This window comes from Saccostrea echinata, unplaced genomic scaffold, assembly GCF_033153115.1.
Source record: "Saccostrea echinata isolate AGI-Se365-2 ecotype Australia unplaced genomic scaffold, CSIRO_AGI_Sech_v1 ptg000030l, whole genome shotgun sequence".
NCBI lineage: Eukaryota > Metazoa > Mollusca > Bivalvia > Ostreida > Ostreidae > Saccostrea > Saccostrea echinata.
Window position 1 is genome coordinate 4,969,944 of NW_026889779.1, and position 104,518 is coordinate 5,074,461.

Genomic DNA, 104,518 nt, shown 5'->3' on the forward strand with positions numbered 1-104,518 from the left:
AATATATACTCTGATGTTGACATTAAAAAGATGCTGAGGTTCCTATTAAGCAATGTATGCGTAGTCTTTGGAAACCTATCTTCCAACAAACTGTTGGACTTCCGAAGGAAACAGAATTTATTAAAAAAAAACTTTTAAACGGGAACAAGAATTTCTTACTGTGACCTTCAATTCCACATTATCAATCAACAATAGTTACAAGTAATTTCGTTCAATTGTCTACTCGATGCATGTATATCCAAGTGATCTCGAAATAAAAGACACAACAGAGTCTGCCACACCTGTTTCATATTTGTTTTAGACGATAATGGCCACCTAACAAATAAACTGTATGACAAACGAGAGGACTTAGTTTTTCCACGATATGTAAATATAACGAACGGTAATTGTGCTGAAAAGTTCAACAGAACAATACAAATTGTGAACAGAACAAACACCGACTTCTGAAAAGATCAGAGGTAGGATCAGGTGCCATGGAGGAGTAAGCATCCCCTGTTAAACGGCCACAGCAGCCCATCAACATTCGACTAAAGACCGATTGTATTTGTAAACAAGGTCATTGAATCGACCATAGAATTTGTGAAATGTTGACTTTAATGAGCTTATAGGTGTCTTTGTATCATCAATTTATTTGTCAGTAACCTGCCTTGTTTTTAAAAATTTGATCAAAGAACATGTTCTTGCGTATCGAATTAATTGGGAGAACAAAAAACCCATATAATTATGCAGGTGATAACGGAATATTGCTATGTAAATAAGGAAAGTAAATGATAGAAAGTTGTCACATTTTTCATTGATTTTTATGGTTAGTTTGCCATCAATGTCTTTCTCTAGAAAATATCCAAATATGATGCAGATGTGCAAGACTCCGTGATATCTCTTTTATTTCGAGTTCATTTGGATACATCAAATCAATGTATAATTGAAAATCAGTATTCTTAATTGATAAAACGTCCGATATATCTAGATGTCGAATTGAAAACCACACCACGAGACTTATTTTAAATGAATAAATCATATACAATTATGGACTCTTTCGGTGGTGAATATGGTTTGTTATTCACCAGAAAAATATCAATATTGACCGAGGCGAAGCCGAGGTCAATATTGATATTTTTCTGGTGAATAACAAACCATATTCACCACCGAAAGAGTCCATAATTGTTTTATCATATAGTCAGGATTTGAATAAATAAGACGTTGAAGGCTGCATGACTATACCGTTTTCATTAACGAACCTCTGTCGTTGAAAAATCAAAAAAATTGTCCAGAATACAACTTATAACTTCCGTATTTTCCTTTCGCTGTGTGTAAAACATCAAAATGTTTGGAAAATAATCCTGCGATAGACTTGCCTAACATTTTTTTTCTGTTCAGATACATGGCTGGCTCCGGCCGTTGCAACCATTGTTTTCAACATTATTTAAGGTATTGATTGTGACGTCACAATGCCGCTACACGCGCACTGACCCTCCGGTGAATACGACCTCAAATCCAGTGAATATGTAGTATTATGAACCGTTTGCGTTTGTATAGATTATATAGGGACTATTTATAGACTATATGATAATAGTGAATGTCAATTCATTATTATGCGCCCGGATCGATAGATCAGGGGCGCATATTGTTTTTGTCCTGTCTGTCTGTTTGTCTGTCTGTTGTCAACTTTAACCTTCGCCATAACTTTTGAACCATAGGAGATAGAGACTTCATATTTGGTATGCATACTCCACTAATTAAGTTCTTTCAAATGACACCAAGGTCAATGACCTTGTGACCTTGACTGTGACCTATACGCTAAAAATAGCTTTTTCGAACTTTGTTGCCGCCGGGTGCATAGTGTTTCACAAACACATCTTGTTTTCTATTTGTTTATATGCTGTTGAATTTTGACCCGGTTTAATTATCAAAATTCAACGATGCGGCTCAATTTTCAACGGGCTAGGGTCTGAATTCAACACCGTTGCTTTCTTCTCGTTACAAAGAAACCCGAATAGGCTAGCTCATTTCTGAGAAGGTAAAAATAAATCTTTAATTCTTATTATTTAACCAGCACGTTTTAAGTAGCTATCTACTTATAACGAGTTAGTTATCCGGATTTCGCTTTTATTTCTACTGCACTCCAGCAAAAGACAAAAAAATCAGTTGACCTCCCAGCTAACCAGACTCCTTGTACTATTGTCAGTCTTTCAAAATTCTTCATAAATATTCTCAAAAATGCACACACGACGAAAACAATTTCAAAGGATTTGAAAAATTGCTGCTAATTCGAAATGATTAGATCTTAAAACTGTTCTATACAATCATTTTTGTTTAATCATTTTAATTTCTTTGGCAATACGTATTTTTGTTTTCTTGGACATGTGTCAAAGTCATAAGCTTGTAATCTGTTTTTCTCTTTAAGTAGAGACTCCCAATATAAATCTGAACTTGCCACGAATAAACAGAATCACATTGAAAACTTATTGATAAGTATCAAAATTTAATGCAAACACATGCATTTTCATACTACATTATAACAATTTACTTTGAAATATCGTAATCATAATAAATTCATATGTTTAAAAATTTTCTATAACATATAATTATAAATTATATACATATACTGTAAATATGACTGTTAATAAACACGGTTCATTCACCAGTTTTACAAATTCTGTTATAAAGGCACAATTGTCATTCATTTTGGTTTCTTGTCCGTAGAATTCATGTTTTTCAGTATGTCCATCAACACTTGATCTCTGTCCTGTGCTCGGAGTTTATTAAGTAACAACTGATGTAGATTCCCGAGGTGTTCCACATCTTTCTTGAAGTTTTCGGTCATTATGGCGAGGTCGTTCAAGTACTGATTGGATTTGTAAATTTTCTGTATCATAACAACTAATAAAACGTTAATGATGAACAAACAGATATGACATCTTCGTGAACCTCGTTTTAATCTCTTCTCTCGAACTATCGTCTGCCCTAAAACCGAATACACAAAGTATGGACTTTTTTCCTCCATTTTGCCTCCCGTCTACACTTTATGTTTACATGTATATCCTGAAAAGGTTAAGGAAAAAATGAATAAAACGCATGAACCAGAGCTAAAATTTATTGTTGTTGCTCTCTTTTGATCGATTTTTGGTCGTCATATTTTTTCGTGCCAGAGGGGGAGAGGTCGATTATAACAGTAGAACTTGTACAGCTAAGTGAACTTGACTGATTGCAAATAATGAGAATATTTGTCAAATATTGTCAAGCACGGTCGAACATTTTTTTTATTCATTATTTTCAATTTTTTGCTCATATTTATAAAATATTATATATATATATATATATATAATTCAGGCTTGGGGCGAATTACATTGTATTACATTACCATTACTTCAACAATTTGGGCATTAAATTACCATTACCATTACTCTAATTTCTTAAAGTAATGCATTACATTACCATTACTTTAGTAAAGTAATGCATTACCATTACTTTTGGGGATTTTCAAAAATAGAAATACAAAACTTGTGCTTTTCATAAACATGCACACCCCTTAAAAACTAAACTTGATGTTAATTCAAATTTAACATTCTTAATTAAAAGATATGATATTTAAAACACATATTTCAAGTACTTGTATTAACTACACTGTAAATATCTTACATATCTTTTTATTATTCCTAAGAAGTTCAATCTTTTCAGTTGCCAATAAGATAAAAGCCTGTACAATATGCACTTTTTGTGTGATTATTGATGTCATAAAACAATTTAACTTTTGGGGCACTTTCGCCTTTCCCCAAAACTAAATCAATAAGACATTGATTGTTTAGATCTAGTATCTTATGAAAAATTAAAATTAAATGCATTGACAATCTTGAAAAAAGGTACATTTTGCTCTGCTAAAAGTAGAATGCTTGTCTTCTATTCCTATTGCATTTGTCATGGTCAGCTCAAACTAGTCCAGCTCTTTTGTTTTATAAACACAGTCGGGAGAAAGGAACTGCTTTTTGAGCACTTCTCAAATTGTTAAACCCTAGAGGCATTGTGTTTGAAGACACTATATTCAAAAAATTGTCAGTTTACAGTGTACATTGATTTGTGTACCTCATACTGGAATTATTTTTTGAAGTAATTTCTAAAAAAAAAAAAAACCCTATTAAATATTCTCTGAAATTGAATATTAGCTAAAATAAGTATGAAAATTTAATTTATGAAAATTTAATATGTGTGGTAATTGTACTTTCTACAGAATATAAACAGGTCTAGGAAAATCACTATATTTAGCTATATAGCTAAATCTACCTATATAGCTTTATTTATCTATATAATATAGCTTTATTTAGCTATTTCAGAGTAAATTTCTGTTTTATGAAAAGCAGACAAAAAGTCGCATAATGAGGCAGTATTAGTTTTCAACTTTGAAATGGACTGAAAACAATTCACCAAAAACCCACTTTTAAAAATGTTTCTCCTTTTGTGCAATTGCAATCAAAGATCTAAAAGTTTTGGGGCTATGTATAACAGTTAATCTGTGAATAAGCAGCTACTTTAACAAAGAAAAGCAGTTTTGGTCAACAAGATAATTGATTGGTAATAATTCAGCACAATGCAAGGCAATCACACTTAGTCATGCCTCATCGCATTTCCAGTAATGGACAGCTATCCAAACAATAGAGATGCATTTTTTGGTTAAAAAGTGTTTAAAAGAGGCAATGTTTTTACTATCTATGCCCTAGGTTGGTTTTATCAAACCTTTTTAAAAAAATATCAGCCATAATTTTCATGCGACTTTTTGTTTGCTTTTCATAAAACAGAAACTTATTCTAAAATAGCTAAATAAAGCTATATTATATAGGTAAATAAAGCTATATAGGTAAATTAAGCTATATAGCTAAATATAGTGATTTTCCTGGACCTGATAAAGAGTAGTAGTAGATAGTGCAAATAAATACAGAGATTTTATTTAAACAGGTTAACTTTTTCATTCATTTCTATCATTTAAAATATTATTTAATCTAAACAATATTTTCCATGTCCATTTTAAAATTTTTAAAATAGGTATATACAAAATAATGCTTTGTAATGCTATGTAATGCCAGCATTACTCTGGATTTGAGAAAGTCATGCATTACGTTACCATTACATGTAATGCAAATATTTTGGCATTACACATTACTACCGGGTAGCATTACTCTGAGTTTGAGTAATGCATTGCAATGCATTACCATTACATTTAGCATTACCCCAAGCCTGGTAATATTATATATATATATATATATATATATATATATATATATATATATATATATATATATATATATATATATATATATATATATATATATATATATATATATATATATAACGAAAAATATGTCTACTCAATGATATTTTCTCATTCTTCTGCGTTATATCTTCTACTGAAAAGATTTTTGCTACATAAGAATTCACAAACTTGATTTCGCCATTTGTTGACAATTTTCATACGTATTGGTCTTTTTGGAGAGATTATAGCCCTCGGTTTAGAAAATTCGGACAGACAAACCAGAGAGCTACAGATCAATAGTCTATGCCAAAGCATTGTAAAAACCTTCCCTTTAGACCGTCGCTTTTTTGTCGCTCGCTTCGGGTATTATAATATTTCTTGTATGCGTTCCTGCCAAAAGTATGGTATCCTTTAATTTACCATATATTTTACTCATAATCTTGTTTCTTTATTAACATTCAACGGTTCCAAAAAAACAGATGGCCTTGGAATGTCCATTTTAAAAAGTCGTCCATGTTTTTTTTTTGTTTTTTTTTGTTTTTTTTTTGTTTTTTTTTTTTTGTTTTTTTTTGTTTTTTGTTTGGCGATTTTTCTGTTTTACTCATCATGGAAATCGTCCTGATAATATTCTTCTCTGGTCTCCTCCAAATAATCAAAATTCGTAATAGGTAAGGCTTTATCAAGATCCATATTTCTTTTGTTCATAAGGTTCAGTAGCGATGCCCTGATATCCGGATGCAGCTTGCTATGAATTAGATTCCTCATAATCATGACATTCAAAACGTACATGTAAACCTCTGTTTTTAGACAACTTAAGGAGGCTCATTACACCCACAGTTTATTTTATATTTTATATGTTTCATTACAGCATCACTTATGATGAAGATTTCAAATATCCAAATGGAGGTTACTACGAGGGGTTATCAAAAAGTTCGTGGACTAGCGTCATAAAATTAAAACCGCTTTAGGTACATCAATGAATTTTTACACATTAGTTAGCATCATCTTTTCTATCTATAGAATAAACCATAAATCATAATTTTTATTTTTTAATAAATTGTTAATGTTTTTGTAAGCAAAGGTATGTCCAGGCGGTGCAACCTCTTATATGACGTTTTTTTCTACCTGAGTGTAACTGAGAAAAACTCTTTAGATATGAGTATTTGTCATCCAAAAATCTCGTTAATTCAGGCATGTGGTACGACACATTTGTTCAGTAAAATTAGCAGTTTTTACCCCATTCTGTATTTTCTATGAAATTTTATCGTAAATTTTATATGGAGTATCCAAACAATTATGGGCTTGAAAATAACGTCAAAAGGAGAAGGGGTTTCTTTTTCAAAGACTCTATAGAGTTTCGCTCCTGGAAAAACTGGTATTGACCTAAGGAATGTTAAACTGGCTACAGAAAAATAAAATGCATCCAGAGTACTTGTTTTTTAATGCCCAAAAAGATTCAGAGAGATGAAATATGCACAGTTAGTGTTGATTTGTAGTCAGGGTGTCAAAAGTCAGTCACGTCGAAAAGTGACGTTGATCATGTGTGGTAGAAATTGAACTCCAACAAGCTAAGTATTCTGGCATAATCAAGTGAGGATCTTTCCCCATATAAAGATCCATTTACAATATTATTTGCATTGAAAACAGCTGCTCATGACATTTTAAATTCATATAAATAAGACGGGTTTAAGTCCTTACTTAACTCCAGGTAATCTCATCAAGATAAGTGTATGATGTAGAGAGAGCGGACATTAAGAAACAATGACGTTAAGCGGACGTCATGACACTAAACGGCGACAGCGCCGGGTGTCCTTTTAATTTCAGAATAATTTGGCAAATTATCAACGTATCAAGCTAAAATTTTCAACATTTCTTAAACTTTTGTTGTTTTATGTTCCGCATAAATTTTGTAAGCAAAGACTACATATTATTAATTTTATCGCGTCAGTCCACGAACTTTTTGATAACCCCTCGTATACGATAAATAATTTCAGTGATTTTTTTTAACCTTTTTTCTGATTTTGGTTAAATGTTTTATTTCAAGTATTGTAGAAATATCAATGTCAAGTGAAGGATATTACTTGTATCATCAGATGTGTAAACAAAATGACAACACTTCATCATATTCAATATTATTTATCTTAGAAAAAATATTTTCTCCAATAAAAAGTTAATGTGATTTTCTTTGAAATATGTGCATAAATAATTTGGAAAATCAGTTATAAATATATAAGGAATGTATGTTAATGAGCAACAAGTGACAAATTGAATGAAAAATGTTTAAAGGGAATGGGAATATTCCAATTTTAAAAAATAATTGGAATAAAAAAGTTATCTTTCCAAACTCCCTCAGACTCAAAACACTAAGGAACGCTTGAACGTCTAAAATTCAGAATAAGACTTAAATTTCTAGAGTACATAATTATATATATTAAATTTCAAAAAGGTTGCAGATTTCAACTCGGATTTCCTCTATGGCATTGAACATTACTTGTGTAGCGAAGATTTGACTGTCATTCTCTCTGGTCTCTCCTTAAAAATAACCCTTCTTCGATTATGATTCATAATGAATCTGTTACTTTGCTTTCATTGTTTACAACAACACTTCTGATATCACATGTTTAGTCTATTTTTAAAGCGTTTTAATTTATTTTTCTGTATAGTACGTCATCAAAAAGTGATGTAAAGACCCTCCTTAATCTCACTGGTGTCTTCCCTCGCATCCTTCTCGGAGAAGTCTGTGTTTTCTTCCGTTTGAAATGACACTTTTTGGTGAACAGCGCCAGATTTTCATCACACACTTCACATAAAACTATTAAATCTGTCGTCGTCATCATCATTGTCATCTGTATCTTGGAAACGTGTTCACACCCAGTCAATCTGTTGTCCAATGACTATGTGATATAAATCTTCTACTTGAAAACATTTGTCCGGAAAGTCACGATGGTTAATTTAAGGGCCGGTACACACGGTAAGGCTTGCCTTATAAGTCTAAAACCTTACGTTTTGCAGGACGTACGACTCTCTTGTCCACAGTTAAGGAAAGACTTACAAGATTATATACATTTCCATAAATCTCGCGTGTTTCCAGCCATAAATAGTGCATTCGGTCATTAAAATAGAAGAATAGATTACTAGGCTTTGTAATAATTATACCAATAAGTACATTCACATTTCTCAAAAAAGAGAAAGAGGTTGAACAGAAGCATGTGTAGATATTTTAGCTTATTCGAAAATTCTTTGTGTTCACTTCAATATACCCGGGTGTATGGTTTGAAAAAAATAGAATGACATTTGGGCGAATGATTTTCATTGGTTGAGAAGAAAATTTCAGCTAAGTCTTGTATTAAGAAATAGAGCAGTGTTCTATTTGTAAGTCAGACTTGTAAGGCTCGAAAAACCGTGCATTAAGGGTATACACACAGTAAGGCAAGAACTTAAGTTCTATGACTTATAAGGCAAGCCTTATCGTGTGTACCGGCCCTAAACCGAAAAACTGCAATTTTTCCGGAAGCTAAAAAAGGCAAGTAGTAAATGACGCAAAAGGAAAATTGGCCATATTAGCAGAAATGACACGTTGAGAAAGGCGGCAATCTTGGTTGGAAAAGACGCTACCTTTCCTGGAAGAGCTAGACACCGTCTTTGGTGGAAACGGAAAAGATGCCATCTTGACCGAAAACGGCAAGACCAGTTTTGTCACTAGTTCTGCGCTGGTAAAAGGGGGTAAATTTCTCCATACTACTCATTAAATTACTCATGTACTTTAATATACCCTCAATCATTTATTTTTTTCCCTATATGTCAAACAAATATTTCCCTACCCAATTAATACATTTTTTAAAATAATTGCCTTATAAGAGAAAGTACATCGTTTATAGGGCTATTTGAGAGTTTTAAACTTTTTATTTTCCTTTTTATTTATTTATTTTTTTTAACAATCCATTTCTTCCCTTTTATACGTCAAGTAAATCTTCTATGGTCTTCTAGCCAGTATTTGATGCAGGGTAAAAAAAATACGTTTTTTTTTTCGATCCAGAGAGAGTGAATCCATAAATCCCCTTGGTGAGATTAAAAAAAAGGGTATGAACAGAAAATCTGACGCCTGTTGAGCATTCCAGACCATTTTGTTAAATCGATGTTCATCCACTTTCTTATTATATTACTTTATTTTACATTTAAATACTTCCTGTAAAAATGTTTTTGAGATTAAATTAAATGAAACAATAGCAGGTTCAAAACTTTACACTACTCAAATATTTAAAAATATATTATATGTATAAAATTTAAAGGAAGAAGTAAAAAAAAAAAAAAGAGAGATCATTTTAAACCAGCTGACTTCGACCATGATTGAACTGTTGATAATAGCATTAAGCAGATTTTGCTACATCATATTTTGGCTAGGAGACCATTAAAGGTGCACTTTTGCAATAAAAGAGAATTATCATCTTTTCTGTTGTACACGTTGCAGCACATATATAATTTTAAAAACATTTCGATAACTTTAAAAAAAAAAAACAACAACTCCCAAATAGCCCAATAAATGATGTACTTTACTCTAATAAGGCAATTATATTCAAAAGGCAAATTAGTTGTGTTTGAAGTAATGCAAAAAGTAATGATTGAGGGTACATAAAGGTATTATAACTGTAATTTTGAAGAACTTTGGTTTTTTTAATTCTACATCTGGGAATCGTACTTATACCCTTAGTTCACTTTCTAAGGAGGAAATTCTTCAAATTTCAGTCTTTAACATTCCAGTCAACGAAGGTAGGTTCGATCTACCAAAGACATAAGCTCAAAGACATTAAAGTAACCAATCGCTGATTAAGAATCTGAAAAGCCATCAGAAGCCAAGCATTTGAGTGTGAAGTCTGCTTAAAAATATATAATACGTCTCCATATTTGAAACATGTCCGACATAAGCATACGGAAAGAAACCAACGGTAATCGAAAGGATCGATCGTCTTGCGATTAACAACTCTGTATTCGATTGACAACCCTAATATTTATGTATGTAGTCTTCGAAAAAGTATTTGATAGCCTGAGCAGAAAAATACTGTGGCATCCAAGAAGCATTATGGCATTTTGGACATATTTTCAAAATATAATCATTAATGCAAAGTCACATAATACTCGAAGTCAACTAACTGAACTCTTTAACATCTCCATAGGAGTACGACAAGGATGACTACTTTTTCCTTTGCTATTTCTCTTAGTAGTTGATTAAATCTAGAATTAAGCCACGATAAATAGACTTAACGGAATCCACAGGACATAATTTTCAACTCGATGACCTGGATTTTGCAGATGGCATCGCCCTAATATCACGCAACCATGAACCGATGCAGGAGAAAATCACTGAGATGGACAGAGGGGCACCAGAAACCAGGTTCAGGATTGACACAGGGAAGACCAGAGAGATCAAAGCAAAACACCATACCACAACCAAGCCTGACACATTTGAAAACAAAACAGCAAAAATAGAGGAAGATAGAGGAAGTTATATCATCTATACATCTGGAGTACAGGGGAATTTGACAATGACATAAAGAAGGAAAAGCCAGAACAGAGTTCATTATGGTGAGCAATATTTATATCGGAAGTGAACAATATCAGTCCAAGAACTAAGATGAAACTCTTCAACTTTCTACATCAAAACTCTGTTGCTCTATAGATCGGAATTAAACCTTGAGAACAACCAAAAGGCTTATAGAAAGATACAAATGTTTATTAACAGCTGCTTAAGGCGAATATCGGATGACTTGAAAAAGTACAAAATGAAAATTAATGGTAAAGAATAAATCAATCCCGAATAGAAATTGATTTAAGAAAAAGGAAATTTCAATGAAGTGGTCACACTTCAGAAAGCCAAAAACTACCATCACTTGACATTTTAATGGAACCCACAAGAATCAAGACCAAAGAAAACCTTGCAAAGAAGTATTGTGGCAGAGATCGAGGGAGAGGGAGGATACAAGTGGTACCGACTGGATGTATTAGTCCAAGTAGGACGAGGTGGAGAAGTATTGCCAATGGTATATGCCTCCTCAATTGTGCTAAAGGCGGAAGCAACAAATCATGTTAAATTTAAATATAAGAAAAGTGGAGTTTCCTACAAAATTTGTGACAAATTATCTGTAGATTATTAAGCATTCCAGACATTTTCGCACATATGATAACGCAAAAATTAAGGTAGTACACAACACCCATGAAATCTGTTTTAACGCAAATCTTATAAAGTGCACCAGAAAAAAGAATAATTTCACTATCATGTCAATAATCAAGGATCTTTGTAAGAAAAATAATGAGCTGTGTCATCTTTTCACCATATTTTGAAGAAAAATTAGAGACATCCTATACTAGTATATTGGTCATTCAGGAGTCTACATTTTGGATCGTGTTTATGCCATTTAAATGCTTATGACTATCTGTTCTTAAATGCAAAGTAACCTTTGATCCATTTATAGTAGAAATCTGATATTTAGACATCTTTATGAGGAGTCTCTATTCTTTTTGTATAATTAAGGTCAAGGTCATATAAAGAGGTAAAAGGTCAAACATAGTGAAGTCACCTTTTGAATCTTCACATTTTTTTGCATTTGATTTATATAAAATCGCCAAAATGTCTGAAACCACCGGTTCAAATTTCCTCATTTTGAAATATTTTAATCTGGGTTCTATTTCAATTATTCTGTAAATTTTTTGTAAAAATTGAATGATACATTTTCTTTAAAGAGGACTTAACGTGTGATTTATTTACATGTGAATTTTTAATTTCCGGGCTATGTAAGTTCTATTTTTACATCACATTTTACTCAAATATACCAGTATCAAAATATTTTACTAAATTTTAGTACAAAAAGATTGCCTTTATAAACAGCATCACACAAGTTTGCACTAGATCAAATGGTTATTTTTTAATTTCGCCTAATCTCAGGTCGGCTGTCTTATTTCACAATCTTCTTACAGGGGTTTGATAGGCCATATTTCAAATTATGTGGGAAAAGTGTATGGTTGAATTTCTTTCATATTACATTTAAAGAGAGATTTTGTATCCTAGAACAAAATAAGTTTGAACAAATTGAATCGGAGGAAAAATTTGGCATATCTATTGTGTACTACCTTAAGGCATCCAGAATTTCACAAGGACGATTCGAACTGTAATTGAATAAAATCCGTACATTATGTAATCATTACGACTCGACCCTTGCATTTAATTAGAGATTAAAGGAATCTAATTGAATTGACTCTAAGGAAATGACGCATTTATGTATTTATGGAGAAGTTTATTCATACAGATCTTTGGAGGCACAATCAGATATCCGCTCATGCGTTCATTTGCTTATCTGGACATATCTTGATTTGCAAAACAAATCTACTGCTTTCTAGATTAAAGTTACTTTGATCATATACTGAGATTTTCGTTTGTGTACAAGAAGTACTAATACTTCTCTCATTTTTAGTCTTCATTTTTCTTTACATTGTACTATCTGAATCACTTTCAATGCATTAATTGCCTAGGCGGTTTGTATATAGAGGATATTCAATGTTTTGTAGATGAATATGGAATATATTTCACGAGTGAGAAGGATTTTTTGATATTTTCACGAGTGCGAAGCACGAGTGGAAATATAGAAAAAAAATCCTGTCTCACGAGTGAAATAAATTCCATATTCATCAACAAAATATTGAATTTTCTGTTTATTACATTTTTTTTTTTAGATTTTCCATTTGCTTCTGTATTTTTGTAACACTGTCACAAGCTGTGAAGTCATATTTGAGCGGTTGAGACGCATAGCTAAGCGATTGCAAGATTGAAAAACGTTGTAAACATGGATTTTTAACGGCATACTTGGAAAAACTTTGGCAGTATAACTATTAGTCTCTGTCAGGGTGCCTCATTAACTTTATCTTATGACAGGCAAGGGAATTTTTTTAAAAACACTCTTCGTGAAGGGAAGGAAAATCGAGAGTTTTGCCGCACTTCTGATATTCTCACACTGTGAGAATACCATTTTGATATCTTTTCACACTGTGTCAGAATATCACTTTTACTCAGTAAATAAATTATAGTATTTCACTGTTGAAAATGTAATAAATGTATTTATAGTTATACATAATGAAAAAAATGTCCAAAGGGTAACATATTTTAATGGCTGAAAGCAATTACCTATTCGACATTGTAATATAATTCTTTACTTATATCTGTCGGCAAAATGCATTATGATTGGGATTCGTTGCATAAAAATCAATAAGGAGTTATTTTGTATCCATTATACAAGTTTGTGTAAATGACAAGGAGCAATTCTTATACGATATAGAATAAGCTTTATATGCCGTGGTCATCCAACTTGCACAGACCGGGGGTAATATATATATACATGTATACGTTTGGGGGTTTTTTTTACAGTGCAGATAAATATTTTATCATTTACAAACCATAGTATCAATAGAAATGCTTGTCGTCAAACTGTCAATTTGCTGAACTTTTTAAGAGTATTTCATTAAATCATTGTTTTTATTGAAAGCAATCATAAATGTTTTTGTTTTGTTTTGTTTTGTTTTTATTTATTTATTTATTTATTTGAATTGGCCCCAAAACGGTTATGTGCTATTCGAAACAAATATCTTATATTTTGCGTTACGTTAAATACTTTGTATTGTACAGCTCAAATAATCTGATAGCCCAATTGATATAATAAAAAAAATTCCCTAATTTGGGTAGTATACGTATCTCGATTGTGTATGATAACTCGATCGGGCTGTACAGTTGTATCCTCAATCTGATTTGAAAATTATATTCGTAAATTATCTCTTAAATTTAAAAAAGATACTTTTAAAATTTCGAATTACAAATCATCGTTTAGCAATAGAAACTGGAAGATCGTATGGTATACCACTTTCTGAAAGAATTTGAACGCTTTGTAATACTTGTCAATTTGCTGATGAATTTCAATATATTGTAGAATGTAAAACTTGAGCTTTTGAACGAAAAAAATACCTGGGTAATTATTATTCTCATAGACCGAATGTTGTCAAATTTACGGAACTAACGTCAACTCGAAACAAAAAAATCTTGAAAAAATTATGTATTTTTATCTTAAAAGTTTATCATGTTGTCTGTCCGCCTTGATATATTTCCCACTTTATTATTTTTATACCATATTTTGTATTGTATATATATATATATATATATATATATATATATATATATATATATATATATATATATATATATATATATATATATATATATATATATATATAGTTTTTGTTCCTCTGACCAGTTTGTTTGAAATGTACATGTTTATATGTTATAAATGTACCCCATGTACCAATATTTAGTTTGGGTGAATAAGCTGAACTTGAACTTGATTTATTTTTATAGTACGAAGTCTATAATAGAATGATTAGCTCAGTCGTTTAATACTCAATATTTACAGAGATAATGCTTCTACACTCAGGTGTGAATCTCTGTGGGAACCATTTTTAAAAAATATATGTTTAAACGCCAGAGAATTCATCAAAAATTAATTTGCTACATGTATATTTTAATAATGCATAAAATCATGTCTAATGTTGAAAAATGTCTGACACACTTAGTCGACTACATATGTATAAGAGGAGAAACGATGCATTCAACCGAAACATATCGAGAATGCAGATCTTGCAGGAACTGTTCACTTTGCTTTAGATAAAAACGAAGAACTGCTTCATTTAAAGAATTACTGCAACACCAATTAATGTTAAAAATGATTGGGTAAAAATTGTAATTAATCTACCGGTGAATTTCTTCAATTTTAAATTCCAAGGACATAAGTTTGAATGAAAGGTATCTGCATGCTGATATATTGTTGGTTTGGATGAAACAATGAATGATTGACCGTATGGAGTTTCGTGGTCCTGAGCCGACTTGATCCTTAAAAATATTTTTGTCCTGCTCAAAAACGTGTCTTTGAAAATTAGTTTTCATTGTTCTCTGGATCAACTGATAAAGGTTTAAATATGGAGTTTGTTTCATTTTCTACAAAGGGTAACAGCAGTCTAAAAAATACAGTCCAAACACAGGTATCGGTAACGATATCTAAAAGAAAAAAAAACATGGTACATGTACTTATAGGCCTTGATAAGCAGTAACAGATAAGACGTTATTAAAATGACACGAGCATCCTTGAAATATAAAAGCCATCCCTCTGTTTGGAAATGAATAGCTTAATGATATAGAAAAAGATACAAACTTAAAGCAACTTTACTATACACTTTAAATTATGATGGCATTAATGTCATTTGTTTGCTTTTCAATATAAACGATCTGTGTCGGTAAAATTCATGTTGTTCAATGTGTCCCCCAATACATGATGTTTGTCCTGTGCTCGGAGTTTATTCAGTATTAGCTGATGAAGATTTCGGAGGTGATCTACATCCGTCTTGAAGTTTTCAGTCATGATGGTGAGTTCGTTCAGGTACTGGTTAGATTTGTAGATGTTTAGTAACACAACAACTGACAAAACATTAATGATGAATAAACAGAGGTAAATAGATTTTCGCTTTCGTCTCTTGGTTTGCTTCTCGCGCACTATCGTCTGCTCTTGAACTGGGTACACTATGATCGGTCTTTCCTTCTCCATTCAGTCAATTCCTTGTATGTCATATGTTTCAACTGTAAAACGTTACAACAAAAATAAGAGAAATGCAAATGATTGTGCTGTAAACTGCAGAAACTAAATAACTTTCGCTGCCTTTAAGGACAATTAAAATAATTCATTTTATTTTGACGAGATATTATCAAAAAGTGTCCCTAATCCCTCATTGGCCCTGTCCCCATCCCGATCTAAAAGGATGTCCCCTTCCTTATGGAAAACATGTAAAACAAGCATTTTGAGAGTATTGCATTAGCAATACTAGTCCCCTACCGGCAAGTGTAATCTGGTTCCCGCTAAAAATTGAAAATGCCATAATTCCGTCAAAAATCAATGAAGCGGGACGAAATGCAAATTTGATCTATAACTAATCAAGGTAAAGTCACATACCAAAAAATCAGCTCAATATCTGAAAGCATTTAGAAGAAAATTGCAGAAAACCCTTAAAAATTGAAAAGGCCGTAATTCAGTCAAAAAACAATGAAAAGGAACTAAATGCAAACTTGATCTGTAACTCATCAAGATACACTCACATACCAAAAATCAGCTCAATATCTGCAAGCGTTTAGGAAAAAAGTGCGGAAAACCAAGTGGGACAGACTGACAGACAGACAGAGGGACAGACGGACGGACAGACTCAGAGGAAGCCTATAGTCCCCTCCGGTTTCACCGGTAGGGGACTAAAAAACATATGGGGTAGGGGTATTTGACATAGAAAACCACAATTATTTCAATATACAACCAGATTAATGTTTACATGATTATGAAACCAATGAGCTCTCTATCTAAATCATGGTATTCATAACCCCTAGAATTCTTATAAACAATACAAATCAAAAACGAATCTCTGGAAACACCACAGGGGGATCAGGTGCCAAGGGGGAGTATATATCCCCCCTCGACCCATCGCATATGCCTTGAACCCTCTATATTGATTTGGTTAACAGAGTAATCGGTAATTAGTATGAAACATATCATTCAAAATTTGACCCTACGATAGGATGGGATGACAATTATTAAATGTGTTTTGGAGTGACTCCGTGTACATTTTCAACCAAACTTGCAACAGATCCTTGACTTGATCGGATTTTTTTTTATCATCGCAAAAATATTTATGGGGATTGCATTTATATTTATGAACACACGGAAAATTTTATATCCCTTTGCGGGAAGTTGAGTCCGGTCCTTCGGACGATTTTCGTATAAATCGATATTCCGTATCGCAGTAGGTGCTAGCACGAAAAAGATTAATCACTGCTCAATAGCTAAAAGAGCCGTATACAAGTCTAAATTTGCAGTCCTTCAATAGCAATTGGTAGCGTCCTAACATGAGTGAAATAGTCTCCAAGGGACGTAAACACAACGAACAAACAATTTTATACGAAGTACGTATCGTCTTCATCTGCTAGGGGTATATGAATCCAGCTCAAAATTAATGCATGTTTCATTGGTTTTCTGATAAAATGTTTTGTCAGAAAGTTATCGAAATTAATGCCCTACAATATTTCCAGTAATTAAAAGACACGATTAATTCAAATCAAATATTCTAAAAGTTTTCACTTAAAAAAAAAGATCACTTAACCTGCGGAACATATGACAGTTGTGCTATTCAAAAATCGGTAGTATTGCCTTGCTAGTAATTTCGATAGAAAAATTTCTATTTTTTTTTAATCTCTGAAGGAAAATAGGCCCGTGATAAATAAAAAAAAATATCGAAGAAAGGACAGATAGGGAAGGCATCTTGATCACATAAAGAGACAGGTCCGAGTATTTTTTTTTTTTTTTTTTTTTTTTTTTTTTTTCCATATTATTAAATTCTTTTTATATTGCATTATCGAAATCCTCCCTAAAAGAAAGCATTAAATTGTCATATCATAATGAAAATACACTCAAGAAACGAAATTTTGGATCTGTGTCCATCACTGATCTTTGAACTATGTGGATGTATTCAAGATCTCAAAATTTTCAAAGGAATGGATACGTGAGAAGTCAGATTCATGCTTCTTAAACCAAGGAAAGTTTATGCGACTACTATATAATAACGAAGATGAAGTTATATAAAACAAGCATCCTGAGAGTATTGCATTAGCAATAATAGTCCCCTACCGGCAAGTGTAATCTGGTTCCCGCCAAAAATTGAAAATGCCATAATTCCGTCAAATATCAATGAAGCAGGACGAAATGCGAACTTGATCTATAACTCATCAAGGTTAAGTCACATATCAAAAATCAGCTCAATATTTGCAGGCGTTTAGAACAAAATTGCGGAAAACCCTTAAAAATTGAAAAGAGCGGAACGAAATGCAAACTATCTATTGATCTGTAACTCATCAACATACACTCACATACCAAAAATCAGCTCAATATCTGCAAGCGTTTAGAAAAAAAAGCGCGAAAAAACAAGTGGCACAGACTGACAGACAGAGGGACAGACAGACAGACAGATGGACAGACAGACAGCTAGACGGACGGACAAACTCAGAGGAAGCCTATAGTCCCCTCCGGTTTCACCGATAGGGGACTAAAAAAATACAGTATACTATAGTTAACTATAATTTTCTCTAGTTAAATATAGTATCAAAGTAAAAACTTTGGAACTTTAATTTACTATAGTAAAAAATTTGAAACTTTGATTTACTAAAGTAAAAACTTTGGAAGTTTGATTTACTATAGTGAAAACCTTGGAAATCTGATTTACTATAGTAAAAACTTAGGAACTTTGATTTAGTATGGTAAAAACTTTGGAACTTTGATTAACTATAGTAAAACTTTGAAACTTTGATTTACTATAGTAAAACCTATGGAATAATGCTTTTGATTCCCATTCTGGACAGTTTATGTTATTTCATGGTCAAAATTCATAAACGCTTAAGAAAACTTTATATAAGCCCGACCCCTCCCCTAAAATAATTAATGTACAAGAAACGAATTTTAGTTGAAGTTGTCTCTCGCTCCGAAAGATTAGCAACATTTATAAGTCCCCTACCGGTGAAACCGGAGGAGACTATAGGCTTCCTCTGAGTCTGTCCGTCCCTCCGTCCGTCTGTCTGTGGTCCGTCTGTCTAGCTGTCCCTCTCTCTGTCTGTCAGTCTGTCCCACTTGGTTTTCCGCATTTTTTTTCTAAACGCTTGCAGATATTGAGCTGATTTTTGGTATGTGAGTGTATCTTGATGAGTTACAGATCAAGTGTGCATTTCGTTCCGCTCTAATGATTTTTGACGGAATTACGACCTTTTCAATTTTTCAGGGTTTTCCGCAATTTCTTTCTAAACGCTTGCAGATATTGTGCTGATTTTTGATATGTGACTTAACCTTGATGAGTTATACATCAAGTTTGCATTTCGTTCCGCTTCATTGATTTTTGACGGAATTATGGCATTTTTAATATTTAGCGGGAACCAGATTACACTTGTCGGTAGGGGACTAGTATTGCTAATGCAATACTCTCAGAATGCTTGTTTAAATGTATTTAATTTAATGTAGATATAGTGTAAGTTTTACTTTTTAAGGAGAAGGGAAAATAATACAATATAAAATAAAATTTCTGTCATTTAGAACCAAAATACCTGTTCCATCAGCTTCAGTAAACATGTATTTTTTTATTTATAAATGTCAATATTGCATATGAATTAACTAATTTGTAAATTTAAATTAACATGTACAACAACCCCCGAGCCCCCACCCAACCCCACGTCCACCCCTTAAAAACGGCAAAATAAGCAAAAAATTACCAAAATGCTTTACTAAAGTGAAAACTTTGGAACTTTGATCCACTATAGAAACAAACGTTTGATACTCTGATTTACTAAAGTAAAAACGTTTGATACTCTGATTTACTATAGTAAAAACTTTGATACTCTGATTTACTATAGTGAAAACTTTGGAACTCTGATTTACTATAGTTAACTATAGTTTACTATAGTATTTTTGTTAAGGTATATCCCTAGTTATATTTGATTTAAAAAAATAGATTTCTGGGGATTTAACTGTGGGTTTTTCAAATCCAGACCGATTGCAAAATAAATTTTTAAGTATATGCTGTTCCTTAGAAGAAAAGTTGTCATCTATTCCCAATCAAACTTTGCGCCCCATTTTTTTATGCCTTAAGAGGGCTGGGTGGTCGTGGCCATTTTTAGACTATATTGATCTCCTTTAGAAGAAGAGTTCCATATAAAGATATACAAAAATGATCAAATTTTAAAACTAAAATATATGAATTTTTTCTTAGCCAAATGATAGTTGACAGCTTAAGATATCATATCTAAAAAAAAAAGTTATATCTGATGGTTAATTTGTTGACCCCCCCCCCCAGACTCCTTAAGGACCGTGCTTTACACAACCCTGAATTTGCACTACCGGAGTATTCATCACCTGTTGTTCAAGAAAAGAAAAATGTCCAGTCCTTGTTGTATACACCTATATGAATATTAACCATTAATTATATTAAAATATAGTATATAATTTTATGTTTTTTAAAATAAGATATGAAATGACAAAAAGATCAATTCTATGTGGTAATTCTTAAGGTATTTACAAAAAGGTTTATTTCGCAAAATTCGGGATGATAAATACTTTGCCAAAAGTTCATTTTAACAATATATTTGTTTTATGATATCTTGATCACATTCCCCAACTTCAACCTCACAATTTATGCTTTAATAGAGCCTCGGAATTTTTACTTTATCTATGCATTGTCTAGTTCATTTAACAATTCATAGAAAAGAGAATTGCTTGACATAAAGATGTATTTTTTTCCTATATCATGAAGCTGATTCGTATAATTAGAAAATTAAAAACCTCAGATCTTACAACCAATGTGTATAAATAAAGTCAATTAAAATGCAATTTAGCGAGGAATGAAAGTCGGAAAGACAAATTCTTCCCTATCTTTTTTTCTCTCTAATTTAAGAAGTTAAAATTTAAAATCCTGTTCCTCTGACATGAACGGAGCATACATAATGCCGAATATCTGCATCTTTCAGACAAACTCCTCAACACTGAATTCCACAAAAGAATTTCCACAAAAAATGACTTAACAACACACAGCAACCTGCCTCTTCATTCTTAAAGGGGAAAAATACTCTAACTGATTTCTTGTTCCCTGAAAATGAGCAGCCTTTTATTTGAAAACAATTGAACGCTTTACAAAAGGATTCTTTCGGCGAAGTTTGGATGATACTTTTCCAAACTTTTTTAAGGAGCAGTCGGCGAAGAGAAGAGTTCACATATAGGATACAAAAGACAACATTCTAAAAAAACTCTCCGATAAAAATAAGCATTTATTTGATCTAATTATGGTACATACAGTTTAAAGACGAGCTTCACGATAAGGACATCTCTGGAATTGTCCTCATCATTTGTTTAAAACAAATTCTCATCAAAGTAAAATCTGACAGCCTTGTTGTCAGTTTTGTGGTTATCCAGAAGATACAGTCATAAATTCTCAGATTTTTACATAATTTGAAACATAACAAGTTGATATATGCATTTTTGACCACCTTCCGTAATTTTATTTAATGTACATTTTGTTATATATATCTAACCACTCACAAAAAATTCTATTAGTTTAGTTATTTAATTTGGCATATGATTATGTGTTTTCCATAAATAGTAAGAAGGGAATTACGATTCTGCCTAATTAGACCTTAAAATCAATGTCATTTGTTTTAATCAATAATCAAAGTGAAATTTGAAATTTAATTTTAAAAAAAAAAAGAAGAAATTACTAAAGTAACCTAATAAAGTTATATATAAAAAAAAAAAAACATGCATAAATTCTCATAGTTTCAAACAAATTATATCGACTGGATAAAATAAAACAAAATCAATATGAGTATTACCTTGTTAACAGCTGTGTATGTCGCTAACACCTGAAGAAGTTTAAAAATATGTGCAAGTAACGACGACCCTAGGGCGCTTTGCTTATTGGAGTAAGTTAACATGCATCAGGAAATTTTATATTCATAATTAAATGTATGCATAATGTTGCAGCCATAATATGGATGGCTATTTTTTATGTATCCAACATTAAAATAAATACAGAATGTAAACAGATTTATTTCCCAAAAAATATTTTTTTTTAAATTTTATTTTCAAAATTGATGCTATTCGATGATGATAAATAACATCCCTTTTTAAGTGAAACATTCTTTTGGACTTTTCTTTGATGTACCAGCACCTAAAATGAATGATTATTTTTCCTTGGTTTGTACATTGATAAACTGTCTGAGTTACCAAAGTACTATACGTAATTCTGAATATGGAATCATACAAGGGGGGGGGGGGGGAGCATCCTTTTTAAATACTCTTTTCCTTTTTTTCCCCTTTTCTTTTCTTGCTTTCTTTCTTTTTTTTCTTTTCTTCTTTTTTTTCTTACACAAAAACTCAAATTATAGTAGATTTTTTAGATTTTGTACAGGACCTATAAGTCGTTTTCTAGATGAAATCCTATGGCCATTACTAGAAGTAGATGCTACTATAGTCAGTTTCCATTTTGCATCATTTGCTTACTTATTACACACTCATTTACAATATCAAGAACGACATGGCAGTAACTTTTGGGATAACAATGTTTGATTTTATCTTGTTTCTTTCAGCATCCATTGAAAAATACACAGCATTTACACTGTAAACTTGGAGATGTTTGATCAAGGGTAATTTTCGCGTATTTTGCTATCAGAAACGCTTTGTAAAAATGATTACTATGCACAATGTTCTATACACATGTCTTGACGATTTCTCTACATGAAAGTCAAGAACGATCACTGAAAATTGCTATAAATACATGTAGACTTCGTATATAAGACATTGTATTGGTAGAGGAAGACACGGTAGAGTTCGGAGTGAAAGAAGGAGGAATACACCGTTTATGATCTCTTAAATCATATTTCTATTCTTGAGGAAATAAAACACTTTACTCACGTAATGTGAATTTTTTACGCTTAAAATCATTCAGATCTTTGTCCTTTTTTTAAATAAAAGGAAAAAAAATGTAAATTTTTAATCAACATACTTTTAACAAGCTAAATGACATATACTTAAGTAAAAAAAAGATTTTTTTAAAACTTGACAGTATGACTCGACTGTCATTTTTTCTGCAGTGATGTATCATAATATTCGTCCTAGCAAAACGTGCCCAGACATTCCATTCACTGCTGATCTGTTTACCTGTGATAATATTTGATGATACACATATTAAATTTTTAAGGTAAGTTGTAAAATATTAATTTTCATTTATTTATCTACGTTGTTACTTAGAAGAAATGTTTAAAAAGTCTAAAAATATACCAAATGAACCACAGGCACTTGGGACATGGACTGACACGTCAGTCGAAAACAAGATATTAAAAAAAAACAGCTCCCAGAGACGAAAGAGTTACATTATCTATAACATGTAGTGCATATTAGAATGCAAAAATAGGGAAAAGGTTGTCAAGCTCCGATTTAAAAAGGAATAAAATTGAAAGGGGGGTCTATGCCCCAAGTGCCTGTGTAATGAACTGCCATCCTTATGTAATATTTGATTAAATTAATTAGTTCTTAGTTGAAGACATCACGCAATGGAGTAATGCAATTTACCTATGTAAGAAGTAGGTACGATAAACATTGGTTTATGCCAAGTTCAAGTTCATTTATTCACTCAAAACCATCTAATATATATATGGTACATGAGGACAATGAAAAATATTTACAACATATAAATTCCAGTCAGAGGTACAAGTATATGATATACTTATTCAGAAAATGAAAGTGAAAGAAGACAAAAGAAAAAAAGATGAATACATATAATACATATACTAATAGTATAAATGAGGAAAAAATCATCGAGGACAGACTAGCTCATATATTTTTAATATAAAAGTACAGAGTTTTTTCAGAGTTTTAGCATCTTTTTTTGTCATCAATTGAGAAAATTTAAGTATATTTAGTCTAGCAAAGTATTCATTTATACTTCTTTCCTAATGTTTGACAATGAAGTGCATTCAAGTATTAAATGGAATTCATCAGCAACATTAGTTTTACAAAGCGTACATTATCTTTCATTTAATGGTATACCTGCCCATCTTCCCAGTTCAACTGGTAGACGGTGATTAGAAGTACAAAATTTTACAAGTATTTTTCTAAATTTTAATGGCAAAATGCTTAAATACATTTCACATTCAAAGCTTGTTTTAAAAAATTTATACACACCTTTGGATGAACTATTAATGTCAGCATTCCATTTTTGTATAAATTAATCCTGTAATCGTTGCTTTACAGCAGTAGTAACTCAATCTTGATTAAGACTGTAATAAAACTGTTCATTCCAAATATTAGATAGTTTGCATGAATCAAAAATGCGATGCACACAGTCTATCCATGGATTCTTACCAATTTCAGATTGTGAGTTAGCGATTAAATATTTATATAATATACATGAAGTTTTGTTTCATGGGTATTAATTAATTTACACCAGTATGAAACTATTCTAGAATAAACAAGGACAGATAACGGAAAGCGTCCTGTTTCACCATAAACCATAAAATGTGGGGTACTACTTTTCAAGTAAAGTATATGTTTCAAAAATTTTAAATGAACACGTTCAATAATGTCTAGGTTTTCAAAACCCCAGATTTCACAACCATAGAGTAACACTGGTACAACCATTTTATCGAACAATTCAAACTGACATGCTAAAGGGAGGTTGAATTGTCTAATTTTTCTGATTACACCATACATTGCTTTTTGGGCTTGTTCACATAGATGTTTCTTGGCTTTTGAAAAGGAGCCAGATCTTGAAAAAATGAAAAAAAAGCTAATTCGTTCCAAAAATTTCTATCAATCATTTTTTTATTTGCATTGCTAAAAAATAACTCGTATTCTAACTAAAAGGACCATACACGACATACCTATTCATGCTCATTTTCAATTATACAATGTGTTTTAGAGCACGTATCCCTGAAAATTCAAAGATATATTGATTTCATTCAGTCTTGCATCAAAATACATAAATTAAGGTTGTAATTCATTAAATCAAAAGATCACTAGATTCACTTGTAAAGAGACTTCTTAAAACTTTTCAAAAAAAACCTAAATAAATTGAGGTTTAATCAGTTTACTACCTTCAGAAAAAAATAAAATACAATGTAAAGAAATGTTCGTCCTACATGTAAAAAGAACGTAGAATGAAGCTAGGGTGTCCTCCAGTTGAGATTTTTTTCCTTGTCATTTTTTTCTGGCTGTCCCCTTTGAAAAAGCCGTGTTACTGTGTATGTTCCCACTAAAGCATATCTTCGATTCGATCTCGCTAGGCAAATAAATAACCGGATAATCATAGACAATTTTTCAAATCAAAATATTTTTAAAATATTGTGCTCGAACTTGCGCTGCAATTTATAGATTAAGCTTTACGCTAATATGTATAATGAGTAATCAATGATAATTCACATTTATTATAGTGCAGAATGGCTGTATGAAATTGCCTTTATCAACACATTTCAATCCACGTGCAGCAATTTTGTTTTTTTTATTGCTCTTTCCATTATAGTAATGCATCAGTAAAGCACAGATGAAAAGATTTGATACAGTCAACTTCCACATGATAAAAAGATCACCTTATAAAGTATGCTAATGAAATTCTGGTCGAAGTTATTTTGTTGGTAGCTTTATCATTGCAGAGTAATCCCAAAGGAAGAGTAATATAATGAACAAATAAGTTAAATTAAAATAACATGAGTATGCCTTTAAATTCAATGGTTTTGTTTAATGTCTTTGTACTCAATCTAATTTTGCAGTACATAAAAAGATCCAAATAGAAACAAATATCTAAATATTCAATACCATTTTTTTTTTAAAAAAGATGCGGAGAAAATTAGTCAAGATGAATGTATAGGTACAGTACACTTTAATCTTCTAGCAGATGAATAATTTCTGGAAGCTCTTTGTATCAGATGTTGGTATCTAGCGAAGATATGCAATTGAATATGAAATAAATAACATCTAGATCAAGCGGTTCAAACAATTAGCTTGACTTCTTTTCGCTTTTTCTATCCAAGGAAAAAATTGGTATAGGGAGAAAGGATGAAGTTAACTAATAATTAGTGATCTACTTTGGTTCAGAACATTCCGTATGGAATAGAGAAGAAAAATTACAACGAAAGGCGTCCGATTAACTATGTCACTATTTCTATTTTTAGAGTCGGACAAAACACGATATGTTTCCAGGATACTTAACTCGTAAGGACACAGCATATCCTAAAAAGGATTAATGATTAAACTCGGCAAGATGACCGCCAGGGAGATTGAATCAGCAGAACGAGAAAAAGTCCCCATTATTGTGGTGCACGTGTTCATATTGGGGATGATCTTTCTAGGACTCGTCGTCATTTGGCAAATCTACATCATGAATCAATTTCTCTTAGAAATCGACGAGGAGCTGGGAAATGGGAAATTACAGCTACAGACGAAGGGTGTGAACATAGACAGAATCTTAAGAAAAATTATGAATTTAGATTGATTTCTTTAAGATATTTTGATGTTTCTCTTTGCAATCCCCGATCTGATTTAAATTTTTAGAACAAAGCCTATAATAGCTGCAGATCTGTAGCTCACTCGTCTTGTACAAAGTGGGATGGACGACCATGAATATCTATTTAGATCAAAGTGCTGACGAGTAAGGAACTGTAGCTCAGAGATCGTCCATTTCATTTTTTTTGCAAGCTAAGTCCATAATAGAAAGAATACTTAAGCGTTTACAGCATGTAGCTCTCTCTCAGTTACAACAGTTTTAAAACATTTACTTACTTCTAACTTGATTTTATGTACTTGCTTTAAGGAAATATAAGGAGAAAGTTGTCCTTAATCTATTTGAATTCTGAAGTCATAAGCTGGAATCAAAGGTACAAGTATATACACGCAGATAGTGTAAATCTTATTCACTACGACTGTTATTAATGAATGTATTGAGTGTCTTGATCTAGAGCTCAGATGCTGCTTACTTGATTCTTGTAAAAATGTTTTGCTCAGAATACTTCGATTTAAAGATCAGTTTCCAGTACCTTTTTAATAAGCAAGATTTTCTAAAGTGTAAAAACACATCAAATACGTCTATCGTGAACGATATCTAAAGCCAAAAAAGAATCCGTTCCTTATAGGCCTCTCACTTTTAGTTGTTCCAGACATTGTTCCCAGGTCAAATACTTTCTTTTTTAGAATTTAAAATAAGACAAGGCCTTTAATTTTCCTATTTCTTCATTAACTTACACGGATATCCACGAAATGTAAAAAGTCGTGCATGTGTTTGAAAATGCATACATCTAGCTAATAAACTTAAAGCATCTTTTCTTATAGCAATACTACTTCCTTTTTATAATGGCACCGCTTCCATTTGTAACAGAATTTACGTTCTCCAGTGTATCCCACAATACACGAAAAGTAACTCATTGGTATTTATTAGTAGTTAGTTTCTTTGGAATGTCTGAAAAACTTTCCCTCCTCTCAACAGAAACATAAATTTGCCATCCACCAGGAGTTCAAGTATAACTTTGACTGCCCTGAAAGAGAATATATAATTCAGTGTTTTGTTTATGATCACAGAGTAAAGCTTATTCAGTTGTGAGTAAGATGTATCATTAGTAATATTTGAAAATGCATCATATTTACATGGGATCATCAAGCAATAGAATTTGAAAAAAATGCATGATTACATGTATAAGTGAGCTTACTTCCAAAATTGAATATGCACGATAATATTTGAATTTATGCCTCCTTCGATATTGGATTTAGGCATCAGGGTGAAACTATTGCACAGTAGTATATAGAATCTGGTCTTATTATTGACCTCAACCATACATACCAATGAACATTGTACCCATTAAAAATGTTTAAATTTTGTCTTTGGTACGGAGGTCCAGGTCTTATTGTGGAAATTTCAAGTTAAATTCTCTGCAAAAAAATATAAGGGACTGCTGTTGTTATAATATGAATTCCAAATACACGTATTGCTCATTTTGTACATTTCTTAGTTTGTCAGACGTGATTAAGGAAGATTATATTCCTATATGTAATGAAAAGATGTAGATGACGAAAAGTGTTAAATCTCAAAATTCGTATAAACAATACAAACCAAGAACTGGCCAAAAAATACGGACAACTGAAAACAACAGAGGTGGGATAAAGAGCCTAAGGCTAGTAAGCATCCCCTTTCGACAGGTCAACCCAACTATGAGTCTTCTGTATTGATCAGGTAAACGGAGTAATCCGACGTCAAAATCAATATGAAAGCAATGACCTTACAACTGGTATGAATATATCAGTGAAAATTCGGCCCAACGATAGGTTAAGAAACAAAACAACAACCCAAGATTTCTCAAAGCAATGATGATGGTCATTAGGAGGACATGTTTTAAATTTCTTTTTGCAATGACTTTCCTCACTTTTTGCACTGGTTATCTGCAAATTTTTCGACCACCGTTTAAATGAAACCCATGCGAAGAGTTCTTGAAGATTTCCCAATACTAATCATACTGTGCTAGCAAGTAACTTTTTCTGACCAATTATAAGAAAACAACATTTTCAAACTTATATCTTCTATTGTGAATGATGAGATGCTATCAGGGTAGACACTATTTACAGTATGGCACAACTTCTTATGATTGAAGAAAATTGATCCATGTTTTTTTTCTAAGACAATGATATAAACGAAAATTATGGACGCAAATGCTTCAATCATTTTCTATTCAGGGATTATTCGATCTCACATAAACATTTTTTTAAGGTGGTTAAATGCAAGATTTAAAATATTAGATAGGTGGAGAGGGGAGTTCACAAACTGAAGTAAAATAAGTGGGAGTGCTACTTTTTTGAACTATCCAATCCTTTTACTTATAATTACTTTATCAAAATAAAAACAATATTATATTTCTGATATACATGTACATGGCACTCACATGTATTGCCAAAATTTGTGTCATGTTATCTTTTGCTTATTATCCTTCAACGAAGTGTCAATTTTCAGAAGTTCTAAAAAGTATATTATCAAAATAATTATCATCGATTTTTTTTGGAAATAAATTTCGCAATACATGATACCATGAATACAATTGTTCTTTACAGTATTAAAACATATGAAGGGGCAAGGATATTAAACTCATTACATGTAGTTTTGTCCCTTTGAAAGTTTTGAATAGTCCATTTGTAAAAGTCAAGTCAAGAAAAGTCCATATTTGGATTCTTCGACACCAGAATATAGGCTCGGATCTGTGATTACGGATATTGCAAATCATAGGCTTTTTAAACCGCCACGTTCTATGGAAGAAAATACAGCTAAATCTACCCGTTTTTTCCTTAAACTTCAATATGCCAAAAAAGGAATTGACGCGATTAATATAAGTAATATTCTTAATCACAAAAGGGTCCAGTCCATTTTTCCAACTGAAGACTCTACCATGTATTTTCTACAAATATACATCGACTATTACTTCCAAACTTTTTGATTACAAGAAAAGTTTACAGAGCCTGGATATTGAGCATCTGAAACATAATCCTCCATCGTGTTCATGTTCTTCTTCACCCTACAACTATAGTCCTGCTGGACACGTTATTACTGGTGACGAAAATATAGTTAATTACAAGGACCTTAAATCACTTATTTTGAAAGAGCCAAAATTTAGGGTACCCCGATATTTCAACTGGAATCATATGTCATAAATGTTATGAATTCTGTGGAAGATTACGCCAGGCGATGGACCAGACATGAAAATTAAGACCTTGACACATTGTCAGAATGGATAAAATATATCAGATCAGCGATTGAGGGGCAATGTGAAAACCATCTTTCCTTCTGTGTTCAATAATTCAGAAGTGAAAAAAGAATAAGATAGACTACACGATCAGTATGTACTGGTCCCAGCTGACAAAAGAGGTATCAACATTGTCTTTGTTTGTAAGGCTCATTATTTTGATTGTATTTTAGAAGAACTGGGATTTAATTCTACAAGTGGCAATCCAACTTATACCCATAGCGCCCTTTTTAAGGAGGAAATCCTTCAAAATCATATGTCAGTTTTGAATAATTTTAATATTCACAACAACCAAAATGAATTTGAATTACCATATTTATATTGGATTCCGAAACTTCTTAAAAAAACAAAGATATATAGCGGGTTCCAGTAAATGTTATACCAAGCCTCTTTCTTTACTCCTCACTAAAATATTAACAGTAGTGAAGGAGAAACGTAAGGGGTACGGTGCAACAATATATTCGAGAAGTGGTGTAAATCTAATATAGATACCTGAAAATTCCAAGGAAGTTTTGGAAAATTTGAAATCACAAAATTTTTTCCAAAATCAATAACTAAAAACTTACGACATCTCTGTATTCAACCATTCCCCAAGATAAATTAAAGTCCAGGCTTTTTGACATCATTGACAGCTACTTTTTCAATAAAAATTGAAATTTTAAATATACCTACCTTGTCATTGGTCATTTGCAAAATTGTTATACCCGCACTTTCTAAAAAAAGTTCGGGTATATTGTTGTTACTCATGTCTGTCCGTCCGTCCGTCCGTCTGTCACACTCTTCTATCTCAAACTCCTCTTACTTTTTACACATTAGCCTAATCATCTTTTAGGGGATGGTTGATGGTGTCCTGTAGATGTGCAGTAAGGTTTCGGAATTTTCATTTTCACCCTGGGGGTTAAATGGGAGTCGAAAAATGACGTTTTTTATGCAAAAAGCCCCTGGTTCCCTGAACTCCTCTTACTTTTTACACAGTAGCCTAATCATTTTTTGCGAAATGGATGTTGGTGTCCTGTGGATGTGCAGTAAGGTTTCGGAATTTTTATTTTCCCCCTGGGGGTTAAATGGGGGTCAAATTTTTAAAAAATATTTAACATGTTTAAACACCCTGGTTCCCAGAATTTACCTTATATTTTATGCACTAGCCTTAAATCATGATCATTTGGAAGATGATTGATTTTGTCCTGTGGATGTGTAAAATGGTTTTAAAATTTGCATTTCCATGTGGATAGCAAAAAAGGGCAGGAAAAAAATGGCCCCTCCCTAACCCATGGGGTCATGATTTGTACAAACTTGAATCTACACTTCTTGGGAATGTTTCCATATTAATCATGCTTTTGTTGTTCTTAAAAAGAAGAATTTTGAAGATTTTTTTCCTTTTATTCCTATATAAAACTTTGATCCCTTATTGTGGCCTGGCCCTATCCTCGGGGGTCATGATTTGAAAACTAAAAATATGTCCATAGGACATAAATGCCCCGCCGAATGTATATTACTAATGCAACATGAAAATTTGTATGAGTGTATGAAGTTTGATGAGAATATCTTGAACAGTTTCTTTAAAATTGAAACTAAAATCTAAAAAAAAAATGGATATACACTGTAGATGATAAATTCTCACCAAATTATGTATAAGTGCATGCTTACATAAAAATATCTTAGATTGTTTCTTTAAAACTAAGCAAAATACAAACTAGATGCTGTCATGAGACAGTAATACCCGCACTAAGGTGTTTGCCTCTAAATGCACACTTCTTCATATTGGGCTTATCAAGGAAAAGGTCAAAATAATTTTATAATTTACACAGTACATGTACATGTATTCGTCAATTCGAGCATAAAATGCTCAGGTGACCATGTGACCTATGAGCCTCTTATTGGTATTTCCTTTACTTAATTCATTACAAGTCTGAAATAACAGAATTTAATTAATGATGTAAATTAGGTTTTGATAAAAGGGGGATATAAATTTTTGGCCCATAATTGGAACTTTTTAAAATTATTTTCTCAACAACAAATAATATCATTTTAGTAATAGCGTTTTTGATGGATTTATCAAAATGTGCAAACTTTTTATTTAGCATTTGATTAGGCAAAAACCTCCTTGAAAAGCCATACGGTACCTAACCAATTTTGTCACCCCCCCCCCCAACACACACACACACACACACCCCCTCACACAAACACACACACACACATACACAAATTGCCTGTTTTTGGAAATAGGCCTAGATGGCAAAGTTACGTTAAAACATCGTTTGTTATGATAATTTAAAATTTGTTCTTGTACTGTACATGTACGTGAATACCTTTTAGAAAATTTCTACATCACATTGGGCTTGCGTCACCCTACTAGTACTAGTTTTACCATTATCATTGCACATGGTGCACCGTGGTGTAAACGTCATTACATGTATATCAGTAGAAATTAATTCATTTTGTGTTTTAATTGGATTATATTTCATGAAGTTGACAGGACCTACGACAGTCGGAAAGTACAAGTTTAAGTATTAATTGGGGTAAAATAACCGAAATGCAAATGCTAAGGTAAAAGTTTAAAAAGGATCAAAGATCATCGGATGCCACAATAGACGAATTTCACATTCTGAAGAGTTATCTCCCGTTGTTGAAATTACATTCAGTTACCCTGGCACAGATCCAGGAATTTTTTCCGGGGAAAAAAACAAAATAAACAGACAAACAAAATAAACACAATGATGGTGGGGTCCATGTTTTTAAAGGGGGGAGGGCGTCCAAAGTCATTTTTTATTTGCTTCTGTAAATCAGTATATAGTCCTATTTAAATAACTCTTCAAATTCCAGGGGGGGGGGGGGGTCCAATCTCCCTAGCCGCTCCCTGTCCCTGAAATGACAAATGATCATGTGACTCCAAAATAGTAGAAAACTTTTCCATTTGACTATACATAATTTTGTTTCTTGTGTTATTATGTTATGTACATCTAATGGTTTAAGGTTATAAACCCTTGGAGTCATCCCCACTCTCTTAATGAACTGGAAATGTTCACAATATGACTGCATCAAATTAAATAAAAGTGCATCAATGATAAGATTGCTTGACATTTCATTCATGAATTCGGGTCAACCCATGTAGAATTAGGAATGAAAATCATTCATAAAGATGGACCATTAAACTATTTGTATATATTCACATTTTTTTAAATGTCAAAACAAAGTATTAGTTTCATGAACAAACAGGGGAAGGGGCGAGGGGAAGGAGTTATCTCTTTACGTCTTAATTGTTGAAAACTCCTATAATGAATGTTACATCAAATCTGACTTGTACGTCTTCATTAATTTTAAGTGGTGGTGTCTCCATATGAGTGAAAAATTCCAGAGAGGGACATTTAACAACAAACAAACATTAATGACTTAAAAAACACAATATACATGTACATGTTTATTAGTCAATGGATATACTTCTGGTCATATCTCTAGTTCTCCCTTGAATCAGAAATGAATGATATTTATTTTAAGAATGATTAAGAGTTGAAAAGGTTGTGCATTTTAAAATTGACTAAGCTCCGTGTTTGAATTAGCTATACCAGTTTAGCTTATTTTGCTACTCAAAGCACCTTGATTAACTATTTTTAATCATACTGTTTTCTGAAATGTGAAGTTTTTTTCAACATGGATACAAGTCATACCTTTGCAGCTTCTGTCAAAACAATGCATGAAAAAAAAACTGCTTTTCAAATACTGTAACTCTTTCCAAGTACTTGTGATCATAAGTTTTTAGCTCACTTGAGTTTTTCTGGTTTTCTGATCACATTTTGTCTGTCATCCATCTGTCCGCCTGTAAACTTTTCACATTTTTGTCTTCTTCACTAGAACCGCTGGGCCAATTTCAACCAACCCTGCCACAAAGCATCTTCGGGTAAAGGGGATTCAAGTTTTTTCAACTGAAGGGTCACACCCTCTTTCAAGGGGGGGGGATAATCAAGAATTAGTGAAAATTTGGTGGTATCATTTAAAAAAGTCAAGAACCACTAACTGGGCCCAAAAAGTTGAAACTTTCTTTACATAGACTTAGTGTAGATTCAAATTTGTTCAAATTGACCCACTGGGGTAGGGTGGGGCCACATATGGGGATCCAATGATTTACATAGAAAAACGCAGGGGATTTTTTCCATCATAAATCTTCTTCTCAAGAATAGCAAGGGCATTATTGTCATCCGTTTTCGTGAAAGGGACCTAGGGGACATTAAATCTCATTTGTCTGTCAGTCTGTCCATTTGTCAGTCTGTCCGTCTGTCACAATAAATTTAACCTTGGTCATAACTATTGAATAATAAGAGATAGGGCTTTCATATTTCACATGTACATTACCTACAAGAACTTTCTAAACATACTATGATTTTTGAACCCATGACCTTGACCTTGAAGTTTGACCTACTTTTAAAAAAATTTAACATCATTTTAAATTGATCATTTTGAAAGAGAAAAGATAGGACATTCATATAACACATGTATATTACCTGTGACAAGACCTTTCTAAATATATCATGACTTTTGACTCTGTGACATTGACTATGAAGTTTAACCTACTTTTTAAAAATGTTATATTTCCTTATAACTTTTGATTGAGAAGAGATAGGACTTTCATATTTGACATGTACATTACATTTAACAATATGTTTCCGAGCATGCTATGATTTTTTACCCCTTGACCTTGATGTTTTACCTAATTTTCAAAAATAACTTCGGTGATTACTTCTGAATAACAGATGATAGGGCATGCATATTTGAAACAATATGTCATAAATAATGGCATCCCATCCACTACGACATGGAAAACAGGGGACCACAATTCTTTGAATTTGCTCTTTAGTCATTTTGATATGGGAACATTCTCATATAGTGTAGATTTAAGTTTTTTATGCCCTGCCATGAATATGGCCGAGGCATATAGTGTTTGTCATGTCCGACTTCAATCAAACGTCATATGCTGATACATACTGATGTAAGTTTTTCAACTGCATCAACCTTTTGACCTTGACCTTTCCTTTGACCGTGACCTTACTTTTCTTAAATTAGTGTCTAGATCAGTTTTGAATAAACAATTCAAGATATATTTATCAAACTTCATATGCTAATATATACTGCTGAGAGCTATCAATTGCATCAACTTTTTTTACCTTGACTTTTCCTTTGACCTTGACCTCACTATTTTAAATTAATTTTTATCTACATTTTAAATAAACCATTTATGATATTTTTATCAAACTTCATATGCTAATAGTAAAAACATACTGATGTAAGCTTTTCAACTGCATCAACATTTTGACCTCAACCTTTCCTTTGACCTTGACCTCTCTTTTCTCAAATAAGTGTTAAGCTCAGTTTTAAACAAATCATTCAAAATACTTTTATCAAGCCTAATATGCTGATATGTATTAGTGAGGGCTATTCAACTGCATCAGAAACTTTTCACCTTGCACTTTCCTGTGACCTTGACCTCCTTTCTTTTTAATTTGTATTTTGCTTAGTTTTAAAGAAACAATCTAAGATATTTTTATGTAAGCATGCACTTATACATAATTTGGTGAGAATTTATCATCTTTATCCATATTTTTAGATTTTAGTTTCAATTTTAAAGAAACTGTTCAAGATATTCTCATCAAACTTCATACACTCATACAAATTTTCATGCTGCATTAGTAATATACATTTGGCGGGGCATTTATGTCCTATGGACATATTTTTAGTTTTCAAATCATGACCTCCAAGGATAGGGTCAGGCCACAATAAGGGATCAAAATTTTATATAGGAATAAAAAGAAAAAAAATCTTCAAAATTCTTCTTTTCAAGAACAACAAAAGCATGATTAATATGGAAACATTCCCAAGAAGTGTAGATTCAAGTTTGTACAAATCTTGACCCCATGGGTTAGGGAGGGGCCATTTTATTCCTGCCCCTATTTGCCATCCACATGGAAATGCAAATTTTAAAACCATTTTACACATCCACAGGACAAAATCAATCATCTTCCAAATGATCATGATTTAAGGCTAGTGCATAAAATATAAGGGAAGTTCTGGGAACCAGGATTTTTAAACATATTAAATATTTATTTTTTTAAATTTGACCCTCTTTGAACCCCAGGGGGGAAATAATAATTCTGAAACCTTACTGCACATCTACAGGACACCACCATCCATCTCCTAAAAGATGATTAGGCTACTGTGTAAAATGTAAGAGGAGTTCTAGGAACCAGGGGCTTTTTGCATAAAAAACGTCATTTTTCGACCCCCATTTGACCCCAGGGTGAAAATGAAAATTCCGAAACCTTACTGCACATCTACAGGACACCACTAACCATCTCCCAAAAAGATGATTAGGCTACTGTGTAAAATGTATGAGGAGTTCAGGGAACCAGGGGCTTTTTGCATAAAAAACGTCATTTTTCGACCCCCATTTGACCCCGAGGGTGAAAATGAAAATTCCGAAACCTTACTGCACATCTACAGGACACCACTAACCATCTCCCAAAAGATGAATAGGCTACTTTGTAAAATGTATGAGAAGTTCAGGGAACCAGGGGCTTTTTGCATAAAAAAACGTCATTTTTCGACCCCCATTTGACCCCCAGGGTGAAAATGAAAATTCCGAAACCTTACTGCACATCTACAGGACACCACCAACCATCTCGCAAAAGATGAATAGGCTACTGTGTAAAATGTAAGAGGAGTTCAGGGAACCAGGGGCTTTTTGCATTAAAAACGTCATTTTTCGACCCCCATTTGACCCCCAGGGTGAAAATGAAAATTCCGAAACCTTACTGCACATCTACAGGATACCACTAACCAACTCCCAAAAGATGATTAAGCTACTGTGTAAAATGTATTAACAGGAGTTCAGGGAACCAGGGGCTTTTTGCATAAAAAACGTCATTTTTCGACCCCCATTTGACTCCCAGGGTGAAAATGAAAATTCCGAAACCTTACTGCACATCTACATGACACCACCAACCACCTCCCAAAAGATGATTAGGCTACTGTGTAAAATGTAAGAGGAGTTTGAGAAAGAAGAGTGTGACAGACGGACGGACGGACGGACAGACATGAGTAACAACAATATACCCGAACTTTCTTTAGAAAGTGCGGGTATAATTGAAGAGAAGGGAGGTCATTGTCACAGGAAAGTGCAAGATGAAAAGTTTCTGATGCAGTTGAATAGCCCTCACTAAATAATATCAGCATATTAGGTTTGATAAAAGTATTTTGAATGATTTATTTAAAACTGAGCTTAACACTTATTTGAGAAAAGAGAGGTCAAAGTCAAAGGAAAGGTTGGGGTCAAAATGTTGATGCAGTTGAAAAGCTTACATCAGTATGTTTTTACTATTAGCATATAAAGTTCGATAAAAATATCATAAATGGTTTATTTAAAACGTAGATAAACACTAATTTAAAAAAGTGAGGTCAAGGTCAAAGGAAAGTCAAGGTCAAAAAAGTTGATGCAATTGATAGCTCTCAGCAGTATATGTCAGCATATGAAGTTTGATAAATATATCTTGAATTGTTTATTCAAAACTTATCTAGACACTAATTTAAGAAAAGTAAGGTCAAGGTCAAAGGAAAATTCAAGGTCAAAAAGGTTGATGTAGTTGAAAAACTTACATCAGTATGTATCAGCATATCACGTTTGATTGAAGTCGGACATGACAAACACTATATGCCTCGGCCATATTCATGGCAGGGCATAAAAAACTTGAATCTACACTATATGAGAATGTTTCCATATCAAAATGACTAACAAGCAAATTCCAAGAATTGTGGTCCCCTGCTTTCCGTGTCCTAGTGGATGGGATGCCATTATTTATGACATATTGTTTCAAATATGCACGCCCTATCATATGTCATTCAAAAGTAATCACCAAAGTTAAAATTTGAAAATTAGGTAAAACATCAAGTTCAAGGGGTAAAAAAAAATCATAGCATGCTTGGAAACATCTTGTTACAGGTAATCCACATGTCAAATATGAAAGTCCTATCTCTTCTCAATCAAAAGTTATAAGGAAATATAACATTTTTGAAAAGTAGGTAAAACTTCATAGTCAATGTCACAGAGTCAAAAGTCATGATATATTTAGAAAAGTCTTGTCACAGGTAATATACATGTGTTATATGAATGTCCTATCTTTTCTCTTTCAAAATGATCAATTTAAAATAATGTTAAATTTTTTTAAAAGTAGGTCAAACTTCAAGGTCAAGGTCATGGGTTCAAAAATCATAGTATGTTTAGAAAGTTCTTGTAGGTAATGTACATGTGAAATATGAAAGCCTTATCTTTTATTATTCAAAAATTATGACAAAGGTTAAATTTATTGTGACAGACGGACAGACTGACAAATGGACAGACTGACAGACAAATGAGATTTAATGTCCCCTAGGTCCCTTTCACGAAAACGGATGACAATAATGCCCTTGCTGTTCATGAGAAGAAGATTTATGATGGAAAAAATCCCCTGCATTTTTCTATGTAAATCATTGGATCCCCATATGTGGCCCCACCCTACCCCAGTGGGTCATAATTTGAACAAATTTGAATCTACGCAAAGTCTATGTAAAGAAAGTTTCAACTTTTTGGGCTCAGTCAAGTGGTTCTTGATAAGACTTTTTTAAATGATACGACCAAATTTTCACTAATTCTTGATTATCCCCCCTTGAAAGAGGGTGTGACCCTTCACTTGAACAAACTTGAATCCCCTTTACTCGAAGATGCTTTGTGGCAGGGTTGGTTGAAATTGGCCCAGCGGTTCTAGTGAAGAAGACAAAAAATGTGAAAAGTTTACAGGCGGAGAGATGGATGACAGACAAAATGTGATCAGGAAACCAGAAAAACTCAAGTGAACAAAAAACTTATGATCACAAGTACTTGGAAAGAGTTACAGTATTTGAAAAGAAGTTTTTTTCATGCATTGTTTTCAGAAGATGAAAAGGTATGACTTGTATCCAAGTCGAAATAACTTCACATTTCAGAAAACAGTATGATTAAAATTAGTTAATCAAGGTGCTTTGAGTAGCAAAATAAACCACAGAGCTTAGTCAATTTTAAAATGCACAACCTTTTCAACTCTTAATCATTCTTAAAATATTTATATCATCATTTCTGATTCAAGGGAGAACCAGAGATATGACAAGAAGTATATCCGTTGACTAATAAACATGTACATGTACATTGTGTTTTTTAAGTCATTAATGTTTGTTTGTTGTTAAATGTCCCTCTCGGGAATTTTTCACTCATATGGAGACACCAACACTTCAAAATAATGAAGACGTACAAGTCGGATTTCATTTTAGGAGTTTTCAACAATTAAGACGTAAAGAGATAACTCCTTCTTCTTGTCCCTTCCCAGATCCCTGTTTGTTCATGTATGCAAATTAATACTTTGTTTTGATATTAAAAAAAAGTCTGTGTTTTCTTCCGTTTGGAACGACACACTCTTTTGTTGAACAGCACCAGATTTTCATCACACACTTCACTGATCCACGTATTGAATCTGTCGTCGTCATCGTCATCATCATCATTGCCATCTGTATTTTGGAAACGTCTTCACACCCAGTCAATCTGTTGTCCAATGACTTACTTACTTCATTAGTCCTCTTCGTGCTTTCCTCCATCTCTGATCTTTCATCTCTTTTTCTACTGAACGTCGCAGTGTTTTCTTTGGTCGCCTTCTGTTTCACTTTCCTGTTGGGGTCCATCTTAAGGCTACCCTTGGTATATTTGATGTTTCCTTTCTCAGGACATGGCCAATCCATTTCCATCGTTTTTCTTTGATCTGGTCGGATACGGCAGCTGTTTGTGTTCTTTCATACAACTCCTAATTGCTGATCTTGTTCGGCCAGAATATCTTAAGTATTCTACAGCTCGGCATCTTGTTTGGAAGGTATCTAGTTTTTGAGTGATGTTGTTTATCAGCTACCAGGACTCAGTTCTCAGTTCATTGCTCTGTTCTAAAATTTTTCTCAAGGCAAATATCCGGTCTGTGTATGATTTTCCTTTTCTGAATCCATCTTGTTCTTTACGAAGGTATGAGTCTACCATTAAGGTCATTCTGTTTAAGATGACTTTACTTAGGACTTTGCTGGTAACTGACAACAAAATAATTCCTCTCCAATTATTTGTGTCAGCTAAGTCACATTTCTTGGGCAGCTTCACTATGAGACCAACCTTCCAATTATCTGGTGCTGTTTCTGTCTGCCAAATAGTTTGCAGGATATCGGTAAGGAGTTTGGGTGTTAATACTTCCTCAGCTTTCAACATTTCTGCATGAACCTGATCGATCCCTGGGGCTTCATCATTTTTAAGAAATTTGATGGCCTGTTTTTCTTCCTCTGTTGTTGATACGTCAGTATCAATGTCCAAAGTGTCTACACCTTTACTTATTTCAGCTTGTTCTGTTGATGGAATTCCTGCTTTAATACTCTTTTAATTTTTTTTTATTTTTCCAACAGGTAAGCTCTTCTTCTATACTGGAGGCCAATTCTCCATCTTGTTTTCGCACTGGTGTATCTGTGCTTTTGAATCCTCCACTCAAAGTTTTTGTGATGCGATATAAGGTCACCATGTCTTGTTTTGAGATAGCATCTTCTGCATCTTGTGCTAGATTTTCAAGATAATCCCTCTTGTCCCTTTGTGCATTTTTATTGACTTCTTTATCTTGTGCAGCCAGTTTAGCATAATTTGAATGAGATCTTGCAGAAAGAAGTCTGTCGTTGAATGGTTTCCAACTTAACATGCACTTCCCTAGTTTCCTACTGAGTAACCTACAACTCTGTTGTGCAGTTCATTGTTCCTTCCCGAGTAAAGTATCTGATGACCAGTGGTAAGTTTACGAGCCTCATTTCCTGTCCATCTAGTTTCACATGTAACTAGCTTATGGATGTCATACTTGTCCATTTCCATTAAGACTTGAGCCAATTTTCCTGTCTGGTAGAGGGTGCGGACGTTCCAGCAACCAATTCTACATACTTCTTTTGGATGGAGGATGTTCACTATCTGGATGTCAGTTTCCTGCTGGGTTTGACTGCCATCCTTCATGATTTCAGTTTCCTGAATAGTCTCTACCCTTCCCTTGGTACTATTATCCTCGGCTTTAGTTTCTGTAGCAGTTGATTTTTTTTTAAATGTAAGATTGGCTGACCCTGAGCAAAACCCCCTGGACTCGGAGGACCAGTGGTTTTCTGTCAGGGTTTCCTTCCCTTAGGTCACAAGTTCCTTTTATTCAAAGGCGCCGGAGACTTGCCAAAAACATCCGGAAAGTCACGCCGTTTAATGCCTTATCGTGTTAACATTTATAAAATAAAAGGTATTTAAACCGAAAAACTGCAATTTTGCCGGAAGCTAGAAAAGGCAAGTAGTAAATGACGCAAAAGGAAAATTGGCCGTATTGGGAGAAATGACACGTTGAGAAAGGCGGCAATCTTGGTTGAAAAAGACGCTACCTTTCCCGGAAGAGACACCGTCTTTGGTGGAAACGAAAAAAGATGCAATCTTGACCTAAAACGGAAAGGCCCGTTTTGTTACATGTACCAGTTCTGCGCTGGTTAAAGGGGGTACTTTTCTCCATACTACCCATTAAACTAATCATGTACTTTAATATACATTCAAATGTACCTTCAATCATTTATTTTTTCCCTAAATGTCAAACAAATATTTCCACATCAAATTCATACGTTGTTTTTATAATTGCCTTAAAAGAGAAAGTACATCGTTAATAGGGCTATTTGAGAGTTTTAAACTTTTTATTTTCGCTTATTTATTTATTTATTCCTAATCCATTTCTCTCCTTTTAGAAGTCAAGTGAGTCCTCTATGGTCTCTTAGCCAGTATACGTTGCAGTAAAAAAAAAAAGCAGCTTTTTTTTATTTATATCGATCCAGATCTAGAGAGAGTGAATTCATTATAACTCCCATCCGCGAGATGAAAAAATAGGTATGAACAGAAAAAGGTGCATATTTGTTCCAAATCTGACGCCTGTTGAGCATTCCGGATCATTTTGTTAAATCGATGTTCATCCACTTTATAATGATACTACTTTATTTTTCACAGTGTCCCAAAAATTAGCAGGTTCAAAACTTTACACTACTCAAATATATATATATATATATATATATATATATATATATATATATATATATATATATATATATATATATATATATATATATATATATATATATATTAAAGGTAGAAGTAAAAAAATGATCATGTATTTTTAAACCTGCTGACATCGACCATGATTGAACTGTTGATAATAATAGATTTTGCTACATCTGGCTAGGAGACCATTAAAGGTGCCACTTAACAAAAAAAAAGAGATTTATCATCTTTTTTGCTGTACACGTTGCAGCACATGTGTATTTTAAAAAAAACATTTGGAAAACTTTCAACAAAAAAAACCCCAAATAGCCCAATAAATGATGTACTTTACTCTAATAAGGCAATTATATTCAAAAAGCAAATCAGTTGTGTTTGAAGTTATGCAAAAAGTAATGATTAAGAGTATATAAAGGTACATGAGAAATACGTGGAAATTATTATTAGTCGTAAATGGTAGCATGCATTCTGTTTGTACTTTTATGACCTTGTATAATCTTAAGCAACATTTTTAGACGCATGACAAATACGAATGTAAGACAGCTCTACCCACCGACACCTCGGCCCATTGACACCTCGGCCCAATGACACCTTGGCTCAGACTGGTCGGCCCAAGATTTAAGACAGGTCGGCCCATAAAACGACACCTCGGCCCAAGCAGAATTTCATTAGGAAATATATTTATATATTTTTTTTTCAATTTTGCGGCTTGAATTAAATGCATGAGTTAAACACATCAATGAAGGATCGATTTTTTTAAAATTAATATTAAAAGACTTTTCACGAGCACATTGATGATAATCAAGGAATGAGGGGACAATATTATTAATTAAAGTGCTAACTGATAAAACAAATAAGATGCCGCGGCGCGTCCTTTGAAGGGTCAAGTACGTATCCTATTGGTGACAACGAGGGGTAAATTACGAGCTGGCTTAATTATCACACGGTAATTAAAGACCTTGGAAAATAAAACAATTATCTATCCAACCAACCAACCAACCACCCCCGTCATATTTAATTTTCATTTAAAAAATCATGTTATCGTCAGAATAAAAATAATACTATCAATTCAAACGCTGAGTTAATCTGTTTATTTGTCTTTTTTTCTGTAATCTCCTTAAAAATAAGTTTTAATACATATATATGTACATCTTTGAAACACTACAATGTACAAGTATATACCATTGTTACATTTGTACCTTGATCTCTAATCATCATTTATCATGCTAATTCTAATGTAGCACTTTTTTGCCTGCGGTTCAATCCATGTTGTATAAACCTCTTTGTGTATCATGAATAAAATAATTCTTAAATTCAATTTAATATTTTTTATCATAAAATTTTTCTTGAGCCGAAGTGTCTTTCATATAGCCCGACTTGTCAATAATCTTGACCTGTCAGGGCCGAGGTGTCAGACGTGACGGGCCGAGGTGTCGTTGGGCCGAAGTGTCTGTCTACCACAAATACTAGTAGTTCATAGAAGTTTTAACTAGTATTTGAACAATCCTCTTTGACAGAATTAAATTTTTTTTCTTTAGTTGATAATGTTTTTTTGTTTTGTTTTGTTTTGTTTTGTTTGTTTGTTTGTTTTTTGTTGTGGTTTTTTGGGGGGGGGGTGTTTTTTGTTGTTTTTGTTTGTTTGTTTGTTTTTTTAGTTTGTATAATGACAGAATTTAATGTCCCTTGAAAGACCAGTAACTATATTATTAAGTTAAATAAGAAAAGTACTGTTGTAGCCCAAAAAAAAATCTTCCAGAGTTGATAAAAAAATTAGACAGACAACCTGAACGATATGTTGTAGTTTTAGAAGACAAAGCTTGTAACAATATCGTCTTTTGTAAGGCTCAGTATAATACATGTAATTTAGAAGAACTTTTTTTTAATTCTACATCTGAACAGAATACATACACCAACTCATCCTCTCCAATTAGTTCTGTCAGCTAAGTCACCTTTCTTGGGCAGTTTCACTATGAGACAAACCTTCTAATCATCTGGCGCTGTTTCTGTCTGCCAAATAGTTTGTAGGATATCGGTAAGAAGTTTGGGTGTTAATACTTCCTCAGCTTTCAACATTTCTGTACCTGATCTATCCCTGGGGCCTCACCATTCTTAAGAAGTTTGATGGCCTTTCTTATTTCCTCTATTGTTGATACGTCAGTATATGTAAGAACTTTTTTTTTTTTTTGGTTTTTTTTTAATTCTACATCTGGACACCATACTTATACCCACAGTTCACTTTCTAAGGAGGAAATTCTTCAAATTTCAGTCTTTAACATTCCAGTCAACCAAAGAAGGTTCGATCTACCAAAGACATTTAAGCTGAAAGACATTTAAGCAATCACTCTCTTAACAAGAATCTGAAAAAGCCATTTGAAACCAAGCATTTGAGTGGGAAGTCTGCTTAAAAATATTCAACACGTCTCCATATTTGAAACATGCCCTACATAAGCATACGGAAAGAAACCAACGGTAAATCGAAAGGATCGATCGTTTTGCGATTAACAACTCTGTATTCGATTGACAACCCTAATATATATGTATGTAGTCTTCGTTGGTTTCGAGAAAGTATTTGATAGTCTGAGAAGAAGAATACTGTGGCATCCCAAGAAGCATTATGGCATTTCGGACACATTTTCAAAATATAATCAGGAATGCAAAGTCACGTAATACTTGAAGGACAACTAACGGAACTCTTCAACATCTCCATAGGAGTAGGGCAAGGATTCCTACTTTTACCTTTGCTATTTCTCTTAGTAGTTATTGGATCTAGAATCAATCAACGATAAATAGCCTCAACGGAATCCACAGGACATAATTTTCAACTCGATGACCTGTATTTTGTAGATGACATCGTCCTAATATCACTTATCCATGAACCGATGCAGGAGAAAATCACTGAGATGGACAGAGGGGCACCAGAAACCAGGCTCAGGATTGACACAAGGAAGACCAGAGAGATCAAAGCAAAACACATACCAAAACAAGCCTGAAACAGTTGAAAACAAAAAATAGAGGACGATAGAGGAAATTACATCATCTATACAGCTGGACGGCGAAGTAAACAATACAGGGGAATACAGGGGAATTTGACATTGACATAAAAGAAGAAGGAAAAGCCAGGACAAAGTTCATTATGGTGAGCAATACATTTATATAGACAGTGAACAATATCATTCCAAGAATAAGATGAAACTTTTCAATTCCTACAACAAAACTCTATGGATCGGAATTAAATCTTGAGAACAACCAAAGGGCTTGTAAAAAGATACAAATATTCATTAACAGCTGCTTAAGGCGAATATCGGATGACCTGAGAAAATACTAAATGAAAATTAATGGGAAAGAATGAATCAATCCCAAATAGAAATTGAGTCTGCTAAGATGTGAGATGCGTACAGTGGGTATGTCTGTCTGTGTCTGTGCTTGTCACTCTCGTTTTCAGTTCCACCCCTGGCTAGCAGTTCGCTGCGAAAAATAAGCAGAATATGTAAGTCTCATCTGCCACGCACAGCCTTTTTACAGTTAGACCTATTTGGCCCAGATATTGGAACATTTCCGAGGATGCAGATGGACATTGGGTACCTTAAGGCCCCAAGCAGAACCACATGGTCTTGGAGGAGACTATGCCCCTAAATGCACGGCACGCATGGCCCACAATTGAGTGGATATGCCTTGGTGCCTGCAAACCTAGCCTCCAGCTATGGGTCAAATAGTCTCACTGCCTTGTGGGAAGGCTTGGAAAAGTCAAAGGCTATGGAAGAAAATCCGTGTAGATGAGCACGAAAGCAATTGAACGCAATCATTTAAGGATGGGACAACCCTGAAAGAAAACCACTGGCCATCCGAGTTCAGGGGGTTATGCTTAAGGCCAGCAACCCTAACATGTCAAATAATGCAGCTACAGAAACCTTAACCAGCTGAGATCAGAATGATGGATGAAGGATTGAAACCACTCACTCAGGATACTGGTGGTATGACGGATGAATTTCCCACCCTGATAGGAGATGTCCTTTGACCAAATATAACACGTTGAGTGGGCTGCTGGAATGTGCGGACCCTCTACCAAACAGGAAAATTTGCGCAAGTGGTTCGAGAAATGGAGCATTACAAGATCGAGCTTCTTGGAGTAAGTGAAACTAGATGGACAGGGAATGGGTCTAAACTACTAGTGTCAGGACATCAAATACTCTTCTCTGCAAGAACTGATGAATATCATAGTAAAGGAGTAGCAATAATCACAACAAAAGAAGTTTATAGAAGTCTACTAGAATGGAAGTCTGTGAATGAGCGGATCATAACGTCAAGATTCGATTCAGGTTCTGCCAAACTTACTGTAGTGGTCTGCTATGCTCTAACAGATGATGCAGAAAGTGATGAGAAAGTCTCCTTCTATGATAGCTTACAAGAGATAGTAGACAATACACCATCTCACGATGTTCTGCTTATCTTGGGAGAGTTAAATGCTCAAGTTGGGAAAAGCAACAAAGGCAAAGAAAAAATTCATGGGTGAGCAAGAATTAGGAGAATGTAACAGGAATGGAGAGAGCCTGTGCACTTTCTGCCAAGAAAACAACTTAATAATTGATGGGACTATATTTATGCACAAACATATCCATAAGACAACATGGAACTCCTCAGATGGTCATGCGAAAAACCAAACTGACCATGCCATCATTAACAAGAGATGGAGAAGTACCTTCTTGGATGTAGTTGCAAAACAAGGAGCTGACGTGGGAAGTGAACACTCATTAGTATTGACTTAAATCAAGTTGAAGTTAAGGAAATCAAGGAGAAAAGATCAAAGACCGCCTCCAATCAACATCCAAAAGCTAAAGGACACAAAAATTATGAGATCTTTTCAATTAAAAGTTCAGAAAAAAATTCTGAAAGAAAAAGAAAATCCTGTCCACTAAATCAAAGAGACATAAAGATTGGCTCCAAGCAGAATATCGGGCTATAGACAAAGAAGTAAATGAAAATGCAAGAGCAGACAGTTGGACATACACTGAAAAACTAGCTAACAAAGCAGAACAAGCAGCTTCTAAACAAGATATGCAGACCCTCTTTCGAATAACAAAAACACTAGCAGGTAAATTTCAGTCATCAGATTTACCAGTAAGAGATAAAAAAGAGCATGTATTGTCAAAAGAAGACATAAAGAAACGCTGGAAAGAACATTCTGAGGAATTTTAAGTGTTCAAAATTAATGATACAGAACATGAGGTTCTGAAAACACCAGTCATAGATGCGTTTGACATTAATACAGATCCACCCAGTGAAGAAGAGGTGAAAATTCAATGGCGAAACTATAAAATGGAAAGGCATAGATCAGATAAATGCAGAATTTCCCAAGGCCGAAGAAAACTGGACACCTACCATGTTGACAAATATTCAACATGTCAGCATGGTAGGTGTACATTTAGATACCTACCATGTTGGTAGGTGACGATTCCCATATCAAACCCATATCCTACACAGGATATGGGAATCAGAAGAGACACCTACTTCATAGAGAAAAGGCCTCATAATTAAACTACCAAAATAGGAGACCACTCAAACTGCAACAACTAGCAGGTTTTAGAATGGGAAGGTCATGTGCCGACCAGGAGAAAGAGAGGAAGACCAAAAGAAACCTGGAGAAGATCGGTGGAGAATGATATAAAAGAGAACAAATGGACATGGGGACAGGTGCAGATATGGACACAAGATAGATCAACATGGTAGTCTCTGGTGACGGCCTTATGTGCTAATCAGCACAAAGAGGACTTATAAGTAAATAGAAATTGAAATAAGAAAAAGGAAATTTCAATGGACTGGTCATACTTCAAAAAGACAAAAACTTCCATCACTAGGCATTTCAATGGAACCCACAAGAATCAAGACCAAAGGAAACCTTGCAAAGAAGTTTTGTGGCAGAGATCGAGGAAGAGGGAGGATACAAGTGGTACCGACTGGATATATTAGCCAAGGCAAAACAAGGTGGAGAAGTATTGCCAATGGTCTAAGCCTCCTCCCTTGAGCTAAATGCGGAAGCAATAAATCATGTTAAGTTTAAATATAAGAAAAATGGAGTTTCCTGCAACATTCGTGACAGTTTATCTGTAGACTTTTAATCATTCCAGACATTTTCGCACATATGATGACGCACAAAGTAAGGCGTTCAGAATTTCACAAGGAATCTTAACATCTAGATTTGATTGATTTTAGCTGTAATTGAATGAAATCCGTACATTATGTAATCATTAAGACCTAACACTTGCATTTTAATTAGAAATTTAAGGAATTAAATTGAATTGACACGAAATGAGGTATTTGTGTATTTATGGAGAAGTTTATTCATACAGATCTTCACTTCGGAGGCACAATCAGATATCCGTTCATGCGTCCATTTGCGTTCTGGGACATATCTTGATTTGCAAAACAAATCCACTACTTTCTAGACTAAAGTTACTATGATCATAATTATACTGAGATTTTCGTTTGTGTAAAAGAAGTGCTAATATAATAATTCTCTCATTTTTAGACTTCATTTTTCTTTATATTATACTATCTGAATCACTTTCAATGCATTAATTACCTAGGCGGTTTGTGTATGTACGAGGGTTGTTCGGAAAGTTCGTGGACTACCCTCATGACTTTTTTACATAACGTCATATTAAATCCAAATTTGGAAGAAATATTTCAACAGTAAATTTAAATGATGTACGTTTAAAAAAATTAAAATATCCTGGTTTATTTCAAACTGATGAAGACTTTAAAAATGCGAAAATCGGATCACGGAGCAGGTCAAAATTTTTTAATTTACAATCAAGACACTAAATAATATCTAAAGTCACAGGTTCTGTAAAATGTCATAAAAACGGAAAAATTCTCCACATTCAAACTAAGAATTGTTTCATCGTTTCTGATTCCAAATTATGACTTAATATTTTGATTCGTTGAAAAGAAATCAGTTTCAGAAGATAGGCAGTCGTCATTGAAAAAGGCAAAAAAGACGACGTCGTAGAACGTCACGGAGCAGCAGCTAACCATACAACTTTGTGTTGTACTCTGGAAAACTCCAGAAAAAAATTCTGGAAATGCCGGAGGAAGTAGGAAATATGTCAAAATCGAGCCATACATGTGTGTGTACATGGTACAAGAGGTATTTGAATGATATACTACTCTGCTTAGACTACGGTGATCTGTGAAAAAACGGATTATCTGTAAAAATCTTATCAAAAACATTGAAAAGTTAGTAATCATGCTAAGAGTTTGGCGCTTCACATATGCTGATCTTGTGAAAGCACACTTATGCAGTGAAAAAAATATAACATTGACAAACAAAATAATGCTACTGGAACAATTGTTAGCTAATTAGATTTCAAGCAACAGAGAAACGTTTTAAATGAGTGCATTGGTATAGGGCAATAGTGTGTGAAATATATAGGGATAGTATTTTTGAAAACCTCATATCGGTATGTTTTGACGTTACAGTGTTGTTGAGTTTGCTCAAGTCCACGAACTTTCCGAACAACCCTCGTACTTAAACATAAACATAGGAAATAATGAAGACATGGGAATCTAGGGGAGGGCGTAGCATCTTTTAACATTTTTCAGATACTCTAAAGATGACATTATCTAGAGTCCCATCTTCCTCCCTATTACTGGATCTGAATAAAAGAACCCATAACCCTGATTTTTTTGGGGATGGGGTGTTAATTGATTGCTTATTCATCTGCATGAAAATGCCGAAATATGAAGTATTTTACTCATTAAATGTTTTTCCTCTAATTCTTTATGTATGATACAAGTCTAAGCATACTAGATTTAAAACATAGCCTTACCAGCCTTTAAATACATATCAAACTTTTGTTCTCACACCCTTATTTTTAAAGCGATATAATTGATGGAAAAAATTTCTCCTATGTCCAAAAGGTAACATATTTTAATGGCTGAAAGCAATTACCTATTCGACATTGTAATATAATTCTTTACTTATATCTGTCGGCAAAATGCATTATGATTGGGATTCGTTGCATAAAAATCAATAAGGAGTTATTTTGTATCCATTATACAAGCTTGTGTAAATGAGAAGGAGCAATTCTAATACGATATAGAACAAGCTTTATATGCCGTGGTCATCCAACTTGCACAGATCGGGGGTAATATATGAATTCATGTATATGTTTTGGGTTTTTTTTTTTTACCGTGCAGATAAATATTTTATCATTTACAAACCATAGTATCAATAGAATTGCTTGTTCTCAAACTGTCAATTTGCTGAATCTTTTAAGGGTATTTCATTAAATCATTGTTTTTATTGAAAGCAATCATAAATGTTTTTTTTTTTTAATTATTTATTTGAATTGGCCCCAAAACGGTTATGTGCTATTCGAAACAAATATCTTATATTTTGCGTTACCGTAAATACTTTGTATTGTACAGTTCAAAACATCTGATAGCCCAATTGATATAATGAAAAATTCCCTGATTTGGGTAGTATACATATCTCGATTGTGTATGATAACTCGATCGGGCTGTACAGTTGAATCCCCAATCTGAATTGAAAATTATATTCCTAAATTATCTCTTAAATTAAAAAAAAATACTTTTAAAATTTCGAATTACAAATTGTCATTTACCAATAGAAACTGGAAGATCGTATGGTATACCACTTTCTGAAAGAATTTGTACACTTTGTAATACTTGTCAATTTGCTGATGAATTTCAATATATTGTAGAATGTAAAACTTGAGCTTTTGAACGAAAAAAAATACCTGTGTAATTATTATTCTCATAGACCGAATGTTATTAAATTTACGGAACTAATGTCGACTCCAAACAAGAAAATCTTGAAAAATTATGTATTTTTATCTTAAAAGTTTATCATGTTGTCTGTCCGCCTTGATATATTTCCCACTTTCTTCATTATTTTTCCTTCTTCATTTTTATACCATATTTTGTATTATATGTGTATAGTTTTTGTACCTCTGACCAGTTTGTTTGAAATGCACATGTATATATGTTCAAAACGCCTGAGAATTCATCAGAAATTAATGTGCTACATATCATGTATTTTAATAAGGCATAAAATTATGTTTAATGTTGAAAAATGTCTGACACACTTAGTCGACTACATATGTTGAGAATAGGGTAAAAGTAAACGAGGAGAAACGATGCATTCAACTGAAAAATATCGAGAATGCATTGCATAAGGATAAAAACCACTCTGTTTTTCAAATATCAAATCTTGCAGAAACTGTTCACTTTGCTTTAGATAAAAACTGCTTCATTTAAAAGAAATGCTGCAAAACCAATTAATGTTAAATATGATGAGGTAAAAATTGTAATTAATCTACTGGTGCATTTCTTCAATTTTAAATTCCAAGGACATAAGTTTGAATGAAAGGTATCTGCATGCTGATATATTGTTGGTTTGGATGAAACAATGAATGATTAACCGTATGGAGTTTCATGGTCCAGAGCCGACTTGATACTCAAAAATATCTTTGTCCTGCTCAAAATGTGTCTTTGAAAATTAATTTTCCTTGTTTTCTGGATCAACTGATAAAGTTTTAAATAAGGTGTTTGTTTCATGTTTTACAAAGGGTACCAGCAATCTAAAAAAAATACAGTCCAAACACAGGTATCGGTAACGATATCTAAAAAAAAAAACATGGTACATATACTAATAGGCATTGATAAGCAAAAACAGATGAGATGTTATTAAAATGACACGAGCATCCTTGAAATATAAAAGTCATCCCTCTGTTTGGAAATGCTTAGCTTAATGATATAGAAAAAAAGACAAACTTAAAGCAACTTAACTATATACTTTAAATTATGATGGCACCAATGTCATTTGTTTGCTTTCCGATATAAACGATTTGTGTCGGTAAAATTCATGTTGTTCAATGTGTCCCCCAATACATGATGTTTGTCCTGTGCTCGGAGTTTATTCAGTATTAGCTGATGAAGATTTCGGAGGTGATCTACATCAGTCTTGAAGTTTTCAGTCATTATAGTTAGTTCGTTCAGGTACTGGTTAGATTTGTAGATATTTAGTAACACAACAACTGACAAAATATTAATGATGAATAAACAGAGGTAAACAGATTTTCGCTTTCGTCCTTTGGTTTGCTTCTCGCGCACTATCGTCTGCTCTTGAACTGGGAACACTATGATCGGTCTTCCCTTCTCCATTCAGTCAACTCCTTGTATGTCATATGTTTCAACTGTAAAACGTTACAACAAAAATAAGATAAATACAAATGATTGTGTTATACGAAAAAACAAAATAACTTTCGCTGCCTGAAAGGAGAAAATAATTCAATTTTTTTTTACGAGATATTATCGAAATGTGTCCCTAATACCTCATTGGCCCTGTCCCCATCCCGATCTAAAAGGACGTCCCATTCCTTATGGAAAACATGTAAAAAGACATATGGGGTTGGGGTATTTGATATAGAAAACCAAGATTATTTCAATATACAACCAACTTAATGTTTACAAGATTATGAAAACCAGTGAGCTCTCTATCTAAACTATAATATTCATTACCCCTAGAATTCCTATAAACAGTACAAATCAAGAACAGGGCAAAAACACAGATCTCTGGAAACACTATAGGGGATCGGGTGCCAAGGGGGAGTATATATCCCCTCTCGACCAATTGCATCCGCCTTGAGCCCTCTATATTGATTTGGTAAATAAAGTAAGTTAGTTTGAAACATATTCAAAATTTGAACCTACGATAGTTAACCAGTAAATCAACGACCCAAGATCTGTTAAGCAGTAATCTTAAGTCATTGGATCAGTTTCACTGGGATGACAATTTTTAAATGTGTTTTGGAGTGACTTCACTGCTCAATAGCTAAAAGTTTCTTATACAGGTCTAAATTTGCAATCATTTACCTGCAATTAGTAGCGTCCTTACATGAGTAAAATAGTCTTGAAGGGACGTAAAAATAACAAACAAACAATTTAATAAGTAAGTATCTTCTTCATCTGCAAGGGGGATATGAATCCAGCGATAAAGCATATTTCATTGTTTTTCTGATGAAATGTTTTGTCAGAAAATAAACGAAATTAATGCCCTACAACATTTCCAGCAATCAAGTAACACGATTAATTCAAATCAAATATTTTTACTTAAAAAATGATCACTTAACCTGCGGAACACCTGACAGTGTGAAAATTGGTAGTTTTCCCTTGCTGGTAATTTCTACAGAAAATCTCAACTTTTATACATCCTACTTTTATACATCTCTGAAGGAAAATAGGCTCGTGATAATTAAAAATATCGAAAAAAGGACAGATTGGGTAGACATGGGTAGATCACATTAAGAGACAGGGCCTATACCGGTGCTTAGAGTATTCAGTTTCAAGGAAGGGTATTTTTCAACATTATTTTAATTTCTATATTGCATCATCGAAATCCTCCCCAAAACAAAGCATTAAATTTTCATATTATAATGAAAAAATACTCAAGGAACGAAATTTTGAATTTGTTTCCATCACTGACCTTTAGACCATGTGGATATTTAAGATCTCAAAATTTTCAACGGGATGGATACCTGAGAAGTCAAATTCATGCTTCTTAACCTAAGGAAAAATTATGCGTACCACAAACAACGAAGATGAAGTAATATTTGATAAGGAAAAATAGATTTCTGGGGATTTAACTGTGGTTGTTTTTCAAATCCAGACAGATTGCAAAATAAATTTTTAAGAATATGTTGTTCCTTAGAGGAAAAGTTGTCATATATTCTCAATCAAACTTTGCGCCCCATTCTTTTATGCCTTAAGGACCGTGCTTTACACAACCTTGAATTTGCACTAACAGAGTATTCATCACCTATTGTTCAAGAAAAGAAAAATGTCCAGTCCTTTTTGTATATACCAATATGAATATTAACCATTAATTATATTAAAAATATAGTATATAATTTTATGTTTTTTTAAAAAAAGATATGAAATGACAAAAAGTTCAATTCTATGTGTTAATTCTTAAGGTATTCACAGAAAGGTTAATTTCGCAAAATTCGGGATGATAAACACTTTGCCAAAAGTTCATTTTAACAAAACATTTGTATTATGATATCTTGATCACATTCCCCAACCTCTACCCCACAATTTATGCTTTAATAGAGCCTCGGAATTTTGCTTTATCTATGCATTCTCTAGTTCATTTAACAATTCATAGAAAAGAGAATTGCTTGACATACAGGTGTATTTTTTTCTATATCGTGAAGCAGATTCGTATAGTTAGAAAATTAAAAACCTCAGATCTTACAACCAAAGTGAAAAGTCAATTAAAATGCAATTTGGCGAGGCACGAAAGTCAGAAAGACAAATTTTTCCCTATCTTCTTTTTTCTCTAATTTAAGAAGTTAAAATTTAAAATCCTGTTCCTCTGAGATGAACGAAGCATACATAATGCCGAGTATCTACCTCAACACTAACTTCTACAAAAGAATTTCCACAAAAAATGACTTAACAACACACAGCAACCTGCCTCTTAACATACTTAAAGGAGAAAAATACTCTAAATGATTTCTTGTTCCCTGAAAATGAGCAGCCTTTTGTTTGAAAACAATTGAACGCTTTACAAAAGGATACTTTCGGCGATGTTTGGATGATACTTTTCCAAACTTTTTTTAGGAGCAGTCGGCGAAGAGAAGAGTTCACATAGGATACAAAAGACAACATTCTAAAAAAAACTCTCCGATAAAACAAGCATTTATTTGATCTAATTATGGTAGATGAAATATATGGAGATAACGAACAGTATTCAAGCTCAAAAGTCCATTAAACAATACAAAATAGGAGCAGAGCAAACACGGACCTCTAAACATCAGAGGTGGGATCAGGTGCCATGGAGGAGTGAGCATCCCCTGCCGACCGGTCACACCCGCCGTGTGCTCCTTGTCATGATCGGGAAATAACGGAAAAATCCGTCGACAATTCAGTGTGTAAATAATGGCCTAACAATTAGTATGCAAAACGTCAGTCAGCATATGCCTCAAAGATAAATTGTATTTGCTGACAAGGTCATTGTATCGACCATAGAACTTACGAAATGATGACTTTAAACGAGACAGCTGATATTCTTGTTTCATCAACTTGTTTGTCAATAATTCACCTCGTTTTAGAAACTGTTCATACGTAGAGCATGCTCTTGCGTATCGAATCAACTGAGAGATATATACCCCGTATGCAGGTGATGAAGGTATATTGCTGCATAAGTAAGGGAAGTTGACGATTGAAAAGTTAAAGTCATCACGTTTATCATAAAGCTTGGTTGTTAGATTACCATTAACGTCTTTTTCAAGTAAAATATCCAAATATGAAACAGATGTGTCAGACTCTGTAGTATCTTTTATCTCAAGTTCACCAGGATATATCGTATCGACATAAGAATGAAAATAGCCATTGTTAATTGACAATACATCGTCGATATATCTAAATGTCGAGTTGAAGGCCACAGCAAGTGTTTTCTTCTTTTCACGTACAAGATTTTGGACAAATTCTGCTTCATATGAATACAAAAAAAGGTCTGCTAATAACGGGGCGCAATTGGTACCCATGGGAATTCCAATAGATTGTTGGAAGACCTGGTCTCAAAAAACCACATAGATATTGTCAATCAGAAACTCAAGCATCTTTTTAATGTCAACTTCAGAGTACTTGTGTGTACAATCAGAATGTTTTTTAACAAAATAATTTTGCAAATGACCAATGACAAGGTAAGTATATTTACGAGTTCCATTTTTATTGAAAAAGCAGCTGTCAATGATATCAAAAAGCCTGGACTTTAATTTATCGTGGGGAATGGTTGTGTATAAAGTAGAAAAGTCATAAATTTTTAAGCTGTTGATTTTGGTAAAATCTTGCGATTTCAAATTTTCAAAAAGTTCCTTGGAATTTTTAAATATCCACATCTGATTTACACCACTTCTCGAATATATTGTTGCACAGTACTCTTGAAGTTTCTCCTTCACCACTGTTAATATCTTAGTGAGGAGTAAAGAAAGAGGCTTGGTTGAACATTTACTGGAACCCGGTATGTATCTTTGTTTGTAAGGATTTTTATGAAGTTTCGGAATCCAATATAAATATGGTAATTCAAATTCATTTTGGTTGTTTGGAATATTCAAAATATTCAAAACTGACATATGATTTTGAAGAATTTCTTCCTTAGAAAGGGAACTACGAGTATAAGTTGGATTACCACTCGTAGAATTAAATCCAAGTTCCTCTAAAATACATTTGATATAATGAGATACAGGTTAAAGACGAGCGTCACGATAAGGACATCTCTGAAATTGTCCTCATCATTTGTTTAAAACAAATTCTCATCAAAGTAAAATCTGACAGCCTTGTTGTCAGTTTTGTGGTTATCCAGAAGATACAGTCATAAATTCTCAGATTTTTACATAATTTGAAACATAACAAGTTGATATTAGCATTTTTGATCACCTTCCGCAATTCTATTTAATGTACATTTTGTTATATATATCTAACCACTCACAACAAATTCTATTAGTTTAGTTATTTAATTTGGTATATGATTATGTATTTTCCATAAATAGTAAGAAGGGAAGTACGACTCTGCCTAATTAGACCTTAAAATCAATGTCATTTGTTTTAATCAATAATCAAAGTGAAATTTGAAATTTAATTTTAAAAAAAGATGAAATTACTAAAGTAACCTAATACGGTTTTAAAAAACATGCATAATTTCTCATAGTTTCAAACAAATGATATCGACTGGATAAAATTAAAAAAAAAATCAATATAAGTATTACCTTGTCAACAGCTGTGTATGTCGCTAACACCTGAAGAAGTTTAAAAATATGTGCAGGTAACGACGACCCTAGGGCGCTTTGCTTATTGGAGTAAGTTAACATGCATCAGGAAATTTTATATTCATAATTAAATGTATGCATAATGTTGCAGCCATAAATGGATGGTTATTTTTTATGTATCCAACATCAAAATAAATACAGAATGTGAACAGATTTATTTAAAAAAAAAAAAAAAAAAAAAAAAAAAAAAAAAAATTCAAAATTGATGCTATTCGGTGATGATTAATAACATCCCTTTTTAAGGACATACGCAACGTAGTTTGAACTTTATTGTCTATTTCCCTTGAGTTGAAGAGTTCCAATACTTAAAGGAACTGTGTGCTACATTTTAATGTTTATACCATTGTACACTTCTTCTAAAACAAGTTTGGATAAACAAAACGTCTTGAATATATGTTTAGTAATTTTTGTATATTTTTCTTTGAATTACACAAGAATTTTCATCAATTGATATCTTTTCAAAACCCCTGGTAAATCTTGTTGATTTTTTGTCTACGAACATCTGATAGCACTATAATCTTAAATTAAGAATATCTTGAAAAATTATTAGTAGGTAAGGTACGTTGCGTATGTCATTAAGTGAAACATTCTTTTGCACTTTTCTTTGATGTACCAGCACCTAAAATGAATGATTATTTTTTTTTCTTCTTTTTTTCTTACACAAAAACTCAAATTATAGTAGCTTTTTTAGATTTTGTACAGGACCTATCAGTCGTTTTCGAGATGAAATCCTATGGCCATTACTTGAAGTAGATGCTACTATAGTCAGTTTCCATTTTGCATCATTTGCTTACTTATTACACACTCATTTACAATATCAAGAGCGACATGGCAGTAACTTTTGGGATAACAATGTTTGATTTTATCTTGTTTCTTTCAAGAGCGACATGACAGTAACTTTTGGGATAACAATGTTTGATTTTATCTTGTTTCTTTCTGTTCTTTTATGTCAGCATCCATTAAAAAAATACACTACATTTACACTGTAAACTTGGAGATGTTTGATCAAGGGTAATTTTTGCGTATTTTGCTATCAGAAACACTTTGTAAAAATGATTACTAAGCACAATGTTCTATAAACAAGTCTTAACGATTTCTCTACATGAAAGTCAAGAACGATCACTGAAAATTACTATAAATACATGTATACTTCGTATATAAGACATTGTATTGGTAGAGGAAGACACGATAGAGTTCGGAGGGAAAGAAGGAGGAATACACCGTTTATGATCTCTTAAATCATATTTCTATTCTTGAGGAAATAAAATACTTTACTCACGTAATGTGAATTTTTTACGCTTAAAATTATTCAGATTATTGTCTTTTTTTAAAAAAATATAAAAGGGAAAAAATGTGAATTTTTTAATCAACACACTTTTTACAAGTTAAATGACATACTTGAGTGAAAAAACGATTTTTTTTTAAACTTGACAGCATGACTTGACTGTCGTTCTGATTCAGTGGTGTATCATAATATTCGTCCTAGCAAATCGTGCCCAGCCATTCCATTCACTGCTCATCTGTTTACCTGTGATAGTATTTGATGATACACATATAGGTAAGTTGTAAAATATTAATTTTTATTTATTTATCTACGTTGTTTCTTAGAAGAAATTTTTCTTATAAAAAAGTCTAAAAATATACCAAATGAACCACAGGCACTTGGGACATGGACTGATATGTCAGTCGAAAACGAGATATTTAAAAACAGCTCCCAGAGACAAAAGAGTTACATTATCTATAACATGTAATCCATATTAAAATGCAAAAATAGGGAAAAGGTTGTCAAGCTCCGATTTAAAAAGAAACAAAATTGAAAGGGGGGGTCTATGCCCCAAGTGCCTGTGCAATGAACTGCCATCCTTATGTAATATTTGATTGAAATTAATTAGTTCTTAGATGAAGACATCACGCAATGGAGTAAGGCAATTTACCTATTTAAGAAGTAGGTACGATAAACATTGGTTTATGCCAAGTTCAATTTCAAGTTCATTTATTCACTCAAAACCATCTAATATATAAATGGTACATGAGGACAATGAAAAATATTTGCAACATATAAATTCCGGTCAGAGGTACAAGTATATGATATACTTATTCAGAAAATGAAAGTGAAGGAAGACAAAGAAAAAAAGATGAATACATATAATACATATGTTAATAGTATAAACGAGGAAAAATCATGGAGGACAGACTAGCTCATATATTTTTAATATAAAAGTACAGAGTTTTTTCCGAGTTTTAGCATCTTGTTTTGTCATTAATTGAGAAAATTTAAGTATATTTGGTCTAGCAAAGTAGTATTCATTTATATACTTTTTCCTAATGTTTGACAATGAAGTGCATTCATACGGAAGCCGGTAGGTGCCAGGTAGAAAAATATTTTATCTGGCGGCCGCCAGATAAGTTTCTGGCGGCCGCCAAATAATTATCTGGCGGCCGCCAAATAATTATCTGGCGGCCGCCAAATAAATAACTGGCGGCCCCCAGAAACTTATCTGGCGGCCGCCAAATAATTTTCTGGCGGCCGCCAGATACAAAGATCTGGCGGCCGCCAGAAATTATCTGACGGCCGCCAGAAAGTTATCTGGCGGCCGCCACATAATTTCTGGCGGCCGCCAGATAATTATTTGGCGGCCGCCAGATAAGTTTCTGGCGGCCGCCAGTTATTTATGTGGCGGCCGCCAGAAAGTTATCTGGCGGCCGCCAGATAAAATATTTTTTCTACCTGGCACCAACCGGCTTCCGTACATTCAAGTATAAAATGGAATTTATCGGCAACATGTTTAGCTTTACAAAGTGTACATAATCTTTCATTTAGTGGTATACCTGCCCATCTTCCCAGTTCAACTGGTAGACGGTGATTAGAAGTACGAAATTTTACAAGTATTTTTCTAAATTTTAATGGCAAAATGCTTAAATACTTTTCACATTCAAAGCTTGTTTATACACACCTTTGGATGAACTACATGTATTAATTTTAGCATTCCATTTTTGTATAAATTGATCCTGTATAATCGTTGCTTTAGAGCAGTAGTAACCCAATCTTGATTAAGACTATAACAAAACTGTTCATTCCAAATATTAGATAGTCCGCATGAGTCAAAAATGCGATACACACAGTCAATCCATGGATTCTTACCAATTTCAGATTGTGAATTAGCGATTAAATATTTATATAATATACATGAAGTTTTGTTTCCGGGGGTATTAATTAATTTACACTTACACCAATATGAAACTATTCTAGAATAAACAAGGGCAGATAATGGAAAGCGTCCTGTTTCACCATAAACCATGAAAATTTGGGGTACTACTTTTCAAGTAAAGTATATGTTTCAAAAATTTTAAATGAACACGTTCAATAATGTCTAGGTTTTCAAAACCCCAGATTTCACAACCATAGAGTACACTGGTACAACCATTTATCGAACAATTCAAATTGACATGCTATAGGGCGGTTGAATTGTCTAATTTTTCTGATTACACCATACATTGCTTTTTAGACTTGCTCACATAGATGTTTCTTGGCTTTTAAAAAGGAGCCAGATCTTGAAAAAATGATACCAAGATATTTAAATTCTTACATTTTCTAGACTCTTGTTATTGTAGTAAAATGTTCTCTTGAATAAAGGACCTTTTGAAAAAATTAATATTTTGGTCTTGTCAATATTAACATGCAATTTTCACTCTGTACAATAGCATTCAAATTCATTCAAAGCATTCTGTGGATCATCAGGAGTTTCTGCTAAAATGACAGTATCATCGGCATATAAAAGTATTAAAAGTTTCAAATACATACATGTACCTAATTCGTGTTCTATTGAAGTAGTAAGACTTTGTAGACTAATTATATTTTTATCAACAAGATAATTTTCTAAGTCATTAATGTACAGGGAAAATAAAAAGGAGGATAAGTTTTCCCCTTGCCGAAACAGTCTATAGCTGGCTGTGTAACTATAATAAATTAGTTAACAAAGTTAAAATTAAGGTAGCTAATTCGTTCCAAATTTCTATCAATCATTTTTTTATTTGAATTGCTATAAAATAACTCGTATTCTAACTAAAAGGACCATACAAGACATACCTATTTATGCTCATTTTTATACAATGTGTTTTAGAGCACATATCCCTGAAAATTCAAAGATATACAGATTTCATTCAGTTTTGCATCAAAATACATAATTTAAGGTTGTATTTCATAAAATCAAAAGATCACTAGATTCACTTGTAAAGAGACTTCTTAAAACTTTTCAAAAAAAACCTAAATAAATTGAGGTTTAATCAGTTTACTACCTTCAGAAAAAATAAGATACAATGTAATGAAATGTTCGTCCTACATGTAAAAGGAACGTAGAACGAAGCTGGGATGTCCTCCAGTTGAAATTTTTTTTTCTTGTTATTTTTTTTCTGGCTGTCCCCTTTGAAAAAGCAGTGTTACTGTGTATGTTCCCACTAAAGCTACGGAAACATCATATTTTCGATTCCATATCGCTAGGCAAATTAATAACCGGATAAACATAGACAATTTTTCAAATCAAAATATTTTTAAAATACTGTGCTCGAACTTGCGCTGCAATTCATAGATTAAGCTTTACGCTAATATGTATAATGAGTAATCAATGATAATTCACATTTATTATAGTGGAAAATGGCTGTATAAAATTGTCTTTATCAACACATTTCAATCCACGTGAAGCAATTCTGTTTTTTTTATTGCTTTTTCCATATAGTAATGCATCAGTAAAGCACAGATGAACAGATTTGATACAGTCAACTTTCACATGATAAAAAGATCACTTTATAAAGTATGCTAAGTAAATTCTGGTCGAAGTTATTTTGTTGGTAGCTTTATCATTGCAGAGTTATCCCAAAGGAAGAGTTATATAATGATCAAATAAGTTTAATTAAAATAACGTGAGTATGCCTTTAAATTCAATGGTTATGTTTAATGTCTTTGTCAATCTAATTTTGCAGTACATAAAAAGATCCAAATAGCAACAAATTTCTAAATATTCCATACGATTTTTTTAAAAAGATGCGGAGAAAATTAGTCAAGATGAATGTATAGGTACAGTACACTTAAATCTTCTAGCAGATGAATAATTTCTGGAAGCTCTTTGTATCAGATGTTGGTATCTAGCGAAGATATACAATTGAATATGAAATAAATAACATCTAGATCAAGCGGTTCAAACAATTAGCTTAACTTCTTTTCGCTTTTTCTATCCAAGGAAAAAATTGGTATAGGCAGAAAGGATGAAGTTTATTAATAATATTAGTGATCTACTTTGGTTCAGAACATTCCGTATGGAATAGAGAAGAAAAATTCAACGAAAGGCACCCAACTAACTATGTCACTATTTTTTTTTTAGAGTCGAACAAAACACGATGTTTCCAGGATACTAAACTTGTAAGGGAACAGCGTATCCTAAAAAGGATTTATGATTAAACTCGGCAAGATGCACGCCATCGAGATTGACTCGGCAGAACGAGAAAAAATCCCCATGATTCTGGTGCAAGTATTCATGTTGGGGATGATCTTTCTAGGATTCATCGTCATTTGGCAAATCTACATCATGAATCAATTTCTCTCAGAAATCAGCGAGGAGCTGGGAAATGGGAAAATACAGCTACAGATGAAGGGTGTGAACAAAGACAGAATCTTAAGAAAAATTATGAATTTAGATTGATTTCTTTAAAATATTTTGATGTTTTTCTTTGCAATTCCCGATCTGATTTAAATTTTTAGAACAAAGCCTATAATAGCTGCAGATCTGTAGCTCACTCGTCTTGTACAAAATGGGATGGACGACCATGAATATCTATTTAGATCAAAGTGCTGACGAGTAAGGAACTGTAGCTCAGAGATCGTCCATTTCATTTTTTTTTTTTGCAAGCTAAGTCCATAATAGAAGGAATACTTAAGTTTTTACAGCATGTAGCTCTCTCTCAGTTACAACAGTTTTAAAACATTCACTTACTTCTAACGTGCTTTTATGTAATTGCTTTAAGGAAATATAAGGAGAAAGTTGTCCTTAATCTATTTTAATGCTGAAGTCATAAGCTGGAATCAAAGGTACAGGTATGTACACGCAGATAGTGTAAATGTTATACACTACGACTGTTATTAATGAATGTATTGAGTGTCTTGATCTAGAGCTCGGATGCTGTTTACTTGATTCTTGAAAAAATGTTTTGCTCAGAATACTTCGATTTTAAAGATCAGTTTCCAATACCTTTTTAATAAACAAGATTTTCTAAGGTGTAAAAACATGTATCAAACACATCTATCGTGAAAGATATCTAAAGCCAAAAAAGAATGCGTTCCTTATAGGCCTCTAACTTTTAATTGTTCCACGACATTGTTCCTTTGGTCAAATACTTTTCTTTTTTAGAATTTAAAATAAGACAAGGCTAATTTTTTTCCCTATTTCTTCATTAACTGACACGGATATCCACGAAATGTAAAAAGTCGTCCATGTGTTTGAAAATGAATACATCTAGCTAATAAACTTAAAGCAACTTTTCGTATATAGCAATACTACTACCTTTGTATAATGGCACCAATTCCATTTGTAACAGAATTAACGTTCCCTAGTGTACCCACAATACACGAAGAGTAACTCATTGATATTTATTAGTAGTTAGTTTCTTTGGAATGTCTGAAAAACCTTCCCTCCCCTCAACAGAAACATAAATTTGCCATTCACCAGGAGTTCAGATATAACTTTGACTGCTCTTAAAGAGAATATATAATTCAGTGTTTTGTTTATGATCACAGAGTAAAGCTTATTCAGTTGTGAGTAAAATGTATCATTAGTAATATTTGAAAATGCATCATATTTACATGGGAACATCAAGCAATAGAATTTGAAAAGTATGTATGATTAGCATTGACTTTTGTTCCAAAATCTAAAGGAGGTTGCGTAAAGCCGATGATTGAAAATCTAATAATGTTATCTAGAGTCTAAAAGTTTTCAAGATTTTGATTTATTTTATCACATTTTTTTTTTTTTTTTTTTGAATATTGTGCTCGAACTTACGATATGATTTGTACTTTAAGCTTTATGGTAATATGTAAATGCGTAACCAATGATAATTCACATCTATTAGTGCAAAATGATTGCATAAAATTGCTTTTATCAAGATATTTCAATTCACTCGTAGCAATTTTGTTTTTATTGCTTATGTCTACATACACGCATGAGTTACACAGATAAAAAGATACTGAACAGTACAATTTAAAAACTTTAAAAAAGAAAAAAAAAGCACGATTATGCCTTCAAATTATCTAATTATGGTTAATGTTTTTGTACTCAATTTAAGTTTGAAGAATATAAAAGCAATATAAACAGATATGCTATACCATTTTCAAAAATAGTCGGAGAAGAAAATTAGTCCCGTCGAATTTTTGAGGAGACTACACTTTAAATCTTGTACTAGATGAATAATTTCTGAAAGCTTCTTGTATCAGATGGCACAGAATGAACAGGACAAAACTACTTACTATCGAATAAATGACACCTTGGCCAAGCGCTTCTTGAGTACTAGTATTAAGAATGGAGGAAATAAGAAACATCAAGCCACTCACATCAATTATGCAACTATTTTTCTAGAGTCGGATAAAATATAGTATGTTCTAGGAGGATCCTAAATTCAAAAGAAGCCAGTTATCCTGTCCAAAAACGGATAAATGGTTAAATTCGGCAAGGAACAAGTGAAGGAGACTGGCCCAGTACGTAAAGAAGGAGAGAAATTCCCGGCGATTCTGGTGCTAGTATTCATGTCGGTGATGTTCTTTCTAGCGCTTGTCGTCGTTTGGCAAGCTCACAACATGAATCAGCTTCTCTTAGAAATCAACGAGGAGATGGAAAATAGGAAATTTCACGCGAAGGATGTGAACATGGACAAAACCTTCAGAAAAAATATGAATTTAGATTGATTTCTTTAAAATATTTTGATGTTTTTCTTTAAAATCTTAGTTCAGATTTGATTTGATTTAGAGCTGATTCGAATTTTATTGTTTGAATTTTACTGTTTGACTTTAAAGTCATTTCAGAGCAATATAAAGATAACGACTTAGGCTTCAGATGTTTCATGATTCCGGAGCCAGATTTTATCGAAATCACACAAATCACACAAATCTGTAGGATATGTACATACAGGATAGGCAACGATTTCAAAGAATAGCTTAGTACCTCTATAACGTTTTAAATAAGATAAGCACAGTTTGAGCTTAGAGAAGACCTGAGGGGTGGTGGTTGGGGAGGGGGGAGTGTGAAAAACTCAAAAGACCTAACTACAAGCTAATTTACTCTTGCCATTACATCAAGCTGGTCGGGTAGATATGTGTATTATACCCACATCGAGAAATTTTACTCTGGTCTAGATATTTTTCCATTCACCATTCAGGGTATTTTGCGCAAATCTTTATAGAATTTTAAGTCCAGAAAAAGTTGTATGTCTTCACTTACCATAGCTTTCAATTGTTGTTCTTACATCAAATCACATTAGAGAGTGTTCATATTATTTTGTATCATTATTACACTTACACGTATTGCCAAAAAATTGTGTCATGTTATCATTTGCTTATTATCCTTCAACGAAGTGTCAATTTTGAGAAGTTCTAACTAGTATATTATCCAAATTATTATCATTGATTTTTTTTTTAGAAAATAATTTTGCAAAACATGAATACAATTGTTCTTTAGACTATCAAAACATCTGAAGGGGCAAGGATATTAAACTCATTAGTTTTGTCCCTTTAAAAGTTTTGAGTAGTCTATTTGTAAAAGTCAAGGAAAGTCCATATTTGGATTCCTCGACACCAAAAAATACAGGCTCGGATCTGTTATTATGGATATTGCAATTCATAGGCTTTTTAAACCGCCACGTTCTACGGAAGAAATATAGCCAAATCTACCCGTTTTACCTCAAACTTCAATATGCCAACAAAGGAATTGACGCGGTTAATATAATATTCTTAATCACAAAAGGTTCCAGTCTTGTATTCCACCATATTTCCAATTGAAGACACCCTGTATTTTCTATAAATATATATCGACTATTGCTTCCAAACTTTTTGACTACAAGAAAATTTTACAGAGCCTGGATACTGAGCATCTGAAACATAATTCACCATCGTGTTCATCTTCTTCACCCTACAACTAGCCTATAGACCTGCTGGACACGTTATTACTGGTGACGTAAATATAGTTAATAATGAGGACCTTAAATCACTTATTTTAAAGGGGCCAAAATTTAGGGAACCCCGATCTTTTAACTGGAATCATAATTTCATAAATGTTATGAATTCTTTGGAAGATTACGCCAGGCGATGGACCAGACATGAAAAAAGAAGACCTTGACACTTTGTCGGAATGCATTAAATATATCAGATGTATGTTAGAATTTCGCATTAAACGATTGAGGGGCAATATGAAAACCATCTTTTCTATAATAACTTTATTGATATGACACAAATATTCTTGAAATATTATCAACTGTTTGAAAATGCATAGCTAATATACTTAAAAAACTTTTCATCGAGCAATCTACTAACTCTTATAATGGCTCCACTGTCATTTGTTTACCTTTCGATACAACCGATTTGTGTCAGTAAAATCCAGTAAATGATGGTGTTTGTCCTGTGCTCGGAGTTTATTCAGTAATAGCAGATGAAAATTCCGGAGGTGGTCCACATCAGTCTTTAAGTTTTCTGTCATTTTTGTAAGTTCGTTCAGGTACTGGTTAGATTTGTAAATGTTAAGTAACACAACAACTGTCAAAACATTAATGACGAATAAACACAGGTACAAAGATTTTCGTTTTCGTTGCTTGTTTTGCTTCTTTCGCACTATTATCTGCTCTTGAATTGGGTATACTATTAACGGTCTGTCTTTCTCCATTCGGTTTATTTCTACTATTTTCTAGATGTATAAACTGCAAATATATAAAAAAAAAACAAGAACTCAAAACTTTGTTCTTACAAACAATAGCATATGTCACCCTGACCTGACCAAAAACATTGCAAAAAAGAGTTGAAATCAAAGTAAGGAACTATTACTTTAAAATTTTGGAATAATGTCGAATTTTAAGAAACTTAAAAAATCGCCTTTTTTGTTTCCTTGGTAACAGTGAACAAGTCTGTTCAACAGATTTTAATTATTTTTGTAGAAATCAGTATGACTTCATGTCAGGAATCATCCTTTGATGTTTCAATAAGAATAGGTAGGTTACTGGGAAAATGATTTATAATTTTTCATAGTTCACCTGTTTCCAAGGCAACGGTGACCATTTTGAACATTTTAAATGTTGAATGCACAACTAGCCTTTAATAATTATTTCTGTGAAGTTTCAATTAGATTACGCTAGCCATTTGAGAGATTGATTGATTGTGTGTTGTTTTACGTCCCATTCGAGAATTTTTCACTCATATAGAGAGGTCACCATATACCGGTGAAGGGCTTCAAATTTAGACCCTTACTCGGCCATTGAGCAGTGAGAGTTCTTTATCGTGCCATCCTCTGCCGTGACACGGGGCTTTCGGATTTTAATAGTTTATCGTGCCATCCTCTGCCGTGACACGGGGCTTTCGGATTTTAAGGTCTCATCCGAAGGACCCACAACTTTCACTTCAAAGCGCCGAGCGCTTGGCGAAGGAACAGTTGCTACCTATTTTTTATCGACTTAGGTCAGTCGCGGTTGGGGATCGAACCTCTGCATACAAAATTATAGGTGGAACGATAACAAATTTTGGGGAGGTTAATTTTGCAAAATCTCATTACCAATTTGCAAACTGTTTCTTGTTTACAAAACTTTTTTATCATCTTGATCGCATTCTCTATTCTAAACCTAACAAAGTATACTTCAGTGAAGCCTCAGAATTTTGCTTAATCATTCTGTTAAATTTTTAACCCTTCATAGATTAGAAAAATTATTGGTATACAGATGTTTTTTTTTCTTCTTTGCCAAACTAGCAAACTGAATGTAAAGTCGATTAAAATGAAGATTGGTGATGTGTGAAAGGTAGACAGATTTAATTTGAGAAGTAGAAATCTAACAACCAACCTTCTAAAATAACAGGTTAAAAATTGTAAATTATACTGAGTTTTAAATTCTTCCAAAGGTTTTTTCAAACAGTCGGCAAAGTGTCAGGTGTGTGGGAGTGTGTCAGATAAAATAGGAACGCGTCACCAGTTTTTGGATAGTACTTTTAGTATTAGGAAAAATACTAAAGGAAAAGTTGGTAGAACTAGTAAAATTGTTTTGAATGTGTTACAGCTGCAAATGACATACGACACTTTTTTGATATTTAACATTTATGCGCATGCAGCAACATCTGCAGAAATTATTGGCATGGACACAAGACATTTATAATCCGAGATATCAGCAAGTGGAAAATTAGTGGCCGATTTGACGCATTGCATCGATACATTATGGGGATTACCAAAGGAGGAATACTTGCTCAAATTACCCTCAAAATTTGCTCCAGAACAATTCACATAAAAAAGGGACGTTCATTTTGTCATTTTTGTGTGTTTAGCATGGGGATGAAGAGATACAGTTATTTGTTTATATGTAATTTTAAATATAAATCTTGAAGTTATTTACAAATCTGACCACTATTTTAAAATTCTACTTAATCTATGTTCAATATATCTTTTATTTATCCTAGAGAATTCTTTTATGGGTTAATTATGCCTTTGTCGTAAATAGTAAGAAAGTTCTTACGAATGTATCTAATAATGAATTTTATAATCATTGTTCTCCGATTTTCCCAAACATCCAAGTAAAATTAAATTTCGATTTTAAAGATATAGATAACCTTATCGGGTTTAAATCATACTTAAATTCTCTTCACCGTAAAACAAAGACTGTTAAATGAATAAAAGGGTAAAAATCAAAGATAAAAATATACAAATATTTCTAATGTATATAATGTAAATATTACCTTGTTAATAGCTGTTTTCTCTAACACGTGAATAAGACAAGTAATGAGGGCCCAAGGGCTCAGTGGAGTATGTCAGTTTGCCTATATGCTCCACAAAATTTGCATTCATATTAAAATGTCTGCAACCATGTGTCACGATGCAAATTTTATGTCTAATTTTTTAAAAATCTAAAGTATGTCATTACATTTTAATTTCTCAGAATCTATCAAAATCGGTAATACAAACAGTATCCCGTGATAGTGATGGTATGGAGACAGCCGTAATGAACAGCATCCCATAATAGTAATTGTATATACATGTAGATAGCCGTAATAAGTTATTTCAGATTTTTTATATATACGTTTTCCTTTGATGTGTCACCACCCTGTGAGATTTATCCGGATCATGCGAGTAATATTTTGCTTATCCCAAATTTAAAATGTTTTTTTTTTTAATTCCATGGTTTGCACAGTGGAAAATTTCATGAGATAACATCAAAGTTATGCTAGGTATATTTCAAATTCTATGATAATCTCTTGAGGAGTTGTTAATCAAATGCTTCATTCATGTTAAGAACAATACTGAAAATCATTTTCCCTAAGTCAGAATCAACACCTATTAAAATTACAATGCATGTACACACTGAAAATTGTGTTGACGAATTTTATGATTAAAAAGACCTCGTTAAAATGAACCTCAAGTGAAATATTCTTTAAATCACATTACCTAGTAACATATTTGATCAATTTTTCCCATTCTCATTTTTCCTATCCCCGGTCGACAGGGAATGCTTACTCCTCCATAGCACCAGATCCGACCTCTGATGATTTTGGAGGTCCGTTTTTGCTCTGCTCCCGATCCGTATTGTTTCAATGGCATTTAAGCTTAATTACTTATTTTAGAACTTATAACTGTTTATTATCTACAAGCCAAGGGCTTTCTATGCGATCTGCTTCCAAGGGACCGAATACCCTTGACTTGAATATTTGTCATCAGAAATGAAATTAGCAAATTAAAATTAAAATCATTTTTCCACCTACCGGTAAGTTACCAAAAAATAGAGTTCAAATTCTTTCCATGTTACTGATGCATTGATATATTGTTAGAGCAATAGATCAAAATTGCTTAGTGTGATTTGATTGTCTGACAAAGGCAATTTTATGCAGTGAATCTCTTAAAATACTCGTATCTGTGCTTAATAGTTGGTTACTCATATATATACACTGTAATATTAGCAAAACACTGCATAAAGAATAATATTTCTAATTTTAATAAAATGCATTAAACGAAAACAAAATCTTGATCAGGGATTGGGAAATTTAAAGAAAGGGATTGTAACTGACCGAACTAAACTACTTTTTTACGTTATAAAATGTATTTTGTTATTTTAAAAAGTTTTTTTTTAATTTCAAGCATAAAAATATTTTTTTAATTAATACTCAATTAAAATTACGATTAGATTTTCAACAACTTTGAATTCCATTTCTTAGAAAATTGTTAAAACAAAAGTATCCAGATGCTTCAAGTTCACTCATTTAAATTTATTTAATGAATGAACAAATTTATTTATAACTTATAATTGTATCAATATTGACATTGTTGTCAATGGGATTCAGTATTGTCTGTAATATCCAAGTGTTGTTTCATAAATCATCGAAAAGTAATTTAATCTTATTAGCAAAAAAAGAACTATTTAATTTAAGTAAATGAGCGCATTTGAACGGGGCTTAATTAGATACCGATCACACTAAATACTTATAAAATTAGAGTAAATAAACAATGAATTTGTAGGATTTTACAACATCAGCAGCTAATTTGATGTCAATCAGGACTAAGTTAATTTTGTCATGTCCCAGTCATTTGAAGAAATAATTATCTTTGCAATCTTGAAAAAAAGTTATTGTGATCCTTTTTATCGGACAACTTCAACTTCTAACTTCAAATGTTAAATTTATGACGTCACAGAATATATATATTTTTTGCAGCTGTTTCAGGATAATCATTCCTTTCATACCACAACTTCTTATTCCAGATAAAGGTAAATGAAATATTTTTCTTTAAATGAATTTAAAAAAAAAAGACAACGCCAGATACATTGGATTCACATATAACAATTATCTTCCAAGAAATCAAGGAATCAGCTATCTTACATACGAAGGTGTTTGCTGTATTTGTAGGGGAATTTATATTCATTAATAAGAAGCTGTTTCAACGTTTTAGGTAAGCTTATCTCACAGGGGCAATAGGTTTTTCCAAAGATTGGATGAGGGAACAATCCTTTTTGATTGAGTTCAATGAAAAAGAGTAAGGGTGTCATTTTGTGGAGAAGAATGATCACAGTTTGTGATCTCTTAAACCACATTTCTTTTCTTGGGAAACCACTTCTATTCGTGTAGAGCAATTCGTGTAGAGCAAAACTAATTTTTCAAAGAAATAGGCATGAAAATAATTTCTTACAGAAATAAAAAGTGTTGTAATAACGTTTTTTTAAACAAGGTCAGTGACTTTTCCTTACGTATAAGTCGATTTTTTAACTTGACAATATAGACTGTCATTCTCTTTACAATGATTTTCCCTGTGGCGTATCATTAAGTTCATCCGAGCAGAACGGTTTCAATCGTACATAGTTTTTACGTTTACCTGTAATAATTATAACGAGGTCTACTGAAAGTTGCTGAGAAAAACTACGCATCGAATGAAAATTTTAAGGTTAGTTGTGATGTATTAGTTCTGCATTTACTAATCAAAGTTGTTTCCCGGAGGAAATAAAAAATTGTGTCAATATAAACCAATGATCCGCCATGCTTAATGTACATGTAATTTGCTTGACATTAATTAGCGTAGACATCATGCAGTGTGATAATGTGTTTAACTTGTGTAAGAAGTTGTTATGATTACTACATTTGTCTCTATAGCTAAATTAATATGATTGCGTAAATCTGAAGTTAACAGGAATAATAAGAAATACATGTATTTCTAGACCAAATGCATATTAATTGTTATTGTTTCATTCGTGAATCTATGCTATTGTTTTCAACATTAAATTAAGTTATAAATATATACATGTATCTCTCTTTCAAGACGTCGATATGGATTTATCGACTAAGAGTGACTGTATATAATCACATTTATGAAGACATTTCAATCCAATTTTGTTTTTATTGCTGTTATTATATTTTAATGCATCAGTGATTTAGGTTAAAATGCACTGAATTATACTTTTTAAAGTTAATCTTAAATAGGCCGGAAAAATCATTAATTATCTGGAAGACAACCGATTTGACGATTAAATTCAAATGCAATGATCACGAACAGTTCCGTCTTCTTAAGTCAAAGGTTTAGGTCCCCTCCGCTCCCCAGGTAGCGGAGTCGATTAGAAACCCTTAGTTTAAGAGGATGGAACAATTAGAATTCAAATGTTAGAATTTTAGCTCTCTTACATTTATATTCATACCAGATTTTTTTATTTCTAGAAACTTATTGTAAGTACTTTAAATCAATGCAACAGTTGTGATTCCGTCATTATCTTATGCAAAGTAAATTAAAAATAATTCAGTGGAATTATTCTGCAAGAATTATTACATGTATATGCCTGAAGGTGCCCTCCCCCTCGCACTTTTATGGATTAAAAGATGAAAAACGGGATTAATTTCCAGTCGATACTGGACGAAAAAAAATGCTGAGAATCCCAAATCTTACTGATAATGTTTGATAATTACTGATTCTGTGCTGTTCTTCCTGATAAATTCTGATATATACTGATATTATTACTGTTGTTTTTGATAATTGTAGTAGTTTCTGATAAATACTGTTATGCTGTGCTGTCCGTGCTGAAATTTACTGAGAATTACTGTGTTATTGCTCTTGAGCTGAGAAGGTGCTAAAATAGAACTGAGGACAATTTAAACCTTCTACAATCATTTCTTTTTTTCTTGATTTAATTATCGCAACAGTATTATCATAATTCTTAAAAGCCACTGCTTGTGACAAAAACTTTGACACTGATCTCAGTAACCATAAGGTTATGAAAAACTTTGACAAATAAGAGTTATTAATCCACTTCCCGGGGAGCAGAAGGGACCTAAACCCTTGACTTAAGAAGTTAACTGTCCATGATCATTGCATTTGAATGCATTTGAATTTTATCGTCAAATTATTTGTCAAATCAAATATAACCTTCCAGATACTTGATTTTTCCGGCCTATTTAAGATTAACTTTTAAAAATATAGTTCAGTGTCTTTTGACTTGTATCACTGATGCATTCAAATATAATAACAGCAGTAAAAAGTAAAATTGGATTGAAATGTCTTGATAAAGGTTAATATATACTGTCACTCTAAATCGTTACATCTATAGATCTTGATAGAGAGATACATGTATATATTTATAACTTAATGTTACAAACAATAGCATAAATTCACGAATTGAACAATAGCAAAGTTGATTAAATTGCATTTGGTCATGAAATATATCTTTGCTTATCACATACTGAAAACATCTTCGTATTAAAAAAAGTACTATAAAGTCAAATATGCAATCAATTTTAATCATTTTAAAGGCTATTGTCATATTTTTCATCACACAGGCAATTTACAATTATTTTGCAGCTAGAAGGGTCTTGGTTTGATCATAGAAAATTCATAGGTTAAGGTTTTACCAAAGGTCAACATGCTCCAAAACTATGTGAGGTATAAAGTTAAAACTTTTACAGTTTATAAATATATCACTGATTAAGAGATAGAAAGTATCACTTAAAAACAAATATTTAAAAAAAATATATTTTTTGAGAAAAAACAATTTCAAAAAATTTGCATATTTCAAAAAAATGCACCTGCTTAATTCTGTACTTTTAGTGGAAACCATCATTGAAGAAATAATATATGTTTATCAATGAAGGGCAAGCTGGGCGTGAATGGTCTCTGAAAGGCTGTTATTGAAAGCATGACATGTATAAAGACAAGACCCCTGTAAAATCCGCCATTTGCAATGTACTTTCGGTTTCAAATGTTAACATTTGGATAAAATAAACAGGGAAAACAACTTTCCAGAGGCTATCGAAGTCCAACTTGCCTTTCATTGATAAACATATATTGTTTCTGCAATGACGGCTTTCACTAAAAGTACGGAATTAATTAGGTGTATTTTAAAAAAAATATATGCATTTTTTGAAAAGAATTTTTCTCGATAAATACTTTCTTTAAGTATTTGTTATCAAGTGATACTTTCTATCTGTTAATCAATGATATATATATAAACTGTAAAAGTTTGAACTTTATAAACTACATAGTTTGGAGCTATTGTAAAAATAAATTTTTGGACACGTTGACCTTTGGCAAAACCTTAACACAAGAGAGTCTGCCACATCTGTTTTATACTGACTATAGACGTAAATTGCCAACTATTAACTTTATTGCATGATAAAAGGGATGACTTAAGCTTTTCCGTCAAGTTCCCTTTTTATGTAGTAATATTCCAAAATCACCTGCATATAGTGTTTATGTCTCACAAGTAATTCGATACGCAATAGCATGCTCTTAGCATGATCAATTTTTAAATCGAAGCAAGCTACTAACAAAAATGTTGATACTATAAGGATTTCAACAACCACATTTAAATTCTTTTTTTCTCCAAAATTCTACTGTTCTTAAAATGGCCTTGTTTTTTAAACACAACCTATCGTTGGGTCGTATTTTGTCTGACATGTTTCGTACCATTTGTTAGGTCTTTGCTTATAGAATGAATTTGACTACAGGGTTCTCTGAATACCTGATCAATACATAAGGGCTCACGGCGGATGTGACCGGTAACCAGGGGATGCTTACACCTCCTATGCACTTGATCCTACCTCTTTTGTGTCCAGGGGTCCGTGTGTTTGCCCTGTTCTGTTCAAATGGAGTTGCACGTTGTCACTTTCACAACAATTTCTTGCCCGGTTCTTTCAGTGGATCTCTTTTTTGTTTTGCTTCTACATATGTACTTAGAAAAACCGCTTCTGTCTTTTAATAAACTTAGGACCGGAAAACCTTTGCGTTTCTGCAACAGAGACCATTGTGCCGCCCTTGTCAACACAGCCGCCATTTTCCAACAAGTCAGCATATAAAAAAACTATAGAATTGATATTGATAAAAGCTTATAACAAAAATTGCAGGAAAGTGAGTTAACCATATAATATCAATTTTTTTTATTTTTTCATTCCTATAATTCTAAGAAGTAAATACCCTTTGTGGCATTTTAAATATTATATACCGATTTTTAATTGCAATATTTGGTATTACAATATGCACTCCTACACCAGTCGATGAAATATTTTAATACATAGAGTTCATATGTGTTATTAATTAATGATTGTCAATTATTTTATTAATCATTTGTGGCTTAATATATTTATCATGTTTCATTAATTTATGAAAACGTGATCATACAAAACTACCTTTGTTTACGGAATTATCGGGACAACCCTCTTATATAGAGTGAAAAATTTTAAACTTCACGAACAGAAATGCTACGTTAGAAATATTCATTTGATACTCAGAATTCCCTTGTAATGTGGATTCAAGTTTTGTTAAGTCACGACCCCTTGGAGTTAAGAGATCATTTTTTTCATTGGAATATACTTAGAAGGAGGAATGGTGGCTCGATGAGTGGTGTGGCCCTTGGGTCTTTTGTTTTCATTTGTAATTCACTAGATGTACACTTTATATAAACAAGAAAAGAATCGTGATTTAATATTATTTTTTATTATTGGTTTAATGTGAAATTATTCAACTCATTATACAATATGCCTACTTGTTTCCCATCTCCCTTTTTTTATCAATAGAAAAAAACTTTTTCATTCCTTTTTGCTGAGTCTGACAAGATGTAATACATTTCAAGGATCCCAAACTCAAAAGGATATGGCTATTATGTCCGAACACGGATTAATGGTTGGACACAGTACAGAAGAACAAGTCAAGGAGAAATCTCCGATTTTTCAGGTGCAAGTATTTGTGTTGGTGATGCTATTTGTGGGAGTCGTCATTGTTTGGCAAGTCCATATTATGAATCAACTTTTCCTGGATATGAACGAAGAGCTTGAAAAAATGAAATCACTGACAAAGAATGTGAACATGAACAAAACCTTTCAAAGTATTATGAATTTAGATTGATTTCTTTCAGATAGATACATTTGATATTTCGAATTGAAAATGGATTTGTAATATTGTACAGAGTTGCATCTCCTTTACTTAGATATATATGTTTTTAAATGTTATTAATCATGTTTTTTGTTTCGGAATCCTTAAAAATGTAAAGCGCTCGAAATATCATAATACTTGATTATTTATAATGAAATATATGGAGATAACAAACAGTATTCAAGCTCAAAAGTCCATGAAGCATTACAAAATAGGTGCAGAGCAAACACGGACCTCCAAAACATCAGACGTGGGATCAGGTGCCATGGAGGAGTGAGCATCCCCTGCCGACCGGTCACACCCGTCGTGTGCTCCTTGTCATGATCGGGAAATAACGGGAAAATCCGTCGACAATTCATTTTGTAAATAATAGCCTAACAATTAGTATGAAAAACGTCAGTCAGCATTTGACTCAATGATAAATTGTACTTGCTGACAAGGTCATTGTATCGACCGTAAAACTTACGAAATGACAACTTTAAACGGGACTTCTGATATTCTTGTTTCATCAACTTGTTTGTCAATAATTGACTTCGTTTTAGAAATTGTACATACGTAGAGCATGCTCTTGCGTATCGAATCAACTGAGAGATATAAACCCCATATGCAGGTGATGAAGGTATATTGCTGCATAAGTAAGGGAAGTTGACGATTGAAAAGTTAAAGTCATCACGTTTATCATAAAGCTTGGTTGTTAGATTACCATTAACGTCTTTTTCAAGTAAAATATCAAAATATGAAACAGATGTGTCAGACTCTGTGGTATCTTTTATCTCAAGCTCACCGGGATATATCGTATCGACATAAGAATGGAAATAACCATTGTTAATTGATAATACGTCGTCGATATATCTAAATGTCGAGTTGAAGGCCACAGCAAGTTTTCTTCTTTTCACGTATCAGATTTTGGACAAATTCTGCTTCATATGAATACAAAAAAGGTCTGCTAATAACGGGGCGCAATTGGTACCCATGGGAATTCCAATTGATTGTTGGAAGACCTGGTCTCCAAAAACCACATAGATATTGTCAATCAGAAACTCAAGCATCTTTTTAATGTCAACTTCAGAGTACTTGTGTGTACAATCAGAATGTTTTTTAACAAAATAATTTTGCAAATGACCAATGACAAGGTAAGTAAATTTACGAGTTCCATTTTTATTGAAAAAGCAGCTGTCAATGATATCAAAAAGCCTGGGTTTTAATTTATCATGGGGAATGGTTGTGTATTAAGTTGAAAAGTCCTAAGTTTTTAAGCTGTTGATTTTGGTAAAATCTTGCGATTTCAAATTTTCCAAAAGTTCCTTGGAATTTTTAAGTATCCACATCTGATTTACACCACTTCTCAAACATATTGTTGCACAGCACTCTTGAAGTTTCCCCTTCACTACTGTTAATATCTTAGTGAGGAGTAAAGAAAGAGGCCTGGTTGAACATTTACTGGAACCCGCCATGCATCTGTTTGTAAGGATTTTTATGAAGTTTCGAAATCCAATATAGATATGGTAATTCAAATTCATTTTGGTTGTTTGGAACATTAAAAATATTCAAAACTGACATATGATTTTGAAGAATTTATTCCTTAGAAAGAGAACTATGAGTATAAGTTGGATTACCACTTGTAGAATTAAATCCAAGTTCCTCTAAAATACATTTAATATAATGAGCCTTACAAAGACAATGTTGTTACCTGCTTTGTCGGCAGGGAGTACGTACGTACTGATCATGTAATCTATCTAATTCTTTTTTCACTTCTGGATTATTGAATACAGAAAGATAGATGGTTCTCATATTGCCCTTCAGTCTTTTAATGGGCTATTTTAACATACATCTGATACATTTAATCCATTCTGACAAAGTTTCAAGGTCTTCTTTTACATGTCTGGCCCATCGCCTGGCGTAATCCTCTACAGAATCCATAATATTTATGAAATTCGGACGCCAGTTGAAGGATCGGGGTTCCCTATATTAAGGACCTTTAAAAATTAGTGATCTAAGGTCCTCATTATTAACTATATTTACGTCACCAGTAATAACGTGTCCAGCAGGACTATAGTTACAGGGTGAAAAAGAACATGAACACGATGGAGGATTATGTTTCAGATATTCGATATCCAGGCACTCTAAAGTTTTCTTGTACTTAAGAATTTGGAAGTAATAGTCGATGTATATTTGTAGGAAATACAAGGTCTAGTCTTTAACTTGAAATATGGTGGAATACAAGACTGGACCTTTTTGTTATTAAGAATATTACTTATATTAACCGCGTCATTTCCTTTGTTGACATATTGAAGTTTTAAAAAAAACGGACTGTTTTAGCTGTTTCTTCTTCAGTAAAACTCGGGGGGTTAAAAAGCCTATGATTTGCAATATCCAAAATCACAGATCCGAGCCTATATTCTGGTGTCGAGTAATCAAAAAATGGACTTTCCTTGACGTTTTCAAGAAGACTATGTAAAAGTTTCAAAGGGACAGAATAAAGTTTGGTGCGAATAAGATGTAGACCTAACTGTTGATTTACGTAAGGTAGTAATGAATCAAAAGAGACATCGTGTATTAAAGGTTTATTGTAAAGACCGATGCCCATGACTACGCTTACGTCTCTGTGTATGGTTAAAAAGTCCCATCACATTTACATTGTTACACTGTGGACTGGAAAGATTTCCAACACTATCGACATTGTCATTACATCCATAAGGAAAGGCAGTCCCTAGTTTTCTAATCCAAAATTTTTCTCGTTGTCTACGGAAAGGTGTACTCAGTGATGGACTGTTTGTATGGTGGTAAATTTTTTCTAGAATTCTAACTTTCATTGACAAAATTGAATGATCAGGTAAAATAAAGTGCTTGTAGAGAAGCTGCTGGCCCCTAAATGTTTTATTATTGGTGACAAGTATTTAATTCTGTAAAGCACAGATAAACTACTTTATCTTTTATTCATAATTTTAAACCAGAAGTCTTTGATGAGATTGTTATTTTACTGGTTTATACTGTCATAAATACAAAAGGAAGCGAAAAGTACTACAAGAACTCAGGATACCTTTTTATAGTTTGACATTTACAGAATTATATATGTATTCTGATAGTTTTTAATCTTGTTAACTAAGATTTGTTACCATCAAAAACAATTTTTAAAAATTAGAAGATATACGCAAGAACTTATTAAAGGAATACCTGAGGGCAAAGTGAAGTGAATTGAAGAAGGGAAAAAGATAACAGAGTATTTTTAAGTTTGGCAAAAAGAATTTCATAAACACAACTAAACAAACTTGTTCAAGACAGTGGTATTATAAAAATAGAGCAATCTGAAATCCGTACAGAAATTGAAAACGTTCATAAAACTTTATATCTATGTTGTGATGATAAATAAGATGATATTGACTTAAAAGTACATGTGTTTACAATATTGAGTATATTAAAATCTGAAATCAAGAAACATTGTATCAAGCGGGATTAACAATAATCAAAACTGGAGCTTAAACAACACGTAAGAATATGATAAATGATAAAAGCCCAGAAACCAATGAATTTACAGCCGAGTTTGATAATTCATTTTTTTTTTTTTTTTTTTTTTTTTTTTTTTTTTTTTTTTGAAGATATTAGACAGTTTCTTATCATATCAATAAATAATGGATTCCAATTAAAAGCAAGGAATTGTATAAATTTTTACCAAAATGAGAAAATTAAGAAGTTATTTTAAAAGTCTTCCAGTATCTTTGCTCAATGTTTTATGCAAAATTGCTTCTACATTTATTGGAAATAGAATGAACCGTATGTTGAATTATCAAACATAGCGCTCCAAAAGGATTTCTTAAGAATAGATTTATTGGTGAAAATATACGTATAATTTATTATGTACTCCAAAGTGTACATATAAGGAATATACTAGAATTCATTTTGCTCATATTTATTTTGAAAAAGGTTTTGATTCAATGTTTTGGAAATATATTTACGAAACACTTTTAAAAAAAAAAATTTGGTTCTGATCTTATCAAATGGATATATGTTCATATATAATCTAACTCAAAAATGTTCAATCGAATATGATATATTGTCATTATTTTTCAAAATCTGGTAACAAGGGAATGTCACCAATTGCAAGGGGATCCTCTCTTTCTCTCTCTGTCTATCTCTCTCTCTCTCTCTCTCTCTCTCTCTCTCTCTCTCTCTCAAGAGAATAAAGAGAGATGAGGAAAAGTATTTTTACTTCAATATGCAGATGACACGGTAAAGTTTCTAGATGGTTCCGGAAAAAACCGTAAAGGCGCCTTAGATCTTCTAAATTTGCAGGACTTGAACCAAATATTATTAAAACAAAAGCTGCATGGTTTGTTTCGGAAATCACTTGTGGAAACACATTATTTAGTGAAACAGGGCTTCAGTGGACAGTTGAACCCATCACAGTCCTTGACGGTACATTCATGCTGATCTGGAAAAAGAATATGGAAAGACTAAATTTTGAGAAGTGTCTTCAAAGCATGAAATAGGAGACTATTTCATGGTCCAAAAGAAATCATATACCTCCATTTGGAAAATTACAGCATTAATAAATTTACTTTTATCTTAACTTACATATTTGTTTATTGTTCTTCCAAAGCCAGACAGAAAAGGACAAAAGGATAGGAAAAACGTTCCTATAATTTTAATTGGAATAACGAAACAGAACAAAAAATTAAGATCGATTAATTGATTGTATGTTTTTTATATCCCGTTCGAGAATTTTTAACTCATATAGAGACTTTTTAAGCTCTCATCCGAAAGGCCTGCAACTTTCACTTCAGAGTGCTGAGCGCTTGTCGAGGGAACAATTGCTGCCTTTTTTATCGACTTATGTCAGTCGCGGCCGTGATTCTAACACACGACCTTCCGATCACGGAGATATCAGCAAGTGGAAAATTAGTGGCCGATTTGACGCATTGCATCGATACATTATGGGGATTACCAAAGGAGGAATATTTGCTCAAATTACCTTCAAAATTTACTCAAGAACAATTCACATAAAAACGGACGTTCGTGTTGTCATGTTTTTGTGTGTTTAGCGTGTAAATGAAGCGATACAGTAATTTGTTTCTATGTAATTTTAAATACAAATTTTGAAGTTATTTACAAATCTGACCACTATTTTAGAATTGTACTTAATCTATGTTCAATATATCTTTTATTTATCCTAGAGAATTCTATTATGGATTAATTACTAGTATGCCTTTGACGTAAATAGTAAGAAAGTGCTTACGAATGTATCTAATAATGAATTTTATGATCATTGTTCTCCGATTTTCCCAAACATCCAAGTAGAATTAAATTTCGATTTTAAAGATATAGATAACCTTATCGGGTTTAAAACATACTGTATTTAAATTCTCTTCACCGTAAAACAAAGACTGTTAAATGAATAAAAGGGTAAAAATCAAACACAAAAATATACAAATATTTCGAATGTAAATATTACCTTGTTAATAGCTGTTTTCTCTAACACGTGAATTAAACAAGTAATGAGGGCCCAAGGGCTCAGTGGAATATGTCAGTTTGCCTATATGCTCCACAAAATTTGCATTCATATTAAAACGTCTGCAACCATGTGTGACGATGCAAATTTTATGTCTATTTTTTTTTAAAATCTAAAGTATGTCATTACATTTTAATTTCTCAGAATCTATCAAAATCGGTAATACAAACAGTATCCCGTGATAGTGATGGTATGGAGACAGCCGTAATGAACAGCATCCCATAATAGTGATTGTATATAGATAGCCGTAAGAAGTTATTTCAGATTTTTTATATACGTTTTCCTTTGATATATCACCACCCTGTGAGATTTGCTTATCCCAAATTTAAAATATTTTTTTTTAATTCCATGGTTTGGTCGCCCGCTGGCGCAGTGCTTAGAGCGTCTGCTCTAGAGTCGCGAAGTAAGGAGTTGATCCCTACGTCGCGGGTTCGAATCAAACTGTGGGACGTGGAGACCGGCCCTTCGGATGAGACAGTATAAACCGAGGTCCCGTGTCGCAGTAGGTGATGGCACGAAAAAGATTTCTCACTGCTCAATGGCCGTAAGTGCCGAGTATAGGACAAAACTTGCAGCCCTCCACCGGCAAGTGGTGGCGTCTCCATACGAGTGAAAAATTCTCGAGAGGGACGTGAAACAACATACAAACAAAACAAAAACAATTCCATGGTTTGTACAGTGGAAAATTTCATGAGATAACATCAAAGTTATGCTAGGTATATTTCAATTTCTATGATAATCTTTTGATGATTTCTTAATCAAATGCTGTATTCATGTTAAAAACAATACTGAAAATCATTTTCCTTAAGTCAGAATCAACATCACATTACCTAGTACCATATTTGATCATTTTTCCCCCATTCCCATTTTTTCCTATCCCCGGTCGACAGGGAATGTTTACTTATGTTTTTGGAGGTACGTATTTGCTCTGCTCCCGATTCGTATTGTTTCAATGGACTTTTAAGCTTAATTACTGTTCGTTATCTCCATATTTCACATAAAGTTTTATTTCTTGTTCACTATGTAAAATCAGATCAAAAGAGCTTGCAGAGATTATTATGTTTTATCCACAAATTAAACCTGATCAACTTTCTCTAATCAACCTTTTTTCCCTTTTTTTCAAAAATGGTATTGAAATTCTGTTTGTATTATGTTGACTATGTTCTTCAGAACTACTATGCATTGAGAAAATATATATATATATATACATGTATATATAACATATAACCGGTAGATTTAGAGGCTAATTGTACTCTTGTTTAATCATTTTATTGTATTCATTTCCGATTTACTCTGCATGAAAAATAGCAACATAGCATTGACTTACTGAAGTTTATATTTTGTGTCCAGAAGCAAGAAAGTTTTGGTATATTTGCAAAAATAAAATGGAGTTGTATAACTTAATTATTTATTTTATAACTTATAACTGTTTGTTATCTACAAGCCAAGGGCTTTCTATGCGATCTGCTTCCAAAGGACTGAATACCCTTGACTTGAATATTTGTCATTAGAAATGAAATTAGCAAATTAAAATTAAAATCATTTTTCCACCTACCGGTAAGTTACCAAAAATAGAGTTCAAATTCTTTTCATGTTACTCGTGCATTGATATATTGTTAGAGCAATAGATCAAAATTGCTTAGTGTGATCTGATTGTCTGACAAAGGCAATTTTAAGCAGTGAATCTCTAAAAATACTCGTATCTGTGCTTAATAGTTGGTTACTCATATATATACACTGTAATATTAGCAAAACACTGCATAAAGAATAATATTTCTAATTAAATGCTTTAAACGAAAACAAAATCTTGATCAGGGATGGGGAAATTTAAAGAAAGGGATTGTAACTGACCGTACTAAAATGCTTTTTTTTACGTTATAAAATGTACTTTGTTATTTTAAAAAGATTTTTTTTTAATTTCAAGCATAAAAATATCCATTTAATTAATATTCAATTAAAATCTTATGAAATTACGATTAGATTTTCAACAACTTTGAATTCCATTTCTTAGAAAAATTGTTAAAACAAAAGTATCCAGATGCTTCAAGTTGACTCATTTACTAGTAAATTTATTTAATGAATGAACAAATTTATTTATAACTTATAATTGTATCAATATTTATGAATTAATAAATATGCTGTAGTAGGTGTTATTTAATTATCATATACATGTTATAACCGGCCTTTGGCTAAGATCAAAGGGTACTCTCTCTCTCTCTCTCTCTCTAAAAATGAATTTGTAAGATTTTTCAACATCAACAGCTAATCTGATGTCAATCAGAACTAAGTTAATCTTGTCATGTCCTAGTAGTTTGAAGAAATTATTACCTTTGCGATCTAGAAAAAAGTTTTTGTGATCCTTTTTATTGGACAACTTCAAACTTCAACTGATAAATTTATGACGTCAAAGAATATATATATATATATATATATATATATATATATATATATATATATATATATATATATATATATATATATATATATATATATATATATATATATATATATATATATATATATATATATATATATATATATATATATATATATATATATATATATATATATATATATATATGCAGCTGTTTCAGGATAATCATTACTTTTATATCACAACTTCTTATTCAAGATAAAGTAAATGATCTATTTTTCTTTCAATGAATTAAAAACAAAAAAGACAACGCCAGATGCATTGGATTTACATATTTTAACAATTATCTTCCAAGAAATCAAGGAATCAGCTAACTTACATAAATACGTATTTGATGTATTTGTAGGGGAAGACGAGGACGAGATAGAGTTCAATGGAAAGGGTATCCTTTTGTGGAGAAGAATGATCACAGTTTGTGATCTCTTATTCTACTTCTATTCGCGTAAATCAAAACAAATTTTTCAGATAAATAGGCATAAAAATAATTTATTACAGAAATAAAAAGTGTTGTAATAACCTTTTTTTAACAAGGTCAGTGACTTTTACTTACGTGTAAGTCGATTTTTTTAACTTGACAATATAGACTGTCACTCTCTTTACAATGATTTACCCTGTGGCGTATCATTAAATTCATCCGAGCAGAACGGTTTCAATCGTACATAGTTTTCACGTTTACCTGTTATAATTATAACGAGGTCTACTGAAAGTTGCTGAGACAAACTACGCATCGAATGAAAATTTTAAGGTTAGTTGTGATGTATTAATTCTGCATTTATTAATCTAGGTTGTTTCCCGGGGGAAATAAAAAAAATTGTGTCAAATAAAGCAATGATCCGCCAAGCTTATGTACATGTAATTTGCTTGACATTAATTAGCATAAACATCATGCAGTGTGGTAATGTGTTTAACTTGTATAAGAAGTTGTTATGATCACTACATTTGTCTCTATATCTAAATTAATATTATTGCGTAAATCTGAAGTTAACAGGAATAATAAGAAATACATGTATTTCTTGACCAAATGCATATTAATTGTTATTGTTTAATTCGTGAATCTATGCTATCGTTTTTAACATTAAATTAAGTTATAAATATATACATGTATCTCTCTTTCAAGACGTCGATATAGATTTATCGACTAAGAGTGACTGTATATAATCACTTTTATGAAGACATTTCAATCCAATTTTGTTTTTATTGCTGTTATTATGTTTTAATGCATCAGTGATTTAGGTTAAAATGCACTGAACTTTACTTTTTAAAGTTAATCTTAAATAGGCCGGAAAAATCATTAATTATCTGGAAGACAAAACGATTTGACGATAAAAATCAAATGCAATGATCCCAAACAGTTCCGTCTTCTTAAATCAAGGGTTTAGGTCCCCTCCGCTCCCCAGGAAGCGGAGTTGATTAGAAACCCTTAGTTTAAGAGGACGGAACAATTAGAATTCAAATGTTAGAATTTTAGCTCTTTTACATTTATGTTAATATCAGATTTTCTTATTTCTAGAAACTTATTGTAAGTACTTTAAATCAATGCAACAGTTGTGTTTCCGTCATTATCTTATGCAAAGTAAATTTAATATAATTCAAAGGAATGATTCTACAAGAATAATTACATGTATATGCCTGAAGGTGCTCTCCCCCTCACACTTTTATGGATTAAAAGATGATAAACGGGATAAATTTCCACTCGATACTGGGCGAAAAAAATGCTGAGAATCCCAAATCTTATTGACAATGTTTGATAATTACTGATTCTCTGCTGTTCTTCATGATAAATTCTGATATATACTAATATTATTACTGTTGTTTTTGATAATTATAGTAGTTTCTGATAAATACTGTCGTCTTTACTGTTGAGTCTGATAAATACTATTGCTGTGCTGTCGGTGCTGAAATTTACTAAGAATTACTGTGATTATTGTTCTTGAGCTCAAAAGGTGCTAAAATAAAACCGAGGGCAATGAAAACATTCTACAATTATTTCTTTCTTTTTTTTTAAATTTAATTATCGCAACGATATTTTCATATTTCTTAAAAACCACTGCTTGTGACAAAAACTCTGACAGTGATCTCAGTAAGCATAAGGTTATGAAAAACTTTGACAAATATAATTAAACCATTGAATGAAATTGTCAGTTTTATTTCTACAAGTAAATGTTTTGTACGAATTTATGATAATAGTAAGAAGAATAAATTTATATTACAATAATTACAATTATTTTGCAGCTAAAGGGGTCTCGGTTTGATCACAGAAAATTTATAGGTTAACACTAGAGAATCCCCCACAACTGTTTCATACTGACTATAGACGTAAATTACCAACTACTAACTTTACTGCATGATAAAAGGGATGACTTGGGCTTTTCCACAGTCAAGTTCCCTCTTATGTAGAAATTTTCCAAAATCACCTGCATATAGTGTTTATAAATGTCTCCCAAGTACCGGGGTAATTCGATACGCAACAGCATGCTCTGAGTATGATCCGGCTCACGGCGGATGTGACCGGTAACCAGGGGATGCTTACACCTCCTATGCACCTGATCCTACCTCTTTTGTTTCCAGGGGTTCGTGTGTTTGCCCTGTTCTGTTCAAATGGAGTTGCACAGTTTCACTTTCACAACAATTTATTGCCCTATTCTTTCAGTCGGTCTCTTTTTTTGTATATACTTAGAAAAACCGCTTCTCTCTTTTATTACACTAAGGACCGGAAAACCTTTGCGTCTCTGATACAGAGACCATTGTGCCGCCTGTGTCAAAACAGCCACCATTTTCCAACAAGTAAGATTCCAAACCGATTCATATAAAATACTATAAATTGATATCGATAAAAGAGTTAACTATATAATATATTTTTTTTATTTTTACCTTTTGTGGCATTTTTAATATGATATACCGATTTTCAATTGCAATATTTGGTATTGCGCCGCCCTCTTTAATAGGGTTCATCTGTGTTTTAATTAATATTTGTCAATTATTTCATTAATTATTGGTGGTTTTATCTATAAAGTTTCATTAATTTATGACATCGTGTTCATATAAAACAAAACTACGTTTGTCTACGGAATTTTGGGACAACCCTCTTATATAGAGTGAAAAATGTAAAACTTCACGAACAGAAATGCTACGTTAGAAATATTCATTTGATACTCAGAATTCGATTAAAGTAGGGATTCAATTTTTGTTACTTCACGACCCCTTGGAGTTAAGGGATCTTTTTTTTTTCATTGGAATATACTTAGAAGGAGAAATGGTGGCTCGATGAGTGTTGTGGCCCTTGGGTCTTTTGTTTTCATTTGTAATTCACTAGATGTACACTTTATATAAACAAGAAAAGAATCTTGATTTACTATACATGATATATTTTTATTATTGGTTTAATGTGAAATTATTCAACTCCTTATATAATATACATAGTTGTTTCCGATCTCTCTTTTTCCATCAATAGAAAGAAAACTTTTTCATTCCTTTTTGCAGAGTCTGACAAAATGTAATACATTTCAAGGATACCAAACTCAAAAGGATATAGCTATTATGCCCGAACACGGATTAATGGTTGAACACAGTGCAGAGGAACAATTCAAGAAGAATAACTCGGCAAAACAAGAGAAATCTCCGGTTTTACTGGTGCGAGTATTTGTGTTGGTGATGCTATTTGTGGGAATCGTCATCGTTTGGCAAGTCCATATTATGAATCAACTTCTCCTGGATATGAACGAAGAGCTTGCAAAAATGAAATCACTGACAAAGAATGTGAACATGAACAAAACCTTTTAAAGTATTATGAATTTAGATTGATTTCTTTCAGATAGATACATTTGATATTTCGAATTGAAAATGGATTTAATATTGTACAGAGTTGCTTTTTTTTGTTGAGATTCAAAATCTTGAACCTCTCCTTTACTTAGATATATATGTTTTTAAATGTTATTAATCATGTTTTTTGTTTCGGAATCCTCAAAAATGTGAAGCGCTAGAAATACCAAGATACTTGATTATTTATAAATGTTTCAATATTGGTGACAAGTATTTATTTCCGTAAAGCGCCGATAAACTACTTTATCTTTTATTCATAATTTTAAACCAGAAGTCTTTGATGAGATTGTAATTTTACTGGTTTATTCTGTCATAAATAAAAATGGAAGCGAAAAGTACTACAAGAGCTCCCGATACCTTTTTATAGTTTGACATTTACAGAATTGTATATGTATTCTGATGGATTTAAATCTTGTACTAAGATTTGTTACCATCAAAAACAATTTTTAAAAAAATTAGAAGATATACGCAAGAACTAATTAAAAGAATACTTGTGAGCGCAGAAGTAAAGTGAATTGAAGAGGGGGAAAAATAACAGAGTATTTTTAAGTTTGGCAAAAGATTTCATAAACACAACTAAACAAACTTGTTCAAGACAGTGGTAATATAAAAGTAGAGCAATCTGAAATCCTAGCAGAAATTGGAAACTTTCATAGAACTTTATATCCTCGTTGTGATGATAAATAAGATGATATTTACTTAGAAGTACATGTGTTTAAAATATGGAGTATATTAAAATCTGAAATCAAGAAACATTTTATCAAGTGGGATTTACAATAACCAAAACTGGAGCTTAAACAACACGTTAGAACATGATAAATGATAAAAGCCAAGAAAGCAATGGATTTACAGCCGAGTTTGATAATTCATTTTTTTTTTGGAAGATATTAGACAGTTTCTTATCATATCAATAAATTATGGATTCCACTTGTATATATTTTTACCAAAAGGAGAAAACCAAGAGAATTAAGAAAAATGTCTTCCAGTATCTTTGCCCAATGTTTTATGCAAAATTTCTTCTATATTTATTGCAAATAGAATAAGCAGTGTGTTGAATTATCAAATGAAGCACTCCAAAAGGATTTCTTAAGAATAGATTTATTGGTGAAAATACACGTATAATTTATGATGCACTCCAAAGTGTACATACAAGGAATATGCCAGCATTCATTTTGCTCATATTTATTTTGAAAAAGATTTTGATTCAATGTCTTGGAAATATATTTACGAAACAATTTTTTTTTAATTTTGATTCTGATCTTATCAGACGGATATATGTTTTTTATAATCTAATTCAGCTATGTGCAATCCAGTATGATATATTGTCATTAATTTTTCAAAATACTGGTAACAAGGGGGTGTCACCAAGGAGATCCTTCTCTCTCTCTCTCTCTCTCTCTCTCTCTCTCTCTCTCTCTCAAGAGAATAAAGAGAATAAAGATAGATGTCAGAGGAAAAATATTTTTACTTCAATATGCAGATGACACGGTAAAGTTTCTAGATGGTTCCGGAAAAAAACCCTTAAAAGCGCCTTAAATCTTCTAAATTTGCAGGACTTCAACCAGATATTATTAAAACAAAAGCTGTATGGGTTGGTTCGGAAATCAATTCTTGAAACACATTATGTAGTGAAACAGAACTTCAGTGGACAGTGGAACCAATCAGAGTCCTTGGCATTACATTCATTGCTGATCCGAAAAAAATATGGAAAGACTAAATTTTGAGAAATGTTTTCAAAGCATTAAATAGGAGACTATTTCATGGTCCAAAAGAAATTATGCATCTCCATTTGAAAAATTACAGTATTAAAAAATTTACTCTTATCCAAACTAACATATTTGTTTACTGTTCTTCCAAAGGCAGACAGAAAAGGACAAAAGAATTGGAAAAAAACTTTTCTCTAAATTTAATTGGAATAACAAAACAGAGCAGAAATTAAGATTGATCGATTGTATGTTGTTTTATGTCCTGTTCGAGATTTTTTCACTCATATAGAGACATCACTATATACCTGTGAAGGGCTTCAAATTTAGACTTTTACTCGGCACTCAGAGCCATTGAGCAGTGAGGGTTCTTTATCGTGCCAACGCCTCGGGGCCTCGGTTTTTAAGGTGTCATCCGAAAGACTCACAACTTTCACTTCAGAGTACCCAGTGCTTGGCGAAGGTACAGTTGCTTTAATTGACTTAGGTCAGTCGAGGCCGTGATTCGAACACACGACCTTCTGCTCACGGAGAGCAAAACATTGAGAAAACAATGCATTTTCCACAGAGGATGGTGGTCTCAAAATAATAAGGTATTGACTGTTTTATCAAATCTTTAAGGAGGCTGGGGGGTCAACAAATTAACCATCAGATGTAACTTAATTTTTTAGATATGATATCTTAAGCTGTCAACTATCATTTGGCAAACAAATATTTCATACATTTTAGTTTTAAAATTTGATAATTTTTGTATATCTTTATATGGAGCTCTTCTTCTAAAGGAGATCAATATAGTCTGAAAATGGCCACAACCACCCAGCCCTCTTAAAATTGAATTTGTTCAGAAGATTGTTAGAAACTCTGCTTAGATTCTACTGTTCACTGAAATAACAAAGTATAATATTGTACACCTGTCCCATTTTGGGCCAGAATATTCAAGAGTTAAAGCAAAGAACACAATTTTTGGTTCACCTCGACGAAGTCGAGATGAGCTTATCCTATACCCCCGACATTAGCGTCAGTGTCGGCGTCCCGGTTAGGTAAGTTTTAGGAGCAAGTCCATTCCGAAGTAACTATAAGCCCTACCTGGACCAAACTTGCATGGATGCATCATCTAGGAATGAACACTACCACTCTTGCTTCGGATGCTGGATCTGACCCAGATTTTCCAGTTGAATGACCAGGTTAAAGTTTTTGGATCAGGTCAATTCCCAAGTAACTATTAGCCCTACCTGGACCAAACTTGCAAGGATGGTGTATCTAAGGATGGACACTACCACACTTGCCTCGGATGCTGGATCTGACCTAGATTTTCCAGATGAGTGACCAGGTTAAAGTTTTCGGAGCAGGTCCATTCCCAAGTAAATATTAGCCCTACCTTGAACAAACTTGCATGGATGATGCATCTAGGGATGTGTTTGCTCTGTACCTATTTTGTAATGTTTAATGGACTGTTGAGCTTGAATACTGTTCGTTATCTCCAAATATTTCACCTACATTTTCCAGATGAGTGACCAGGATAAGGAGTAGCTATACAACATTATGGCCTGTTATGATTAAACTTGCATAGATGGTGCATCTAAGGATGAAAACTTCCAGACTTACTTTGGATGTTGGAACTGATCAAAATTTTCTTGATTAGTAAACAGGATAAACTTTTTTGAACAGGTCTCTTTCCAAGTAATTGTAAGTTGTACTTAAACCAAACTTGCATTGATATTGATCTTGGGATGTACATTAATTAAAAAAAAAGAATATGATGTTAAATTTGCCTTACTTAAAGATAACATTCGTCGAGGTGAGCTTCGAAATCTTTGATTACTTATGTTTTTTGAAAGCAATATTTCATGTATTTTAAGATTTTTTGAGTATGATAACACGCGACTCGAACCAAGGAGATATTCTATTGGAACCTCTGTTATAATAATAAAATTATAGTTTAAAATAAGTATGTATATTCAAGACCATTGTATGAAAAGGGATTCATTTTATTTGGTAATTTGTTAGACATTAATGGTAAATTGATGAGCTCTGATGATTTGTCTTAAAATTCCCATTCATTCTATGCAAATAATAAAAAGAGCAAGAAATTTGAACATTAACTCAAGACATCAGAAAGAACAACGAACGCTAACTCTCGATTCCCGCCTACATTTTAAACCCATTTAAATCAATATAACTTGAATTGAGGCCATTAAAACTTATTTTAATACAAAGAATAGTACATAAGTAATTGATTTATTTATTTAAAACTAGCATCAAAAAGTTGTTTTATTTTACAATTCTTTTCTTAAAGGGGTGAAAGACTTTATCCATTGAAATCAGGCTCTAAAAATCAGCAAATTTTCAAATATGCATGGAAATTGATAAATGACCCTTAAATCTTTCCGTATGTTAAAATTGTGTAAAATTCAATGTACAATATTGCTAAAATACATTTTTTAAATGTGTTATGTCATTTGAAATCGGTAAAAAATGTCCATTTTTGCTGATTTTTTGCCTGTAAACATATCCCCCCCCCCCCCCCCCCGTGAAACACAAAAAAGCTTTAATTGGTATGAATTTGTACAAAATAATACTCCATAATACCTGTAAAAAGGATTTTTTGTTTCACTGGGGTGGATATTTTTTAAATGTTTTCCGTTTTTCGTTGATTACTATAGTAAAAAAACGCAAGTTTGACCAAAATCATAGAGTTATAATTCTTTGTTTTTTTTCCAAATAAGTTATTATTTATGAAAATTCACATAAATATATCTATAAATATAAAAATTCATTCAAATATGTTATCTTTTAAAAATTGACTTGGAGTTAAGCGGCAGAACAATACTATCGTTCGCAGTTCAACAAACAAATATTCACTATATTTTGAAAAGTGTACGAGTTATGTTCCATTACACATTCGGATAAAAGTCTTAGATTTTTATCCTTCACAAAAACCGATTTCTCGAGCGACTTATTGAAAAATTAAGGTTTAACCTACAGGAACAGGTGAATGCGGATGAAAATTTAAATGCAGCAGGCGTTTGCGGAAGACTTAATGAATTATTATTAACTTTCTTGAGTGTAACATGGAGTTTGTTTGCATTTCGCAAGTGACCGTGATTCATAGCCATATCGACCCTCGCTCTATCAACATATACTCCACTGGAAATGTAAATAAAAGATCATTCACAAAAGCAGTGTCACGTGGAGATTACAAATTAAACTGTCCCCATTATTGACTACAGAATTTATTTAAATACCCTCGTGGTTTGCCCTACTACCTCAGATTTCTTGTAAATTTTTGATATTAGAAATGTCTTGGTCAGTTGTTTTAGTTTCAGCCACGATATTTGTGCAATCTCTGGCATTCAGCGATTTTCCTTCTTATGAAGACAGGTTGACATTTAAGGTCTATCCGCAAGGACTTCAAAATAAAAATGTTACAAAAGCGCTTTCCGAGCTAAAACTGTTAGTTAACAACGCACTTGATGCAGAATTTCTAAAGAACATGGCCGAATCTGGAGACAGAGACTCCTTGGGATTAAGCTCGGGGCTCTTTGCCGAAAATTACACTGTATCAGAAACCTGCCGCAGCCAGTTGAATCATACAATAAATGGATTAATTAATGGTGAATTCTGGGCTCTTAAAAGTAAGCGAACATGTTGATTTCATTTTCACCCAAAAGATACATATTGTCAGTTCTAACATGGTCTTCCGGGTTTCTGATGATACATGTACCTTTTTTGTGTTTCCAGTGTTGGACGCTTCAGCCAAAATAGATTCGGGTATTTTAGAAGGTAATACTATATGGCTTGGATCTTATGACGAGTGTTTCCAAATAGACGAGACTCTACCAGGAATGCCTCCCTCCAATAGTGGAATGCAAACACATTTCTGTGCTGTCGAAATACCAATAAAAATCGCATATATTCCCCTAACTGTAAGTTTTTCTCGATAATACCATAGAAAAGACATATTATGTATATACACACTGGCTGTGTCACTTAGTTTTTTCACCTTAATCTTTCACGCAACACTTATTTGTTAAACACAGTGTAAGGTTTTAAGTAGGTATCAAAACGAATTAGAAAATAATCAAATGCATGTAAATTTAATTGTTAGATGTTTGTGTCTATTTTACAGGTGTATGTTGCTGTATGTATTCCTAAAGAATGTTCAACTGAAGATCTGAAATATCTCGCTAATGAATGTAAGTATTAAAGTGCGTTTTAAATCATTATATTTTATCTTGCATGAAAAATTCAAAATGAAATCTTTATACTTACAGTGTTCTCGATGATAGAAAAACTTCTTCAAATTAAAAATTCGATTCGTATAACCAATGCCTTTTGTAAAGCAGTACCTGAAATTGACACAAGGGCCGTTGTAGCAATGTAAGTTAATGTCCCTTTAAGTATTATACATAGATATATATCTAACTAGTACTTTGGGTATTAGAGTTTGTGATACAACAGCGTTGATCATAGTTACAACGAAAACTGTATGAAAGAAACTTATGTCCTTCTTTCTAAGCTGAATTAAGTGAAATTATCAATAAACAATTTTTTATATAGATAATTGCTTTTGGATGGATTATCATTCGTTTTATGATTTACTTCCAGAGTCATTCTAGGAATATTTGCTGCCCTTTTAGTAGTTAGTACATTGTATGACATCATTTTCATTCAATGGCCCACGAAAAGGGACCAGACATTACAGGAGCATGCATCGACAAACGATGAAAAAACACCCCTTCTGCACGAGAGAGAGAACTTGGTCCCCAAAAATGAATGTAAGAATAACTTTTTATATTTGGCTTTAAGTTAACATGGATTGGTTTTTCTGTTATTGTTGTTGTTTAAATAAAGCAATACACTGTTTATTTCCATTGTAATATACGATACTACATCGCACATCTTGGGAATTTTTTTCAGTGCGATTGAAGCTGAATAGAATTATTCGTTTATCTTATAACGAAATCGTGTCAAAAATTATAGACACTTCTTGTAATGAAATTGTCACAAGAATTATAGAAATTGTTTTATTTTGTTATTCATATTTTAGCTATCCTACAAAAGCTCCTTCTCTCCTTTTCGTTATATTCAAATGGGAAAAAAATCCTACAAGTCAATCAGTCTGCCGGAACATTAACTGCAGTGAACGGAATTCGGTTCCTCAGCATATCCTGGGTTGTACTGGGCCATTCGTTTGTGTTCACAATCACCAATTTTAGGAACTACTATACAGCTGCACCAAAATTCATGAAGCGATGGTCTTTTCAGGCTGTCCTTAATGCTTTAGTGTCAGTGGATTCTTTCTTTGCTCTTAGGTAACGTTTTCACACTCATTTTCCGTCTGTATTTATTTATTTCATTTTTGAAACATTTTTTAATAAGAATCATCCTGACAATTGCTTAATGTTCCAAATGTCTCCTTTAGATATAAATTTAACCCATGTTGATAAATTACAACTTTCAGAATAATTAAGAAACATTTTGCAATACATGCTGCAAACATAAAGATTTCATCATACTATTTTCATTCCTTTTTAGTGGTTTGTTAGTAGCTTACCTAACTCTCAGAGAAATGAAAAAAGGAAAGGGATTCTTCAGAATCAACTGGTTCACGTTTTACTTCCACAGATTCTGGAGGTAATGCATTTCAGTGTTATTTTATCTTTAGTTCAAAATTTATTTGATTTCAATTTCTTTAGACATAAATGTCGAATCTTGAGAAATATTTCTCTTCTTTTGTTGTAAAATCAAAGGTTGCATTAATTTTGACATTTAGAAAAATAATAATGAATTCATATGTGTGCAAGTAACATTAAGTTGCAATTCAAGTGTTTTTCTTTTTTAGATTGACCCCTGTGTATATGTTATTATTGATGATCAGTGCCTGTCTAAGCCGATACTTCGGAGACGGACCCTTGTGGCCAGAGCAAGGCTTCGAAAAGGATTACTGTGAAAATACGTGGTGGAGAAACCTGCTCTACATTAATAATTTGTATAACACTGAACCGGTACGGTAATACTACATGATGCTTATCATCCTGTTTGTAAATTATTTGAAGTATATATAGTGATTTTACGAAGTTGATGAAGTATGCAGATTAACATTTTTTTTCTCTGGTAGTGCTTTGGTGTGTCGTGGTATTTAGCCAATGATATGCAGTTTTTTGTCCTGAGTCCATTGATGTTAATTCCATTGTATTTGTAAGTTGTTTTCGTTTAAATTCTTGAAAATTTCATATTTTATGTACATATTTCAAAGAAGCAATATGCCTCAAACTAATATTCATGTATTCCAAACTAGTTATTACCCGCTGGGGATAGGTGTCTGTTTTGTTTGGCTGTTGGGATCTGCTATCACACCAGGTGTGGTGTCCAGTGTTTTGGATCTCCCACCATCATCTGCAGGCGGAGGTGGATCTCCCGAGTAAGTCTAGAGCTCTACATTTAACTTACGTCAGTCATCATTTTATTTACTTGAATGCAAAACATGATTCTTAAAATTGCACTCAGTCATCATTTTATTTACTTGAATGCAAAATATGATTCTTAAAATTGCAACATCATTTAAATCATAATACAATGTTCATATGCAACGGTTATGAAATCTTCGAGGAATATTCTTTAATTATGTCACTTTATACAGAGGGAGAGCAGATTACATGTCTGACTACTACATAAGACCGTACTGTCGAATGGGACCTTATATTGTCGGAATAATTGTTGGATCGTTATTGTACAAAACAGATTGTAAAGTCAAAATCAACAAGGTATTTGAGCAATTTCTAAAATAAAAGATTTCATTAATTTTGAAAGAGTATTAAATGGAGAGAGAGAGAGAGAGAGAGAGAGAGCAATTTGGATAAGAAGTTCCATTTTGCAAACCTTCTAAATTTTTCTTGTAAAATTTTCTATCCATATTCTTCATTATATTTTTCATTAGAGGGACACGTAAAAAAGAATTCATAATTCCATCTTCTATTTTAGTACTTGAACTTGTTGCTGTGGTTCATCTTTGCAACACTTGCTATCTTAGTTCTCTATGGACTACGTGATGCTTTTGTCTACCCGGAGGATGCCCTCAATCGTGACGTGTCGGCTCTCTACAACGCCACTCACAAAATTGTCTGGGGAGCGTGCGTGTGCTGGGTCATATTTGCATGTGCCACAGGAAATGGAGGTGGGATGTTTAGTTGATTTATATTTGCAATATTTGGTAATTAAAACATATTCCTTTAAAGCGTAGCTTTTTCTATTTTCCTATATGTACCTAAATTACGTCATTACAAAACAATATTGACGTCAAACGAAGATATTGTTACTTTTACACGTACGTGTTTATTGATGAACGAGCAAGACAATATCACCTGACATTACTAAATATTTACACAGTTTCTGTTCGTTAGAGCTATACGTTCATTTATTTTGTGAATGGTAGGTTTTGTCAACACTCTGCTGTCGTGGTCAGCGTTTGTGCCGCTAGCCCGTCTCTCCTACTGTATATATCTAACTCATCCTTTCATTATGTCCACCTACTCAGGGACTCAACGAACTCAGCTATACCTGGACGACTTTAACATTGTAAGTGTCCCATATCTTTGGAAGGTCTATGTACGTAAATATCGAAAATGAGAAGATTCATTTTTAAAATAAAATATAGAAACAAATATATAGCTATGTACTTGGAATAAAGTATAATTTCTACAGTGTCTATTTTATGCGTTTGTAGCATATGTATTTTTAATAAAATATAAATATCTAATTGAAATCAATATGGGGGGATTTTTTTTCTTGTTCACAGGTAAATATTTTCCTGGGCCATCTCGTCCTGTCCACAATGTCAGCATTTGTAGCCTCGTTATCATTTGAGGCACCAATGATGGGTTTAGAGAAAGTTATCTTGAAAAGACAGCGGGCACAGTAAACAAAAGCATTTTTAGTATTTTTTTTATACAGAGTTACTGACACTTTGAACACTATGTGTTTTTGTTTCTTTTAATTGTTATTTTTACAATTTGTTTTTATTTTATTGTTAATAAAAAGTTTTAAAACGTTATTTATTGCGTTGCTTTCTTGTAGAATTATGTACATGCAGATGAGAGCAAGTCGGTATTTTTAACTACTGACAGCCAAGTTTCAGTAGCATTGTCTCATTTAGATGATAGTTTTAGCTGGCATTGAGCTCAATATTAAAAGCAATATAAAATTGGTATTAATCAATTAGTAAGCAGATTTTTTTTTCTAATTTGATATGATTTTTACGTACAGGCAATTGTTCTTGGGGATAGTAAATAGTAACCTTTACCAACAGTAAATAATCTTGTTGCAAATCAGTATTTTTGATAAAACAGAGTCACATCTAAAATCACTACACATGACCAGTAATTTAAGCAAAACCCTACATAACATCGATTTTTAAGTAAAACCATACACAACATCAGTATTTTAAGTAAAACTCTTCATAACATCAGGATTTTAAGTAAAATCCTACACAACATCAGCATTTTAAAATAAGTTGAGACTATAAGGGACACTGACTCTTAGAGTTCAATCAGTGTCCCTCGGATTATCCTCCGGGATATTACACATACATGTATGTCATATATGCAGTCTTCAGATTCACAGTTATGATATAGAACCAACAGTTCTTACAAAAATTTGAAAGAATGTAAATTTTCTATTAGAGGTCTATTTGACAATTCCTATTCCGATCCCATATGTTCTAATTTCAAAATGTTCTGTCAAAAACTGTTAAACTCGTGATATTTTGATTACTAGCTCTTCGTTTTCTTGTAATCTTACTGGACAGAGCTTCTATACCAAAACTTGGGAAAATCTGAATTTCAAATCTTGTAATGTTGTCTACAGAATAGGATGTACCCATTGGGGGCTTATTTATGTTGTGAAAGCATGGGTTCACTTAAAAAAGAATATCAGGGCATAGATTTCAGATTAACAACGAGGGCCAGCAGCTTCTATACAAGCAATTTAATTTATCCGATCATTCTATTTTTTCAATGAAAGTTATGATTCTAGAAAAGATTTACCATCAAATGAATAGCCCATCACTGAGTACATCTTTCCGTACACAACGAGGAGAATACTGGATTAGAAAACTAGATACGGTCTTTCCATATGGTACCAATGACCATGTCGATAGTGTTTGGAATCTTTCAAGCTCACAGTGTAGCAATGTGAATGTGATGGAACTTTTTAACAGTACAAAGAGACGTAAGGGTAGTCATGGACATCGGTCTTACAATTAAACCTATTATACACGATCAGTATGTACTGGTCTCAGACTCTCAGCTGACAAAGCAGGTAACAACATTGTCTTTGTTTGTAAGGCTCATTATTTTAATTGTATCTGCAAGTGGTAATCCAATATACCCATAGCTCCCTTTCTAAAGAGGAAATTCTTCAAAACCGTATGTCAGTTTCAAATATATTTAATATTCCCAACAATCAATATGCATTTGAATTACCATACCTATACTGGATTCCAAAACTCCATAAAAATCCTCACAAACAAAGATACATAGCGGGTTCCAGTAAATGTTCTATACTAAGCTTCTTTCTTTACTCCTCACTAAATATATACATCAGTGAAGGAGAAACTTCAGGAGTATTGTACAACAGTATATTCGGGAAGTAGTGTAAATCAGATGTGGATACTTATAAACAGCTGTTTTTAATAAAAATGGAACTTGTAAAAATACTTAGCTTGTCATTGGTCATTTGCAAAATTATTTTGTTAAAACATTCTGATTGTACACACAAGTACTCTGAAGTTGATATAAAATAGATGCTTGAGTTTCTGATTGACAATATCTTTGTAGTTTTTGGAGATCAGGTCTTCCAACAATCTGTTGGAATTCCCATGGGTACCAATTGTACCCCGTTATTAGCAGACCTATTTTTGTATTCATATGAAGCAGAATTTATTCAAAAACTTCTTCATGAGAAGAAGAAAACACTTGCTGTTGCTTTCAGCTCGACATTTAGATATATGGACGACGTATTATCAATAAACAATAGTTTTTTTCCATTCATATGTCGACTCGATATATTCCAGTGAGCTTGAAATAAAAGATACATAGAGTCTGACATATATGTTTCATATTTGGATATTTTACTAGAAAAAAACTTTAATGGTAACCTACCAATAAAGCTTTATGATAAACGTGATGACTTTTAATTTTTCAATCGTCAACTTCCTTTACTTATCTAGCAAAATACCCTTATCACCTGCTTATGGGGTTTTTGTCTCCAAGTTGATTCGATAGGCAAGAGCATGCTCTACATATGAACAATTTCTAAAACGAGACAATCTATTGACAAACAAGTTGATGAAACGAGGATATCAACAGTCTCGTTTGAAGTCATCATTTTTAAAGTTCTATGGTCTAAACAATGATCTTCTCAACAAATACAATCTATCATTAAGTCAAATGCTGACTGACGTTTTTCATACTAATTGTTAGGCTATTATTTACACACTGAATTGCCCCCCCCCCCCCTTCGGATTTTTTTTTCATTTTTTCTCGATCATGACAAGGAGCACACGGCGGGTGTGAGCAGGGGATGCTCACGCCTCCATGGCAACTGATCCTACCCCTGATGTTTTTGGAGGTCTGTGTTTGCTCTGTTCCCGATTTGTATTGTTTAAATGGACTTTGAGCTTGAATACTGTTCGTTACCTCCATATTTCAATTCATTAAAACGGTATAGTATGATCAGAACATGGGTAAATCTCTTTTCTGCACTTAATATATGGACATTGACGTAAAAATACATTAAAGAACCTTTAATTTTTCTAAAGATACTGTTTATGGGGAAGAAAATCTCAAACTTAATTTGTAGTATTCGGAGAAAAACTGTGTCAGATATTTTTTTCTTTGACTATTTTGATATCCTGGGCTACGTACTATACATAAGTTTCCTTCATTCAATGAAGCACTATGAAATATATATATATATATATATATATATATATATATATATATATATATATATATATATATATATATATATATATATAAACCGAACTTGCATTTTGTAAGAAACTATAGACACGTTTTTTAAAAAAAAAAAATAAAAAAAATAAAAAAAAAAAAATCAAAGCAAAACAAAAAAAAAAACCTGCATTGCTACTTAGCATATATGACAACAAAAACGAATTTTGCCACTTCAGTGTAATTTTTTATTTGTAGTTGATATTTTACTTTCTAGTATTAAATACTACCATTTTTTGCACAAAATACAGTTGCTATGAATTTGGTTTTTGCAGAATTGTTTAATTTGAGTACTATATATTTCCGATGGAGTACCTTCCTCAGTTCGTTATATTTGAGCAAGGATCTTCTTTATTCGATCAAAATTTTTTCAATATGCTAAAATCGGGACTGTTTTCCGGCAACGGTAGTGTAGAAAATGCATTGAGAATTTTTTTTTGTACTTTTATGAGTAATGGTGTTTTTGCTAATTAATAAATACAAATAATTTTCTGCGAAATACTAAACAAGCATACATGGTACCTACATCTTTCATTATATCTTTCTGAGTACCAGATACTTTCTCAAACCCGATGCAGTATCTAACCTCTGCAGTCGGGAAATAGTCCATTCTTAAACCCAGTTGAAAACATTTTGGGTTTGGCTATGAAGAGTGGACACGGAAAGCTGAGAATCACTTGATTTATGTTTTATTTCCGCAAATTTTGGAGGCAAATTAAAAAATCAAAATATATGTTATATTTTGTCAAAAGATATTCGTTAGTTTCTGCCGATGTATATTCATATATTCATGTATTTTACGTAAGTAAAAGGCCAAACTAAAAATTAAAACAAAAATTAAAAATGTAATGATATATTTTTACTGTTCTTGCCTTATTTCCTGCTTGAATAGAAAAGAAAGAAAAAGTTTAAAACTTTCTTTTCTTGGACAAATTAAAAACAATCAAATTAATAACAATCAATACTTTGTATACGAATCTCTTGCTTTTTTATTATTACATCTGATCCTCTAAAGATTTAAAAAAAAAAAAAAAAAAAAAAAAAAAAAAACCAGCAGCAATCTTCTAATTTATTGTTTTACCCATCGCTTTATGTAACATCAAACTTTTTTTTTTGGTGAATGAAAAATCTTTGTCCCCCCCCCCGTGCCTTCCTCAAACTTTAAAGCAATTTGACATATATTTTCTCTTATCTTATGCACAAAAAAAGCAAAATACAGGGTTCTTTTTAGATTTAATGACCTTCTACATTGATAAATTTTTAACAAAAAAGTTATTTTTATTTGTTTGTAGATTAACACCTGTATACATGGTAACTAGTATGCTAATGATCAGTGCCTGTCTTAGCCCTTATTTTAGAGAGGGACTGTTGTGGCCAAAGACTGGGTTTGAGTCCGATTTTTGTAAAAACACATGGTGGGGAAACATTCTTTATATCAATAACTTGTTTGATAAAGATCAGGTTATCAATGATCAGCTATAGAGCTAATTAAAACTAGCTTAATTTTGGTTTATTTGAACATGACCATTAAGGTATATCACTCGTCAGCCTTTTAGAAAATTTCAGTCAGAACCTCTTACTTAAAAACTATTTATTACAATTCAATCTTTATAACATATTTAAATTAAACAATGTAAAATGTTCAACATTCAATTAAAAAACTGCTCAAAAATTCACAAAGAAGCAAGATTTATAAGGGACTATTTCTTGTGGCGTAAGGATATTTAGCAGAAAATTCTGCAAATCTACACATTTATTAAATTTAATATCTTGGAACCTTAGCCTCACATACTTTTACTCAGAGAATATTTTCCGTTATGATATGTCTGGAATATTAAATATAGGTCTCAATTTATATTTTTATAATAAAATTTAGACCTTCGCTCAACAAACATTGCCAAGAAATGAAGATATATATAGGAAGTCGAGATAAAATTTACACAGTTTTTTGCCTGAAAATCGCATATTTTGACCAATAATTCAAAATTTACATCACTGACCCCAACTTTTTCTTTCATTATTTTAAACTACTCGATACTTTTGACCGATCAGCACTTAAGTCGTAAAAAGTTTGATACAAGAAAATATTCTATTGCCTATTTAGATTTTTAATACCCCAAATATGAGTTATTTTAGTGCAAAAAGGTCACACAATAATTTACGCGCATTAATTTGCATGATTTGTTCAATGATAATTTGTTCAATGATAAATATTATTCAAACTATTTTACGTAAAATAAGATTATGTTTATTGCCATAGTTACATCTTATAAAATATGATAACGGTTAAAGTGATTACAAAAGTGTTACAATTTAAGTGCAAAAAGGTCAACTTAATTGTACCGTAGCTCATTAGATGCACACTGACCCCCCATTTTCTCTGCGATTTTGAGTCATACTATATGAGTACTTATCCAAAATATACTTCTCAAAAAATCCTTGATATAACAAATTTCACGAGTGACATACCTTAATATTTTGCTTTACATTAAATTTCCAAAAATTTAATGTACTTTCCACAACAACTTAAACATATATTGTTTATTTCTATTGTTACAACATGCCGCTTTGGTACACGCATTTCGTATTGTATGAATAAATACACCTTTCATCTACATTGTACTATTCAAACATTCATGTTACATCATTTCAATTTCTAGTGCTTTGGTGTTTCATGGTACCTTGCTAATGATATGCAGTTTTTCGTATTAAGTCCGCTGATGGTTATTCCATTGTATTTGTTGTAAGTCTATTTATCCATTAGAATTCGTAACTTTACGTAATTAAGACACTAGTAGAATTCAGTTACAATCTCTGTAGTCCTAGCTTTTTGTTCTCAGAGTATTTTGATTTAACCCCGTCATGCATTTATTGTGTAAACTTTCTCACTTTCCAAAATAACATCCTCAAGTTCACGTTTGTTCCTCAGAGAAAGAAATTAGAGGGTTAAAAAAAATAGTTATTGTTGGTCAACAATAAATATAAAGACAGTTAAAGTAGTGATGTGCACTAATTTGTTTCGCTTCAATCGTTAGCATGCGGTTCTGCAATTGCATATTAAAAATAATGAGAAGTCGGTGAAAGTTGAATCGCAGGACAAAAGAGTGGTCAAACCGTCTACTTAATTGGATAAAAAATGTTTCATCATGGAGTGAACTAAGAAGGTTAAATAAAGAAATTTTGTCCCGTAAGCAGACATTTTTTTCCAATGGTCACGTGATCGGTCTTTTGTTTGTAGGCAAAGAAACTGTTCATTTCTATTCATCAGAAGATTGGACTACTTTAACAACTATTAAATCAGGCCTCACTGTAGGAAAGAACCTATTAGAAAGAATTATTGTTGGGTATCTACTGTATAAAACAGACTACAAAGTAAAATCAACAAGGTAACGAATATATAGACTATTTTTGCAACTTTCCTTTTTCAAAGATGAATATCTATTGTTTATAAATTATCTAGACCTTGCTCTACAATCTGTAGAAACATTGCATTATTTCCTACATAAAATGAAGCAAGTCGCTTCAATTTGTCCGCTCTCTGTAAATCCTACATTGTAAGAAATATTTTGGATATTAAAGTGTAACGGCTGTGGCTAATGAAAGATAACTTTCACCTAATGCATTATGGCTCACAAGACCAGCAGGAAGAAATACTTAAACTAACTAAACTTTCATAATATTTTACTATAATCTATGACCAAATAAGGGTGGTACATTTCTTTTCATTTTGCAATACAATTGTACCTTGGGCGGGACAATCACATCCTATGGACATTTTTCTAGTTGTTATAGAAATCGTAAGAGAATATAATTTAAGGAATTTAATTGTTTTACATGTACCTAATAAGCATTTAAAGAATATTAATATAAAATTTGCACATTTATAATTTTGAATTCAAACTGCTTTATTATGAGTAGCATTTCCCAATTTAATAAAAATGCATCGTGTGATTCATTTTGCAATAATAAGGACGTATCTGTAGATAAACAAATGTGATGGCGTCGAGACATCTCCTACACCAGGCCGATAAATATCATCTACACGACATGGGAAATGGAATAACGATGATAACGTTTTATCAAAAGTTATTGATTAATAATTTAATGGGTGATGTTTTTATTACTATATAGTAATTCTGGCCTTTTAAAATATGAAGTCATTAAATAGTGTGAAGATATAAATATATGCTGTGGAAGAGAGGAGGGTGTCCAATTAAATATTTGTCAAATAGCAGTACACTTACAGCTGTATTTTAAACTGAAATAACTCAGTCTAATGTTTTTGCAGAGATCGAT

At 32.6% G+C, this 104,518-nt stretch overlaps 2 protein-coding genes and 3 long non-coding RNA genes across 6 annotated transcripts; 4 read left to right on the top strand and 1 right to left on the bottom strand.

Annotated features, from left to right (window-relative positions):
* The first annotated feature begins 23,002 nt into the window (after window positions 1–23,002).
* LOC133196240 (uncharacterized) lies at window positions 23,003–26,715 on the top strand. Its single transcript, XR_009722300.1, has 2 exons — window positions 23,003–23,089; window positions 26,058–26,715. It is a non-coding gene; the product is annotated as an uncharacterized LOC133196240 (long non-coding RNA).
* A 24,738-nt stretch (window positions 26,716–51,453) lies between these two features.
* LOC133196242 (uncharacterized) lies at window positions 51,454–66,630 on the bottom strand. 2 transcript variants are annotated; one of them, XR_009722302.1, is made up of 2 exons: window positions 56,580–56,641; window positions 51,454–52,004 (listed from the first exon to the last, which is right to left on the bottom strand). XR_009722302.1 is itself a non-coding variant. In XM_061332156.1 (2 exons), the coding sequence occupies exons 1-2, from the start codon at window positions 66,548–66,550 to the stop codon at window positions 51,948–51,950; spliced, it is 372 nt and encodes a 123-aa protein (XP_061188140.1). In that variant the 5' UTR covers window positions 66,551–66,630; the 3' UTR covers window positions 51,454–51,947. The 2 variants fall into 2 exon arrangements, 1 of the variants encoding a protein (XP_061188140.1); XM_061332156.1 differs by lacking the exon at window positions 56,580–56,641 and adding an exon at window positions 66,236–66,630.
* On the top strand, window positions 58,112–62,681 carry LOC133196241 (uncharacterized). Its single transcript, XR_009722301.1, has 2 exons — window positions 58,112–58,197; window positions 62,015–62,681. It is a non-coding gene; the product is annotated as an uncharacterized LOC133196241 (long non-coding RNA).
* Window positions 66,631–84,352: 17,722 nt separating the features above from the next.
* Window positions 84,353–87,951, top strand: LOC133196243 (uncharacterized). Its single transcript, XR_009722303.1, has 2 exons — window positions 84,353–84,433; window positions 87,169–87,951. It is a non-coding gene; the product is annotated as an uncharacterized LOC133196243 (long non-coding RNA).
* Window positions 87,952–92,508: 4,557 nt separating this feature from the next.
* On the top strand, window positions 92,509–97,150 carry LOC133196135 (nose resistant to fluoxetine protein 6-like). Its single transcript, XM_061332068.1, has 14 exons — window positions 92,509–92,845; window positions 92,952–93,136; window positions 93,340–93,406; window positions 93,485–93,590; window positions 93,819–93,988; window positions 94,261–94,525; window positions 94,749–94,847; window positions 95,056–95,218; window positions 95,332–95,411; window positions 95,512–95,634; window positions 95,854–95,977; window positions 96,195–96,387; window positions 96,646–96,788; window positions 97,009–97,150. Exons 1-14 carry the CDS (start codon window positions 92,509–92,511, stop codon window positions 97,129–97,131), a joined length of 2,178 nt encoding a protein of 725 aa, XP_061188052.1. The 3' UTR covers window positions 97,132–97,150.
* Window positions 97,151–104,518: the final 7,368 nt, after the last annotated feature.

Coding starts and splice junctions, on each gene's coding strand:
- LOC133196135 (XM_061332068.1), top strand. CDS start 92,509: ATGTCTTGGTCAGTTGTTTTAGTTTCAGCCACGATATTTGTGCAATCT. Junction 94,848..95,055: donor TACTTCCACAGATTCTGGAG/GTAATGCATTTC, acceptor TTTCTTTTTTAG/ATTGACCCCTGTGTATATGT. Junction 95,219..95,331: donor ATTTGTATAACACTGAACCG/GTACGGTAATAC, acceptor TTTCTCTGGTAG/TGCTTTGGTGTGTCGTGGTA.
- LOC133196242 (XM_061332156.1), bottom strand. CDS start 66,550: ATGGAGAAAGACAGACCGTTAATAGTATACCCAATTCAAGAGCAGATA. Junction 52,005..66,235: donor CAAATCGGTTGTATCGAAAG/GTAAACAAATGA, acceptor AACGTTTTACAG/TTGAAACATATGACATACAA.